Source organism: Neoarius graeffei, chromosome 19, assembly GCF_027579695.1.
Source record: "Neoarius graeffei isolate fNeoGra1 chromosome 19, fNeoGra1.pri, whole genome shotgun sequence".
NCBI classification, from domain to species: Eukaryota; Metazoa; Chordata; class Actinopteri; order Siluriformes; family Ariidae; genus Neoarius; species Neoarius graeffei.
This window is the reverse complement of record NC_083587.1, coordinates 68,360,053-68,504,231: the sequence shown is the minus strand read 5'-3', so window position 1 is coordinate 68,504,231 and position 144,179 is coordinate 68,360,053. Positions and strand designations below refer to the sequence as shown.

General features: G+C 42.6%; 4 protein-coding genes across 6 annotated transcripts; 1 reads left to right on the top strand and 3 right to left on the bottom strand.

Annotated features, from left to right (window-relative positions):
- Positions 1–29,228: 29,228 nt before the first annotated feature.
- kcnj21 (potassium inwardly rectifying channel subfamily J member 21) lies at positions 29,229–65,681 on the top strand. The gene is made up of 4 exons (XM_060900514.1): positions 29,229–29,304; positions 48,059–48,270; positions 48,660–49,548; positions 64,727–65,681. The coding sequence occupies exons 2-4, from the start codon at positions 48,184–48,186 to the stop codon at positions 65,044–65,046; spliced, it is 1,296 nt and encodes a 431-aa protein (XP_060756497.1). The 5' UTR covers positions 29,229–29,304; positions 48,059–48,183; the 3' UTR covers positions 65,047–65,681.
- A 1,729-nt stretch (positions 65,682–67,410) lies between these two features.
- Positions 67,411–73,504, bottom strand: zp3d.2 (zona pellucida glycoprotein 3d tandem duplicate 2). The gene is made up of 8 exons (XM_060901019.1): positions 72,952–73,504; positions 71,011–71,117; positions 70,524–70,627; positions 70,273–70,447; positions 70,077–70,188; positions 68,813–68,901; positions 68,653–68,723; positions 67,411–68,160 (listed from the first exon to the last, which is right to left on the bottom strand). Exons 1-8 carry the CDS (start codon positions 73,438–73,440, stop codon positions 67,550–67,552), a joined length of 1,758 nt encoding a protein of 585 aa, XP_060757002.1. The 5' UTR covers positions 73,441–73,504; the 3' UTR covers positions 67,411–67,549.
- A 5,661-nt stretch (positions 73,505–79,165) lies between these two features.
- zp3d.1 (zona pellucida glycoprotein 3d tandem duplicate 1) lies at positions 79,166–86,101 on the bottom strand. Its single transcript, XM_060900629.1, has 9 exons — positions 85,550–86,101; positions 83,134–83,246; positions 82,647–82,750; positions 82,395–82,569; positions 82,214–82,325; positions 81,489–81,577; positions 81,130–81,200; positions 80,279–80,734; positions 79,166–79,463 (listed from the first exon to the last, which is right to left on the bottom strand). The coding sequence occupies exons 1-8, from the start codon at positions 86,099–86,101 to the stop codon at positions 80,313–80,315; spliced, it is 1,638 nt and encodes a 545-aa protein (XP_060756612.1). The 3' UTR covers positions 79,166–79,463; positions 80,279–80,312.
- A 3,049-nt stretch (positions 86,102–89,150) lies between these two features.
- Positions 89,151–130,077, bottom strand: dyrk1b (dual-specificity tyrosine-(Y)-phosphorylation regulated kinase 1B). Of its 3 annotated transcripts, none has more exons than XM_060900513.1 (11): positions 129,180–130,077; positions 101,278–101,396; positions 100,389–100,508; positions 100,033–100,221; positions 99,408–99,555; positions 97,749–98,035; positions 96,837–96,983; positions 96,484–96,645; positions 94,364–94,667; positions 94,135–94,238; positions 89,151–93,874 (listed from the first exon to the last, which is right to left on the bottom strand). In XM_060900513.1, the coding sequence occupies exons 2-11, from the start codon at positions 101,383–101,385 to the stop codon at positions 93,206–93,208; spliced, it is 2,238 nt and encodes a 745-aa protein (XP_060756496.1). In that variant the 5' UTR covers positions 101,386–101,396; positions 129,180–130,077; the 3' UTR covers positions 89,151–93,205. The 3 variants fall into 3 exon arrangements, with proteins under 3 accessions (XP_060756496.1, XP_060756494.1, XP_060756495.1); XM_060900511.1 differs by lacking the exon at positions 129,180–130,077 and adding an exon at positions 113,595–116,128; XM_060900512.1 differs by lacking the exon at positions 129,180–130,077 and adding an exon at positions 113,595–116,127 and having other exon boundaries at positions 96,505–96,645.
- Between the last annotated feature and the right edge of the window lie 14,102 nt (positions 130,078–144,179).

Sequence of the window (144,179 nt, the reverse complement as noted above, 5' to 3'; positions counted from 1 at the left end):
CAGGAAAATGATCAACTCCACACACAGTGATTTATTGTTTATGTATAAAACATATTTACTTCAGTTTCTGACAGATTTTGTGTTTGTGTGATGAAAGAACATGACTTTATAGAGTGAAATCATCAGCAGAGTGAAGTGACTCACCTCATGCTGCTCACAGCTCATTCCCAATCCCCCCACACACAACCGAGAGAACCGGGGGGCTAAAGCCAAATGCTGAAATTATTCCAGTTGTGTGATGTATGATTAAAATGGTTTGTCTCAGATTTTCCTCCTCACCTCCTGACTCTGCATCATTAAACTGTTTTGCCTCAGAAAGCTTTTATCAGGAAATCGTTTGTTCGCACATTTTAAGAGGAAAACGTTCAAGAAGCTGATCATAATCTCACACACACTTCTGTTCGGTTCTCCATCAGGTCACAGGATCATTCTTTTTCACCACTGAGCCTCTTTTACTGTACATTGTTTTATATATTTACTGATTAATCACAAGATTACAGGAGATCTCTCTCTCTCTCTCTCTCTCTCTCTCTCTGGCTCAGTGTCCTTCTTTCTATCTGTCTCTGTTTCCATCTCAGGTTCTCTTCATTTTATTTTTTTTCTATTTTCCCCTCTGTCTTTCATTCTAGATCTCTTTGTACCATTTAAACTTCTTTATTTCTTTCAGTGTTTTTCCTTTGTCTTTAACTCTCCTACGTTCTCCTGGTTATATTTATTACTCCATGTTTATTTTCTTCTTGGGGCGTCACCCCCCCCCCCCCCCCCCCCCCCAGTAGGACAACTAGAGGACATTTTCGATCTAAATGTGTGTTGTGTCAAAGAAAGATTTTCATATTTAATATTGCTGTTAGATATTTATATTTCACTTGATATCACTTGGGTTTGTGTACTTTTATTAACTTGAACCAAATTAAGCTTCTGGAAATCTTGATCAGTGCAAATCACAAAAAAAAAAAACACTTCCTTTTTCAGGTGGTTTGTGCTGCAGGGACGAGTCCAAAATAAAACCCACAGTGTCCCTGATGTAGTCGATCAGCCAAGGTTGTTTTGTCCTGCAGCGAGCTGTGCCGTCTGTCTGACTCCAAAACCTTGCTGTAAAAACCACTCAGTTCCATAAATTATTTCTGAACTCAAGCAGTTTGCGAAATAGCAGTGATTGTATTTTACAGCCATCAACAATTAAAAAAAAACTTCTCACTTTCAGGAGGCGGGGCCAAGAGAGGTTTAAGGGGTGGAGTTATTCACTCGTCTGTACTAACTCTAGCTATAGCCAATTTAACCTGATCAGATTTTAGATGGGATTTCAAGGTCCTTATTAACCCTACAGTATGAGTGTGCTTTCTCTCTCGACTCTACAATATTCTAAGATAAAATATCTGTCAGTTCTTCGACTCCACTGACTTCCATTTAACATAAAAACATCACAAACACACCACTATCATATGGTTTATTAGATTAGAGTCTGTTTTATTGTCATTGTGCAAAGTCTGTTCACAAAGTCCCTGAAATGCGGTAGTTATTAACGCAGGTCTGCTGAATTAGCCGTCTGATTTTTCCTCCTCCAGCAGCAGGATGGAAGTGAAAGTTCCTCTCCGTTGTGTCAACACACTCATTAAACAAATTCCCCCCAGTGGCCAAAATGGCCACTGGCTGCCTCATTCACTTTCCTGACATGCGTCCAGTGCTGGAGAACACACACCGGTGAGGAATAATCATCCCCCGACACCTCATTAGTGAGACTGAGGGGGAGAGATGTTCGTCTGGATTGCTGAGAAGAGCAGGGAAAAACGGCCTCTTAATATCAATGATGGCCAAACAATCTCAAAATCGCTCAGCAATTAAAGAAGGCCAGGCCGAGGGCCAGGCCTAGGGCCATGCCTTGAGCTGTGTGCTAATTCTCAGCATGCTAACTGACCAGAGACACGGAGTGCCTCACTCACCTCCTCTTGTCTCTTCCATCAGAATGAAAATTCAGACGCTCAGCTAATCCTGTGAAACCATCCTATTCAGTCATGATGGCGCTGTTAGCCGTTTTCTCTGAGATATCCTTTTATTCGCAAAGTTTAGCGAATGCTAGCACGGATATAATTGCTGGGATCGTTCACGTCTTTTAACTTGATAGAGTTATTGGTTAAAGTATCCCTTTAACTGTGTTAATTTGCATGTTGGAGTAATCTTGCTAATTGCTAGAACACATCCACTAGTATTTTTATACCATTTTTGTATTTATGATATGGGAACATACAATCTAGCTGTTAGTATCATCATGCAAAACGCTAGCATCAAGTTCAAGTAACTTTATTTATAGCTGAAGGTAAACTTGTTTTGCAGTGAAGTGAGTCAGCTTTCTCTTCCACACACACCAAACAACACTTAAAACATCTAACATAAAACACATAAAACAGCATGATAAACATCTCATCTCATTATCTGTAGCCGCTTTATCCTGTTCTACAGGGTCGCAGGCGGGCTGGAGCCTATCCCAGCTGACTACGGGCGAAAGGCGGGGTTCACCCTGGACAAGTCGCCAGGTCATCACAGGGCTGACACATAGACACAGACAACCATTCACACTCACATTCACACCTACGCTCAATTTAGAGTCACCAGTTAACCTAACCTGCATGTCTTTGGACTGTGGGGGAAACCGGACCACCCGGAGGAAACCCACGCGGACACGGGGAGAACATGCAAACTCCGCACAGAAAGGTCCTCGCCGACCACGGGGCTCGAACCCGGACCTTCTTGCTGTGAGGCGACAGCGCTAACCACTACACCACCGTGCCGACCATGATAAACATATATTTTTTAAAATGAATTCAAGCATGAATTCATTTATGGATTTATTAACTTTTTTTTCAAAAGCATCCCTTTAATTAGATAAGCTAAATGTTAAAATTCGCACTTCCATGCAATACTACTAGCATATGTATCTGTACTAAACTTTTCTTCCTAGCTGAGTTATCTTGCTAACTACTAGTTTAGCTAGTTTTCATTGTTAGCATTTTATGACTCAGGTATTGGTCTTATTATTTTCTTTCTAGAACTGTGCTGTTTAGCATAATTTGCTAGCATGTATGCTTGCTCTTCATTATTAGTTTCAGGGCTTATTACAATTTTGTCTCTACCACGTGATTGCTAGACACTAGTTTGCTAGTGTTTGTTATTAAAGGTCTGTTAGCTTCTTTTGGATGAGCTATTGTTTTAATTCTGATAATTGCTACGTAATATTGTTGGCATATTAGCTATTTATTAATGCATGTTAGTGTACCTGGTAGTATATAGTGCTCATAATTTACACAAATTCAGTGCCCCTGTGATTATTGTCCCCTCCTCTTGTAAAGATCAATAAAAAGGGTTTGGGGGAAAAAAAAACTTTTGGTGAAGGCGCTTCATCTCACGCTGAAAGAATTAGAAAAATCCTGCCTTTAATTGAAATAAATGTATTCAGAGAAAAACAAATCCCTCATGAAGGAAACTATTTTCAACAAAAACATGCCATTATTATTGGTGCCCATGCATTTAACACTCTATCCAACCCCCTTTACCAGTAAAACAGCACAGAGTCTCTCCTGTAACGTTTTAGAAGGCTGGAGATCCAGATCAGGGCATTGAGCCCATTCCTCTTTACACAATCTCTCCAGATCAAAGGTCCTTGACCCTCTCTTGTGCTCTCGCCTCTTCAGCTCAACCCACAGGTTTTCAATGGGGTTCAGCTCCAGGGACTGAAATGTTCAGGGCAGAAGCTTGATTCTGTGCGCAGTGAACCATTTTAGTGCTGATTTGGACATCAGATCATTGTCCTGCTGGAAGAACCAATGACGACCCGGTTTAAGTTTCCTGGCAGAGGAGCCAGATTCTGATTTAAAGTGTCCTGGTGTTTCATGGAGTCCATGATGCCATTCAGGGCCTTTGGAAGGAAAAACAGCCCCAAAACATCACAGAACCTCCACCATATTTTACAGGTGGGATCGGGTTCTTTTCATTATAGCCGTCCTTCTTTTTACACCAAACACACCGCAAGTGTTTTATTGGGGGGAAAAGCTCCATTTTTGTTCCATCAGACCAGAGAACACAGTTCCAGTCAAAGTTGTAGCAGTGTTTCAGAAACTTCAGGTGATTACATTTGTGGTTAACTGACAGAAAAGGCTTTTTTTCTGAAACCTTCCAAATAATCTGCTGGCATGGAGGTGGCGTCTGATGGGGGTTTTGGAGACTTAAGAAACCCCAAGATTTTACTTTTTTTTGTAATTCACCAACAGTGACTCTTGGGGATTTTTTTCTATGTATAGTTAATGAGAAACGTGCGTATGTCAGTGTGGTCAATAACTCGTGTCCTGTTGTTCACATCGTTGAAGTTTTCAGCTAAAATATTAATGGTTTTGCTAATGGATGTGTTGTCACTTCACCACGTCTCCCTCATCTCATCTTTTTTTCACGTATAATTAATGGTCTCTCCTGATGACAGGGAGTCCTCTTTTTCCTTTTTTGTACAGATGGCTGATAAAATATGCTAGATGTAATTACAGGTGCTGTCATCAGTCTGAAGACCTGTAAGAGATCCGTCAGTGATCAGGTTTGAACAGTTTTACGGGTTTTGGTTTGTTTGTTTGTTTTTTGTTCCTGGAGTGTGTAGTTATGATCATTGCACTGAATTCGCATCCTGAGTTGATTAGATCAGTGTTTCAGAAGTCCTGCTCCTTCAGTCCTCTTGTTCTGAATGTTTCACAGTGACATCGACTGATGAATGAGTCATTCTTCTGATCCAATTCAAAACTCTTTTTAATGACTCTGTTTATTCATTTTACAAGTGCATCTGAACTCAGTGTTATTGATTTAAGAATTCTAATCCAGTTCTAACAAATAATAATAATAATTTGAATAAATTAATCTAATAAAATTGTAACATAAAACACCACATACTGTAGTTTAACATTAATATTAAGAACAACCCTTGAATTTGATAACAATTCATTCCTGAATGAAGACAGTTATTCTGCTGGTACACACACAGAGGGTAGAATTTTATGAGGCACATTTCTAAATTGAATCAGTTGAATCATATGTTTGAATCAAATCAAGTTTATTTGTATCGCGCTTTTAACAATAAACATTGTCGCAAAGCAGCTTTACAGAATTTGAACGACTTAAAACATGAGCTAATTTTATCCCTAATCTATCCCCAATGATGAAGCCTGTGGCGACGGTGGCAAGGAAAAACTCCCTCAGACGACATGAGGAAGAAACCTCGAGAGGAACCAGACTCAAAAGGGAACCCATCCTCATTTGGGCAACAACAGACAGCCTGACTATAATATTAACAGTTTTAACAGGTATAACCCTCAACTGTCCTCATGGGGCCATCCTTCACAGGAGTGGGGCGATAAAACTCCGACCAGACACAGGGCACCAGGATGGATCAAGCAGGTCCGAGGGGCAGAAGAGGCCAGCATCTCAATCCCAGGATCAACATGTAACTCAGAGGGACAGATGGGGGGGGGGGGGGGGGGGGGGGGGGGGAGAGAAAGAAAACACGTTGTTAGGTATGCCCTAAAAATGACAAGTATTAAATCTGTGTGGTAGGCTCGCAGAGACGAGAGTCTTTACATCAGGCATAACACACAACAATGGCATGTTAATATGGTAAAATATATCATGACCTGCTCTGGCTGGATGCTTGATTGGGTGATGGGAGCACACTCCTCAGCAATGATGAGATGCAGATGGGACCCTTAGGGCTGGCCAAGACAATTCAGTTACATTTCACCGGGTCTGGGACATGCGACAGAATGTCTGACGGCCGATTCCCTGCAGGCTACGATAGCCAGTCGAGGTCTCCACCCTCTCCACCAAAAGATTTCCTGTTGACTCCATGTAACTCAGAGGGACAGATTTGGGGTGGGGGGGAGGGAAAGAAAACACAGGTGGTTAGGTATGCCCAATGTCACCTGAATAAGTAGGAACAGTATACATATTGCACCGAGTACAAGCAGGGACTCCGGCAACTAACTATGACAGCATAACTAAAAGGAGAGAGCCAGAAGGTAACACAGGCATGAGGGGCCCTGGGACATAAAGCAGCAGCCACTACACCGTCAACAAACTCGAGTGAGCAAGCGAGTGGGGACTGAATCATTTGAATCATTGAAATGTACAGTTTGAAAGAATCGAGTGAATTGAATTAAACGTCACGGCACTTTTCCAAAAGTAATAACTAAAATGTAAGATAGTCAGAGGAGGGGACTTACAGCAGACATCTTTTTATTTTAAAAAGTGAAATTTATTTCTGCCAAAGAGAGACTTTGGCCAATCAGAAGCTTGTAAACTTGTCTGAAGATGGAATCTGTTCAAGCCTGCTGTTTAATTTCTAGCTAAAATAGCTAAATTTGCCACCTCTCTGTAGTTTGACTGACGATAGCATGAAGTTGCTGAAGAATTTATCATTTATTATTAATGATATATTTTTTAAAGATATCAGAACAAAAGTCAGCCCTTGCTACCATGCTAGCAGTTAGCATTTTCACCTGCACCTTTAATCTCTTTAGATAAATTGTCAGTGTTAAAGCAGAAGAAACACTAATGTGTGTAGTGATTAATTTCTTCCTCCTTTTTTAATCACCACTGCCTATCTATCTATCTATCTATCTATCTATCTATCTATCTATCTATCTATCTATCTATCTATCTATCTATCTATCTATCTGTCTGTCTGTCTTTCTGGAGGTTCATTTCAGCAGTGCCATGGACGCACAGTGGGCTCTTGTGACCCGTAATGTTCGTGTCTAATGAAACAGGGAGCACAGAGCTGTAATATCTACACACTGATTATTATCAGAGGATCGTCTGCTTCAGGAGGAATCAACATCAAGATGCTACAGTCCAGTAAAGGCTGAGAACGAGGAAATGATTCATCACTTTACAGTTTGCTTTATCACCACCTGCTGCCTTGTGACTGTGTTCAAATTGCTTTTAAAGAGTCATTTCAGCCCCAGCTCTGAGCTGAACCCTGCATTCACACCAAACACGGTGAGAACATCAAAATCCACTCTTCGTTCGTGGATACTTGGTGACTTGAATATTTCATCTTGCAAACTTTATTTAAATGGGTCGCAAAGCAAACAAACGTCAACCGGTATCTTATTCATCTCATCTCATTATCTGTAGCCGCTTTATCCTGTTCTACAGGGTCGCAGGCGAGCTGGAGCCTATCCCAGCTGACTACGGGCGAAAGGCGGGGTTCACCCTGGACAAGTCGCCAGGTCATCACAGGGCTGACGGTATCTTATTATCTTACTAAAAATACAATAATTTAAATAACTAAAATAATAAAATAATTTAAAATGTGGTGAACAATATCATGACTGCTTTCATTTGAACATATCCAGCACACACCTCTCGTCTTGTTATACCTCCCATTCAACAGCAGCATCCAAGTCACTTGAATAAAAAGTCAACATACTTTTGCATGCTATGGTGCTGATTAGCATGCAGTTCCCTCCTATTTTCATAAAATATATGATGCACTTCAACTCACTTAAAACACCTTCAGTTTCTGATACCTTCGTCTATGCTTGTTTTTTTTTTTCCAAACAGGAACAAATCATAAAACAGGGAAACCCGCCACCACAATGATCAGTTTCTCCTCCATGGGAACAGTTTGAATGGAACCAAAATGTACACAACTGTGTTTTTAGGATTCATAAGCGCAGAGCATTTCTAAATTCCACTTGGTTGCCATCAAACTGTGTCAGAGCTCATTACCATAAAGTTACCTGGACTTCAAATTTATTCTGACGCACCACCACATAAGACGCGACACTGAGTCACACTAGCTCACATAGAAAATGACTGACTTCCTGTCGTTTTAACGGTTTCCACCCACTGCTTAATTTTGAGGAGTGACAGCTGGGGGGGAGGGGGGCTGTTTGGAGGTGATGGGGAGGGGGGGAGGGGTGTAAACTCCTGTGACTGATGCGTCTCAATCAGCATATATATATATATATATATAATTTGTAAATGAGTGAGGTTTTACAGTGGGGCTGGTCAAGGCTGCCTACCTCAGATAAGAGAGCATTAACTTTCTTCTCTTTTCTCTTCTTTTTTTTGAAGAAAAAATTACATAGAGAAGTATGAAACAGTCGACTCTACATCAGCATCGGCCTTTAAGGTTCAGGATGATTTTAACCAGTAGATGGCGTTTTGAGCCATTTTCAACTCATAAAATGGCATTTAAAAAAAAAATAAAAATCTTATCAATATTAACACCAGCATTGATGTGTTTCATCACAGTGCAGTCATAACATTTAGTTTACATCTCAAAAGTGCAGTTAAGGGATTTTATGTACACAGACACATTCGTAAAAATACTTTTCGTGTGGACAGAAGGTGGTGGAACTCAACGGTTAAGGCACTGGGTTGCTGATGAGAAGGTCAGCTGTCGGGCCCTTGAGTGAGGCACTTAACCCTATCTGCTGCTGTTTGTGTAGACAGAGATCATTCAGAAAATGTTCATGTGGACAGAGTTAATTTTTTTTAAAAGAATGTTCATGTGTATGGAGACATTTTTCTAAAATGTTGCTTGTGTGGATATAGCTATGTTTCAAAAGTATCACTCAGTTGCATGCAGATATTTTTTAAAATCTTAATGTGGGTGGCAATATTTTCAAAATATATTTTCAAAATAATATTTCCTAACCCTAGATATTTTCAAAAACAGAGGGGTAAAAACAGCATTTTCAAAAATATTCGTATACACGTGGGCGTGGCCTCAGTGACAGTAGAAGTGGATCTTTGGGTTCCTTAAAGCAGATACGCAGAACCTTTATGTTTTAATAAATTTCTGAGTGGATAGTATCTCCATCCTTGACTCTTGTATGCTGCATAAATGGGAATTAAAATGTATAGATTTTTGAGAATTAAAATCGACCGCAAAGTTGTGATTGGCGCCGCCCCGCTGAGCCAGCCAGCCCCGAGTGCGTGACGTCACAGCAGGAACTGGTTTTAAGGCCGAGGCCTTTTACAGCTATAGACCAAAGTCATGTCAATAAAAATTTATGGTGAAAGTAAGAAATAGCGTTACCGACTCGCTCAACTAAGACTGATTTGACTTCACTGATTGTGGGTTGACTCTCATTAAAACAGGATGGGTGTTATAACTTCTGCAACATACATGTACATGCATGCATTTTCACTGATAAAACGTAAAAGGCTCATTAAATAATCAGATGAACTGAGACAATCACATTCTGAAGCAAATTAAATAATCTTATACCGCTAACTTAAACACACAATACAAGTTACATGGATTAATCTAAATGCAGGTAAACAACATGTTGTTTTTGTTTTTTGTAACTAAATGAGAGTCGGAGCTTACCCGTCTGTGTTCTCACTTCTTGAAGGCCGATCTTGTGGCCGAATGTTTTGAAACAATCTGACTTTCAGTTGTTCATTCAGTTCTCCGTTCATTCACTTCTTCCACGTAAGGGCGAGATGGCAGCGATATCCAGTTTAGAAATAAGATGGCTGGTTCACTCATTCTATATTTTGTCTATACTGAGTACTTCGCCATTACTGCTTGGCTCAGGCAATTACTAAAACCCAGGACGGAACGGAACATCACCGGTTTTAGCAACAACTGCGGTGAGATCACTGCCCGAGTGACATGTCCCGTCCCGTTCCGTCCCGGGTTTTGGCAACAACTCTCGGCTCACTCTGGGAAGACTGGTGCAATTGAACTTTCCTTTTTTAAAAAATAAATAAATAAAATAAATGCTTTCCTTTTCTTGTAGTTTTCTTTTCCTTTAATTGTTGGTACTGCACCCTCTTTCAATCCGGGCTTATAGCCAACGCTCCTCAACAGATCAGAGGTCTCGTACGAGTCTTCAGTAAAATGTGCAGAGCAGAGGAGAGACCACTTCGTAGGCGCCCAATGTGCCCGTGAACTCCTCACAAAACGCATCCAAATCTTTACAGTTTGAACATTCTTGGGCTGTGAATGCAACGTAAATCCAGCTTCTGTCGTGTTGCTGCACCGGCCAGCAACACATCTACGTGGCATGGCGATAAATTAGCTCTAAATGGAGGATCGGAGTTGCAGTCAGCTCTGTGTTTTAGTCTAGCAGAAATGGCGATGAGACCGATAGACTTCCTGTGGTGATGTTACAGACGTCAAGGTCATTCACTCAGACTGCGACCTATATGAATCACTTTAATCATAAAAATCACTATATTAGATTTATTGTTAACGCTTAAAACTATGCCTGTGCCATTCTTGAGGTTTCAAGGCATTTATAAATGAAAGTGAGGCCATGGCTCTTCGTATCTGCTTTAAACATTTTCCTGTTAGGTTGTGTTTATTCACCACTTTTAATTTCATGAACGCAAAATGGCAGCTGCGTGAATCCTGCCGAAGCTCTCCATGGCATAAATCTGCTGCACAACCGTTACACAACGACGGTGTGGTTAACCATAATATGGCAGGATTGTTAATGTACTGCTGTATGTAATGGTGGCATGGTGGTGTAGTGGTTAGCACGGTCGCCTCACAGCAAGAAGGTCCGGGTTCGAGCCCCGTGGCCGGCGAGGGCCTTTCTGTGTGGAGTTTGCATGTTCTCCCCGTGTCCGTGTGGGTTTCCTCCGGGTGCTCCGGTTTCCCCCACAGTCCAAAGACATGCAGTTAGGTTGATGTGGGGCGGCCTTGGGCTGAGGTGCCCTTGAGCGCAGCCCCAAACTCCCAACTGCTCCCCGGGCGCTCTGGTGTGGCTGCCCACTGCTCTGTGTGTGTGCATGTGTTCACTGCTTCAGATGGGTTAAATGCAGAGGATGAATTTCACTGTGCTTGAAGTGTGCATGTGACGAATAAAGGGTTCTTCTTCTTCTTCTGTATAGAAGAAAAAATAATTAATGTGTTAAATTTGAATCTTGCATTAGTGTGTGGGTGCCAAAACCTTTGCATGTGCCACATTTACTGTTTAAATGTTCTTTTCAGCAAATAAAAACAAATCACGTGCTGAGATTTACACCATTACAAACGGGTGTGTAAAATTTTACAGAACACTGTGTGTATTTTCAGAACACTTTATCACCTCCACCTTCATACAGGTCACTCTGTCGGTGAATAATCACAGACCGGAGTCCATCCGATGTGCTGTATAAAGTATTGGCACCCCTTTGCCCAGTCCATCTGTGTAAATGGAGCAGCTGTACTGTTTGCCTTTTTCTCTCGTTAGTGTTTATTTATACACTTGTTTTCAGATGAAGGTTCACAGGAGCTTGTCTTTGCTCCATGTCCTTGTCTCTCTAAGCTTTATCGCTGTAAACGCTTCTCTTATCTATCCACATGCCACACATTCCTCCTCCACAGCAAAGTGCACACTTGTTATTGTTAATCTTCAAGTGGCCCTGATTTCACCACCAGCGCTTTATTTAAATGCATGAAGGAGCTGGATCCAAACTTCTTCCTCTCACAACAAACATTTCACTGAGTTAGTCTGTTTAAATCCTGATATAAAATATTCCTGTACGTGTTAGCATAAGTGCTCCTGTGAAACCATTTACACAAACAAATCAGCTTCCTATTTCACAGAAATGGTTAATCAACTATTAATAATAATAATAATAATAAAAACAGAAAAAGTGGCAGAAATTTGGATTTAGTCATTTGGCACAGTTGAGTCGGGACAACCGGCGTCTCCTCACCGTGACGTGTCGGGACAAACGGCGTCTCCACACCATGACGTGTCGGGACAAACGGCGTCTCCACGCCGTGACGTGTCGGGACAAACGGCGTCTCCTCACAGTGACGTGTCGGGACAAACAGCGTCTCCACACCGTGACATGTCGGGACAAACGGCGTCTCCACGCCGTGACGTGTCGGGACAAACGGCGTCTCCTCACAGTGACGTGTTGGGACAAACGGCGTCTCCTCACAGTGACGTGTCGGGACAAACGGCGTCTCCACACCGTGACATGTCGGGACAAACGGCGTCTCCACGCCGTGACGTGTCAGGACAAACGGCGTCTCCTCACAGTGACGTGTTGGGACAAATGGCGTCTCCACACCGTGACGTGTCGGGACAAATGGTATCTCCACGCCGTGACGTGTCGGGACAAACGGCGTCTCCTCACAGTGGCGTGTCGGGACAAACGGCGTCTCCACGCCGTGATGTGTCGGGACAAACGGCGTCTCCACGCCGTGATGTGTTGGGACAAACGGTGTCTCCACGCCGTGACGTGTCGGGACAAATGGCGTCTCTGCGCCGTGACATGTCGGGACAAACGTCGTCTCTGCCTCGTGATGTGTCGGGACAAATGGCGTGTTTGTTCTGGATGCCAGTGTCTGGGCATAGTTGGCATTTACACTCCTCAGCTTGGCTTCTTCAGTCCCTCGAGTCTGTTGATGTGATCAGCATTAAACATGAGAGCTGTGGCGGTGGAGAGATGGCGTGTGAGGAAACTGATAATAACTTCATCTGTGAGCCTGCGTCATGAGTCTGCCTCTGCACAGAAACTGGGAGGAAAAAGAATTAAAATCAGTACTCCTTTATTTTAACGAGGATTTTAAAAATTATTTAGTTTTTTGAGTTTAAATACTAAATTGTGGGCTGTGACTCAAATGACACTTTAACACAACGTATGTAACATTTTAAACATTGATACGGTCTGTAACGTAACATTCGCCTTGCTGTTTTCTCTCTAGTTCATGGATGAGGGAGATACATGATTTTTTACTGAGATCTAGTCACAGAAAATTAATTTTATTAAATTAATCAACACAATTTCATTATAATGTATGAAAAAAATCACAAAATAAACACTTCTGAGATTTAACTGTATCTGTTTTACAGATGAAAAATTAAGGCTAGCTTTGCTAGTGACACTATCAGTTTGGTTGTTTAGTTAGCATCACTACTTAAGCTTGCTAATTTCTCGCTAATTTTCCAAAAGGGAGATTAGCATTTTTGGCAAAACTGTTGTCTGGCTTGTGAAATTAGTATCACTTGCAAAGTTATTAGCTAGTTATTTTAAGAACACTTTCAGGAGGGAGGTTAACTCTAATGGTGAAACTGTTGATTAGTTTGAGGAGCATCACTGACAAAATGATGAGCTAGCAAATAAAAGTTCATTTTTCAGGAGGGAAGTTAGTATTGCTAGTGAAGTTATTAGCCGGTTAGTGGAATTAGCATCCCTAGCACAGCTCTGACCTAGCTAATATGACAAAAAAAATTTGCTTCTTTTTTAATTTCTTATTTATTGTAATAAAGCAATAATCTGTGATAAGTGATCAAATATTATGGTAGCTGGAATTTATTTCAGCTAATTTTTAATTACTAACTTTAGCTAATAGCTAACTGTAAGTTAGCTTCTCGAATGTGAAGAAGATTTAAAACAATAAACTGTGTATACGGTATATGGTGTTTTGCAGCTGTGAATTTTAAACTCATCTCATCTCATCTCATTATCTGTAGCTGCTTTATCCTGTTCTACAGGGTCGCAGGCAAGCTGGATCCTATCCCAGCTGACTACGGGCGAAAGGCGGGGTTCACCCTGGACAAGTCGCCAGGTCATCACAGGGCTGACACATAGACACAGACAACCATTCACACTCACATTCACACCTACGCTCAATTTAGAGTCACCAGTTAACCTAACCTGCATGTCTTTGGACTGTGGGGGAAACCGGAGCACCCGGAGGAAACCCACGCGGACACGGGGAGAACATGCAAACTCCGCACAGAAAGGCCCTCGCCGGCCACGGGGCTCGAACCTGGACCTTCTTGCTGTGAGGTGACAGCGCTAACCACTACACCACCGTGCCGCCCTGAATTTTAAACTTTAATGAACAAAAAAAATCCTCTTGACATCTTTAATTATTGTTTGTCACACCATTTTTCAGGTCGTTCCATTGTTCCCTCAGCTCATTGGGATCCGTCTGATCTACACGGGTCTTTAATGAGGCCCGGATCACTGAGTGACGGAGCCGTGTGTGTGTCAGATGGAATTGAGGACATAGTAATAAATTACTTTAATAAGCATCTTGAATGTAAATCAGTGAAACACATCGAGTGGCTTTACGGCCCACTGACGCTCGGCTCCTCTGATTGGTCGTGTGAGAGCCAATAAATAAATAAAGAGATTGGTCTCTTTTATCTCACTCTTTCTCTCATAATATGAGAATGTTAAAAAGAGATAGAGATGAAAAGAAGAGATAGAACACAGACAAGGGAGAAGAGAAGAATGAGAGAGAGAGAGAGAGAGAGAGAGAGGGGGGGGTTAATGAAGGAAAAAAATTACGTTTTTATTGTTTGCTTGATTTTATCAAATATTTATTTATTTATTTATTTAGCCCTGTGATGACCTGGCGACTTGTCCAGGGTGAACCCCGCCTTTCGCCCGTAGTCAGCTGGGATAGGCTCCAGCTCGCCTGCGACCCTGTAGAACAGGATAAAGCGGCTACAAATAATGAGAATGAGATTAATTAATTTATTTATTTATTTATTTTTGGTGTAACGACTCGTTTTCTGCCGAGTCTCTTTTCTCTTTCTTTATTTCACTCCCTTTTGTTCTTCTCTTGTCTTCTTTCTTTTCCTTTGTCTCATTTTTACTCTCCTTTGTCCTGTTGTTATTACCTCATCCAGCCGACAGGTGATGAGTTTATCCCATCACGTGTTGTCCGTCCGGCGTCATCCACATTTCATGAAAATTGCTTCTTCTCTCTAAATTCTTCACCAACTTTATTCTTTTTGGCATGAAGGTAGGTCTGCCTGGGGTGCATAGAGCTTCTACCTAAATTTTCTTCATTACAATTATTAATGAAGTTATGGACTAATTAAGCCTTAATGAGCAGTTCAACAAAAATCGCTTTTTCTCTGTCAATTCCTCGCTGTTTTGGATTCTTTCTGGTAAATAGGTCGGTATTCCTAGGGTGGATATCACTTCTATATGTAGCTTGTATATAGTGTATATAGCTTACAACATTTATTACACAAGGTGGCCCACTTTAGATCGTTCCTTCTGGACGAGACGGGGCTGGAGTGAGCTATGCCATCACTGACGGTCTTGCTCTTTCTTTATCCTTTCTTGCCCTCTCGCTCTTTTTCTTTCCCACTTTTCTGTCTTTCCTCTTTTCTGTTCCTCTTATGTAAATTAATGTTTGTCCATCATATTCTGTCCTTACTCTGTTTATTCTCTCACTCTTTCTCGTTCTCTCGTCCTTTTCCCTTTGTTCTCAGTCTGTAACCGAACATGGCAGTGTGTTGTTGTCTCTGAGTAGACGACGTCGATGAGAATAGACTCTTATCTCCAGGGAGATGTGATGAGCATGTTGGAGGTGATGAAGGCTATTGGAGTGTCTCTGTGTCACCATCAGGAAGGTTCTTCTGAGCATTCGTCTGTGAAAAGCTGACAGTTCGAGGAGACATGGGTAGCATTATAAACATACAATATTATTGCAATATTACAGGCAGAAATCAGTGAAACACCAAGTGCAGTGACTGACGTTCAACCATATGGGGGCGCTGAGAAAGTTTCCTTTTTTAAAGGTCCCATGGCATGAAATTTTCACTTTCTGAGGTTTTTTAACGTTAAAATGAGTTCCTCTGACCTTCTTAAGTCACCCCAGTGGCTAGAAATTTCATAATGTGTAAACCAAACTATGCCCAACATTTGAGAATGGCGCGTCAAAACGGCACGTTGATAAGCTCTTCCCTTTACTACGTCAGCAAGGGAGATGATCCCCACGCCCCCCCTCTGGATTCCCACCCACTGTATGGATTGCCCACCCAGCTCAAAAGTTGCCACCAAACATGGAAGTTGCGCTGTACATGGATGTGACAACACAGAAAAGAGTCTGTTTTTACTGCCGACGGGAGAGCCCCTGAAGACGCAGTGGCTTAATTTTATTTACTTCAATAATACGCCGTCGAGTCTACCTAAGACGGTGTATGTTTGTCGGAAGCATTTTCCTGAGGAATGTTTCCACAACTTGGGACAGTACAGGGCAGGTTTTGCACATCAACTGTCACTGAAGCCTGGGTCCGTACCAAGCATCCCTGCCGCATCAGCCACAAACACCGAACAAGTAAGTGTAGAACTGTTAAGTCGTTTTGCTGTGTTTTAAAATCGGTGCGTTAGCCTTGCAATGGCTACATTAGCTGTGTAGCTAACCGCTTCCTGCAGTTAGCCAGGTAATCTGCGCTACAAAACCAAAAAGCATGCAGCATGCTCTGTTAAACTGAGTTTAGTCTGGAAATTGACTGTAACTTATGAGCTTATGTTTTGCCCTGTTTTAAAATCGGTGCCACGTTAGCCTTGCAATGGCTACATTAGCTGTGCAGCTAACCGCTTCCTGCAGTTAGCCAGGTACTCTGCGCTACAAAACCAAAAAGCATGCAGCATGCTCTGTTATAATAGCCAATCTCATCTCATTATCTGTAGCCGCTTTATCCTGTTCTACAGGGTCGCAGGCAAGCTGGAGCCTATCCCAGCTGACTACGGGTGAAAGGCGGGGTTCACCCTGGACAAGTCGCCAGGTCATCACAGGGCTGACACATAGACACAGACAACCATTCACACTCACATTCACACCTACGCTCAATTTAGAGTCACCAGTTAACCTAACCTGCATGTCTTTGGACTGTGGGGGAAACCGGAGCACCCGGAGGAAACCCACGCGGACACGGGGAGAACATGCAAACTCCGCACAGAAAGGCCCTCGCCGGCCACGGGGCTCGAACCCGGACCTTCTTGCTGTGAGGCGACAGCATTAACCACTACACCACCGTGCCGCCCTAATAGCCAATCAAAACAGTTTTTACAAAGACACCCACATTCTTTTTTTTAAGTCACTCGTTCATTTTATTTGTTTGTTTGTTCAGTAAAAACCCAAACATTTGTTGAATTTATTTTATTTCCTCGCGTCGCACCTTAATGACGTCAGCGCGCGGTATTTTTCCCTTCGCGGTTTGTTCCTTCTCTCTCGCCATAGTAAGACACCCACATCTGCTTGTTCTGACCCACTGGAGGTAGCGTCACAGTGCTGTTAGCCAATCAGAGGTAACACGTTTACATGTCATGAATATTAATGATAAGACCCGCCCCCACCCTCTACCCTTCCCCGCCTCCTGCTTCTCATTAGCAAAACAACGCACTGGGAAAAGTGCTGAAATGGGGCTTTCTCCCAGGAGGCTATATCTACGTGCCGAGGGTTCATTTCGAGAAAGGCTGCGGATATAACATCCGGAAACCTCCACGAGCCCGTTTAAAGCATCAACAAACCACCATGCCATGGGACCTTTAATGCTGCTGAGTTCTGGACTCTGACTGGTCAGAAGGTGTTGATTAATTATCTAGAACAGCAGCTCTAACAGTAGTGCAGGATTATATTAATGCGCTGGGTCTGATACAGTATGGTTTCTATAGTAACAGATCATTCACGGGGCGTGTCCAGCAGACGCTCCACTGATAATAAACAGATTTTAAAAATAATACTTGATATTTTGTGAAGAGGCGTTTCTTTATTTATTATTTATGGAAGGAGTTTCCAGTATCAGAGGTAAAGCTGTAACTGTAAGTTTTCTGACATCTTCAGGACAGAGGAGTTGAAGAGTCTTTGCAGTGAGAGAATAGCTGTTTATAGCTGCTATAATGTAAGTGACGACAGGAACTAACTTGTTCTTAGCATTAAATGCTACAAATTGGTGGAAGTCATGGCCTAATGGTTAGAGAAGCAGCTTTGGGACCAAAAGGTTGCCAGTTCGATTTCCAGGAATGGCTGAAGTGCCCTTGAGCAAGGTACCGCTCCCCAGGCTGTTCTGGGTACATCGCACGTCACTCTGGATAAGAGCATCTGCTAAATGCCATTAATGTAATGTAACTATAAATGGATAAATTTTATGATGTCATCCTTCTGTAAATAAATAATTTGTAAACATTGGGAAATGACTGTAGTATGAGAGGAATAATGTTTATTTTATACAATCACTTGATGATTGGGTGCCAAAACATATGCATACTGCTGGATTTCCTCTTTCCAGCCTGACGCAGTGACAGAGTGAGAACGTGTGTCCTTGTGGATTTTCCATTGCTCCAGATGATGATGGTGAGATGAGATAAGTTGTAATGGAGCCGTGAGTCCCATCACATCAGGGTCACCTTTAATGGTGGAAAGGTCACCGTCCTCAGCGACACCAGGCTCTTCAAAACGATCCACTCTCTCTGTGTGCCGCTGTCAGGGTACGGCACAAAACCCTGTATGCTGACAGACAACACTAGCTATCATGCCAGAGATTAGCATGAATTAGCACGAGATCTTCAGAACGGCTCCTGCGTCATTTTCCGAATCCATCCCGACACAAACACACCAACACAATCACACCGTTTATTACAAAGGACAGCAGGTATGAAGGCAGCCATCACGAGCTGACACCTCGCTCACAATCGATAATGCTAGCAAGAAAAAATAGCCAAAGACTAATCCCTGCATGAGGCAGAAAATTTGAACGTTATAATTAAACTATCAAATCATGGCACAAACAATTTTTTAGCCTTTTGTTTGGTTACTAGCTGCTAAGCATTAGCATAGGCAGCTAGTTAGCATGGCTACCTGTGTGACTGTAGCTAATATGCTAAGTTTGCTCTGCTCTTGAAATACATATCTTTGAGAAACATTTTAAAACAACACAATAATGTATAGCAATATATAGCAATAATGTTATAAAACAACACACAGGCCAATAAGTCTGACTGGATGTGAGCCAGAGCACATGGTCAACACTTAAAGGTGCAGTCTGTAATATTTAAAGTGTTTCTAGACTGCTTAAAATAACCATAACATTTCAAAGACACATACAAAAACCTTAGAAAGCACACCAGATTAACTTTAAGTGGGAAGCTCGTTAATGTTTTTCATTTTAATTGTAATTCAGCTTGCAGGCAGTAGAGGGCTCTAAACATCACACACTGCTTCTTTAAAATGTGTAGAATTTCATCAAAAGGACAACAGCTGCAGATTTATTTATTTTCTGTATAACAATGAAAATGAAGCTCAGCTCTGTTTCAGTTATTAAACACGAGCTGTGACTCAAACGCAGGACAAATCTGACATCAGACCCATGGTTCATTTTATTTCTTGATTTAATTTCAATATCAGTCACGTTAAACGTGCATCAGAAATACAACCCTGATTCCAAAAAAGTTGGGACAAAGTACAAATTGTAAATAAAAACGGAATGCAATGATGTGGAAGTTTCAAAATTCCATATTTTATTCAGAATAGAACATAGATGACATATCAAATGTTTAAACTGAGAAAATGTATCATTTAAAGAGAAAAATTAGGTGATTTTAAATTTCATGGCAACACCACATCTCAAAAAAGTTGGGACAAGGCCATGTTTCCCACTGTGAGACATCCCCTTTTCTCTTTACAACAGTCTGTAAACGTCTTTAGACTACGTTCAGACTGCACCCTGAAACGACCCATATCCGATTTTTTTGCCCATATGCGACCTGTATCCGATTTGTTATTGACAATCTGAACGACACAGATCTGATTTTTTCACATGCGACCCAGGCCGCTTGGATATGTGGTCCTAAATCCGATGCATATCCGATATTTTCACATGCGACTGCAGTCTGACCGGACAGGTCGCATTCATGCGACCTACACGTCATCAACAAGAGACAAACGTCACTATTCTGCGTTGGCTAATCCCGCCTCTTTGGTGGAAAACAACAACATTTGTACAGTTTTCAGAATTTAAATAGACTTTTATAGAATTGATCAAGCTAATGGTGGATTTGGTAGGGACCTGGATGTTGATCTGTTAGCCTGATTAAATAAAACAGTTTCTATAACTGATTTATAACTTAAACCACCCTGTATTACAAGATTATAAGATTGCTCTGGAAATTTCCAGTAATTTGACACCTTCGGTCTCATTAGTCTGCTGCCCACATTAATCAGATTATTGTGTGAGTTCCGCCGCCGCCGCCACAAAAACCACATCGCCAGGTCTCGCCTCATCTCCATCGCAAACTGCACTGGTGTTTCTGCACCCTGAGCCAGCGCTGAGAGAAGTTGCAGAATTCAGCTGGCTATAAAGAATCTAAATAAATATTTATAAAAAAGTAGAAAATGTTTATTAATATGACGAAATAAATATGTGCAAATTATTAAGCCTGAATTAAGAGTTTGGTAATACAGCGGCCGTATCCCAAATGACTGCCTACTGAAGCTCGAGTGCACTATATAGAGTTTAAAAATCCATTACTTCCTAGTAACATGTAGTGCACTTGTACAGAAATTAGAGAGACGTTTAGGAGTCAACCCTCGTTACCAGGCTACACGTTTTCATTTCAGTTCAGAAACAAAAACACACACGAGACCTCACACTTTAACACTAACCAGATAATTAAACAAACAAACAAAAATCATTAAACTTGAAGAGTGCGTTTTTTTTTTGTTTACGTATTACGTAGATGTGCTTATTACGTACGTGTCAATTTGCGCATGCGGGACACTTTTGGGTCGTTTTCCGTTCATATTGGAGATCGCATACAAGTCTCATACAATTGGTAATGTGAACGGCCTAACAAAAAAATCGGATTTCACAACAAATCGGATATGGGTCGTTTCAGGTTGCAGTCTGAACGTAGTGTTAGGTCTTTTTTGTTGTATCTTCCATTTTATGATGCGCCAAATGTTTTCTATGGGTGAAAGATCTGGACTGCAGGCTGGCCAGTTCAGTACCTGGACCCTTCTTCTACGCAGCCATGATGCTGTAATTGATGCAGTATGTGGTTTGGCATTGTCATGTTGGAAAATGCAAGGTCTTCCCTGAAAGAGACGTCGTCTGGATGGGAGCACATGTTGCTCTAGAACCTGGATATACCTTTCAGCATTGATGGTGTCTTTCCAGACGTGTAAGCTGCCCATGCCACACGCACTAATGCAACCCCATACCATCAGAGATGCAGGCTTCTGAACTGAACGCTGATAACAACTTGGGTCATCCTTCTCCTCTTTAGTCCGAATGACACGGCGTCCCTGATTTCCATAAAGAACTTCACATTTTGATTCGTCTGACCACAGAACAGTTTTCCACTTTGCCACAGTCCATTTTAAATGAGCCTTGGCCCAGAGAAGACGTCTGCGCTTCTGGATCATGTTTAGATACGGCTCCTTCTTTGAACTATAGAGTTTTAGCTGGCAACGGTGGATGGCACAGTGAATTGTGTTCACAGATAATGTTCTCTGAAAATATTCCTGAGCCCATTTTGTGATTTCCAATACAGAAGCATGCCTGTATGTGATGCAGTGCCGTCTAAGGGCCCGAAGATCACGGGCACCCAGTATGGTTTTGCGGCCTTGACCCTTACGCACAGAGATTCTTCCAGATTCTCTGAATCTTTTGATGATATTATGCACTGTAGATGATGATATGTTCAAACTCTTTGCAATTTTACACTGTCGAACTCCTTTCTGATATTGCTCCACTATTTGTCGGCGCAGAATTAGGGGGATTGGTGATCCTCTTCCCATCTTTACTTCTGAGAGCCGCTGCCACTCCAACATGCTCTTTTTATACCCAGTCATGTTAATGACCTATTGCCAATTGACCTAATGAGTTGCAATTTGGTCCTCCAGCTGTTCCTTTTTTGTACCTTTAACTTTTCCAGCCTCTTATTGCCCCTGTCCCAACTTTTTTGAGATGTGTTGCTGTCATGAAATTTCAAATGAGCCAATGTTTGGCATGAAATTTCAAAATGTCTCACTTTCGATTCTTGATATGTTGTCTATGTTCTATTGTGAATACAATATCAGTTTTTGAGATTTGTAAATTATTGCATTCCGTTTTTATTTACAATTTGTACTTTGTCCCAACTTTTTTGGAATCGGGGTTGTAAATGTCAGGTGTAAAAAGTGTATAAAGCATAGTACTCAGGAGAAGTGCATTTAATGAAATATTGATTTTGCTTTTACACTGATGTACAGAGCAGTTAGAATACAGAGAAAGCATGAAGTGAATATTTTATAGTAACACATCTGCAGCAAGAATAAATAAATAAATAAATAAATAAATAAATGGACATTGTTCACACGTATAAATTGATTTTATGCATAATTTGTGTGTGTGTGTGCTGTAGTTCTCCTATAATGTTTTTCCATCTCATTCCCTTCAGCAGGAGAACCTGCGAGCTCAGCGAGTTTCTTCTCTCCTCGTGCTGTAATTGAAAAGTGAAATACGCTCAGCGAAAGTGCCGAGCTCGACACACCATCACGTTCTCCATTTCCTTTGTTACCTGCTGCAACAGTGTTTATTTCACTGCGAGAGGCTCGTCTTCTCACCTTTAAGCTTTAACCTTTCACCTTTAGTGTTCATCAGTTATCAACAAATATGCACACAAGTTCCTCAGAGGTTTTTAGCTTCCTAAATTGCTCTCCTGGAACCCTGTTTTAGGAAATGCAGAACCTTCCACTGTTCCTTTAGGGGAATTTTATGGAGAGCCCAACACTTTCATTACCAGAAAGGGGTCCAAAGGGGTGAAACCCTTTTACACAGAGAAGAACCTTTAAAAGGGACGTGCTGGAAATTTTTTTTCTTATTTTTGAAGCATTTTTGTGACTTGGGGACATACTGGGACTTTCACAGTGGGCTGTTACCTTCCAGTCTGTAACAGTCACAGGAAGAAAACAGAAAGGCGGAGAGAGAACAGTGCCGAGTTTCCCAAAAGCATCGTAGCACAAAGATCATCGTTAAATGGTAGCACGAACAGCACAATGAACACTCTCTCTCCTAGTTAAGATGCTTTTATGGCCCTTTTCCACTACCCTTTTTCAGCTCACTTCAGCTCGCTTCAGCTCACTTCAGCCCGACACGGCTCGCGTTTCGACTACCAAAAACCAGCACGACTCAGCTCGCTTCAGCCCTGCTTAGCCCCTAAAACTCGCACCGTTTTGGAGTGGGGCTGAAGCGAGCCAAAGCGAGCCGAGTGAGGTTGGGGGCGTGAGCAGACACTCCCCTGTGCACTGATTGGTGAGGAGGAGTGTCCTCACATGCCCACACACGCCCCGCGAGCGCGCTGGGATCTGTAAACACCGCAAACCCGGAAGGAGAAGAATTACGAGAATTTCTGAAGCCTTATGCGCCTCGCCTCATCTATACGCTCTTGCCAGTATCTGTCCGCGTTGTCGGTGACAACAAGCCACAGCACCAAGACCAGCAACACTAACGACTCCATGTCCTCCATGTTTATTGTTTACTATTCGGGTCGTGAGACTACCGCTTAAAAGCTCACTGATGTCACTGTTTGCGCTGCTTAACGACATCACCTGACGTCCACCCACTTTCGCTAACTCCACCCAATGTGTCCACCCACTTCCAGCCAGCATGGTTCAGCGCGGTTGTAGTCGAAATGCAACTCCAACAGCCCCGCTCAGCCCGACTCAGCACGGCACGGCTCAGCCCGACTCAGCCGTGTTGGTAGTGGAAAAGCGGCATTAGTGTTAAGAGGCTTTTGGGAAACTCACCACAGGCCAGTTAGAAAAGTGAAAATTTCTTACGTAGAATCTCCTCTCATCTGTTATGGTACCACCCCCTCATTAATATATGACCACCCATAGTAATCTGAATCAAGAACATGGAGCTGTGCTGACTCTAACGGAGTCGACCTCCGGTCCATAAACTGTAAATAAAACATTCAAAATTTCCAAAAAACATCAAACATTGACGAGATAGAGAGTGTGACTAAAGTCACAGTGATGTGCGCTAGCTGTTACAAACCGGGACGTCTGGTCACTGTGCCCTATAGTTCTGGAATGGTAAGAGATAGAAAATGATGCTTAGTGAGGAAAAAAAAACATTTTTCATGGATCATTCTGGTTTGGTGATCTGGATCAGCACCAAAAATCATAGCAAACGAACCAAAGGTATGCTTCATGTGAAATTTGGTGATGATAGGTTAAAAACTGAGGGAGAAATAGTGTCCTTAAAAATGTTAGGAGAAGAAGAAGAAGAAAAATAAAGTAGAAAGATCCTGAGTGAATAACAATTTGCATCACCACTGCCAGCACAAATTAAAAACTGTATTGGATATCTATATAATAAGCGGCAAAGTTTGTTTGTCTTGAGCTAACGTCGCCATTTCTAGATGGATTTTCACCAAATTTGGCAAGTCGGTCTGGGGATGACCCAAAATTTTGCAGATATAAACAAAATTCATGTACGGGTCCCAGGGGGTCCCCAGTGGGCCCCTGGGTGGTGGATGTTTGGATTTTTGTTTGTCTTGGGTTAACATCACCATTTCTTGATGGATCTTCACCAAATTTGACATAGAAGTCTGGGGGCAACCCAGAATTTTGCAAAACCCAGGCAACACAGGTAACCTGCTAGTTGTAATATATTCTTCCTTTTGGACTGAACCGTAGTTTGCCTGCATCACCAGTCAAAGCCCTCAGGTAACATTAACATTCTTTCCATGATGCTACATTTAGATAAAGCATACAGTTTGGTAAACATTGGAGTAATAATCACCTCCCTGTTGTGTGATTCTGGTAAACGTGTTATCCTCCATGCACTGAGGCGTCTCCCGTAAACACTAACGTGACCCAGGAGTCTGTTTCACCACCTCAGGCAGTTAGCTGTTGCTAGTTCAGGTTAGCTTACCCAGTGTTAAGGCTGTGATCAAGCACACAGGCTGTGGGAATATTATGTGTTTAATATCCAGTAGGTTCAGGAATATCTGTTTCAGGTGTACACAAGCATCTGGATGTCATTGTTTAAAAAACAGACCATACCCTAGCAAAACAATTCCATGGGTGTAGCGAACAGATTTTTCATTTAAAGATGTTAGCCAATCAGAGCGAAACTACTTACATATTTATTATTTAAAGGCACAGCTGCAAAATCAGTCCATGTCGTCCTGTAGGGTTTCATAAAACAGCGTGAGAAGAAAGAATCAACAAAAACGAGGGAGGAGAATAGACAGATGGTCAGATCAATAAATAAACAGACAGACAGATGGATAATCAGGCAGACACGCAGACAGACAGATGACAATCTGACTTCAGTGCAAAACAGTACAGAATGGTGGTTAATACAGAAGTATCGGCACCCTTTGCAAAAATAAGTAATAACTGCGCACTAAAAATGTAACTTTCTCATTTCAACCATAAATTATTTACTCAAGTTCAGTACCACTCTTCACTAAACACCAAGTTTCAGAATTATTAGCGCCCCTCAATTATTAAAACTCTGAAGCCCCTGAAGTCTTCTGTAGAGAATAACAACTGCGAGTGTCTTCCTGTAAAGTCTAACGAGGTCAGACCTGTTCACAGAGTGACTGTAACACGTGTGTCATTACTGTTTCTCTGGACATTTCCTGGTTTAGGCAGTGTCCGAATGTATACGCTAATAATATGGTGTAAGAGTTGAGTTTAACAGACAACACTAAAAAAGAGTGTGTGTTTGTAAGTGTAGAGATGCTGCGTCTAAAACAGAAAACATCAGAATACTGAGATTGAATATGAGCTACATCATAGCATGCTCGCTAATCATCAACTGTATCATAAATCCACACGTTACATTTATAAACCCACTCTCTGCTCCTCTGCAGTGCATTATGGGTAATGCACACGCTCCCTATACACCTGAAAATAAATTAATCTCTGTCAATATGTCTGTGCAGAGGCGATTTTTCTCACCAGGCAAGCCAATCAGCTGCTTGGGGCCCCCACCAGGTGGCGACAGAGAGTCGAAATTTGCACAGCAGTTGATAGAGAAATTTGCGAGTCGAGAGTGAAGAAGAATCAAAATTTGCGTTTTGAAAAGTCATTCGCTGAGTCTGACTCTCACGGGTTTCCCGTTTACAATAAGCTGTTGGGAGGAACAAAATGCTAAGCAGCCAATTGTGTGACCACATTTTTGAGTGACAAAAGTCTTCAAGCAATCAGCGCTTGCAGTCTGCAGAGGGATCCCTTCCTGCGCGTGCAACCACATGTTTGCACAAATCGGAAACCCTGTAGGCTATTAACGTGCACATATTGCGTGTTGGTAGACCTCCATGGCTAAATTATTATGAAGAGAAACTATCCATCCGGGAGTGAAAAAAGAAAGAAGAAAAAAGAAGACGAGGGGAGAAGAAAGCAAGATGGTGGTAAGTCAGTAGCAATAATAATGAACAGAGACAATAGTATTTTTCCCTACCGTTGATAATGAATGATGTAGTGCCAATGGTGCTAGTCTTGTTTCACTCGCGCTAGCATGACCATACTTTATTTATGTTGGTTTTTTTTGTTGTGGGCGGGCGGTGGTGGGGCCCCCCAATGAATTTCTGATTGGGGCCCCACTAGACCCTAGAATCGCCACTGTGTCTGTGATTTAGTGTTTTGGCATTTAGGACATTTTAAAAATGGCCAGCGTTCTTGTAGAAACACTTTGATTTCTAGCACTATAATTTATGAACTCTCCAGCTGTTGGAGTTAATTTACTGACTTTGTGATCTGTCATCAATAAACCACTGTTTCAGCGTTCGTGTCCTGTTATTCATCACAGTCTGATTGCTGCCGTTGCTCTGTAAATAAATCTATTTCATAACTCAGTGTGACGTACGGCAGCAATCCGAGCACACGAGCCTCGCCTCTCTTCTGCTGTCGCTCCTCAGTTAAAGCACACGAGCATGAATTACTGCTGCGACGAGCACAAACGCCTCTGGAGTTCAATCAGACACGGACGCTTGAGAAGGAAAACAAATTCATCTGCTGATGAGTGATATACAGCAAGAAACTAATTTTATCCCGAGGGATTGAAAAAAAAAACGAGGAAAAGCTGCAGATTCAGTAAACGCCGCACATCAAAACGCAAACTCCTGAGGAACTGTGGGAGGAGAGAAAATACATAAATCAACACTAAACTTCTCTTTGCTTAGTTTTCACTATTAACTGAGTGTTCATTTATAGTAAAGGACCTCAAATTGTACAGTTTTAGGTTTAATAATAATAAAAATAAGCTTAATTATGAAAAAGGGGGGCGTCATGGCTCAGGTGGATAAGGCGCCATACCATGAATCCGGGGACCCGGGTTCGATTCCGACCTGAGGTCATTTCCCGATCCCTCCCCGTCTCTCTCTCCCACTCATTTCCTGTCCTGTCTCTACACTGTCCTATCCAATAAAGGTGAAAAAAGCCCAAAAAATATATATGAAAAAGAAACACATTCAGGTTTGGGTTCAAAAATGCAAATCTTTATCTTAGTATTAATTAACATACTGCATGATTTTTTGTGTTAGTTTGAAGTTTTAAAGTTGAAACTTGTTTTAATGCAAATGTCATGTTTTTAGTATTAATTTGAAATTTTAAAGCTCAAGTTTTATGTTTTAGTGCTCATTTGGGGTTCTAAAGGTGGTGTTTATTTGCTTTAATGCTCATTTAAAGCGTGCAAAATTGCAAACAGCATAATTCTACTGTTAAACTGGAGTTTTAAAAGCCAGACTTCAGGATTGTTGTTTGTTTGTGGGTTTTTTTGTATTTATTTAGATTTCTAAACTCAATTTTTTATGTTTTTAGTGTTAATTTTGAAGTATATAATGTAAAACAGAATTACCTTTACATCAAAAATACATTATCGTGGTGTTTAAGTCGAAAAGCCCTGTAACTTTATGTTTAAATCTGTTGAGTGAGAATTTGCCAGACTTTTTAAACTAGTTTTATTGTTATTTTGCTGAACAAAAGTCTAAAGTTTCAAGCTTTTGGTGTTATTTTAACATTTAGAACCCCAAATACCCAAATATTTGAGTATTAATTTTAAATTTAGAGAGTTTAAATGTCTAAACTTTGGGGGGTTTGGGGTTTTTTTTTTGTTTTTTTGTTGCACAAACACCAAAACTTTAAGAAAGTGTTCCAGTGAAAATCCCAAACCATGTGGTTTTGCTGAATTCATGTAACACTCATTAGCTTCATGAGATTTGGTCTTTTGTTTCTGCTTCGAAAAGAAAACCGTAGCAGATCACAATGCATTGTGGGTAAACTGTGATCCTGAACCGAGGGATGATGGAGAGAGAGAGAGAGAGAGAGAGAGAGGGAAAAAAGAAAAAAGTTGTTTTAAAGCCTGAAATGTTCTCCTTTTAGTTCTTTAATATTTAACATAAGTATAATGGAATGATGTATACAGAGTGGTTCTGACCCATTTTACTACTTTTTACGATGCTATTTAGAGCAGAAGTATAATTTTTAAGCAGCATTTTAAGTCCACTTGAATGCAGTGCCCAGGGTTGCCAGATTGATTTATGCAAATTAATTTTGTTTCTTTATTTATACTCACAGACTACTTGGGAGTTTGTGTATCACCCATAATGCACTGTGTATGAGTGGTGTATAAACTCTTTTAAAACACTGTACGAGATCCTGTACAATAAACTGTGTTGTCACTCTCGTGTGATAACGTGTGTGTCTCTGTGTCAGATTATACGATGAACATCTCCGAATGATAGACCTGCATTTAAACACCATGACTACGTTCTGCTCACATCACCAACCCACGTGATCCAGAAATCAGCTCAGACAGAAAACGGGTTTGTGTAAACACACACATTCTTCACAGTGAGCTTTGAGGTAATGAGGATTTTTTTCTGTTGTGTTTATCGTCATTGCCGCTCCCTAATGCGTAGCTGTGCCGTGAGTCCTGTTGGTGGATTTTAGATGAGCGTTTTAGCAGAACAATATTTCACACTGACACAACTTTCTTGTCAGCCATCAGTGGTCTTGGTGGCACTAAATTACTTCACATTATTACCCCCAAATCACAAGCAAAGTATTATTTTTAACGATGTGCAATTTTTGTCTGTGACATCAACATAGAGCCAAACATCGTACAGTTTAAAATCAGCTTCACACACTAACAGCTATTCAATCAATTAGCTAACAGGACATTCGGTAATTACAATAAGCAAGAATGTTCAGGTATGCACTTAATATTTAAGCATATTTGTGGAGAATTGAGAATTACTGATCTTATGGTGTATTTTAACCAATCTGGCAACATGTCCGCACCCCTCCTCTTCGTCCTCCTCCTCCTCCTCCTCTGGTGCTGCTGCTGATCTTCCCTGAGAGCTGCACAGAGCTGCAGGAGAACCACATCAGGAGCTCAGAGTGTGAACACGGAGAGGTCTGCATCCAGGAGCATTAATCAAACACACGGCCACGGAGAGAACAATGTGCTGAGACACACTGACAGACAGACAGACGGTTTTATCAGATGAAGTGGGTCAGTTACTCAGAGGAAGAACAAACACTTTACTGCACCTGAACAAGTGAGTTACACATGATTTTATATTTATATATATATATATATATATATATATATATATATATATATATATATAAATTTTATTTGTTTGTTTTTGTTTGTTTATGTCTGTTGAGTGTTATTACTTCAGTAATATAGTTATTAATGGTGGCATAACATGCGGTATGATAGATAGATAGATAGATAGATAGATAGATAGATAGATAGATAGATAGATAGATAGATAGAGAGGTATTTTATGTAGTTTATGATAATTAAAGCAGAGTGTAAATTGTAATATATTTTATAAATGTATATATCATGCTTCAACATATTGCATATAAAGTAAGTCACTGGTGTAATTAGGATTAATTGTACTGTCCAAAATCTACCACATATCCCGTATATACAGTACACACTCGGGGGAAAAAGGTACTAAACGGTACCTTTCCTTGTCACTAGGATGGAACCATTAAACACACACCTTTTGTACCTTCAGTGTCTTTTCCCCAGAAAGGGCTGTGTAGTGACCTTTAAAGTTTTACTGTAAAAATTAATCAGAGTCCAATTATGAGCCTTAATTTATTTTTAAAGCTGTATATATCCAATTTTCCTGATGAAAGATACATAACGGTCCTAAAGATAAATTTATCAGCTGAGCAACAAGGAACGGTACGGCTGTATACTTTTATTATTTTCATCTAACTGAAATCTGTACCTTCAGGGGATTAACCAATCTGACACATTTGGACCAAACACCTCCCCACCCACCACCTCTTCTCTTCTCTTTTCTTCTCTTCTCTTCTAGGAGTGAACATGTTAGGAACAAAACACTTGGGGTTGTGCTGTTCGAGGAAAAAAATCCATGCTGAGATGATGGTGTAAAGCAGAGTTATTTTCCTGTAACAGCACGTCCCTGAGTGGCGGCACGGTGGTGTAGTGGTTAGCGCTGTCGCCTCACAGCAAGAAGGTCCTGGGTTCGAGCCCCGGGGCCGGCGAGGGCCTTTCTGTGTGGAGTTTGCATGTTCTCCCCGTGTCCGCGTGGGTTTCCTCCGGGTGCTCCGGTTTCCCCCACAGTCCAAAGACATGCAGGTTAGGTTAACTGGTGACTCTAAATTGAGCGTAGGTGTGAATGTGAGTGTGAATGGTTGTCTGTGTCTATGTGTCAGCCCTGTGATGACCTGGCGACTTGTCCAGGGTGTACCCCGCCTTTCGCCCGTAGTCAGCTGGGATAGGATCCAGCTCGCCTGCGACCCTGTAGAAGGATAAAGCGGCTAAAGATAATGAATGAATGAATGAATGAGCACGTCCCTGAGTGTTTTATTCCTCTTATACCACAACAACTTACCAGCGATTACTGACACATCACACATTTTATCCATTTATAGTTACAGTTAATGTTGTGGAACTTCCACAAAACAAGTTATAGTTCCTGTTCTTGCTCATTCTCTCAGCAGCTTCTCTTTATTCTCTCTCTTCAAATTAGGAAGACAAAAACATGCGGCTTATCATGTAACTGAGAAACCAAAAGAACCATAAACTCCTCTGTCCTGAAGATTGCAGAAAACGTACAGTTCCAGCTTCACCTCTGACTGCTCCTTACTTTAAGAAAACTTCACCGCATCAACAATTTTATTTAATTTCTTTGTTATCACCAGAGCATCTGCTGGACACGCCCCTGTGAATGAGCCGTTGCTATAGAAACGATAATGTATTAGACCAAGAGCATTAATATAAACCTGTCATTTGCAGCTGCACTACTGTTAGAGCTGCTGTTAAAGAGTATTAATCAACACCTTCTGACCAATCAGAGTGCAGAACTCAGCAACGCTGGGTGAAAGGACTGAGAATCAGAGGGACGGTGAACAGGACAGACGAGACTCTGAGAGCCTGCAGAAGGACAAAAAAAAGACATGATGATTAAAGAAATATATCAAATATATAAAATATTCTTTCATATACAAAAGTAAAATGCTTGCTTGTAATGAAATTAAAGTATATTCTAATGATCAATTATTAATAATGATTAATAATATGTTTTATTAATAATAATAATAATAATAACTATTTCACAATTATCATGGTAAACTTTACACAGAACCCTCCAGCTTTTAATCAACAGCAAAAACATTGTAATTTCTTTACTTTATTAAATAAGGATATATTATGTTGTGCTTTCATGCGAATAATCCACCCTGAAGTTTTTTTTAATGAATGCATAATAAAATACATATTTTGAGAGCAATACTGTATTTAAATACAAATTATAACATTTATGAACTGAACTGTGCAATTAAAATGTCAGATATTATTTCCCATGCACTTGTTCATCATCAGGGCAAATGAACTTTTCCGCATTTGATCAGAATAAATTCAGATTAACAAAAGTACACTTTGAAAGCGAAAGGCAAAATAGAAATTAGAAGAAGAAACCTTTATTTGTCACATGCACACTTCAAGCATAGGGAGATTCATCCTGTGCATTTAACCCATCTGAAGCAGTGAACACACACACACACCCAGAGCAGTGGACAGCCACACTACAGCACCCGGGGAGCAGTCAGGGGTTCGGTACCTCGCTCAAGGGCACCTCAGCCTGAGGCCGCCCCACGTCAACCTACTGCATGTCTTTGGACTGTGGGGGAAACCGGAGCACCCGGAGGAAACCCACGCGGACACGGGGAGAACATGCAAACTCCACACAGAAAGGCCCTCGCCGGCCACGGGGCTCGAACCCGGAACCTTCTTGCTGTGAGATGACAGTGCTAACCGCTACACCACCGTGCCGGTGAGGGCGAGCATGGTGTGAGGGCGAGCAGACAAAATGGACCCCTGAGAGTGATTCAGTCTGATTGTAGTGTTGTGGTTTATTTATTCATTTTTAATTAATGTTTAAATCTCTAACCTAAAGTTTACTCTAGGCAGGTTTAGATCAGATTTGTTACATGTTTTTGTCTTTTTATTTCACTGAATTCACCTGATTTGAATTTATTTTTCCACCACATCATCTCCACATACCTGCTCACTGTTTTGTTTTGTTTTGTTTTTAATAAAAATCCTGAATTCCTCTCCCATATTTTTCTCTGACCTCCACACAGCCATGTTAATGTGCACTAAAATGAATTCTGGTTAACTGATGTTAGTACACAGGAAATGTGATGTGACGTGGTTGAGGTGCTGGGAAGCCGCTCGAGGCTAAAAACACTTGTGTGCTCATTAATCATTCAGATTAGCATGGCTAAAATCTCGCTGATGTTAAGTGAACTGAATTTTTCAGCTCGTTTTTCCATGGAGAGAAGTTTAACCTTGCTGTAGTGTGCACTACTTAGCAATGCTGTGTCTCATTACTGTGGATCATCTGTTTTAGATTTTATAGCAATATGGCTGTAATGTTTATTTAAAACCCCTACAATATAGTGTCTTATCTTCATCTCAGTGATTAGCAATCCAAAGTTAGCTTTGTCACAACGCTAGTCTTCTTATTTGAATTTATGTGAACATTATAAAGAAATCTTTAAACATCATGGGGTTTGGGATAGCTGTGACAAGAAAACTATAATGTTCTAATATCCTGCTCGCTAATCAGATAATTATTGATTAGCATAAGAGTTAGTTGATTAGCGTTTAGCATAAATGTTAGTTAATTAGCAATTAGCATTAAAAAATCACCACTCTATGTGAAGCTAACAAAAATCCAAATCTGAACTCTAGCTCTATTACAGATTTTATGGTTCTAGCATTTCAAATGTTTCTTCAAAATGTCAGCCAGCTTGTTAGCGAGATGCTAATTAGATGCTAGGAGGCAGTTTTTGCAGCTTGTAAAAGTCCTTCTTGTATGTCTGTGTTGTGGCAGTGATCAGGATTTTGATGGAAACCGAATGTAGAAGAGGAAACTAATCAATTCCACAGTTCTGCTTTTATTCCTCGCGCTGTGGCCATGAGGGCAGCCGTAACAGCAGTGGAACACAGTTTAATCTGTAAACTGTAGAGCAGCCAGAGGTGACAGGAAGTAAACGCCTGTTCCACCAGTTGTACCTGCGTCTCAGTACTGCTGCTGAATACTGTTGTGATTTCTGTAAGAATTCCAGCAGTGTTTGTTCTCTGAGGTCAGAGTTCAACTCGCTTGCTAATTCATCTCATCTCATCTCATTATCTCTAGCCGCTTTATCCTTCTACAGGGTCGCAGGCGAGCTGGATCCTATCCCAGCTGACTACGGGCGAAAGGCGGGGTTCACCCTGGACAAGTCGCCAGGTCATCACAGGGCTGACACATAGACACAGACAACCATTCACACTCACATTCACACCTACGCTCAATTTAGAGTCACCAGTTAACCTAACCTGCATGTCTTTGGACTGTGGGGGAAACCGGAGCACCCGGAGGAAACCCACGCGGACACGGGGAGAACATGCAAACTCCGCACAGAAAGGCTCTCACCGGCCACGGGGCTCGAACCCGGACCTTCTTGCTGTGAGGTGACAGCGCTAACCACTACACCACCGTGCCGCCCGCTTGTTAATTTCCTAACATATCTATTTATTGGACTAAATTGCTGATTTGTGGTAAAATTCACTCTGAATGTCAAAATACTTTTTATCTGACTTTTGCACCACAGCACTGCTGCTAAGTTCTGGACTCTGATTGGTCAGAAAGTGTTGATTAATTCTCTAGAACAGCAGCTCTGACAGTAGTGCTGGTTTATATTAATGCACTTGTTATAATACGGTATTGTTTCTATAGTAACAGATTGTTCACAGGGGCGTGTCCAGAAGACATTTCACTGATAATAAACAGAATAAAACTGGGTGTACTGGTTGATATGGTAAGTTTCTGGGGTTTTTTTAACCTTAATGGAGGGCGGCACGGTGGTGTAGTGGTTAGCGCTGTTACCTCACAGCAAGAAGGTCCTGGGTTCGAGCCCCGTGGCCGGCGAGGGCCTTTCTGTGCGGAGTTTGCATGTTCTCCCCGTGTCCGCGTGGGTTTCCTCCGGGTGCTCCGGTTTCCCCCACAGTCCAAAGACATGCAGGTTAGGTTAACTGGTGACTCTAAATTGAGCGTAGGTGTGAGTGTGAATGGTTGTCTGTGTCTATGTGTCAGCCCTGTGATGACCTGGCGACTTGTCCAGGGTGAACCCCGCCTTTCGCCCGTAGTCAGCTGGGATAGGCTCCAGCCCGCCTGCGACCCTGTAGAACAGGATAAAGCGGCTACAGATAATGAGATGAGATGAATCTTAATGGAAGGAGTCTCACTGTTTACTCTCTCTCTCTCTGTCTTTGACTGTATTTATATGACTTTATATTTGATGCTCAGTTTATTTAAAGTCATGCATCTTCCATGTGATTCTATTCTGAATTCATCACACTTTTTTATTGTGAGTCTTGAGGCTCCTCATGAAGCTCTCTGATTATTAACACCAACCACTGAACACAGCCTCCATCCTCCATCCCCTCCTCTGAGTTTCTGTCACCATTTAGCAAATTAAGAGCACAATTCCAACTGGAATCCCATAATAAGCTGAAAGAGGGATCACCCCGGGCCATAATTAACGTCCAAACAAAGAGAACCGAGACAGCAATTCCTCATGAGATGCTGCGCTTTTTCTCAGGGGAAAGAGAAACTTCTGAAAGGCTTCAGAGAACCGTGCCAGATCTCAAGAGGGAGTTAACACCGTCTCTAATGACGTCCAATTAGCAGCGCTGCTGAGTTTAGTTTAGTTTTTTATTTTTGTTTTTTTAAATAAAAGGTGTGAGCTGTGTGAGGATTATGCACTCTTTCAGACGTGGATAATTTTCAGCTTCTGAATTCATTCAGTTGAATAACAGTTAAAATGTTCACAGTGCAGTCGTTCAGGCGAGATGTGTTTTGTGTTTGAAGTTTCTTGTACTGAAGCTATGAGGCTAATGTAGCTAACGTGTCATGGAAGCACAGGACTGCCAGATTAGCATCATACACTGAAATAGAGTTAATACTGTTGTTTGAATAATTACAGAAACCATAGCTTTATCGCCAAAAATATCTATGGATAGAAACATCTTCTCTAAAAATCAAGGATACTTAAGAACAAAGAAATATTGTTCCAGGCTTTCCACAAACACACACACAATGAGGTAAGAGAAGAACACAGGAACCAGCACACACCAAAAGTAGATGTATATTTTCAGTGTTTTTGGTTTACAGATGTTGAGTCCATGATGGTGAGAACACAGATCCTCCAGATCATCATCAGTAACTCAACACAGCTCACAGTAAAGGGGTGTGAGGTAAAGATGGCAGCTGTAGACACAGTGTGTCCCGTATTCTCCATTTCTCAACAAATCAACAATTTTCTACACTTACAAATATCATTTTAATTCACTTACCAATAGACCCCTTCGCATGTTTGTAAACAAACTGACCGTTGCCAGGATGCGCGCGCAGCCTGGACCCAGAAACAATGGCGCTGCCCATAGACCGGCATTATGAGCTGTCAGATTATGCCAAACAATTGTCGTTACAAGATCGAGAATGCTACATAAATAAGTTAACTCTAACAAGTGGACATCGCCTACCGGATCCGCATTTAATTAAAGAGTGGACGGACGATGTTAGTAAGTTCCCTGGTATACAATGGCCAGATATATACTCGTACCTTATTGACAAGACTTCAGTGTACACCCACGAAAAACTTCGTGCCTACAAGTCTTTAGACGCATATGATTGTTATGTGCGGGCATGTACAACTTGATTAACAATGGGACATTCATATTCATTGTGTTTTAATCAAATTATGCCAGTGATGTGATGGCAATGTGGCTTTAGCTACAACAGCAAATACCAACACTAAACAGCAATTTGCAGGAGGTGATGGCATGAAAGGAATGATAGTGTAAAGAGTGCAGCTAAGAGAAATCAGAGCTGCGTAAAAAGTGAGAGGCAGAGAGCAGAAATGAAACTGAACGGGGCGGGAGCTAGGTTAGAGCAGTCAACGTAAGTTGGCATTTAGAGCGAGGGCACACAATTTTACCTTTCCATCCTTGCTTTAAAATTGTGATTTTCGGCATACACAAATAATGACGGCACAAAATCTGGACTGCTTGAGTCAAGCGAGACCTCTCCTACAAACAAAACTGCATGCAAAGCTAAGTTAACATGCTAACAATATTCATTACATTGTGTAACTATGACCCAGCTAATCAGACAAACGTTACCAAAGTATTTTGCTACATCAATAAACGAAGACTAGAAAGAATAAAAAAGATTTAATAAATAGCCTGATCTTACCTGTGATGAAGTGGGCGCTGCAAACCCGCGCATTTTTGATAGTGCTTTCATCCCAGTCTACACGTTAGATGGCTTGTAGTCATAGACGTCGGCGATTTTTTTGGAATGGGTGAGATCCTGCTGGAATTCTGAACATTTTAACCCCATCACTGCTACGATTCTGACACCCGACAACACAACAACGAGGCATTTCTGAGTCTTTTTTGGGTCCAGGCTGCGCGCGCAATTTCCGCTTACGTATGAATGACGTTTACTGCGAAGGGGTCTATATAAAGGATAGAAATTTCAAGATTCAGCCCTGACATGGCACTCGCTTCACATCTGATGAAGACGTTGGAGCGGCTCTTCCTCAGCCTCCTCAGACCCCAGGTACAACATGCCCAGGACTGTCTGCAGTTTGCATACCGGGCAGGTGTTGGTGTGGAAGATGCCATTCTCTACCTGCTACACCGAGCCCACTCGCATCTGGATAAGGGAAATGGCATAGTGAGGATCCTCTTCTTGGACTTCTTGAGTGCCTTCAACACCATCCAGCCGCTTTTGCTTCAGGACAAACAGAACAGGATGCGAGTGGACCCCTGCCTGGTCACCTGGATCTCCAGCTACCTCACTGACAGGCCGCAGTACGTCAGGCTGAAGGACATCATGTCTGACACTATGATTAGCAGCACCAGAGCACCCCAGGGCACGGTGCTGGCCCCTCTTCTCTTCACCCTGTACACCGCGGACTTCTGCTACAACTCGGAGCTGTGTCACATTCAGAAGTTTGCCGATGACACAGCCATCGTTGGGTGTATCAGTGACGACAGAGAGGAGGAGTATAGGAGCCTGGTGAGGGACTTTGCTGTATGGTGCAACAGGAACCATCTGCAGCTCAACACCTCGAAGACCAAGGAGCTGGTCATTGACTTTGGGAGGTCCAGACCAAGGTCACGACCAGTTCTGATCGAGGGAGTCGAGGTGGAGGCTGTGGATTCCTACAGATACCTCGGGCTGTGGCTGGACAGCAAGCTGGACTGGACTTGCAACACCAATCACTTATACAGGAAGGGACAGAGCAGGCTATACTTCCTTAGGAGGCTGCGGTCCTTTAACATCTGCAGGAAACTCCTGTGGATGTTCTATCAGTCTGTGGTTGCCAGTGTCCTGTTTTACACTGTGGTGTGCTGGGGGGGGCAGCACATCCAAGAAGGACACATCCAGGCTGGACAAACTGATCAGGCGGGCCGGCTCTGTGGTCGGCATGAAGCTGGACTCTCTGGTGACGGTGGCAGAGAAGAGGACTATGGACAAACTATTGAACATCATGGATGATGCCAGTCACCCTCTGCACACCGTCATCAGCAACCAGAGGAGCCTGTTCAGTGACAGAATGCTCCTTCCCAAGTGCAGGACGAACAGACTCAAAAACTCCTTTGTCCCTCACGCCATCAGACTGTACAACTCCTCTCTGGGGGGGAGGTGGGGTAACAGGAGGACAGAGGACGGGAAGGAGCAGTAGCCTAGCCTAACAATAAGCAATACCGGACAATGTGCAATATAAAGTGCAATATCTCTCCTACCGCCACCCCCCCTTCTCCCCACCTTTTTCCCCCTTCCTTTCCTCCCCATATCTTATTCTTTTTATATATTTGTATGTGTAAATACAACCCCGATTCCAAAAAAGTTGGGACAAAGTACAAATTGTAAATAAAAACGGAATGCAATGATGTGGAAGTTTCAAAATTCCATATTTTATTCAGAATAGAACATAGATGACATATCAAATGTTTAAACTGAGAAAATGTATCATTTAAAGAGAAAAATTAGGTGATTTTAAATTTCATGACAACAACACATCTCAAAAAAGTTGGGACAAGGCCATGTTTCCCACTGTGAGACATCCCCTTTTCTCTTTACAACAGTCTGTAAACGTCTGGGGACTGAGGAGACAAGTTGCTCAAGTTTAGGGATAGGAATGTTAACCCATTCTTGTCTAATGTAGGATTCTAGTTGCTCAACTATCTTAGGTCTTTTTTGTCGTATCTTCCGTTTTATGATGCACCAAATGTTTTCTATGGGTGAAAGATCTGGACTGCAGGCTGGCCAGTTCAGTACCCGGACCCTTCTTCTACGCAGCCATGATGCTGTAATTGATGCAGTATGTGGTTTGGCATTGTCATGTTGGAAAATGCAAGGTCTTCCCTGAAAGAGACGTCGTCTGTATGGGAGCATATGTTGCTCTAGAACCTGGATATACCTTTCAGCATTGATGGTGTCTTTCCAGATGTGTAAGCTGCCCATGCCACACGCACTAATGCAACCCCATACCATCAGAGATGCAGGCTTCTGAACTGAGCGCTGATAACAACTTGGGTCGTCCTTCTCCTCTTTAGTCCGAATGACACGGCGTCCCTGATTTCCATAAAGAACTTCAAATTTTGATTCATCTGACCACAGAACAGTTTTCCACTTTGCCACAGTCCATTTTAAATGAGCCTTGGCCCAGAGAAGACGTCTGCGCTTCTGGATCATGTTTAGATACGGCTTCTTCTTTAAACTATAGAGTTTTAGCTGGCAACGGTGGATGGCACGGTGAATTGTGTTCACAGATAATGTTCTCTGGAAATATTCCTGAGCCCGTTTTGTGATTTCCAATACAGAAGCATGCCTGTATGTGATGCAGTGCCGTCTAAGGGCCCGAAGATCACGGGCACCCAGTATGGTTTTCCGGCCTTGACCCTAACGCACACAGATTCTTCCAGATTCTCTGAATCTTTTGATGATATTATGCACTGTAGATGATGATATGTTCAAACTCTTTGCAATTTTACACTGTCGAACTCCTTTCTGATATTGCTCCACTATTTGTCGGCGCGGGCGGCACGGTGGTGTAGTGGTTAACGCTGTCGCCTCACAGCAAGAAGGTCCAGGTTCAAGCCCCGGGGCCGGCGAGGGCCTTTCTGTGTGGAGTTTGCATGTTCTCCCCGTGTCCGCGTGGGTTTCCTCCGGGTGCTCCGGTTTCCCCCACAGTCCAAAGACATGCAGGTTAGGTTAACTGGTGACTCTAAATTGAGCGTAGGTGTGAATGTGAGTGTGAATGGTTGTCTGTGTCTATGTGTCAGCCCTGTGATGACCTGGCGACTTGTCCAGGGTGAACCCCGCCTTTCGCCCGTAGTCAGCTGGGATAGGATCCAGCTTGCCTGCGACCCTGTAGAACAGGATAAAGCGGCTACAGATAATGAGATGAGACGAGATTTGTCGGTGCAGAATTAGGGGGATTGGTGATCCTCTTCCCGTCTTTACTTCTGAGAGTCGCTGCCACTCCAAGATGCTCTTTTTATACCCAGTCATGTTAATGACCTATTGCCAATTGACCTAATGAGTTGCAATTTGGTCCTCCAGCTGTTCCTTTTTTGTACCTTTAACTTTTCCAGCCTCTTATTGCCCCTGTCCCAACTTTTTTGAGACGTGTTGCTGTCATGAAATTTCAAATGAGACAATATTTGGCATGAAATTTCAAAATGTCTCACTTTCGACATTTGATATGTTGTCTATGTTCTGTTGTGAATATAATATCAGCTTCTGAGATTTGTAAATTATTGCATTCCGTTTTTATTTACAATTTGTACTTTGTCCCAACTTTTTGGGAATCGGGGTTGTACTTAATTTATTTTAATTTATCTAGAAGTTTTTCTCTATTTCTTTTCTCTGTTTATCTGTAATGATGCTGCTGGAATCTTAATTTCCCTGAGGGAACCCGCCCAAAGGGATCAATAAAGTCTTATCTAATCTATCTAATCTAGTCTGACAGCCTTCAGGTGTTTTGTGTAGGAGCTTGGCATTTTAACATCGTAGGACACTGGGATGACTTATCACTGAAAAAATACACCAAAATGCCATCTTCTTTCCCCCTGATTAAAAACAGCAAAATTAATGTGAATCGGGGAATGATTGACAGTTCCATAGGAGTGCTGAACCCTGTGGCATTACCTGCCACCCCTCTGGAAGCCCCGCCCCCTTCCCATTATTCACATGAGTAACGTTCCGGGCTGCTTCTCTCATCTCAACCTGGTTTTCCCATTTGAGAGACAAGCTGACGTGGACTTGGATGGTTCTATCTCTGGTGTATCTTGATGATCTCCTGAAGCAGTGAAACCCATCCTGAGCACTTCACATATCTGACCTACAGCTGCTTTTACTCCTGACGATCATCGTAGCTCATCCAGTGGAAAATGTTTCCTTTCTTTCCTCACTGCTAAACTCAGCTCTATCACTGTTTTAAATCCAGATTCATTGTATATTAATCACTTTTAACTCAAAATAAAAATTATTTATAACTACAGGTAATTCCGTCACAGAGAAATGTTGTTTTCAGATGCAGCATGTTGCCTCAAATCTGCTGCAAGATTTTATCCAATCTGACGTGCACTTATTGTACTGATTATAGGAGACAGGACCGAGTTTGAGGTAATAATAACGGCAGTTTTTCTCGTGTTTGCTACAACAACTCATCTGTGTAAAGCAGATAAACAGAGTGAAAACATTAAATTAAGCCCACTTTCAGTGTGCGATTTAATGAGACTAATTTGCCAGCGTTATCACTTTAGTAGTGGAATTTCAAAAAACAGACTTTCTGCGTGTGGACGGTGTCCTGGCACGTTTATCAAATGACTCCACAAACAGAAGGAATAATAATTAGACTCATATAACCTGCCTCCTACGCCTGGAAATCCACCGAGAGATGATTTTATTTCAGCACTTATCACAAATAATGAACATCATACCTCATTAACAAGACTCCACCATCCCTCATTTAAAAAAAAAATACAATGCAGTGAGAGAAAAGTGGCTGTCTCAAATCACACACTGAGCCTTTAAGTAATTGTATTATTAATTATTTTGCTGCTGTTACACAGTCTGTCTAGCCACCCTGTGCCTACCCTGTGCCCCACCCTGTGCCCCATACTGTGCCCCACCCTGAGCCCACATTGTGCCCCACCCTGTGCCCCATACTGTGCCTCACCCTGAGCCCACATTGTGCCCCACCCTGAGGTCATCCTGTGCCCCATCCTGAGCCCATGTTGTGCCCCAGCCTGAGCCCACCTTGTGCCCCATCCTGTGCCCCACCCTGAGCCCCCCCCAGGTCACCCTGAGCCCACCTTGTGCCCCACCCTGAGGTCACCCTGAGCTCACCTTGTGCCCCACCCAGAGCCCCTTCCAGGGCCACACAGAGGCCACCCCGTGCCCCCACCCAGAGCCCCACCCTGAGCCTTTCAAGTTTTTTCCTCATGGCTGTGTCACAAATAGGATAAAGGGGTAAAGTGTGGAGGGACCCTCACTCAGCCCCAGCACCACGTGGTGCAAACACTTAGCCTCTCTGTATGTGAAGACCATCTGTGTGTGGTGAAGAGCCACTTCCTACTTGAGGTTACCCTGTTTTTGCAAAACATGGCGGCTCTAGAGGAGTAAACCTTGAATAAAAAATCCCTCCTTCTGGCCACAGGGATGAGGTAAGTGCGTGGGGTGTACACTGAAAGACTGGTGTTTTTTGGCTCACCACTGTGTTCCGCTTGGCATATGAATGAGATATTCTCATCAGTGGCAAGGGGATTCTGCTCTCAGTTAGAGTACTGCACCTGGGAGCGCTTGCAATACACCAGTACCCTCTGCAACTTGAAAACAGTATGAAGTCTATTAACAGCACCACGGTTAGAGCCCGTGCCAACAAGCAGTCCTTTAACAGGCCAACAATTGTTCTAGGAGCAGCCAATGATGACCGCTTCTTAAACCCTCCTACTGACGGGCGGAAGTGTTTGGCTCAGAAACCTAGAAAAGGACTTTCTCAACCTAACAAAGTTATTATCTTTGGTCAACTCAACTGTAGAACTCTGAGCACACATTCATCAAAAGAAGAGCTCACAAAACACATGAAGGATTACAACGTAGCCATGCTCTCTGTACAGGAGCATCAACTTGTTCACCAAGAAGGGGACCCAGATATTATAGCTTACAACTTAGGCTCTACCACTCTGTTCACATCTTCTGTGTCTCATAACTCAGAAGGAGCAGCAGTTCACGGCTGCTTCTCGGTAACTTCAGCCATCAAAATCAATGACAGAATTGTTTCAGCTATCTTCAAAGGCGATCCAAAAATCTATGTTATCTCATGTTACTCACCACATAACAGTAGACCAGAGGATAAGGTTATCGACTTCTACACCAACCTAGGGAATTATCTCTCTTCAGTTCCAGCCCATGCATTTGTGTCTTTATGTGATGACTTCAGTGGAAGACTAGTGATGGGTTTTTCTTATCATAAAACCCTGGACAGAAATGGTCACCACCTTCTAGACTTCGTCAACCAGCATAATCTAATAGCTACAAACATAAAGTTTCAAAAACCAAGAAGGAAACTTTGGATGTGGTGGTCATCGAAAAGAGGACTGTCGCAAATTGACTACATCCTTTGCAGGAAACGCTGGCAGAATAGCATCTGCAACAGCCAAGCGCACTCTTCATCTAATCCCATTGGTAGTGACCATCGTATAGTCTCTCTCAAAGTCAGATTTAGCCTCCGTTCCTCTAGACCAGTCATAAGGAAGACTTTGGCAGCATTGGCATCAAATAAAAATCTTGCTCTTGAAGTGGATGATAAAATAGTAGCCGACTTCAACACACTCCCTGAGAGTATGCAATCTTGTGATTCCTTTGTCCAAATTTGCAGCAAACATGGCAAGGAACTTCTTCCAGGGAAATCTAGACACCATCCCTCATTTGCAGATTGTAAAGTGATCATTGAGAAGTGTATAGAGGATCTTCAAGCCTCTGTTGCTAACATACTACCTGCACAAAATAACCTCAAAGAGTCTTATGACAGTTGCGAAGAAGAAAGGATAATCATCATCTTATCTGCTTTTGACGAGAAAAATAGCTCATCCAATGATGTGAAAGGAGCATGGAAGCTGGTGAAGAAACTGCCAAAGAAGCAATCTCCAGTGGTTTTCATTCAAGGGGAAGACAGACTCTCTATATGGAAAAATTATTTCCAAAAGCTGCTAGCCCCAAACAGGGAGCCTATTGAAAACATCACAATCGAGGTGTTTGAGCTTAATCATGACATCAGCTGTGCGCTCTTCTCTCAAGTGGAAGTAACTACTGCAATAAAGCAAATGAAGCTCAGAAAAGCTCTGGGTTTAGATGGTTTACCTCTTGAAGTCTGGAAATTCCCAAAGTTTCAGGAATGCCTGTTGAAATTTTGCAATGACACCTTTGTAGGAAACAGACCAAAGGAATGGGGAACTTCTGGCATTGTACCTATTCCAAAGAAAGGCAATTCATGGATAACTATTAAGGCATTAGTCTTACTCAAGTAGCTGGCAAGATCTACAACCGGCTTCTGCTAAATAGGATCAGACCTGTCATTGACAAGCTGTTGCGTTCCAATCAAAATGGATTCCGTCCACAGCGTTCAACATCATCACATATTCTCACTTTACACTATATTGTCGAGGAGCTGCATAATCATGACAAAGAAGTAGCCACTGTATTTATTGACTTCATGAAGGCCTTCGACTCCATCAACAGAGAGAGGATGTTCGAGATTCAGAATGCAGAGGCCCTCCTCCACAAAGTAGAAATAGCAATACAAGTCATTGGGCTCCACCTTAATGCCTCAAAAACAAAATGCATCCATTACAATCCCTTGAAGAGCCTCTTCATGTTTTCAATGGCTCAGAAATCGAAAAGGTCACTGACTTAAAGTATTTGGGCAGTTGGACAGATACAGCACACGATATTGAAGTGAGGAAAGCACAAGCTTGGGGTGCTCTAAATGCACGCTCAAAGGTGTGGGCATCCCCAATCCGTACTGAGACCAAGGTTCGCATCTTCAGTCAGTTGAGACCATCCTCCTCTACAGTGCTGAATCATGGACTCTCACAAAGTCACTTGAGAAATCTCTTGATGGTACGTACACAAGAATGCTCAGGGTGGTAAAGAATATGTCCTGGTATGACCATTTGACCAACAGCCAACTCTATGGGAACTTACCAAGATTAATCACTATAATCAGGCAGCATCACCTTGCCCTCACAGGCCATGTGATGCAACATGTGGAACCTGCAACTTCTGTCCTCTTCTGGGAACCTGAGGAGAAACGAAGGATTGGTCGTCCCCAACTAACTCTGAAGGATGTCATTAAAAATGATTCTGGCCTTGATGGTGAGGAGCTGTTGGTGGCTATGAAGGATTGAAGTCGCTGGTGAAAGGGTTTCATATTGTCACTGACTGTTGTCGGATGACAGTAAGTAAGTAAGTGTCCCAAATGCCAAAGTTAGTTAGGTGAGTGTGCATTAGAGTATGATATTGCACTCCTGTGTGTGTGTGTGTGTGTGTGTGTGTGTGTGTGTGTGTGTGTGTGTAAGCGGGAGGATTATGCAAATGCAGGTGAAAAGGTAATTATGCAGATGAGAGTGTGGGTGTGGAGAGAGAGCATTGAGATCTGCTAAACGATAATGAACCTGTGATCAGGATGAAACCTGCACTGTTCAGTGTGTGTGTAAATAAACACATCTCAAGTGCCCCCCCCCCCTTTCTGTTTGAACATCAGGAACATTATCTGTGTATCTATTTCTGTCACTATCTCTCTGTCTGTCTCTTTATCTCACTCTGTCTATGTTTCTGTCTGTCTGTCTGTCTGTCTGTCTCTCTCAAACCTGATGTATTCTTCTTTCTTTCCTTTTTATGACTCAGATCCATTCATAATCTCTCCACTTTATCTCTCCATTTCTCTTTGTCCTCTCAAGGAGGAATGTGATGGATAATAAAACACACTCATAAGTGCTCTCTCTCTCGTTTCTGTAACTAGCCTACAATACATTTAGCTCAAGGTCGCCTTCACCATCTGGCCATCAGTGTTGAATTTATTTACACTTTTTTACTCAATATGATGTCAGGAGAAGATGGAAACTGAAGAGGCCACTCACACACACACACACACACACACACACATCAGGGACATTTGAGTGTCTCTCGATGCTTTGAGGCCAGTTGGTGACATTTTACGCCTCCTGCATTAAAATCTCCCGACACTGTGACGTCACACTGGACGGAAAAGGACACAGATGCTCTGAGTGTTGGAGCGATACGATAAACTCCTCGTATGATCATTGCAATAACCGTCCGAGCTGATCACACCGATATCACAGATATCACATCATCACTGCATCGAACAACAAAGTTACTCACAACAGAGGAACCGGAGCAGGAATCTAGTGTTGTGATAACGTCACTCCATCACACCTCCTTCTCTCCATCCCTCTCTCTCTCTGTGTGCATGTAGAGTTTTTGTGGGTGTTCAGGAAAAAAGAGCTACAGTGCATAAAGTTACAGCAAAATTAAAATACAGTGTGTGTGCGAGCGCACGCACGTTAGCAGGTCCTGGTGTGTGTTTATTCTTAACCATCTGCTTCTCTCCCACACACATCCTTTGTTTTTCCCTTCCTTGTGTTTTTTTCTCCTAGTATCTATTTATCTATCTATCTTGAGGAACAGTGTGTGTGTGTGAAATCTTTTGCAGTTTCATTCATTCATTGATTCATTCAGTTTCTATGCCGTGTATCTGTCACGGCTCGTGGGTGAGCTGGATTTGATCCCAGCTGATTTTGGGTTAGAACATTTTCATTTAAAGGATTTTATTTGTGAAATGAATCTTTCGGAGCGGCACGGTGGTGTAGTGGTTAGCACTGTTGCCTCACAGCAAGAAGGTCCGGGTTCGAGCCCCGGGGCCGGCGAGGGCCTTTCTGTGCGGAGTTTGCATGTTCTCCCCGTGTCCGCGTGGGTTTCCTCCGGGTGCTCCGGTTTCCCCCACAGTCCAAAGACATGCAGGTTAGGTTAACTGGTGACTCTAAATTGAGCGTAGGTGTGAATGTGAGTGTGAATGGTTGTCTGTGTCTATGTGTCAGCCCTGTGATGACCTGGCGACTTGTCCAGGGTGAACCCCGCCTTTCGCCCGTAGTCAGCTGGGATAGGATCCAGCCCGCCTGCGACCCTGTAGAACAGGATAAAGCAGCTACAGATAATGAAATGAGATGAGAATGAATATTATCACTGTTTTCCATCTGCAGTGATGAGTGCTCATTATTTAATCATCATTAACATTTATTTGTGTGTAAACTGTGTTTTTCTGATGAGCTCATTTACAGAAATGTGATTTTCCGTTAACTGTGTCACTTAACACCTGCTCGTGATACACACCTGTTCTTCACTCCACAGCTCTACAGTGCTGCTGAACTGTCAGCTAGTGAACTCGTGAGTTTGTTATGGAAGTACAGTATGTATGATCCAAACTGTTTGCTTGTCTGTCTTTTGTATTGGAATTTTTTCAGAAAATATTGCATTTATGTTTGCTAAAATGGCTTTGTCTAATTGCATAAATTTACATCCCTAATCATAAAAAATCTACTCTTGTGAATTAAAACATCTATTTCACTGCGATTCTCAGAGAGACTTTTACAGAAATGTGTGTGGGATTTTATTTTTATTGTTTAATCAGAAAAGACCATGCACTGTTATAAAAAGTTTAGTATAAAAGCAAACATAAATCCAACATCAACATTTTGGGAAATTCCAGGGACAAGAATGAACATCCATCCATCCATTATTTGTAGCCGCTTATTCTGTACAGGGTTGTGGGGAAGCTGGATCCTATCCCAGCTGACTACGGGCGAGAGGCGGGGTTCACCCTGGACAAGTCGCCAGGTCATCACAGGGCTGACACATAGACACAGACAACCATTCACACTCACATTCACACCTACGCTCAATTTAGAGTCACCAGTTAACCTAACCTGCATGTCTTTGGACTGTGGGGGAAACCGGAGCACCCAGAGGAAACCCACGCGGACACGGGGAGAACATGCAAACTCCACACAGAAAGGCCCTCGCCGGCCACAGGGCTCGAACCCGGACCTTCTTGCTGTGAGGCGACAGCGCTAACCACTACACCACCGTGCCGCCCCAAGAATGAACAGAATGGAGCTTATTTAGAAACTGAAATAGATAGATAGATAGATAGATAGATAGATAGATAGATAGATAGATAGATAGATAGAAACCGGTTTAAAATACAGTGTGGTTTTATGTGTTTAATGTGTAAAAAGGAAATTGACGTTTACATTCTAATGACGGATGACTTGATTGTGAAGTGGGTGGAGCTTAAAGTTTCAGATAATGCTAGTTGCCAGGAGACAATAAACTAAAATAAACTTAACATTTTTTTAGTTTTGTTTTGATATTTTTACCACGAAAGTTTAAGAAAATGTGTGTTGTAGATGCAATTTATTCCAAATCCTGAAAACAATAGACATGTCTACTCTTGCCTTAATCTGATTCATTCCTGCGCTGTTACTCAGATGAAGTGTTTGGTTTGTTTTTTTCCTGTAACTTTTCCACACATTAACTCTTTCTCTGTCCTCACTATCAGTGTTTGATTGTAATCACGCTTCGCGTTGTGTGTTTTTGTTATGGACTTGGACAGCGCCCCCTGCTGGACCAGAAGACTGCGTGCGCACGTGTGTGTGTGTGTGTGCGCACGTGTGTGTGTGTGTGTGTGTATGTGTGTGTGTGAGAGAACAGCTGGGTGTGGCTCAAGCCCTGCAGGTCATGAGTAGCATAAAGAGCCAATTCGGACAGGATGTGGAGAAACAGGGCATCAAACTGCCGAAGAAATGGAACGACACCAGCAGTAAGGTGAGGTTCATCTGTTCTAGAATGTTCGAGTCATTCTGAAGCAGTTCTGGCTTTATCCTTCCTATAAATTGTTAATAATGTGATAGTAATAGTTCACACACTTTTATTTCACTTTCTAGCTCAGAGCTCGAACTGGCCTGAACACCATTTCTGTGTTAAACAACTTTTATTAATTCTGTTCATTAGAAAAAATTGAGACGAGCAATTTTTTTTAATTGTGGCTCCACGTTTAGTAAGAAGTAATTTAAACCCGAATAGAAGGGAAAGGGTTAAACAGTTCACTGCCCTTGGCAGTTGAAAATTAAAATTTCATGACCTTCGGCTTCTCTTCTTTTCTCTTTGCTCTTCTCACCCAGTTATTCTTTATCCTGTGGACTTTATCTTTGCAGATCTCCACAGACCGGACCATGGTGGTGGGAGGGGGTGTGGCTGTGGGAGGAGGGGGTGTGGCTGTGAGTGGGGACTCTTCTGAGATCCCTCGCAAGCGTAGACAACGCTACGTCGAAAAAGATGGGAAGTGTAACGTGCATCACGGCAATGTGCGTGAGACATACCGCTACCTAACGGACATTTTCACTACGCTCGTGGACCTGAAGTGGCGCTTTAACCTGTTGGTGTTCACGCTAGTTTACACAACCACGTGGATCTTCTTTGGGCTGATCTGGTGGCTTATCGCGTACGCCCGTGGTGACCTTGAGCACGCAGATGATGGAGAGTGGACGCCATGCGTGGCCAACCTCAACGGCTTCGTCTCAGCTTTCCTGTTCTCAATTGAGACGGAGACGACCATTGGCTACGGCTACCGCGTCATCACGGAGAAGTGTCCCGAAGGCATCGCGCTGCTGCTGGTGCAGGCCATCCTGGGCTCCATCGTGAATGCCTTTATGGTGGGCTGCATGTTTGTGAAGATCTCGCAGCCCAAGAAGCGCGCTGAGACACTCATGTTCTCACAGAATGCCGTCATTTCAATGCGTGACAACAAACTATGCTTGATGTTCCGTGTAGGAGATTTACGCAACTCGCACATCGTGGAAGCATCGATCCGAGCAAAGCTGATCCGATCCAAACAGACAAAGGAAGGAGAGTTTATCCCGCTGAATCAGACCGATATCAATGTGGGCTTCGATACTGGTGACGATCGGCTCTTCCTCGTGTCTCCGCTCATCATCTGCCACGAGTTTAATGAGAGCAGCCCGTTCTGGGACATCTCGCAGGAGCAGCTTACGCGGGAAGAGTTCGAGATCGTTGTCATTCTCGAGGGAATGGTGGAGGCTACAGGTGAGAGGTTATAACATTTGCCTTATGCTATATAGCGTAATAAACATGTGCACAATGTAATTTCTCCCAGGCTTTTAGATTTAGACATCTGGATATGTTCCACAAAAAAGACGTGTACATTTTACAAATACAAGCAAACAGTGTGTGTGGGAGAGCACGTGTGTATTTCTGTACGAGCACAAAAGAAATCAGTGTGAAAGCGGAAGGAACTGTCATAACACCACAGAAAACATGTGTGTTTAATGCAAATTATGAAATTTACATCTCAGAAAACCTGAATGAAAATGTGCCTGAAATCAGAAATCCTTAACACATTTAAATGTCACAGTGAAATGAATGTATTTTGGTCTGTTGGTTCATTATCTAATCACAAGGGAAAAACAGGGCGAGGAGAGAGGGATAAAACTCTGACCAAAATTAACTCCTGAGCAGTGAAGATTTTTTTTTGTCATTTAGCGCTTACCCGTGCTTCAGATCATTGTGTTTCAGCTGGAACGGCGTTCTCGGTGGGACAAAAGTGCACTCACAGCCTTCAAGTGCCATCCATATGATCCAAAACCATTTAGAAATGATAACTCATTACATAACTAACAGAAAAATATCTGCAGTGGAGTGAAATATGGAGCGTCTAAGCTCATTACTGCTGAAGAGAAATAAAGCTAGTGGACCGTAGCGTTATTGAAACAGTATCTGCATCAGAATGGGATGAAAATGTGCTTTTACATTACTGTGGGAAATAAGAGTCAAGAGTGGGACGATGTATTGGGATAAATATCATAAAACTGAAGAAAAAAATTACCTCCATATGCTTAAAATCTGCTAACTTTTTAAAGATATAAAAATCAGAAGAATACGGTATTTGTAAAGGGTGTTGAAACTAACAGCTAACACCATCTTCAGAACTGAAGCGATCGACCTGCACAGCTGACATGAACAAACCTGATTTCTCAGAAAAAATTTAATCTATATTCATAAATATTTACCATTTTTACAACTGAAATAATCTTTCTTAATAAATGTTCACAAGCTTCAAGATTAAAGCTAGCTAACCTAAAGCTAACTAGCATCAGTTAACCTGACAGGATTTCTGAAGCTGTATTTGTAAATATTCAATCATTTTCACCATTAAAGCGAGCCAACTAGCTAACATATGACATCCTGACAGAATTTAATAGGACATAGTATGATTTAACTGAATAAGGATGTTTACAATCTTCAAGAATAAACTGACTATTATTCAAAAACCTGACAGGATTTTAAGTCGTGCTAATCACATTTTCACAATCTTCAGGGGGAAAAAGCAAGCTAGCTACGATTAGCTAATCTGGGTAGGATTTCTGACAGGACTTCATGTAAATAAATGTTCAGCATTTTCAACATTAAAGCTAGCTAAGAAGCTCTAACCTGGTGAGATTTCTCCGAGAGTCTGTATTCATCATTTTCACCGTTAAAGCGAGCCAGTTAGCTAACATGAGGTAAACTGGATTCCTGGAGGATTTTAAAGCCATTTTTATTGCTACACAGCACGCTGAGACTGTGTTTTATTTATTTCACATGAGCGTAAGTTGATCATACCAGAAATTTAGTATATCGTTTTTATCATTTAGATTTTTTCCACCAGAATTAGAAAAAAAAAGAATAACTGTAATGTAATTGTGGTTGTGTGCATTTGTTGATGCAGGAGAAAATACTTTCAGCTAAAACAGGTCAATACGATCGATCTGCTTATTCTTCAATACTGTTTATTCTGTCAATACTGACACACACACAGCCCCTTTGTTTTAATAGGTGCTATTACTGCAAAGACGTTTTCATCATGTTTTTGTGACAGAATTCTTTACCGTCGGTCCTCGGAGACGCATCTCCTCCATCTGTCTCCCTTCATTTAGAAACGTGCTCCATTACTGGAGTTGTATAATTTGACAGCACTTTAAGCCTTTTAAAGAATATTTAAGCATTTGTCTACATTCACATTTCATTTAACGGTGCTCAAATTACCCAGCATGCATCGCTCTGCACTGGAGCTTGTCTGTGGAAAGGAAATGCACTGTAGGCTGTCATGACCTTTGCCTCAAACACCATCGTGGCTCAGGTGGATAAGGCGCCATGCCATGGGTCCGGGGGCCCGGGTTCGATTCCGGCCCGAGGTCATTTCCCGCTCATTTCCTGTCTCTACACTGTCCTATCCAATAATAAAAGGTGAAAAAAGCCCCCCCCAAAAAAACACCAGTCCATTTGTTAAAGATCTGGCATGACCTCTGACCCTGAATCAGTGTGTTTGTTGGTTTAGTGGTATGAAACTGGTGAATTTGTGCTTTCGAATGTTTTGAACAGATTCTTTTTAATAACCTTTTCACAACTCCATCTGAATCGACTGACACATTGTTATTGGTTTAAGAATTCCAATGGAATCCCAACAATTTAACACCAGATCCTGATTAAAGTGTAAAACCGCACATAGTCTGATGTTAACAGTGAGAACAACTCTTTAATTTGTTTATATTTCCTGCCTGAACTGTGATCATCATCACTTAACTTTCACTGGGTCAGAACTGAACTGATTGTTTTCTGTGTCTGGTTCAACTCAAAATCCACAAGAACGCAAAGTCGAGCTGATTTCAGAAACTGGAGTCTTACAGTGCCTTGCAAAAGTATTCATCCCCCTTGGTGTTTGCCAGGTTTTGTCGCATTACCAAGCTGGAATTAAAATGGATTTTTGGAGGGTTAGCACCATTTGATTTACACAACATGACTACCACTTTAAAGGTGGAAATTGTTTTATTGTGGCACAAACAATAATTAAAATGAAAAAAACAGAAATCTGGAGTGTGCATAGGTATCCCCCCCCCCCCCAAAAGTCAGTACTTTGTAGTCAACTTTTGCTACAATTACAGCTGCAAATCTCTTGGGGTGTGTCTCTATTAGCTTAGCACATCTAGCCACTGGGATTTTTGTCCATTCCTCAAGGCAAAACTGCTCCAACTCCTTCAAGTTAGATGGGTTGCAATCTTCAAGCTATGCCACGGATTCTCAATTGGATTGAGGTCTGGGCTTTGATTAGGCCATTCCAAGCAGGGGCGCTGCCAGAAACTTTGGGCCCCATGAAAGATTAGAATTTTGGGCCCCCCAACTTTGCCCACCCTTGTCACAATTGCACTATTGTCATTATTTGACTTTTGATAGCCCATGGACCTTGAGTTTGTGACTTTGTTATTACATTTTATGTATTAACCTACCAGGGACTAGATGAAAACTGGTCAGTGACTAATTCTGGTGCATTTACAATCACAAAAATTCAAGATTTTGCCACATGCCTTCTTGTGCTAGGACAATTGGTAATGAAATGTGTGATGTGACTGCTAATAAATCATAGAAAAAGTTTTCTACCCAGCATCAAAATACCTATGGAAATCCCATGGATTATGTGTTAGGTAGAAAGCTGTGTGTACTGTTCTGCAAAAAGGGAATATGTTCAAAGCAAAGTGTGTCTAGACAGAAATTGGAGCGTAAGCAGAGTTACCCATAAAAGACAGGAAACATCTTATTATAAATGTATTTCAAAGTGACACGGAGTGACATTTCAATTTGATCAATTACGTACGTATTTCTTCATATGTTGTAACCTCTATCCCTCTTTTGTGTGTGCTGCGCTTTCTCCAGCTCCTCAATTTGAAACCAATGGTTTAGAACGTGTGAACATTCCACACACGTAACCATGTCAAACACTGACTGGTGTCCGTTATTAGCAACACTTTAATCTAGCAAACTGTATATGGCGCTCGCTCATTAAAAACTTCAATCCTAAAGCATTTATGGGTTGTATTGCTGCTTATCTCCTTCTCCAAAGGGGGGTTCAGTGGTTTGGTAGGGCGGAGGTCCCCCTGAGGCTGAATCTGTGCATATTTAGGGCACCCCATTAGTTATGAAACTGGGTATTAGCACTAGTTATTAGCACCAGCATAACGTAATATTTCATCTTATCACACAAGTCAGTTCAGTTATTAAAATGGAAAAAATGTCACTGTACAAACTGTAAAAGTGTTCTCTTGATAGGCTAATCCAACCACGTTCATACTGTTCATTTACCGTTCATTTACCATTCGCTAATATTTTGAACACACATGTGAGCGATAGCTACCTTTCTTTGGGAAAAACTGAGTGACCAGTTGCCTGCCTCTCCGGTCCCTCTCAGCTTTCAGCTGCCTTTCTTTACGTTTTTGACAGCCACGCTTCATATTTAGCGATCATAGACTGTACGCACTCCACTGCTGGCTGGCTGCTGCACCGCAACACAGCAGCAAGTAGCGTTGCACTGATCAGCACACAGATTTAACGCATCGCGCTTCTACCAGAACTGGACCGTACCATTTCGCAAAAGGGGGAGGGTTAAATGACAATGTTGAAGAACTCAAGAAATAGACAACCTTGTTCAATTAGCTCATTTTACCAGATGGAATATTGCATTGTTGTTATTTCAAAAGTCTTATTAAAATCATTAAAAGCATATTATCAGCCCCTTAAAGGGCCCCATGGCAGTGCTGGGCCCCTAGAATTGTTCTAACCTTTCCCCCCCGGCGGCGCCCATGATTCCAAGACATTTAAATGTTTCCCTTTAAACCACTCCAGTGTAGCTTTAGCAGTATGTTTAGGGTCATTGTCCTGCTGGAACATGAACCTTCATCCCAGTCTCAAACCTCTGGCTGACTCAAACAGGTTTTCCTCCAAAATTGCCCTGTATTTAGTGCCATCCATCTTTCCTTCAGTCCTGATCAGCTTTCCTGCCCCTGCAGATGAAAAACATCCCCACAGCATGATGCTGCCACCACCATGCTTCACTGTAGGAATGGTGTTCTCAGGGTGTTGGGTTTGCGCCACACATGGCATTTCCCATGATGGCCAAAAAGTTCAGTTTTAGTCTCATTTGACCAGAGAATCTTCTTCCATGTGTTTGGGGAGTCTGCCACATGCTGTTGGGCAAATTCCAAATGTGTTTTCTTCAGCAATGGCTTTTTTTTTCTGGCCACTCTTCCATAAAGCCCCACCCTGTGGAGTGTATGGTTTAAAGTGGTCCTATGGACAGATACTTGGGAGGTGTGGCGGGGTATACAAGACATCACAAACTTTAGAGTCTGTGATGCGTCAACAGGAGACCTGAGTGCGCCGCTGGCAGAGGAGCTAAATTGCTTCTTTGCTCGCTTTGAAACATCCCAGTAGCACTCATCTGCTCCAGCCCTGCCCCCACCCGGTTCCTGCACCACTCCATTCACTGTAAGGGAGCATGATGTCAGACGGATGCTCCTGGCAGTGAACCCCAAGAAAACTACCGGCCCAGACGGAGTACCTGGCAAGGTGCTCAGAGCGTGCACCCATCAGATCGCCCTCACCTTCACCAGGATCTTCAACCTCTCTCTGGCTCAGGCAGTCATCCCACCCTGCCTAAAATCAGCAACAATAATCCCAGTGCTGAAGAAGTCTCCCGTCACCAGCCTGAATGATTACTGTTCTGTGGCTCTCACCCCGGTGATCATGAAGTGCTTCGAGAGACTAGTTCTTCAGCACATCAAGGACTACCTCCCCCCAGACTTCAACCCCTACCAGTTCGCATATCGTGTGAACAGATCCACAGAGGACGCCATTGCCGTAGCTCTCCACTCTGCGCTGAACCACTTGGAGCAGCAGCAGAGCTACGTCCAGATGCTCTTTGTGGATTACAGTTCAGCCTTTAACACAATAATCCTGGACATCCTCATCAGAAAACCAGACACTCTCAGCCTCTCCCGTCTCACATGTGCCTGGATAAAGGACTTTCTCACCAACCGGCCCCAGACTGTGAGACTTGGCCCCCACTTCTCCTCCACCCGCACGTTGAGCACCGGCTCTCCACAGGGCTGTGTGCTGAGCCCCCTCCTGTACTGCCTCTACACCCACAACTGCAGTTTGACCCACAACAACAACCTCATCGTCAAGTTTGCTGACGACACCACAGTGGTCGGACTCATCTCAAAGGGAGACGAGGCAGCCTACAGAGAGGAGGTCCTGAAGTTGGCAGCCTGGTGTTCGGAGAATAACCTTGCTCTGAACACCAAGAAAACCAAAGAGATCATCGTTGACTTCAGGAAGCACAGCACTGACCTAGCCCCCCTTCATATCAATGGCGAGTGTGTGGAGAGGGTCCACACCTTCCAGTTTCTCGGCGATCTCATCTCCGCTGACATCTCCTGGACAGAGAACATCACGGCAGTCATCAAGAAGGCTCAGCAGCGGCTACACTTCCTGAGCGTCCTCAGGAAGTACAACCTAGACTCCAACCTGCTGCTGACCTTCTACCACTCATCTATTGAGAGCCTGCTGACATACTGTATCACAGTATGGTACGGCGGCTGCACTGCTGCAGACAGGGAGAGGCTACAGAGAGTAGTAAAGGCAGTACAGAAGATCATCGGCTGCCTTCTCCCCTCCCTGATGGACATTTACACCTTCCGCTGCCTCAGCAGAGCTAAGAACATTATCAAGGACAGCTCCCACCCTGGCTTTGATCTGTTCGACCTGTTGCCCTCAGGAAGGTGCTACAGGTGCATCAAGACAAAAGCAAATAGATTCAAAAACAGCTTCTTTCCAAAAGCCATAACCGCCCTGAACTCGAATATGCACTGACTTTATAGTTTAACCCCCCCCCCAGCCCCCGGACTCTCTCTGTGCAATGCCCCACTCCATAATGTGGAACACAACACTGTACATAGCACCCCTTTTTTTCCACTATATTCTTTGTGCTGTGTTTACTGTATATTGCATATTTTTATGCTGTTTGCACTGTGATTGGAGTTGCTTTTAATCTCATTGTACATGTGTATAGTGACAATAAAGGCATTCTAATTCTAATACTCCCATCTCCACTGTGGATCTTTGCAGCTCCTTGAGTGTTATCTTTGGTGTCTTTGTTGTGTCTCTGATTAATGCCCTCCTTGCCTGGTCTGTGAGTTTTGGTGGGCGGGGCCTTCTCTTGTCAGGTTTGTAGTGGTGCCATATTCTTTCCATTTTGCTATAATGGATTTAATGGAGCTCTCTGGGATATTCAAAGTTTGGGATATTTTTATAACCCAACCCCGATCTATACTTCTCCACAACTTTGTTTCTGACCTGTTTGGAGGCTTCTTGGTTTTCATGTTGCTTGTTTAGTAGTGTTGCAGAGTCAGGGTTCTTCCAGAACAGGTTGATTTATACAGACATCATGTGACACTTTAAGATCCACCTGTGTGCAATCAGTCAACTAATTATGTGACTTATGAAATGAATTGGTTGGACCAGCTCTTATTTAGGGGTTTCACATGAAAGGGGGTGAATACTTATGCACACTCTAGATTTCTGTTTTTTCATCTTATTGTTTGTGTCACAATAATAATAATAATAATAAAAGGGCTCGAAATTCGCAGTGGTCCGGTCACCCGAGGCGACTTAATTTGTCATTTGGCGGGTAATTCCTGGCACTAGGCAGTCCGGCTGGCTAGTTGAAAATAAAAAATATATATGAAGCGAAGATTCAGACTAGGGCTGTGCGATATATCCAACATACTCGATATATCTCTGAAAATTCTGTGTGAGATACAGAAAATTATTATATCGTAACTATTGAGTATTTTATGGTCATCTGCCGACTTGCGTTTGTTTTGTGTTTGTTGCGTTTGTTTAAAACCTTTTCCGGTGGTTTTCTCCCTGTCCCTCAGGCAGTAACGTGAGAGGCTGCCTAAGGGTAAAGAAAACAATAACGTCATCACACACTCTCCAACCAATCCCGGGCGACATCTCGGTGCTGAAAGGAACTTGCGGGAAGATTTTCTAGTTTCGCTTTACAGCGCTGACTCAGTTCGTGCAATCGCTGGTGTTGCATAGGCTACCGTGTAAGCTCTGTCAATTTCAGCGACAAATTAAAAATGGAAGCGGACGAATTGGTTCCTAAAAGAACTAGTAAGGGGTCAGTCATCTGGCATTTTTTTGGATATCGCGAGGAGGACGTGGAACAGCAAACGCCAGTTTGTAAAGTGTGCAAAAAAACCCCGTCATCACGAAAGACAGCAGCACGACAAATATGTTCCATCACCTGAAAACTCACCCGGTACAGTATGAAGAGTCTCTTAAACTCCGAACTACTTGCCCACGAGCTAAAACCACCACATAAGCTAAACAAATGACCATAGCGGCCTCGTTCTCCAAAGCCCCCCATATGTTGCAATTTTCAAGATTGTTTTTTCAGCTTGTGCCACATCTTTGTTGAATAAAAATAGTCTTATTTCAACTCAATTGTGATTAATCACGAACATGACAATTTAAAATGTGTTGTTGAAAACCACCTGTAAAGTTAAACAAGAATGTTATTTAATCTGCAGGGATTGTAGTGAAAACAGTAAAGAGTAAAAGTTAGATTTCATGGGGTCCTTTAGAGGAGATTTCAATACATCGTATATCGTGAAATGGAGAAAATGTATCGGGATATTCATTTTTTCCCCCATATCGCACAGCCCTAATTCAGACACACCGTCAGCTAAAGCCGCCACATATTAAGCGTGTGCCGTGTCTGTGTTAATTGATGTGTTTATCGGCAGGACGGCAAATACCGAAGAATTCCGAATCACATCGTGTACGAGTCAGGCTGTCGGTTTTTTCACTACTGTGCATGCATATAACGCATCTCGCTGAATATCGCGGTAATCACGTTCTCAAATTCAATAGATGTGGCCACATTATCGCCCATTTAAACACGTGTTTTTGTTGTTGTTTACATCTACATCTGCCAGAGCTACGTTGTGATGTGGAATTTTCTGAAAGGTGTACAGAAACCGCCAGAGACGGGGACAAAGCGAGCTCGGTCTGAAGAGGAGAAAAAGGCCGCCGATAAAGCGTACGAGAAGGAGAAACGACAAAGGACTTATAAGCAAGCGTGGGAGCAGGGTAGGCCTCGGCTGCGATACGATTTTTATGGAATAATTAATTTTTTTCAAGTTGATTCCTTGTCAATATGAAGCTCCGAATGCTTTCTCTCTCATAAATGGTTAAATACAGAAAGCATGTTGGACATATTTTGGGTGCTATAGTCATGATAGTCAGTATATTTGTTTTCAATACTCATACACCAAGTTGCCAAGTTTTCCAATACATTATTTGTTGATATTATATTATGGTGCTCTGTGTTGTTCTCATTTATGTATTTAACAACCGTATCAAAATACACTGAGTGCAGAATTATTAGGCAAGTTGTATTTTTGAGGATTAGTTTTATTATTGAACAACAACTATGTTCTCAATCAACCAAAAAGACTCATAAATATCAAAGCTGAATATGTATGGAAGTTAGAGTGGGGCGTTTTTAGTTTTGGCCATTTTAGGAGAATATGTATGCGTTCAGGTAACTTTCACTGTGCAGAATTATTAGGCAACTTAATAAAAAACAAATATGTAGCCATTTCACTTATTTATTTTCACCAGGTACACTGATATGACAACTCCAGATTTGCAAATAAACATATCTGACATTCAAACACAAAACAAAAACAAATCAGTGACCAATATAGCCACCCTTCTTCATGAGGACACTCAAAAGCCTTCCATCCATAGATTCTGTCAATTTCTTTATCTGTTCATGACCAACATTGTGTGCAGCAGCAACCACGGCCTCCCAGACGCTGTTCAGAGAGGTGTACTGTTTTCCCTCTTTGTAGACCTCACGTTTTATAATGGACCACAGGTTCTCTATGGGGTTTAGGTCAGGTGAACAAGGGGGCCATGTCATTATTTTTTCACCTTTCAGACCTTTACTGGCTAGCCACGCAGTGGAGTATTTGGACGCATGAGATGGAGCGTTATCCTGCATGAAAATCATGTTCTTCTTGAAAGATGCTGACTTTTTCCTATACCACTGTTTGAAGAAGGTTTCTTCCAGGAACTGGCAGTAGGTCTGGGAGTTGAGTTTGAGTCCATCCTCAACTCAAAAAGGTCCAACAAGCTCGTCTTTGATGATACCAGCCCATAGCAGTACTCCACCTCCACCTTGCTGGCATCTGAGTCGGAGTGGAGCTCTGTGCCCATTACTGATCCAGCCACAGGCCCATCCATCTGGCCCATCAAGAGTCACTCTCATCTCATCAGACCACAGCACCTTAGAAAAATCAGTCTTAAGATATTTCTTGGCCCAGTCTTGACATTTTATCTTGTGTGCCTTACTCAGTGGTGGTCGTTTTTCAGCCTTCCTTACCTTGGCCATGTCCCTCAATATTGCACACCTTGTACTCTTTGACACTCCAGGAATGTTGCAACTCTGGAATATGGCAGAACTGGATGCTAATGGCTGCTTGTTAGCTTCATGCTTGATTTTCCGCAGATCATGTGCAGTTATTTTGTGCCTTTTTTTTCCCCACACGCTTCTTTCGACCCTGTTGACTATTTGCAATGAAACGCTTGATTGTTTGGTGATCACGTTTCAACATCTTCGCAATTTCAAGAGTGCTGCATCCGTCTGCAAGACATCTCACAATTTTAGACTTTTCAAAGTCTGTCAGATCTCTCTTCTGACCCATTTTGCCAGAGGAAAAGAGGTTGCCTAATAATTATGCACACCTGATATAGGGTGTTGATGTCATTAGACCACACCCCCTCTCATTACACAGATGCACAGCACCTGATATACTTAATTGGTAGTAGGCTTTCAAGCCTAAACAGCTTGGAGTGGGACAACATGCATTAAAAGGATGTTGTGGTCAAAATACTCACTTGCCTAATAATTCTGCACTCAGTGTACTCGGGTCTTGAAATAAATGCACATTAGTCATGAACAATGGTAACGACTCTCTTTTGTGTTATTTTTGACAGAAGTAAAATTCATACATGAACAAATTTTGGCGAGTTGATTTTCTGTTTGGCGAGTTACTTTGGAAGGGAACTAGTCTGGCTGGCTGGTGAAAAAATATATGAATTTTGAGTCCTTAATAATAATAATAATAATAATAATAAACAATTTGCACCTTTAAAGTGGTCGGCATGTTGTGTAAATCAAATAGTGCTAACCCTCCAAAAATCCATTTTAATTCCAGCTTGTAATGCAACAAAACAGGACAAACACAAAGGGGGGGAGGGGGGGTGAATACTTTTGCAAGACACTGTAAATTCATGAATCGAGGTGGGATAACCTGTTATATGTGATAAAGATTCTCATCAGAAATCATGACATCATCTGTTTGGATCCCAAACACATTCTGGGCTTTAATATAAGACTAAAAGAGTTAAGAAAGTTTTTACAACTCCACACAGACTCATTTCCTCCAGCATTAATTGAGCCAAGCCAAATTTCTCTATTTACTAATCACGGTTTTTAATTAGCGTCTCTGTAGAGCTTCTTCTGCCAGAAAGTAGGCTGATCTTCACTAACAAGGGCATGAGGAGAGAAAAAGGAAAATCACGCAGCAGATCAAAATACAGAGAGAATTAATTAACCTGTTCAGCACCTCAGGATACGGGAGATGGAGCGATTGTGGATGAGAGAAAGGAAAAAGGAAATGGATTTGATCTTTGAACTCTTGCTTCTCATCAGGGTTTTTTTTCCGCAGAGGGGGCTCTGTTGATGTGCACTGAGCTCCTGCTCCTGTCTTAAACACACACAAAAATAAATAAATAAATAAATACCTGAACCAATTAGCATGGAATAATTGCACTCTGTGTCAGTGTATTCACCACCAGTGTTCATTAGTGATTCCTGAGGAAATTCCAGAACTAATCCCTCTGACGGCGCGGTGAACAAGAGAGACCACTTTTATATCAGAGCTGCAGCTCACACACCGTTAGCATCCAGCGTGAAAGTGATGATTTATCCCAGACTCAGAGGGTTTCAGCTAAAGTGCATGAGAGAGAGAGCGAGAGAGAGAGAGAGAGAGAGAGAGAGAGATTTTAATGTGAAGGATGATCTTGTGCTGTATCATTTTTTTGGGAAACGTATGAGCACAATGAACTCCCTCTGGATTTTTCTACCAAACCAGGAGGTTGAAGGTCAGCACGTTCTCCTGTGATAACATACAGAAACACAACCCGCCCTATTTATTATTCATGAGCTAACAGACACTCTGATTGGCTAGTGTCAGGCTGATTGACAGGGAAGAGTGAAAGGCAGTCACTCCCACCTAAAGGACACTTTCAGTCTCTTCAGACATTTTCATGGCGTGTCACATTTCACATCATGTTTATTCCTTATAATTAAAATTTAAACCTGCACCAAGGTTCTCCCTGAGCTCTAGAACCCTCACCAATTCATACAAAGTCATGTATCTGCTATAAAACCTGTACATCTTATTGTCTGCTGTACTGGAAATAGTCAGATCTTAGCTCTGGAGTGTGAAAGGACAAAAAGTCCACTCCTGTGTTTGTCTTGATCTCAATAACGTGGTGTGAATTTGGGGAAATTTGGAGAAAGTCACATTTTTCACCCCAAAAACATCAAGTCGTACATGAGCTCATAGGTGACGAGGCACGTAGCACCGAGATTGAGTGGAATAACTGTTTTATTTTGTCCACATTCACTGGATTTTGAGAAACAGAGCATTTTTATTTGTATTTTTTACAAATTCAATAAATAAAAACTTTGCACAAATCGTCCAACAAAATCCTTTCCTCTTAGAATGTAAACAAACCGGTGAAATGACAGGAGCAATTTGTGAAAAATGCAATGATAATCCTTGAAAAATAAAAAAAAGATGCAGTCTTACCATCAAACACTTTTATTCCATATTTTGTTGCTTTTTTTTTATATTTTTTGTGATTTTGTTTTCGAGTAGTTTTTATTTTGTCCTCGGTTGATTCAGCAACATGCTCCACCATTTTGTTTTCCTCTCCTCAAGGTATATGAACTGATATCCTAGTCGTAGAGTAGCCAATCAGAGTGCACGATTGCGCGTAGCCAGTGAATATGGATAGAATTAGAGTTTATTTGGCATTGATTTTTTTTTTTTTGTGAAACTGTGTGCTCGGGAAGTCATGACAAACACATTAGGATAAATTTGGCGTTCCAGGAAGAGTGAACTTTACTGAGTGTCTCCATGTCCAACATCTGGAAACCTACTGAATATATCGGAGTCTCAGATCTCAGATTTGGAGTGTGACAGGCACACCAGACGGACACCACTGGGTTTGTCTTCATCTCCCAAACACACGATGTGAATTTAAGGAAAATTGGAGAATGTCAGATTTTTCACCCAAAAAAACCCCAGGTATTTTTCGGGGTGAAAATGTTGACTTTCTCCAATTTCCCCCAAATTCACACTGTACGTCACGGAGATCAAGACAAACACAGCAGTACACATCATTTCATCTGATCACACTCCAGAGCTGAGATCAGACTATCTCCACTACACCAGTCAATAAGATAGAGATGGTTTGGGATACACAAATCTGTCAAGCTGCATTTGTTTGTCTTAGTAGCTTAACGCAGATACGCAGAACCTTTACGTTTTAATAAATTTCTGAGTGGATAGTATCTCTATCCTTGACTCTTGTATGCTGCATAAATGGGAATAAAAATATTTTTGAGAGTTAAAATCGACCGCAAAGTTGTGATTGGCGCTGCCCCGCTGAGCCAGCCAGCCATGAGTGCGTGACGTCACAGCGGGAACTGGTTTTAAGGCCGAGGCCTTTTACAGCTATAGACCAAAGTCATATCAATAAACATTTCTGGTGAAAGTAAGAAATAGCGTTACCGACTCGCTCAACTAAGACTGATTTGACTTCACTGATTGTGGGTTGACTCTCATTAAAACAGGATGGGTGCTATAACTTATGCAACACACATGTACATGCATCATTTTCACTGATAAAACGTAAAAGGCTCATTAAATAATCAGATGAACTGAGACAATCACATTCTGAAGCAAATTAAATAATCTTATACCGCTAACTTAAACACACAATACAAGTTACATGGATTAATCTAAATGCAGGGAAACAACAAGTGTTGCTTTTTGTTGTTGTTGTTTTGTATCCAAATGAGAGTCGGAGCTTACCCATCTGTGTTCTCACTTCTTGAAGGCTGACCTTATGGTCGACTGTTTTGAAACAATCTGACTTTCAGTTCTTTGTTCAGTTCTCCGTTCATTCACTTCTTCCACGCAAGGGTGAGATGGCAGCGATATCCAGCGGAGAAATCAGACGGCTGCTCCACTCATTCTCCATTTTCTCCATACTGTGTACTCTGTCATTACTGCTCGGCTCAGGCAATTACTAAAACCCGGGATGGAACGGGACGACACCGGTTTTAGCAACAACTGTGGGGAGGTCACTGCCCAAACTATATATCCTGTCCCGGGTTTTAGCAACAACCCTCACGCTCCAGGAGGACTGGTGCAACTGAACTCACTTTAAAAAAAATAAATAAAATAAAAACTTTCTTCTTCTTGTTTTTTTCCTTTAATTGTTGGTACTGCACCCTCTTTCAATCCGGGCTTATAGCCAACGCTCTTCAACAGATCAGAGGTCTCGTACGAGTCTTCAGTAAAATGTGCAGAGCAGAGGAGAGACCACTTCGTAGGCGCCCAATGTGCCCGTGAACTCCTCGCAAAACGGGTCCAAATCTTTGCAATTTGAACATTCGTGGGCCATGAATGCAACGTAAATCCACCTTCTATCGTGTTGCTGCACCCGCCAACAACACATCTACGTGGCATGGCGATAAATTAGCTCTAAATGGAGGATCGGAGTTGCCGTCAGCTCTGTGCTTTAATATAGCAGAAATGGCAATGAGGCCGATAGACTTCCTGCTGTGGTGTTACGGACGTCAAGGTCATTCACTCAGACCGCTACCTGTATAAATCACTTTAATCATAAAAATTACTATATTAGATTTATTGTTAACGCTTAAAACTATTCCTGTGCCATTCTTGAGGTCTCAAGGCATTTATAAACAAAAGTGAGGCCATGGCTCTGCGTATATCCTTTAAAAAAAAAAAAAAAAAGTGTATAAAATGGATTTTTTTTCCAAAAAATGATGTGGTTCTTAATTAATAAATAGAAATGTGTAATTGTTGGTAAGTTGCTGTGGTGTAAGAGGAATAAAACTCTTGGGGACGTGCTGTTAGAGGTACAGTAACTCCGTTACACTTTATAGACAAAACATTAATGATCGCAACGCTTCATTTCATGTGTGTGTGTGTAGGGATGACGTGTCAGGCACGCAGCTCGTACCTGGACTTGGAGGTGCTTTGGGGAGAGCGCTTCACCCCTGTGCTCTCTCTGGAGGAGGGATTCTACGAGGTGGACTACGACACCTTCCACCAGACGTACCCGACTCCCACTCCCATGTGTTCAGCACGTGAACTTGCTGAACTCGCAAAAAAAGGGGAGGACATCCCTCTCCCACCACTCACTCCTCCCATCCTGAACCAGAACCCAGAACCCGGAGAACGAGAGGGGGATGAAGGAGAGGTGGAGAGCATCAGCAATGGTGATGTGAAAAAAATGGAGGCTGAATATTAAACATGAGGGAGAAACATGAACACAAACCCTTCCTGTAGTGCACACTACTTAGGGATGTTCTGTCCCATTACATCACAACACCTGTTTAGATTTTCTAGCAATACTAGAACACTTATTTTCAAATCACTCAGTTTATCTTCTCTTCATCTCAGTGATCACAGCTGTGGCCCAAATGCTGGTGTTTAATAGAAATAAACATATCGGTGAGTCAGGACTTTATAGACCTCCATGTAGCCTAATAATGAAAAGAGAACACATTTGGAACACAGCCTAGCAAACTCTGAATATCATCTTATATTTATACATATATAAAAAAACATAAATATGATTTTAGTCACCATGTGTGAGATTTCCCTGAGCAAGCCCATTCTGCTGAAAACCATCATGAAGCATCATTTCATTTTTGGGAAACATTTGATCCGGCTCATTTCTCCTGAACTGAACAGAAGGGTTAAAATGTGCTGATGCAGACTTTGTGCTTATTCAGCTATTTACATGAATGCTGTCTTTTCAAAATTAGGAGTGTTACACTCAGACAATCCACAGAGCAACTGTAGGATCACACAGTGTCTCATTCATGATTATAGACTATTATATGATAAAGATGTAATAAAGTTCCTTCAGTATGTGTTCCATTCCCACAGCACTTATAATTTGTTTTAATGTTGTGTCCTGAATTATATTGTGATTTGACATTTCTGGCTTTAGATGTAAACACTCCTGAGGTAATCAAAGAAAAATCAGTTAAATGTATTTTAATATTCTCTCCCACACGGAGTTAACAGGTTTATTTTGTAAGTAAATGTCGCCCCCTTGTGGTCACTGGTATACAAATCGCAATCATCGGGGTCCAAGCATTCAACCAGAGCCATAGAACTCGTTTGTTGTACAAGAACCCGACCCTCACCACACCAGCCCCCGTCAGTGAATAAAGATTCTCACATTATGGTAGAGATATTATTCCAGAGTTTTCATTTGAACATCATTAGCATCATGTTAGCCAATAACCACCTCTAAATTCTCCAAGATAATGAGGGTTTAAAAAAAAAAAACTGCTTGTCAGGACACCAAGAAACTGGAAAGAAGCGCAAAAAAAAAAATTTGGATTTAAAACCAACAAAAATAATGAACATTTTGGAATCCTCTGCTTTTCTGAATATCAAAGAGCTCATGGAGACAAATCCAGCACTATGGAGACTCGTATCAACCTCCAGGAAGAGTGAAGTTTAGCAGCAACTGAACAGAATGCTGCGACACATGGAAGTCTAATGAACACATTCGAGCCTCTGATCTCTGCTCTGCAGCGTGACCGGAACGCCAAACTTACACCACTAGGTTTGTTTTCACCTCCCAAACCCAGTGTGAATGTGGGGAAAACTGGAGAAAGCCACCCATCATCCCCCAAAAACTAAGGGTTTATAAGGCCTTGGGGTTTTGTTGTTTTAAGGTGTAAAATTCAACACACTGGTTTTCCCCCCCAAATTCACACTGTGCACTCAGGAAGTCATGACAAACACGAGGATAATTTTGGTGTTCCATGAAAACTGAAATTTAGCAGTTTGTCCTACTTGATCTGAGCACGAATATCTGGAAACCTAATGAATAAACTCGAGTCTCAGATCTGGAGTGTGAAAGGAACGCCAAATTTACACCGCTGGGTTTGTCTTCACCTCCCGCACACACTGAATTTAAGGAAAACTGGAGGACAAAAATTCAACTTTCTCCAATTTCCTCCAAATTCACACTTTACCAAGATCAAGACGAACACATCTGTGCACTTTGTTTCATCCAATCACAACCCAGAGCTGAGATCCAACCATTTCCACTACACCAGTCAGATACAGGATTTTGGTTCCTCATTTGTACAAGTTAGTGCGCGTTCTAGAGCTCAGGGAGAACCTTAACATTTAATATACAACTACTTTTAAAAAGTCCTTATTAAAGTTTAAAACTAAACTGCTTCAGCACCTTTTACCCAACAGGTCAGAGAACGTCACTAGTAACAGCATAAAGTTACTTGTTTGTTTAAATCTAGAATTATCATGTTTTGAAAATGATAAGTTTCTAAACAGTCTTTATTGCTCCAAATTTTCCTCACAGAACATTCCTAATTCTCTCAAATCTGAAACCCATACTGCACGTGATCACATGGTTCGATAGTAAACACGAACTGGAATGTTTAATCAGGTGATCAGAACATAAAATCACTGACTACAAATCAGTCCTGAGTTATTTCCATGGGATTGAAACTTGTTACACCCGACTGGAGTCGATCCGCATCAAGTTTGACCAAAACATTGAAACGTCTCCAAACATCATGATGCAACAAGACTGCAGTTTCAGAAATCACGACTCGAAGCACTGTTTTAATCCGTGATAAACATTTCAAAATGCACTCAGCCAAAACCCCAAGGAGGACAAAACAGCAGACACAAAACAGGATTGAGGTTTTTTTTTTTTATTGCCATCAAGCAAAAGATGTTTTGCATCACGTCCTTCCTCTTCAGTCGAGTCCAAACACTTCTTCAAAAACCCTGTAAGGCTCACGCAGCTCTGTGCGTGTGTGTACTGGTGTAATTGTGTGTTGCTTGACTGAGGGTGTGAGCACTCCAGAACTAACAGCTTCAGACGGGTAAGGCGTGATCTCTTCATGGTCCATGTCTGGCGTCAGTGGAATCAGCATTGTGTTCTCGCTCTCCAGTGTGGGCAGGGTCTCCACTGCAACCTTTCCAGGCATGTTCTCTAGCAGTAGGGTTCCGTACTCGTGCTCAGGTGTCAGTACCCCGTGCTCACTGTCTGGCATCAGTATTCCATGTTTGTGCTCCAGAGTGAGTGTGCTCTCCACTGTGACCTTCCTGTGCTCACGCCCTGTTGTCAGCACTGCAAGCTTGCTTTCTGGTGTGAGCATTCTCTCTGGTGTGACTGTTCTGTGCTCCAATGAGCGTGTCCTCTCTGGAACAAGTGTTTTGTGCTGGATCTCTGTCCCAAGTACTCCATGGTCCAGCTCTGGTGTGAAGATTCCCTCAGTGCTCTGCGCTGGGCTCAGCCTGCTCTTTCCTTGCAGGCGTTGCTCCACCAAGGCCCCCAGTTCACTCGTCAAGGGTGGCATCGGTGCTGCAGGGGGACGACCCAGCTCGATCAATTTATGCATACAACATTATTATACAAGAACAAGAATGCTAAGCTCTATGACTGTGCCAACTGGAAACACCCTCAGTGTTACAGCTCACTCACTAAATAACCGTTAGTAAACAGAGCTGAGTCCGTGGGATTTCAGTCTCCGTTTACATCCTCATGTTCCCACCAACTTATTTCAAAGTAGCCTAAACTTATCAGAATAGATTTTATAGTTACTATGACAACCACCAATCACCTCTAAAATCAGCCAGTTGACTAAGCTAGCTTAATTAGTTTTCCTCATCCGATAATAAATTACACATCAGAACATGATTAGTCCAAAGATGGAGATTTAGTGACATCACATCATGGGCCCATAAACAGCCCCGCCCACAAGTCAGTTTCATACAGAATTTTGGCATTTTAGTCATAACATCTGCTCATTAACAGTAAAAATACAGCTGTGTGTGAGGTGTTTATGGTCCTCACATGGCATCACAGGGACACAGGACGAGTCACAGCACAAACAAACAGAGTCCGAACCGTAAAGCTCCTCCCATCTAATAAACAAACAGAACAGTGATGAATATTACTCATGTGTTTAAGCTACATAAACATGAGGTGGGTTAGAATGAGGTGTTGGTCATACCGGTGCTCCAGATGGTTATAGGTGCAGGACTTTGACGTCTCCGTTGGAACGATGTTTCTGATCGACATCTCGCAGTGTATAAACAGATGCTTTTGGGGGGGGAGGGGTTAAACACAATTTTCCAAAATAGTATATTAAGAGTTTCTTACTGTGTTTTATTTGTATTTTTATCCATTTTAGTCTTATTTTTTTGCTGGAATCCAACAATCAACTGGAGATTCCATGCATTAAATTATTATATTTTAATTCATTTATTTTCACTGTCCGATCAAAAACTTCATGCCAAATGTTAAAAAAGGCTGCTTGAGGCTCCACCTACTCCAAAACAAACTGTTCCACATAAATGTTTGTGGCGGCACGGTGGTGTAGTGGTTCGCACTGTCGCCTCACAGCAAGAAGGTCCGGGTTCGAGCCCCGTGGCCGGCGAGGGCCTTTCTGTGTGGAGTTTGCATGTTCTCCCCGTGTCCGCGTGGGTTTCCTCCGGGTGCTCCGGTTTCCCCCACAGTCCAAAGACATGCAGGTTAGGTTAACTGGTGACTCTAAATTGAGCGTAGGTGTGAATGTGAGTGTGAATGGTTGTCTGTGTCTATGTGTCGGCCCTGTGATGACCTGGCGACTTGTCCAGGGTGAACCCCGCCTTTCGCCCGGAGTCAGCTGGGATAGGATCCAGCTCGCCTGCGACCCTGTAGAACAGGATAAAGCGGCTACAGATAACGAGATGAGAAACGTTTGTGGAAGGAGTCTCTAGTGTGAGTGCTGTGTAACAGGGGTGAAGCTAGAACTGTACACTTTCTGAAATCTTCAGGACAGAGGAGTTTACAGTTCTGTGGTCTCTCAGTAACACAAGCTGCGATTTTTTTTCCGCTTTACAGGGGGGGGGGGGGGGGGGGGCACACCGGTGAGGGAATGGCTGACTGTGCTATAACGATGAGGAACAGTATGATGAACTGTATTCGATGAAAAATTGTATTTATTGTGAAGTTGCTGTGGTGTAAGAGGAACACACCCTTGGGGAGATGCAGTTACAGGAAAATAAGCATCACATTGTTGTGTATTATTTTTGCTTTAATACCATGACGGTGTTGAATTCCATTTGCATCACATTCACTCACTATTTTCAGTTTATCAGTGCTGTAATATGAATTTCGAGTGGGTCACTGATTTCTGACGGTTTGAACAGAAGTGTGTTTTCTTAAAGCCTGAAGTCAGAGTGAGGACATTAACTAACTGGGGATGAACAGCAGAATAAAGTGTGCTTTTCTACCTTTTGCGCTTTTCCCTGCAGTGTGAAGGCGTCGATGGTGAAGCGGATGACGTTCCTCATGGTGCTGTTTATGAACCTGGACTTTCTGCTTCTCTTGCTGTCCAACAAGCAGCTGGAGATAAAGAAGTGAAAGAGGCACGTTCATTCTCACTCATCAGGCACAAAAACAGTGATGGAGGAATCAGCCGTTTATTACCCGTAGTTACTGATGACTTTAACCCGTGGGGTGGAATCACGCGAACTGTTTGGGGTCACGTGACAGGAATGTACAAATAATCGCTCATTCTCAGGCACATGAAGCGTTTCAACTTCGAAGTACATCGGCTGTCCAATAACGAAGCCTTCATCGGGTGAGAGTCTGTTCCACTGCGCTGAAACAAAACGAGACAAATAAAACCACCAGCGCAAACTGTTTCAGAGTCCTGTCTGATATTTAAACCTCATCACCATCACAGGCCATCAGCGTGATGCTGCCTTTGGTCTTCATAGGTTTAAAGAACTTCAGCCTCTCAACAGATGGCAAGAAACCGATCTTATACGAGTAGTGGAACCTGCAAAGAGAAAAAGCATCAGGAAAGGAGACAAATTCAAACTTCACTAAAGTCTACTGCAATGAAACACTTAGAGGCTAATGGTACATGTGCTAATGAAAAGCCACATTAGTTTTTCATCACTAAACAATGTTCACTCACTAAAAATCAACCAGCAGTGTGGATCCGTGTTCCGCTCAGAAGAGTGCGCTAAAACACAAAGCTGCTCACCTGTCCATAACCAACAAATCAGCACGAGGCTCATACTTCAGGTGTGAGCATGTTAACTAGATAATGTTAGCTCTGTGTTCTGTGGGTTCGGGGTTTACAGTCTGAAGGCATGAGATTGTTGATCACTTGTTCACAGAGAAACAAAGGTGAGCAGAATGATGGAACAGACTCGCCTGTTAAAGTGACATTGCACAGGTACGGAGAACAGGTTCGACCCAGACACACTCGCATCAGAGGTGTAGTGGAGCATGTTGGAATACACAACCGTTTTATTTACGATCTGTAAAAAGAAAAAAATGCATCAGAAAACCAGAATTTCTTCACAATGCTGTACAATCATTTGTTAAATGTTTTTAGAATTTATTTATACATGTTTATAATTTAGGTAAATTTATCAATTTCTCTTTTATAAAAACTTTACATTTGTGTTTAGTGATTGTGTTATTGCTGTTTGCATTAATCCTGTGAGAGGTTAGTGGACACGTTGTGCTGATGTCACAGGGGAACATCGTTAATTTTTCATTGTTAGCTTTTTAAAAAAAAAAAAAAAAAAAAACACAATTCACTTTTCCTTTCCCACAGATGTCCAGCATCATATTGAGAAATCCAGTGTGGTGGTGGAGACACGCGAGCACACGCTGGACTCAAGTCTCAAAAATGCACCACAGCTACACGACACTGATGCTGCACTCAGATAGACGTCCTAACTTCTAATTCTCAACCTCTGACCATTTATACATATTTAATAATAATAAAAAAAAAAAAAACGCTTCATCTTAACCTAGAGAACGATGCTTTAGTCTTTTAATCTATCCGGCTCTCTTGCTGCCTCATTTGAACACTCCTCCAGAGCTTTCACACCAACACCATCATCACGCTCATCCTCTCATACATCTCCAACTAGCTGAGCCCGCTGTAACAGAGTTCATGCAAAATTAAACTCAAATGACTTCATTTCTGAAGTTAAATATAAATTATAGCTCCAAGGTGGAGAAAAAAAAAACCCTCAGGTCTCCAGGTTTGTCTTTTTTAACAACGAGCCAGTCAAATGTGATCAGTGATGGACGTTTATTGCTCAGAACAGTGAACTTTAGAGTCAGCGTTCTAGATTTAACAAGTCAATATGTCTAAAGCTGATGCGCGGGTATTTTATTTGCTAAAACACGCAGTGTAACATGTCTGTGAAGATTCTCAATCATCCAGGTCATAGCAAACTGTGGGTGGTAGAAATGGCCAACTGGACTTGCTTGAAGATTCTTGAAAACGTTTCACCTCTCGTCTGAAAGGCTTCCTCAGTTCTGTCTGTCTAATAGGGAGATTAGTCAGACAGAACTGAGGAAGCCTTTCGGACGAGAGGTGAAACGCTTCCAAGAATCTTCAAGCAAGTCCAGTTGCCCATTTCTACCACCCACAGTTCACGCAGTGTAACGCATTTAAAAGGGAGGTGCTGCTGCTGCGTTCACTGCTGAGGCTCTGAGGGCCACAGGGCAGCTCTGAGGGCCACAGGGCAGCTCTGAGGGCCACAGGGCAGCTCTGAGGGCCACAGGGCAGCCAGCGGCATTGTGGGTAACGTAGAAAACTTCAACACGAGAAGTGAGCAACGTCTCCGAAATAAGTCATGGTGGAGATGAAGATCACGTGTCGAATTGTTCGGGAACGGGTTTAACAAATTATATTCAAACTTTGAAACCTTGAAAAACGACATCCGTTTGATATTCAGCGGCGTGACGTCAATCACACACGAACACTCAGAAACGGGAACTCGCTCCTCGGGTCACTGACTGGATTTTTCTTCATCTCTTCCATCTCCATCCTCAACCGTGAAAATGTTTGAACATTATTATATACGCATCACAAGTTATTTTTCCGTGGTGTTTAAGAAGTGGGGTTTTTGTGTTAAGTCTGATGAACTTAATGTGAAATTAAAGCTCGTATTTTTGAAATGTTAAAAGTAAGCAATCAGAGCTGTGAATGTCAGGTCTCAACCCTGTACAGGTGCAGATTTTATGCAAATTAAGCCAAAGGTGAAGCTCCGGGAGAGCAGAGAGTGACTGTGGGAAGCTGAGACTGCAGGCGGTGCAGGAATGAGGCCGAGCTGATGCCGGTACCGGTACCTGTCTCTGAGTGCCGCACTGGTGCAGCTCGGACCGGAATAAAACGCCCCGCTCGGTGCTTCTGCTGACACCGCACGTGCCCAGTCTCACGTGCACGCGCTCCCCGCTGGCCCCCAGGTTGGCTGTGTGAACGCGCACGCGCATCTCCCCCGCGTTGCACGTGACGGTCACCGGGCCGCTCGGTCTCGCGCGAGCCTTCAGGCGCCGCCGCGGTTCGGATAAAAGGAGTTTGCGCACGCGCTCGGGCAGCGGCTTCTGGCTGCTCACGCGCACAGGTGAGAAGTGCTGTTTATCCACGCGCGGCTTCCGGTAATGCAGGAACACGGGGAGGTGTAAATACGGTGCCTCGAGCCGCTCGCGCTCTCCGCCGGTGACCGGGTCCGGTGTTGGTGCACGGGGCGGGGCCGCATCTGCGGCGCGCGCGCTCGGAGAGATCAAACCCATGAGGATGGAGATGAGCACGAGCCCCATAACGGAACCGGAACACATGCTGAGATTCACTCACTAAACAGACTCGCGCTCTCCCACGCGCATGCGATATAGCCAGTCCCACAATGCACCGCGCCCTCTGCGTTAATTAACCTCACAGCTGGCGCGGCAACTCGAGTCTCATTGATTTATTGAGTTCGTTCCTATGAGCACCGACTTTCCCGGTTAGGGGCGTGTCAGTAACTCCCAGCCCCACCCCGGCATGAGTGTGACGTCAACATCACGTCAGACTGGAAGGTTTAAATGGTCATTTACACCAGAACGGTTCAGTTTTATTTTTAAATTAACTCCTAAATTACTGGAGCTAATTTAACTTCCACTAAATAAACTTTGGCATTTTCCGACCAAAACCACGTCGTAACCACAACCTTCAGAGAGACTCGAAGGCAGCAGAAGCGACGAACAATCTGAGTCTTTCTGAATTTTAAGTTCTTTCATAACACTGTTTCTCAAACTGTGGGTGGTTAAAAAAAAAAAGAGCAACTGGAAGCCTTCTCTAAGCACATGAATGCGGTGGATATCAACATCAGTTTCACTCGGGAGGACGTCAGTGGGAATAATCTAACCTTCTTGGATTGTGATGTACACATTAGACAAGACCTGAGCATCGAGGTCTACCATCGAGGGGATAGATTAGGGATAAAATTAGCTCATGTTTTAAGTCGCTCAAATTCTGTAAAGCTGCTTTGCGACAATGTTTATTGTTAAAAGCGCTGTACAAATAAACTTGATTTGATTTGATTTGATACCAGAAACCCTCACACACAGACCAGTACCTACTCTTCGACTCACACCACCCTCTGGAACACAAATTGGGGGTCATTAGAACCTTGCAACACAGGGCTCAGAACATTCCTACAACGATAGAGGGAAAAAGAGGAGGAGCAAATTCACATCAAGAAAGCACTTCAGGACTGCAGGTATCCCAACTGGGCTTTCTTCAAGCGCAGAAAAAGGAAAACGGACAAGGAGGATAACAGGAACAAGCGCAACATGTGGGGTGCTGTGTGAGACGGCTGCCTCTCCAGTAGCTCTGTAGTTTCTAGCTCTTTAAATCTCTTTTTTCCCACCTTTTTTACTTTTCTGCTCTTCTTATGAAGACAGAGTGTGTTTTACTTATATCACATGGATATTTTTAACTTTAACACACAACCAGGAGCCAGTTTTCTCTCTTATTCGAGAGAGGAGCTGCTGGCCCTGAAAATAATGGGACGAGCCAGAATACAACACCCCATCCCAGCCAAGCTGAGGAGGAAACCCAGGGGCTGCAAAGCCGGAGCTAAGCTAAAGGCTAGGCTAGCGGACAACCGGCGGCGCTACAAACCATCCATTCCCTCCGTTATCATGGGGAATGTGAACTCGCTGCCGAATAAGGTCGATGAGCTATCTGCACTGAACAACCAGTGGATTTAGCAGGAGAGCAGCTTATTTATCTTTACGGAGACATGGCTAACACACCTTGTACCGGATGCTAACATGGACCTGCGAGGATTCACTGCTGTGAGAGCTGACAGAGACACTAAAGCATGCAGGAAAGGCAAAGGTGGGGGACTCATCATTTATGTTAACAACCACTGGTGTAACCCGGGACATATCTCAGTAAAGACGGTTTTATGTTGCCCAGACTTGGAGATGCTAGCTGTTAGCCTGCGGCCATATTATCTGCCAAGGGAGTTCAGTCATGTGATTACCATCTGTGTTTATATCCCTCCAAGGGCAGACGCAGCCACTGCATGTGAGAGGACTCACTCTGTTACAGCAAGGTTGCAGACACAGCACCCTCAGGCATTTATCATCATTTCTGGGGACTTTAATCATGCTACTTTGGCTGCTTTTTACCAGGCTGTGGATTGTCCAACAAGAAACAACAGGACAATTGACTTGCTGTATGCTAATGTGAGGGATGCATACAGAGTCACACCCCTCCCCCCCACTAGGGAAGTCTGACCATAACCTGATTCGTTTACAGCCGAAATACAACCCCATGTTTCAAAGGCAGTCTGCAACAACTAGCTCCATCAGGAGGTGGTCCCCTGAAATGGAAGATGCCCTCAGAGACTGCTATGACATCACAGACTGGGATGTGCTGCTTAGCCCACGCTGTGAGGACATAGAGGGGCTGACACACTGTCTGACGGATTTTCTCAACTTCTGTGCAGACGTGGTTTCCCCTGCTAAGACTGTACAGTGTTACCCTAATAACAAGCCATGGGTAACACAGGAAGTCAAAGCTGTCCTCAACAGGAAGAAGGCCGCCAACAGGGACAGGGAGGCGATGAAAGCAGCACAGCAGGAGGTGAAATGCTGTGTGAGGGAAGCTAAGGACAGCTACAGGAGAAAGGTGGAGCAGAAACTGAAGGAGAACAGCATGAGGGAGGTCTGGGAAGGTGTGAAAACCACCACAGGCCACAATACAAAGACCAGAGTCGTTGAGGGGACAGTGGAGAGGGCAAACGAGTTGAATGACTTCTTCAACCGGTTCAACCAGCCCATGTACCCCCCACCCTCCCCCTCACTGCAGCCATCTCTCCTTCTTCCCTCAACACACCTCCCCCCAGTCATCGCAGCAGCCCCTTCCTCCCTCTCCTCAACACAGATTCCTCCATGCATTACTGCAGACCAGGTCAGAGGTCAACTGAGGAAGCTTCACCCCAGGAAAGCAGCAGGCCCGGACAAGGTGTGTCCCCGACTACTGAAGACCTGCGCTGCTGAACTGAGTGAACCACTCCAACGCATCTTCAACCTCAGCCTGCAGCTGGGGAGAGTGCCCACCCTCTAGAAGACATCATGCATTGTTCCAGTTCCCAAAAAGAATCGGCCCAGCGAGCTGAACGACTTCCGACCGGTGGCACTCATTTTGCATCTGATGAAGATGTTGGAGCAGCTCTTCCTCAGCCTCCTCAGACCCCAGGTACAACATGCCCAGGACTATCTGCAATTAGCGTACTGGGCAGGTGTTGGTGTGGAAGATGCCATCCTCTACCTGCTACACCAAGCCCACTCACATCTGGATAAGGGAAATGGCACAGTGAGGATCTTCTTCTTGGACTTCTGGAGTGCCTTCAGCACCATCCAGCCGCTTTTGCTTCAGGACAAACTGAACAGGATGCGAGTGGACCCCTGCCTGGTCACCTGGATCTCCAACTACCTCACTGACATGCCGCAGTACGTCAGGCTGAAGGACATCACATCTGACACTGTGATTAGCAGCACCGGAGCACCCCATGGCACGGTGCTGGCCCCTCTTCTCTTCACCCTGTACACTGCGGACTTCTGCTACAACCCAGAGCTTCATGCAGATGACACAGCCATCGTTGGGTGTATCAGTGACGACAGAGAGGAGGAGTATAGGTCCCTGGTGAGGGACTTTGCTGTGTGGTGCAACAGGAACCATCTGCAGCTCAACACCTCGAAGACCAAGGAGCTGGTCATTGACTTTGGGAGGTCCAGACCAAGGTCACAACCAGTTCTGATCGAGGGAGTTGAGGTGGAGGCTGTGGATTCCTAAAAGTAGCTCAGGCTGTGGCTGGACAGCAAGCTGGACTGGACTTGCAACACCAATCACTTATACAGGAAGGGAAAGAGCAGACTCTACTTCCTTAGGAGGCTGCAGTCCTTTAACATCTGCAGGAAACTCCTATGGATGTTCTATCAGTCTGTGGTCACCAGTGTCCTGTTTTACACTATGGTGTGCTGGGGGGGCAGCACATCCAAGAAGGACACATCCAGGCTGGACAAACTGATCAGGCGGGCTGGCTCTGTGGTCGGCGTGAAGCTGGACTCTCTGTTGACGGTGGCAGAGAAGAGGTCTATGGACAAACTACTGAACATCATGGATGATGCCAGTCACGCTCTGCACACCGTCATCAGTAACCAGAGGAGCCTGTTCAGTGACAGAATGCTCCTTCCCAAGTGCAGGACGAACAGACTCAAAAGCTCCTTTGTCCCTCACACCATCAGATTGTACAACTCCTTTCTGGGTGGGAGGTGGGGTAACAGGAGGACAGAGGATGGGAAGGAACAGTAGCCTAGCCTGACAATAAGCAATACTAAGCAATACTGGACAGTGTGCAATATATCTCCTGCTGGCCCCTTCCCCCTCTTGCTCTCTTCCCCATATCTTATTCTTTTTATATTTGTATATGTAAATACTTAATTTAATTTAACCAGAAGTTTTTTCTCTGTTTTCTCTTCTGTTTATCTGTAATGATGCTGCTGGAATCTTAATTTCCCTGAGGGAACCCTCCCAAAGGGATCAATAAAGTTCTATCTAATCTAAGAACATTGTCATTCCCTACATTTCTGGTCTGAGAAACTCAGGAGGATCTTCTACAAACACATTCTGGTACATTTCAGACCCAGTAACACCCTGAAGCAGAAACTGGTCCACTCTAAGGACAGAATAGCCAGACACAAACAGGACAACGTAGTGTATGCAATTCAGTGCAGTGAGGAATGCACGGACTTCTATATTGAGGAAACAAAACCGCTTCAGAGGTGCATGGCTCAACACAGGAGAGCCAGTTCCTCAGGCCAGGACTCTGCTGTCTATCTTCATCTTAAAGGACACTCATTTCAGGATTGCAACGTACACATTCTAGCCAGAGAGGATCGTTGGTATGAGCAAGGAGTTAAAGAAGCCATTTTGGTCAACCTGGAACGGCCTTCACTGAACAGAGGTGGGGGTCTAAGACACCATTTATCAGCCACCTACAATGCAGTCCTTGGTACACTTCCCAGACAACTGAATGCCCACCAAAACTCAGCTGTTTTCAGTGACCCACAGGAGGGCAGAATCAACAACCTATTGATCACCCCAATGACTCTCTAGGCCATTCACAGCTAGGCCCCACACCAACAGGATGACTCGGCACCTTAGGATTGCTTTTCATCCATGAGAGAATAAATACCTGACACTCCCTATTAGACAGAACTGAAGCCTTTCAGATGAGAGGTGAAATGTCTTCAAGAATCTTCACGCAAGTCCATTTGCTCTTTACCACCCACAGTTTACTATGACCTGGATGACTGAGAATCTTCACAGAAGGTTTTTCAAACTGTTAGCACCACCTGCTGGTGAAGGGGATGTACTGGAGTCACACTGAATCTCAGCTGCTCAGTGATGCTGACAGTGGAGTTTTGCAGCTCAGATACAGTCTTGGGTCAAAACTACAGTTTCTAGTTTTATTTCTATTAAAACTCAAGATTTTGCTCCAGTAAAGCCATGTGTTCAGGACTGAAATCAGACTTGAGTAGACTATACTATTCACACCAAGAGTCAGGTTTTATTTCACTGTTTGGAGTTTCACTATAGTTTAGTGTTTCCACTCCCCTCACTCTTGAACCCGGATCAGGTTCACTGATGAGGGGGGAGGAGTTTACTCAGGTGAGTTGAGAGCAGGTCAAGTGCTGTACTTGTGCAGCCAGAAGGTAGAGCTTGTGATTTAATGCACCAGAATCAATAAGCTCAAGCAGTGAGCTACTCACTGTTATTTAAATGAGGAAACCGCTACAGAGACCAGGCCTGTATCCAGTGTATATTCCAGCTTTGTCCAGATGTGACTCAGAGGCTGAAAATTAAACTTAATGTAGCCTGTTCATATCCTGATGGTGTTGCTCAAGCTTTAAAGTGCCTAGATTTCATTAAAAAAAGTCATACTAATTGTTCTTTAGTAGAGACTGTTACAGATGCTGATTAATTCAAAAATACATCCTTCATGCCATTCATTTACATCTTTATTTATTGAAGATTTGTTACAAAGTTGAAACACTTTAAAAAGGGTAAAAACACAAACACTGAGTCCCAACCTTTCTGAAGGTTTTGCATCAGATGTGTATTGATTTGCCCTGAAGCTTGCTTAGTAAGACTAATATTAAACATAGTTACCATAATCCATGTACAATCAATTATTTTACCCTTTAACCCCCCAAAGCAGTCATTTTATCCACACTGTTCTTCAGTGGCTCAGAGCCCAGGCAGTTCAGATGATAGTTTTTCCCCTCCATTTTCTCCATCAGGGTTCCTGAAGGGATCAGAGAAGAGCAGGAATTAAGACTCAGTAAAACAGATTTTAGCAGCCACAAGAGCATTAGTATAATTTTATGCTTCATTATTAGTGTTTAAGGGTGTTTTCACACCTGGTCCCCTTTAAAGGAACCAGACTCAGTCCTCTTTAAAGTGGACCAACAGAAAAAGAACAGTTCTTTTTGTGTTCACACTGAATTACAAAGAGGACTGGGTTCTCTTTCTGGTCCAGTTAAGCTTTGATGGGGCCCCAGTCCTCTCTGTTCACACCAGGTCCCCTAGAGCCCTCAGACCCCCAGTGCATGGAATTCTGGGTAATTCTCTTGAATCAAAACGTCTGCTGCCATGCTTGCCCTGCTGTATTCTTTGATCAAAATAGTGCAGATTAAGGAAAATAAAATTATATAATAGTTATATTATTGTGGCCGACTCAGTCAGTAAGTTCAGAGAACTGTAAAGCGGCTGTGGTAAGTTCCAAAAGGAAGTTGAGTTTCCCTGCTACACAGTCACGTGACCAACTACAGCAAACGAAGGTTAAAACTACAGTGAAAAAGGTGACGTGAACCTGGTGCGCCTTTTGTTCACAATGTGCAGATTAGGTGAACCGTACCGTTGATTTTTAGCAAACTGTACTGGGACCACCTCCTGAGGTGGTCTCAGTTCGGTTCGCTTTAAAGGGGTCTGGGTACAGTTGGAGTGTTCACATGTGCACAAAAAAATGCTGAGTCATCGATCTGAGTTCAGTTAGATGGCTGAAAGGGACCAAGTGTGAAAACACCCCAAGGCTGTAAACCCTACAGATGGAGACACTGCTACCTGGGATGACAGGACTGATCTTTACTCCACTTCACTTCTCAGAAACTTTCCCTCTGAAATGCAAGTCTGTCTCCACTGGAGACACTGATGCATTCCACTTCAGCAGCTCCTCATCTTCCCAGATTCCCACAGAGTCCGTCATGTTTTTCTGAATCACTTGTTCATCTTTCTGATAATCATAAACTTCCTCCTTCAACATTTTCACTGCATCTTCCTCCTTCCCCCATATCATTTCATCATTCTCAGTGTCTGCAACACTGAGCAGAACCTCCTCCAACTCCTCATCCTCAACCACCTCCTCCTGCAACTCATCCTGGATCACTTCCTCCTCAGGATGGTGTAACAGAACAGAGCCCAGCACTGTGTTCAACCTCGCAGAGGTTTTAGAAGAAACATCATGGCTTAAAGTCCATGACTTGCTGGTCACCACAGCCTGCTCCACCCAGGATGGCTCTATTTAAAAAAAAAAAAAAAAAACCAAGCAAAATAACTCCATGCATTTGTGTTTATTTTACAGGGTCATTATTATAAATCCAAATATCAAAAGTACTCACTCACACCTTAGCACAATTTTATTGTACAAATTGTGCACATAATCCAATAATTTTGCCATAAAATATGCCCAGTTATACAAACCTGCATCTTTTTAAAGAAAAAAAAAAGTTACAAAAACCCTCCACAGCTGAGTACATGAACAGAATGCAAATTTTACTATACTGTTAAGCATTTACTTTGTAATAGCTTGATCACTTCATTCTAAAGCCTTATAAATTTTTAAAATTGTGACTTTATTGAAGTCATGAGGAACAGAAAGTTACTCAAATGTAAACTACACAAAAGTAACTTACTGAGCTCTAGAGAGCGACACTGAGAGTCACAGCAGTTACAGATGGAAGTGTCACCATCCAGCTCTTCCCACCTGATTTAAAAAAAAAAAAGTTACTTAAACTCTTGATTTAAACCTGGGTTTCATCAGATTTTTAAAGATCTTTCACACTACAAGATCTCAACCAACACTGGAGACTCCTTCCATAAACATCACACCTTAATCTGTTTATGGAGCATCCACTGTACATGTCCCTGTGTGAACATTACCATGGAAACATTTTGCAGCTGCACTGTCAGCTGCTGTTCTAGAAAGTTACACTTTCTGACCAATCAGAGCCCTCAATTAAACAGCACTGTGGTGGGAGGGGATTAAACTCACCTGTGCTGAGACCCGATGTAGGTGCAGGACTTGGCTGTGGAGCTCGCCATGACACTCCCCACCAGAACAGTGCAGTGCAAATAAAGATGCTGAGTAACAGAGGGAACCCACACAGGATAAAGTCTGTTAAGGAAAGCCACTGCATGTCCTCATCTCCAACTCCATTAGAACAGGAGTCGAATGCAGATGTTCAACTTTTTGTATCAAGATGTGTTAAAGCTATGTAAAGACTTGACTTTGTGCGTTTATAAAGCTATCAAATTGCTTTTCATTACTAAAGCTACTTTTCCCAGAGGGAAAGTTTGTAGCCATGTAGCTCTGATGGCATCTGAATCACAAACTACTGGAAAGGGGACGTAACCAGAACTACTTTGTACTGCATGGCTCCAGTGCTGGGATGGTGAAATCAGAATAAAGGAAGAGCTTTGGGAAGATCCTCATATCTATTTCAGTAGCTGCAGTAGTAATTAGTACTTTTACAATTAAACTATAGTTACACAACTTAACATTTATTCAAGGACTGAGCTCAACATCTTAGACTTCCATTCTAATGGAGTTTGGAGTGAAAGATTTGCTGAAAAGCTGGAATCAGAAATTATACAACATTCTACTTGATTCTGTAACAACCAAGATCCATTTAAATGTACTGTTTACATTAACATTTAAATTTGAAAGCTAGAAATTGCTCCTCTTAAAGGTTTAATCATGATCTTATAAAGAATCACCTCTGAAGCCACATCAGCAAATAAGAATGCTTCAATTGCAAAGCGAAGGACATTCAGCTGCCTCAAGATGTAGTGCGACTGACTTCCTGCCCTCTTGCTGTCCACCATGCAGCTAAAACAAAATATTTTTAGAGTCATGGAAACTGTCTGGAGCAGGAAGTAAAACCTCACACCAGATTACCCAAAGTTACTGATGACATCATAGCGCTGGGCAGAGGTAGCATCCTCACTCGCTGTAACATGACAGGCATCAATGTAAACGCGCCTGTCTGGCAGAATCACATCTACTGCAACTTCAAAGTACATCAAGTCTCGGAGGTCGTAACCCTCGTTCACCCCGAGTTCCTCCCACTTCTCTGTAAAAACATGGAGGCTCAATTACACACCATTATAGCAAACTAAAGCACTAAACAAGTGTGAACTGCTGTATCACCGTTACGTGCAGACAGACTGAAGACGGGCTTCCTGACAAACGTCTTCTGAAACGACTGCAGACGAAGTTCTGGCAAATAGCCAATTTTATATGAATAGTAAAATCTGGAGAAGATATCAGTGAGAGCTTAGCTTTGATTTCACTGTAAAATATTTGACACCAAGTTTAGCACCACACACTTCATAAACACTAGCTTGCTTAACTTTAGTTTTACTAGCAAACATTGAACTGTGCCAATCTGTGAATTCACCTTAAAGTGAACCAATGCAATATTTAAAAAAAAAAAAAAAATCTTGCTAGCAAAGGAAAAACACTAGCATTTTAAGGACTCCAAGCAGAGTGAGAAAGCCAACTAGCTATCTGCAATGCTTTACACTAAACATGGCTACAAGAATAAGTTGTCTGAGCCACAAAAACATTTTAATCTGAATTAGTCAGCTAATGTTCCTCAGACAGTTTAGTCTGCCATATTAAGACTCATACTTACCGATCATACACACACTGGATGGGTAGCATTAAGGGTGTGGTTCTGATAACCACTCCCTCACTCTCAGGCTTGTAGAAAACCTTATTACTGTACACGAGCTTCCCATTTATTATCTGAGAAAAAAAAAAAAAAAAAAGAGTTCTCATTAGTTCAGGAAAAAAAAAAAACACATTGAGACATGTCCTGTAGAGGTGCTAGTCAGGCTATGCTAACAGTCAAACATTAGCTTGTTTAAATTGCTGCACTTTAAAAATACAAATCAGGTGACTTATCCAAACCCGAAACTATTCAGACAGCTTTTTTGCAAAGATCCAGGTTTCAACTTGTTGCAGGTTAAAGGTTCCATTTGGTCAGTGTGTTTAATTTTCTACAACAGCAGCTCCAATAGCTGCACAGCTTTATATTAATACCCATTTCTATAGTAGCAGGTTTCTCATTCAGAGCAAGTCATACAGGAGACATTCCACTAAAGTGATTAAGACACTGCTCACTGATTTAATCAAATCAGTCAGTAGAAGTTTATAGAACACCGACAGGAGTCTCCAGCATCAGCGCTGGATAACAAATGTCGACTGAGCTACTACTCACTTGTTTATCCTACCCCCAACTCATCAGAATACAAATAATCAAAGGAATAGGACACTTATGAATATGGACTTCAACAAATAATTAACCCTGAAACAAGTAAAGAGCAGCATTCTCACCAGGGATTTCAAACAGCATCCTGGTGAACTTTTGAATTGGCATTTTGCTTCTTAAAATAGCATCAAAATCCACCCCGTGTTTCCTAACACTGTCAGTAAACAGGAAGTTGATGTGGGACAGGCCTGAAAACAGTATAGAACCCCAAGCTGAAGTCTAGTACCAAGTGGCTGATGTGGTTGCTTGAGAAGAGGGCGTTAGACAGGGATATGTACAGAGAGACATAAGTAAGCCAGTGTACCACCATCCCTTTGGAGTGGAGTATAATAAAGCAGTCACTTAGTTTTCTGACAGAAGTTTACATTTCTTTACAGTTTCTCAGTGGGCCGCCTTAAACTCCAGGACAGAAAAAGCTGCTGAGGAAAAGAATGTTTATAGCAGCCATAATGCAGGAGACAACAGAAGCCAGCCCATTTCACAGATGAGGCACACCGAAGGCAGCTATAAATCAAGATAAAAAGCACGATGTGCCATACAGAGTTGTAATTAGCAGTAAATTTGTGGTATACAAGGAACACTACAGAATTATGGAATCAATTTCGTGCCAAAATGTTCATACAATACTTGAAATAAACGACAAATCCAAATAAGTTAATTTTTTTAGACTGGCAAACAAATTCATGCAATCTTACAAAATCAGTCTATTACTTTTCAGAAACCTTTGTTCTGCATCTCAGTTTTGTTTGAGACTTTGGTTGCGATTCCAGCTCTCTCGTTTGCGCTCCCTGACTTTTTGCTTGCAGTTTTGGCACAAACTTCACGTGTGGGTGGGCTGTCCAGGAATGCATTCCCATTGGCTAACTTGTGTTTGACTGAGCTACGCTCAGCCATTCCCTACTTGGATTCTGGCGGACTGTGACAAGTGACCCATCCATTGACGGTAAACAAGGATCGCGTGGACTTCAGTGGCGACTATGATATTGAATTAATTCAACAAAGTGTGGGATAAATGTGTTGCAGTAGTGCACATTATGCAGGCGTGTTTAACGTTAGCAAGACAGCTATTATAGTGGGTAGTGGAGCTAAGGCTAACATTTGACTTGCCACGAGACACCTGCATAATGTGCACTACTGCAACACATTTATCCCACACTTTGCTGAATTAATTCAGTATCATAGTCGCCACTGAAGTCCACTCGAGCCTCATTTACCGTCAATGGATCGGTCACTCGGCAAACAGTCCGCCAGAATCCGAGTAGGGAATGGCCAAGTGTAGCTGTCAGTCAAACACAAGTTAGCCAATGGGAATGCATTCCTGGACAGCCCACCCACACGTGAATTTTGTGTCAAAATTGCAAGCAAAAAGTCAGGGAGCACAAACGAGAAAGCTGGAATCACAACCAAAATAAGTTACGGCAAACAAAACTGAGAAAGACCCGGAACAAAAATAAAAGGTTTCTGAAGAGTAATAGACTGATTTTGCACGATTACACAAATATTTGCCAGTCTAAAAAAAAATTTACCTTTTTTGTATTTTGATTTATCATTTTTGTTTGATATTTCAAAAGTATTGTATGAACATTGGCACAAAATTGAGTCCATAAAGAAGTGTGCACCAACTCGTCAAAGTTTACACACAAAAGAGGTCAGCTCCAGAACCCGTGAGGAACCCTTGAAGTGAGAGTAATGATTAACAGTAGTGAAGCTCACTGCGCCCTCTTGTGTTTGAGATGAGACAGAACAGGGGAGAGAGTTCCACTAGCGTCTCCCTTACCGACACCGCACTCCCACACTGCTTCAGGTCGTAGTGGAAGTCCAGGACGCTCCCGATAGCACGTGACGCCGGACATGTTCCCAACCGGAAGTGAGCGGCGGAGCCCCGGAAGCTCAGTTGAGTCAGATGAATTCGAACGGAAATCTTACTGTAACCGCACCACACCTCCACACCGTGATCGTTACTGACCGGAGCGACCCGGATGCCCGGCTGGCGCCCTTGTGGGATCAAGATGCTGGACAGGACACTCGGGAACTTTCTTCTTGTCGCTCGAGGATTGAAGAGGTCTTTAGAAACAGCAGGAGCGGAGTGATAGCGGAACACGGGCAGGAGGAGATAAGGAGGAGTGATGGCAGTTTGAGGAGGAGAATGAGGATGATGGATAAAGTCCCTGTTCCAGATCTCCGGCCTGGGCTGGTAGTAAAGCTCCTGCTCCGGGGATGCGATGGTGCTGTAGCCCTCATCATCACCTCCCCCCAGTCTGACCAGCAGCCACCCCAGAACACCCAGCACCCAGCCGGGCGGAGAGAAGCGCAGCCGCGCGCCACCCATTTCAGCCGAGGAGGAGAAACACTGCGCTTCTAATCGCAACAAACAAACTTTTAACGTCACGTAAAGCGGAAGCTCAGACGCTGCTTTAATTAAACCACTAATCCCAGAAGCACCTGATGCGGCTATGACGTCACTGCCTAATTACATGGCCCCGCCCTACCTTTCATTATCTCCAGGTGGTGGTGCTCTTCTTCTACATTTATATGAAACACCCCCCCCCCCCACCTGATCACGTGTTCTGACAGAAAACTGGCTTTATGGAGATTTAAACCAATCGCGTCTTACACGGTAGAAACGCCGCGCGCTGGCGACCCCTGCTGGTCACCTCCGTGTAACTACACCATGAAAAACAAAACAAATCCAACTAAATTACTTCATAAATATAAAGTTTATTTAAAGCTAACCTGTAAAATCCTGTACAGTATATATGTGGGTGCTCATATATAAGCATTCTTTTACATAAACATCATTTGTTTGCTTATAAAGTGTGCAGCTTTACACGGTTACACTCTGCACAAAGGGCTAAATCAGTAACAGGACGCTAACACACACGAGTGGTGTTTATAATAAAGTTACAGTAGATTATGTTCTAATGAGCACACTGATCCTCAGTGCAGTTAATGTATACGGCTTATAGATTAGAATTTATCGACTGATATTAAATATTTTTAGTGGCAGTAAGTGGACTGGCTATGCTAAATTACACCTAGCTGTGAACGTGTGTGTGTGCGCCTGTGATGGATGGCGTCCCATCTGGGGTGAACTGTTTCATCCCATGCCCAGTATTGGCAGAATAAACTGGATAAACTCCAGCTCCACCGTGTCCATCATGATGGTCACTGAAGATGAGTGAATGATTCACAGTGAAGAACAGAGCAGGAAACACATTCACTCTGGAAATATCCTGATGATTTAACGTCAGGGAGCCTCTCAGATCATTTTGTGTACATCATCAAACTCTTCATATATTAGGCTCATTATTTAAATCTACACAGGAACATTCTGGCTTTATTTCTATTTTATTTTTTATTTTCTGGAGTCTCAGTCCTGAATTTTCCCACTTCATGTTTATTTGTTTGTCATTAGATTCATTTTGGGATCAATTATAAGGACTCGTTTTCCAGGTACTGAGGTTTGGAGAGTGATGGACTTGAAGCAGGACACAGTGACGATGTTCTTGTGAAAGACTCAGTCTGGGGCAGAAGTCACGTCTGGATTTTTTTTAAAGTTGTTTTTGAATTATGTTACTTCTCTAACATCACGAGATGCTCTTTCCATCTCTGAAACCATTTTATACAGCTCCACTTTCATATAGGCTACTCTAGGTGGAAAATTACTGACTGTAACCCCTACATCATGTTGCACAAAGTATTGGCACCCCTCTGTTCCATCTGTTGATCAGTGTCGCTGCAGGTTTTCATTCCAACCAATCAGAAGCCACACCTGTAGTTTGTATTCCACTTGTTCCCAACCCTGGAACTCCTGCACTGCACATTCGTGTCTGCTTCAACACAACAGATTCAACAAATTAACAGCCTCAATTGTGTATTAGAGCAGAAAAACACTAAAATGTCTAGGGCAGAAGGTTCTCCAAGATCAGCTCCAGGAATCTGTGAATTATCACGTACAGTACAGTTCCTGACTGGTTGGAAACAACAACCTGCAGCCACAAGGGCCCCCTGTGGATAATACCAGACATCCATCATTGGAAAGGGAACAGAACCCACACACCACTGAGCAGAAAGGACTTAACTGCACACTTACACCTTCTTCTTCTTCCTCACCTTTTAGATATTCAGTTAGTGTTAATCTTCCTGTACTCATCTTTAGACTCAGGTTTATCATCACTATTACTGAGGTCTGACCTCACCTTTACCGTCTCTGCCGCAGGATTACATGGTTTTTATTTTAATTTTATATATATACACACATATATATTCTGCAACCCTGTAGGACAGAATAAGCGGCTACAGAGAATGGATGGATTATATATATATATATATATATATATATATATATATATATATATATATATATTAAACTTCTAATCCATTAGAATATGAAAAAGAGGAATTTCACTCCAAGTTAATGCGTGTCTGTGACAAAGTTCTTGAATCTTCTCCAACTGGCTGATGGAGATTTTTTTTTCTTGGTGCACTGTAAAAAGATGACATCACAGCAAGTAAAGATATCTGGAATATCAGCAAATTCAACTAATATTTCTCTTTATTAGATGTTTTTAAACAAAGATAAGATTATTAAGCCTATATCTAGACATATTTACTAATCGCAAACTTAAAGTGGTCTTATTTTACTGGCAGATCATCATCACTTTCCTTCTTTATAGAAATAAACATGAATTTAATTTATTTGAATTAATTTATGCTTGAATTAAGCACAATTATTCGGAAACAGAATAATGTTGAGTAAAAAAATATCTAGAAATAGGCTTTACATGTGCTTAAAAACAATTAGCTAAATTTGCCTTTGTTCAAGACATCTTTACTTGTGAAATATAATTTCTGCAGGGACGCTTCTCACCCAAGCAGTGACACCGAGGTGTTTAAAATGCCCCACAAAACAACTATAAAACATTGTTAGAGCTGATACACTTGCTCCTGCACCACACACACACACACCCTGTCAGTGCTGTACTGAAAATAAAGCACCACCAAAATCACATCAATGGTTTGGTTCATATTATAGAACAGAATAGGGGTGCCAATACTTTGCTACAGTTCATGCAGTAAGTTTTGCCGTGTGAAATGTGATCACTTCTAGCTCAGGAGTGTGTAAGTGTCTTGGACAGGTAGCACACACTGTGAATTAAACACCGTGAGAGTCAGAACTCTTTACACACACAGAGGCAGCGCTGCAGTGGAGACGACGAAGACGTCCATCTCCCGAGGTTTCTGAGGTTCCTTCGGTTCCTGTTAAACCTGGAACATCTGACCAACATCATCATGCTGACATTCTCATAAACGCCATGTTTCACACGAGGCAAATTCGTCAGAATTTTAACACACACACATCATTGGTGCTATGAAACTGCATTTAAGAAATTAATTTTATTCAGGAGGATTTTGCCGAAGTAGGGAGGAAAAGTGTGTTCCATCTGAACATTTTTCTAAATGCGGTTTCATCTGCCATGTTTCTCAACCTTGTGCTCCTTCATATTTCTTGAGAATCAACTCTACTCAGGTGGGATTAGTTTTCCATGTGTGTGTAATTCCTGAAGTTACTGAGCTCCAAGCACAGGTACAGACTACAGACATGATTCAGTCACATGGCCTACTCATGATCAAACGTGGCCACGCCCCTTACAGCAAGCGCCAATAAAGATCAAATTATCAGTGTGTATTAAAATGAGGTGTGTGAAGGACACATGGAGTTTCTAGTTTACATGGTGAAGACCTGCTACAGATGTCGTACTACTACTGCGACATGACTGAACACACACACGTCTGGAAACGTAATCCCATTTGAAGAGAGATTAAAATTTGATGTAAAATAAATGAAACTCCCTACTTAGGCACCCTAGTTTGGTTCCTAAATAGAATGCAGGGGCAGTGAGCGCAATTTGAACACAAAAATATCAAATATAACTGAGAATATCTAACAGTTGAACAGCTGGCAGTTAAGCCCTGCCCACTGGAAAAAAAAAAACCTTAACCATTTGTAACCTTTGAAAAAACTCGCTATGTGAATTCTTACGAATTTGCAATCGTGTTCTGAAAGCCACAGTGTGTCCAAGACTGAAATGTCCACAATGTCCACTGTAAGCTGCCAGGTTAAATGTAGTGAAGTAACTTCAGACATTTCATTCTTATTTTTATAGATTTAAAAAGTTTGACTGATCCGCAAACAGCACACACTAAATGAGGCGGATCGTACGTAACGGAAACATTGTGGCACTGTGCACTAAACACACACGTCTCAATCCTCACACACATCACATTTCTCATGAATTGTTTTATCACCCGAGACATCTGACAGATGTACAAGCTCCACCTTCAGACTTTAGGCCACTCCCCTTTTCCTGAGTCTCATAATAGAAGAAAGTGTTTTGGTGTCAAGATGGAGCTCAGACTGAACATCTTCACAAAACCAAGCGTGAGATTTACACACGACCTTTCACACGAACCTGGAAGCCACACGCTGGGAAACACTGTGCGCATTTCAGCGGCTTTAATTCTTTAACACTCCATACAGAGCCAGTGTGATGAACACCTCCATGTGAGATTAGAGGCAACTTTCTCTTTAATAGAGAAACCAAAAAACCGATGATGTGATAATACTTCAGACATGATGTTTCTCGTGAAGGATGGCGTTGAGAAAATACAAAGTAAAGCAGCCGTGTCGGCCGATTACAAGTTTCAACCGCAACAGAAAGGACAGCAGTCATCGTTACTGACGTGAGAGAGAGTTAAGGTAGTTTTGCAGGTCCTGTTGCCTTCAAGGTCGCAGGTTTGAATCCCAGTTGCGAGAAGCAGCCTTGAGAAGAAAAAAATAATATATATATATATATTCTCATATATATATATATATATATATACACACACACACACATTTTCACCCTACCATTGCTTAACCGTTAACTTGGATGAAGCATGAGTGCTATGTACACAAATTACAATGGATGATGATGTCATCAGTTAATTAAATATACGGTAATTGGTCAGTCATACTGAGGCTCGCTTCCAATATGAATCCGATTCTCACAAGGATTTGAATTGTAGTGGATTTTTTTCTACACAATTACATGAGGCTTGAATTTTTTTTTTTTTTTAGCTATACATGTCGTTTGACCCCTGCTCAAACTCCGCCCCCGTCCCGTCCCACTCTGTCCGGCGGCTGACCGAGAAATCGAGGCACTTGTTTAATACCATGTTTCCGTTACAGAATAGAAATGTCAAGCTTTCACCTGTACCAAGAAAGAAAGTAAACAAAACCCAAAACAAACAAACAAAATAAACCAGCAGAAAACAAGTTCATTTTTTCTTTTTTTCTTTCTTGATAAATAGTAATAAATACATGAGATGCAGTGGGGTTTTTTTTATTTTTTTCTTTCATTTTTTTCTGAAGCAGGAGGGTTAAAAAGTTTTTTTTATTCATTTATTTTTATTCATTTATTTATTTATTTAATTTATTTATCTGTCGTTTTTCTTTAGCAGCAATCCGAACATGGTTGAGAGTGGAGATAGCAGCCGAGAGAGAAGTAGTTCACTTTTTCCCTTTTTTTTCTCTTTAACTTCATGATGGCTAACAGCACTCACAGAGTGTTGCAGAGGAGGAAGGAGAGAGAGAGAGAGAGAGAGAGAGAGAGGGAAGAAAAAGTTTAATGAAAGGGAGAATTTGTGAAAAAGCGGGATAGACAGATTTGACTCCAAAAGCCAGGGAGAGAGAGACAGAAAGAGAGACAGATGGGGGATGAAGGTGAGACAGGAGTAAGAGTCTGATGAAGAAGGCAGACGAGTTTAAAAAAATAAACAAAAAAACAATCAAAAACAAACAGGGAAGCATTTTGGTTTTTCCGTGTGGCCGAGCGCTTTGTCATGGTTTTGTTGTTTTTGTTGCTGTATCACCTCCTCCTGTGTGTGTGTGTGTGTGTGTGTGTGTGTGTGTGTGTTTTTGACTACGGTTTCTGTCATTTGCTTCATTTTATTTGTTTCAGAGTTTGAGATCAGAGAAGCCAGTGTGTCAGCCAACGAGATCGGAAACAAAATAAAACAAAATCAAAAAGTAACAAAAGTGTGTGTGTGTGTCACCTGTCTTTCAAAATAATAAATAATACATTGAATAAATAAAAAAACCCACCACACCCACCTTTATCTTTCACTCCCCAATCCTTCCATCTCTCTCTCTCTCTCTCTCTCTCTCTGTAGTGACTCTTAATAAATTAATTTATAAACATTATACACTCACTGCTAGACTTCAAAGAAACAACAACAATCATATAAATCATACGGGATCCTTCCTTCTCTCTCACACACTTCCTGGCGTTCCTCTGCACGAATATGAACTATCACCGTAGCCTCCACCGAGGTGTGCGTGCGTGTGTGTGTGTCGATACGATAGTCATACGATATATTGCGATATTAGTGTTAAGTCCTCCAGCTATCGTGACCGAACAGCACAGAAACAGTGAAAATGGTGATAAAATGCTTCTCACTTACAACTAAATTTCATATAATAAAAACTGACCGATTTAATCACACTCACAATATTATCACGTATTTAAAGTATTTAATATCATATTTAAAGCTGCAGTTTATGTTACATTTTGTGTTAAAAAGTTTCAAAGTGTTTCTAGAACTGAAATCATCATTATTTCAAAGATAGATAGCTATTTTACATTAACAGCTACCACCTGGGCAGCAGAGGGCGCCACTTCAAAATGTGTCCTGAATAAGGACCTTTAACACAGCTGTGTTTCTGCTACATTTAGAAAAAGACAGACTTTATTTTCATCTCCGGCCAAAAACGCTGCCTGTTTTGAAACGTCTACAATAACAATATCATGCGTGCTGAATATTGCGATATATCGTATAACTCATAATCGACACGTGTCGAGATACATGGTACTGTTTCTTCATCTCTCTCTCTCTCTCTCTCCTGCTGCTTCTCTCTAACATTCATCGTTCCAATCCAACGCTCGTCAACGTTCCGTGTCTCGGAAACAAAACAACACAAAAGTTTCAACAAAAAAAATAAATCTCTCGCTGCAAACCTATACTTAAATCATGTAAAATCCAATAATAATATTAATAATAACTGATAATAGTAATAAAAACAAACCTTCTGAAGCTCTCTGAAAACTGAACTGAACCCTCCCTCCCTTCCTTCTCTCACTTCATTCAAAAAAAAAGAACCACAAATAAAATTAACAGTTATTTCCTTCTCCCTTGTCTCCTCTCCATGCAAAATAAAAACAAATTAAAACTTTCACAAGTTTTTTTCTCTGTGTGGTGTGTGTGTGTGTGTGTGTGTGTGTGTGTACTACATGTCTGTGTGTTTTTGTTTTTTTTTAAATCATTTACGTTAAAATTTTTTTGTTTTTTCAATTTTTTCGTGTATGGCTTTGCGTAATTTGTTCAAGATTTATCAAGAGTTGGCCGCGCTCTGCCCGCCTCCGCCCCCCCCGCCTCCCATCATGATGGAATCCTCCGACGAATCGGGTCTAACCCCGCCTCTGGGCGGTGCTCCGGTGATTACCCCGCCTCCCTGTGGTGGGTTGTTATTGTTGTTTCCAGGGTAACAGGGTGGGACGTAGCCCATGCTGTCCTGAGTGGGCGGGGCTTGTGCGATCTGCTGCGTCTGAGAGGCCGTTCTAGTCCGAAAGGCGGAGATTCCCAGGTGGAGGTTGGAGGAGCCGTACTGGCTGGAGTCCAGGCTTGACGGAGGAAGAGAAAGGGGCGGAGCCAAGGAAGACTGAGCCAATTGGTGATGGTGGTGATGCTGATGATGGCCGCCGAGACTCAGCTCAATGCTGTCCTGCACTTGTGACGACGGCGGCGGCGACGACATCATCGCCTGACCTTGCGGGCCTTGGCCTTGTGAGCCTTGAACTTGCGACCCTTGACCCTGGGCCGGGCCTTGCTGGCGAAGCTGGCGGCCGTAGATGGGGTGTGGGTGCAGTGTCTCCATCATGGCTGCTCCGCCCAGGAAGTGGCGCTGTTGCGTGGCAGCCGGTTTGTGCAGCAGGAGCTGCGGGTACGATGAGTCGCTGCTGTCACTGCCCGGCCAGATACGCAACTGCTGCTGAGACGGAGCCTACACACACCGAGAGGAGGACCACAGGAAGGAGGACAGAAGTATTATTACCAAATGCAGCATTATTTCAAACTATTGTCAGGAACAATCATCTTGGTTACTGACAGATTTCAAACTCCACCCACACTTGGTTACTGTTGCTAGGTCAAGCTTATAAAAACATACAGGCTGAAGTGATTAAGAGTCTAACAGACAACAGATGAGTGTGGAGTGTGTTGGAGCAGAGAGGGGACAGGTGATGAAGCGGCGTGTTCAGGTACCTGTGGGCTCTGCATCTCGTAGTCCGTGTGTGTGACGGCGCTGTTGTAATATCGGTTGCTGTACCGATAGTTTCGGTTGTCATTGGAAGAACCGCTGGATCCACCTGGGGTCAGGAAACACAGCGAAAAGGAAAAGGTGAAAACTTTTAACGTCCAGTCAGTTACTTCAAACCTGATCAGATCACAAAGAGCTGGACTGAACTCTGTGTGTGTGTGTGTGTGTGTATACCAGAGCTGGACACGGAGCTGGTGGTGGAGGTGGAGTGGCTGTGGTCCATGGCCGGGCTGGTGGAGGTGGAGCTGCTGGTGTTTGTTCCCTCGTCTGTGGTCTTTTTGAAGAAGTTGTGCTGCAGGGCGTAGAACGGCGTGATGCGTGTTTTGGGGTCGTAGTCCAGCATGCGCAGGATCAGGTCCTTAAACTTCAGGTAATCACAAGGGGCATGGCCTTGCTCCCCGGCCCGCCTTCCCCCGGGACCCCCGGTCTCCACCCCCAAAATCTCATGGAGACGCCGCGTTGCAGGAGGTTTATACTCCTGAAGAGAGGGAAGAAGAAACGAGAGAGAGAGAGAGAAAGAGAGAGAGATTAAAATCACACCACACACACACACCATCATCATCATCATCATCATCAAATTATTTTTTATTGTGGCCTCATGAGAACACGCAACCTGTGGTAATCTTATGTAAACACGATGTAGTTGGTAGAAAAAATATTATGAAATTAGGAAGTGACTAAAAAGTTTCCTAAACACACTTTTAGATAAAATATAATCAAAGTGAGTTTATTTACGGTTTAAAGTTTTTACTGTGACAGTTTATTTAAAAGGTGACAAGCTGGTGACGTCCTTCAGTTTGTCTCTGGTGGGCGTGGCCTGTCCTGTCCTGTCCTGTGTGTGAGGATCTGATAGTTTCCTGGCATTTATCTGAAAATGGGGTTTAAGGATTTTCCCTCCTTTTGTCTGATTGTCTTTAAAGATAAGAAGTGGAAGTCAGGAGAGCAGAGATCACACCGGACATCAGACAGACCACGCCGTACGACTGGCTAGTCCACAGTGGGTTCATGCTTTACTGACTAACAATTAAGGCTTAATGAGTAAAACTGTGATAATTACACAGATATTGAGAGTGACTCAGGTGAGAGTGCATGATGGGTAATGGGGAGGAAATGAACAGAGAATAGGTGACTGAGTGTGTCGCTTGACGTCGTCTCCAGTTCTGGTATTGTGAACAGTTGGCGAATCTGGGAAGTGTTTTTATTCGGACTGAACTCAGAGGACACCTCATGCACACACTCACTGAGCTGAGCAAAATAAAATGCCCATCATTCACAATTCATGGTAAACTAGTGAGGTGAAACAAACTTTTTTTTTTCTCAGTTTAATGCATTAAAATAATTTGGTACAGATGAGTAAACATGGAGGTCTGTTTTGAGTTTCACCAAAAGGGGGCACTGGTGAGCTAAATTGGAAGCTAGCAGTAATCTCTGGTGAGTACTGAGCGTCTCACTTTCTGCAGCGTTTCCAGTTCATTCTCAGAAGGTAACCAGTAGCAACCTGCGTTCACTTTAACAAGCAACAAAGCGCGACATTTCAGCTGAGATCCTCTCAACGATCATCTGAAATGATTCCTCGGACAAGTGTGCGTGGATCGACATCTCTTCAGTTCTTTAGTTTCCCGTTACTGTTTGAAAAAAATGTTTAGGCGTGGTTTCATCATCTCCTGTCATATACGGTCTCCGTGTAGACGTGCATAAAGCGGGCTGCGTGTCTCTCTTGCTAGCATGAACGTAGCTATAGGCTAACACTGGAGACTCGGTTTAGCTCTGGAGGGGAAAGACATGAACGAGATGATTATAGTGATGATGATGATGATGATGATGATGATGGTGATGAAGGTTTAGGTGGTATTTCAACACAACGAGATACGTTATGTGAAAGATGGGGTAGGGCATAATGAGTTTAATGATTAATTACTGATGTTTGACTGTGTGTGTGTGTGTGTGTGTGTGTGTGTGATGTAAAAAGGGGCAGGGCTTAACAGGTATATTTGAAAAAGTGTTGTAATGTCCAATGGTGCATTTGATGCAAAAGGGGTGGGGTTTAATGAGTTTAACGGATTTAATGGCTAATTAGAAGAAGACAGTTACTAATGATTGTGTGTGCGTGTGTGTGTGTGTGTGTGTGTGTGTGGGCATGTGTGTGATGCAAAAGAAGTGGGGCTAATGGATTTAATGGTTTGATGTTAATAAGAAAGTGTTGTGATGTTTGCCGGTGGTGTGTGATGTAAAAGGGGCGGAGTGTAATGGATTTAATGGGTTTAATGGTTAATTAGAAGCAGAGTGCTACTCACGGAGGCTGAAGGATAAAGTACCTTCTTTATGTCCTTGTTCTTCTTGACGGTCCACAGGCCGTCTGAGAGCTTATCAAAGTATTTGCGTGCTTTAGGTGCCTGATCCAGCATGTGGTTCGGAGGAACGCCCAGCACTTCCACAATCTTATTCATCTGATCCACCTAGAAGTCAGAATAAAAATTACTTTTAATTATAATTAATCAAACTACAGGAAACAGAAGAAAAGCTACAGGAAGAATGAGGAGTAATAAATAATACAACACTGTAAAATGCCAGATTCATGGTGGTGTGTGTATCCTCACTAATGGTGCTTTATGAGGCTGTGATCTGCATTGCTCTGTTGCGTGTGTACCTCATTAGAGCCGCTGAACAGTGGCTCCCCCGTGTGCATCTCCACCAGGATACAGCCAAGACTCCACATGTCAATGGCCAGATCATACGGCATTCCTAATAACACCTCCGGAGAACGGTAGAACCGACTCTGTATGTACTGATAGATCTGTCTCACACACAAACACGAGACATGTTATGACCCATCTTTGTTTTGTTCAGTCATTGATTAAGAAGAAAGAAAGAGGATGAAAGAGAGGAACAGCTACAGCAACACTTATGAAGAAGGAAAACAAACTGGGGAAGAGAATATAAGGAGAAGATCAGGATGACAAAAAAGATAGAGAAAATTTAAATAAATAGGTTGGAGGAAGAAAAAAGAGAGAGCATGAGAAAGAAACGAGATGAGAAAGAAAAGAAAAAACATCAAAATATAAAGTAGAAAAATAAAAAGAATAAATATTATCTTTCATCCAGTAGCAGAGTTTGCTAAGTGCTAATGTGCTAATTCAGATTATTTCAGTCATAAAATGGGAGAATTTTTACACTTCTTAAAAACTGATAGAGCCCCAGGTTTTAAACAGACGAAAAAGGAAATAAATCTGCTTCAGAAATCTGCAATAACACGTTTCGTCCACTTGGGGGCAGCACAATTTGAGTGTGAGTGTAAAAGAGGAAATCTTTACGACATGAAGGCAGCAGTGAGACTTTTAATCCAGCAGGGGGCGGCAGAAAGTGTGTGTGTGTGTGTGTGTGTGTGTGTGTGTGTGTGTGTGTGTGTGTGTGTGAGGATAAATCAGGAGCTTGATGGGAAATCATTACTGGAGTTAAATATCACATTGGGGAAAGAGAATGTTTTTGTTCTGGATAACTGTGTGTGTGTGTGTGTGTGTGTGTGTGTGTGTGTGTGTGTGTGTGTGTCTGTCTGTCTCACCCTCTGCCCGAGCTGACAGGAGCTGCCAAAGTCGACGATCTTGATGGCGCTGCGTTTGGGGTTACACAGCAGGATGTTCTCGGGCTTCAGGTCGCAGTGGATGATGCTGAGCTCGGGCGTGGCCAGGAAGAGCAGCGCTGTGCACAGCTGCTGAGCGAACTTCCGCGTCAGGTTGAGTGACACGCCGCGGAAATTAGTGTTACGCAGCAGATCGTACAGGTTATAGGAGAGCAGCTCAAACACCAAACACAGGTGATTACGGAACATGAAGTGCCGCTTCAGGTGGACTGGAGGGAGAGACAGACAGACAGAGAGGGACGGGGGGAGAGACAGACAGACAGAGAGGGACGGGGGAGAGACAGACAGACAAACAGACGGGGGGGGGAGTGGGAGACAGAGAAGGAGGGGGAGAGGAAGAGAGGAGGGAGAGGGAGAGAGACAGACGGGGTGAGGGAGAGAGGGGGCAGGGAGAGAGAGGGGGAGAGGGAGGGAGGGAGGGAGGGAGAAAGAGAGACAGAGAGAAAGAAACAGACAGAGAGGGAGAGGGAGAGAGACAGACAGACAGAGAGAGAGACAGATGGGGTGAGGGAGAGAGGGGGCAGGGAGAGAGGGGGAGGGAGAGAGACAGACGGGGAGAAAGAGAGACAGATGGGGTGAGGGAGAGAGGGGGCAGGGAGAGAGAGGGGGAGGGAGAGAGGGGGAGAGGGAGAAAGAGGGGGAGAGAGGGGGGAGGGAGAGAGGGGGCAGGGAGAGAGGGGGGAGGGAGAGAGGGGGCAGGGAGAGAGAGGGGGAGGGAGAGGGAGAGGGAGGGAGACGGGGCAGGCAGAGAGGGGGAAAGGGAGGGAGGGAGAAAGAGAGAGAGAGACAGAGAGAAAGAAAGACAGACAGAGAGGGAGAGGGAGGGGGAGAGAGACAGACAGAGAGAGAGAGACAGATGGGGTGAGGGAGAGAGGGGGCAGGGAGAGAGAGGGGGAGGGAGAGAGAGAGACAGATGGGGAGAGAGAGAGACAGATGGGGTGAGGGAGAGAGGGGGCAAGGAGAGAGAGGGGGAGGGAGAGAGGGGGAGAGGGAGAGAGAGGGGGAGGGAGAGAGGGGGCAGGGAGAGGGAGGGAGAGAGGGGGCAGGGAGAGAGAGGGAGAGAGGGGGCGGGGAGAGAGAGGGAGAGAGGGGGAGAGAGGGGGAGACAGGGGGCAGGGAGAGAGGGGGAGAGGGGGGCAGGGAGAGAGAGGGGGAAGGAGAGAGGAGGCAGGGAGAGAGAGGGGGAGGGAGAGAGGAGGCAGGGAGAGAGAGGGGGAGGGAGAGAGGGGGCGGGGAGAGAGGGGGAGAGAGAGGGGGGAGAGGGAGAGAGAGAGGGGGCAGGGAGAGAGAGGGAGAGGGATAGAGAGACAAAGAGAGGGGAAGAGGGGGAGAGGGAGAGAGAGGGAGAGGGAGAGAGAGAGGGAGAGAGAGAGTTAATCTGTGTGGTTTGTAATCGGGGTTCTGTGATGTGTTTTGTTTCCCCACCGGAGGCTGATTGTGAATGTTGCTGTGGGTGATGGAGGTTTACGGACCCCAGTTTAGCAGAGCAGTAAATCTGCATCCCTGACATTAATCACATGCTGATTTAGTGTATGTACATGAGAATCGTGTGTGTGTGTGTGTGTGTGTGTGTACACACACCTATATAGTACTTCATCTCAGTGTCGTGTTTGTTCATGAGCTCCAGGAGCCGGAGTTCGATCTGCGCCTGGTTCAGGAAGGCTTTCTTATTCTTGATGATCTTGATGGCCACCCACTCCTGCTCGTGGTGATCGTACGCCTTCACCACCTGTGTGTCACGGGTGAGAGGGTCAAAAGGTCAAAGGTCATGGGATGATGATGTCAGATGCAGAAGTGACAGTTGGACAGTGTACTGACAGAAGCACCCTGAGGAGTATAAAGCTCCAAGAGGAGAACTCAGTGATGATGAAGATCAGAGGTCATTAGTGAGTTTATTCTTATACTTCAGTGTAATACTAAACCTGTCTGTCTCTCAGTCTGTCTGACTGTCTACCTGTCTCTCTATCTCAGTCTGTGTGCATCTGTCCCTGTCTGTCTCTTTGCCAATATGTCTGTCCTTCTCTCTGTCCATGTGTCTGTCTGCCTTCTTGAATACATGTCTCTCTATCTGTCTGTCTCTCTGTCTAAAAATCCAGCCCTGAAACATAAGTATGCGTTACCATGACGCCTCAGTCTGTGGAGTTTTTGGACAGTGCCACTGTGTCTTTACGCCCACCCATCCCAGCATACACCTGGAGAGCCTCACCTGTCCGAAGGAGCCCTTGCCGATGAGTGAGTCGATTTCGTAGCGGTCGAGCCACTTCTCCCCGTTCTTCACGATGTAGTCGTAGTTGTCATCGTCATAGCCATCGTTGTAAACTTTCCGCTCTTTCTTGGTGCTTGAGTCCTCGGGCGGAACCTGCTGCGCACGTCGCTTCTTCTTAGTGTAGTACACCTGCAGGGGGCGGGGAAACAGAGAGGGCGGGGTTACAGAGAGGAAAACAATGCAGCTCATATTTAGTAAAACAATCATTTTGTGAATTACAACATGTACACAATTACAGGGTCAAAGGAAATGTGCGCTGCAGTGTGTGCGCGCGTGTGTGTGTGTGTGTTAGTTACCTCATTGATGTGCTTGTAAGTCTTGATGAGATCGACAGAGAGTTTTCTGAGCGGTGCACTCGCGGGGTCTCTGAAACTCGGGGGGATCCTCCTCTGCAGAATGGTCATATCGGACAGCACCTGCACAGGGGTCAAAGGTCATGTCAGGTAAGCAGGGGGCGTGGTTTTATACCCAACACAAGGGACCAACTTCATTGCTGTGACCATCCTTCAATCCAATATGGTGGTTTACAGTGACGATTTAGTTTAGTTACTGAAATGTTTTATTGATTGGTTCGATCTGGTGACCAATAACAACAAAGCTGTCAGGAGACTATGCTATGTTTGACCTAATGTTAGGTAAGGCACATTTAAGCGTTTCAACACATTAAAACTTTAATATTCATTTATATTAGAAGTGTAAATAAATACTGATACAGATTAGCAGTTAGCTTTGTGTAGCTACTGCTCACAGTCACTATCCTGAACATGAAGCATTAAAACTTCACCTCGCGGGGTTCATGCTAACAGTGGGGTTCGCCACCTGTCCCGAACATCTCCGTTTCCTTTCATTAAAAATCACCAACAGGAAACGGCACCAAACCCAACACAGAAACAACGGGGATGATCACGTTCAGTTTTAATGCACAGGCACTCAAGTGACCAGCTGGGTTCCTGAATCCCATCAAGTCGTACATTAAAAACAACACTATAAATAAAACAATCTGATTGGCTGGTGAATGTGACACCTGAGAAGATGCTCAGACTCAGAAATATCACATAACAGATTCTGATTGGCTCTCTGACTGTTACATAATCATTACATCATCGTAAAGGAACTTGTTCGAAATACAGACAGAGTTAGAGAGAGAGAGAGTGTGTGTGTGTGTGTGTGTGTGTGTGTGTGTACCTGCTGCTGTTCTGCCATGGACTGGATGTTGCTTAATCCAGGATGAGTGTGCTGGCTCGACATGTTTCGCTCAGCGGGGGAGAAACACAGGGACGAGGAGGGGGGCATACATCCTGAACCTGAGAGAGAGAAAGAGAGAGAGAGAGAGAGAGAGTCAATACATTGTGATCTTCAGCACAAACAATATTGTTATCATGAACATTTCAAAATGTTAGCTGTTATGAAAGGGGCGGGGCTTAGTTTACACAGATGCAATGCAAATTTAGCATCATCCATTTCACCAACAAACAAAAACCAAGAGTCTGAGGTTTTCTAACCGACATCTGCAATAATATCGAGAAGAGTGAGAGAATATTATTCACTTCCCATATTATAAAAATTGAAGGTGTAACAATACACATATTTCATAATTTCATGATATTTTAAAAAACATACTGAAAGACACACACTTTGTTTTCATTTGTCTCTGTTTATATCGTGTGTATTGAATATCAGTAAAAGTTTAACTGGTGGAGACAATCGCGCAGATTTATTCATCACATGGTGTGTGTGTGCGCGTGTGTGAGAATGAGTGAATGAAAACACATGACCAGTCTGACATATGCATCACACACACACAAACAGAGTTAACTTTTTAAAGCAACTTGACATTCATGTGACTTGAGGAACAAATAACACACTTGTGTAGGAGAAGCAACACAAAGACGACACAAAACATCAATGACAACAGCAAAGATTATAAATAAAAATCAACTGTAGGGATGAAAAGAGACAGACAGAGAGAGAGACTGTGGATTATGTACAATAAAATGTGTAAAAGGAAATCAAACAGCTCTGCTTAGGCTGCTACCCCTGCGACCCGGATCCAGATAAGCAGCAGAAGATGGATGGATGGATGGATGGATGGATGGATGGATGGAAATCAAACATGCAAATTAAATTTGTTATTCTGTAACAGGACGTTAATGAGAAGAAAAAGAAGAAGAAGAAGAAGTAGTAGTGTAGGAGGAGAAGAGGAGGAGGAATGTCCTTTCGTACGTGTCTGTGTTGAAATTATTTCATTATTAGTTTCTGCGCCTCGTCCTGTTACACAACTGCTTTCACACAGCAACAGTGATGCTGCAGTGACGAACACAAACACTTCTACACTCCTAAATGCTTAATTTATGTGACTGTCTTTCATTTTTATCATCAGGTTTTATCACACACACACACACACACACCTAATTTTAGCCTGATATGACGAGCGCTTTAAAAAAAAAAAAAAGTCATGCCGGCCCTTTAAATGCCGAGAACTTCCTGAATGTGACGCCCGACTTGCCATACTATGATTGGCCGAGCACCCCCCTCCTTCTGCATCCTCATTGGCTGCCGGTATCCAAGGGCTGGCCGGCGAGGTCTCTATAAATAAACCTGAGGAGCTTGTGCTGTATCAGCAAGACTTCCCATAATGCCCTTCTCTCTCTCTCTCCCCCATTTTCTCTCTCCTACACTGTGTTACATGAATAATACATACAGTAAAATCACACACACACATACAATATCACAGCTGATCAAATACAGCTGCCAGCTGTCAATCAAGGGTGTTGCCATGGCAACAGCTCCAGCCCCACTCCTTGTTTCTAAGGCCCAGGAGGAGATGGGGCAAAAAGAGTGTGTGTGTGTAAGAGAACAGCTGTACTGCCCTTCCACCCCTCATTTCACATTCCCTGTTAGGGTAACTGAAGCTGAGAGCCAAAGTTAGACACGAGGTCTGAGAAGGCAGGTACTGTGTTTGTGTGTGTGTTTGTGCATGTGAGATCAAGAACATAGAACACACACGCATTCTCCCATCACACACACATCAGCACGTGGTTTTGTAAACATGAACCCTGGTCAGTGTTGACGGTAAACTCAGGCTGGGTGATATATCTGAAAAATGCATCACGATAAAATGTTTCATTTCAGTCGATATCGATAATTACTGATCATTTTAATGACATATTAAAATAGTTTTTTCTCTCGTCAGTTTCCTGATCGTATGCAGCGTTTCACACACCGAGACGTCACTCGAACGAGTCGCCCTGCAACATTAACGGCCTCCTGACGTTTATCTGGCGAATGGTTTCAGTAAATCAGTGTGAAGAAGGAGAATGTTGTGAATGAGAGATCAATAATAACGAACATGGTGTGGTGTATCACTAACAGGAAGTGTGTTGCGCTGGAACGATCGGACAAACAGCACAAACGCAGATCTTTTAGAGTGTAGACGATCTGAATCAGTGTGGAGGTTACATGGTACTGTCAATGTTACCATGACGACATGCAAGTCCAGTCATTCGTTTAGCTCTGGAACACTGTTTTATTAAACGCAACTTGTGTGTGTTATCCATCAGCGACACGCGCGAGTTACCGAGTGGCGCGAGCCGAGTGAATTCCAGAGCGATCTGAACGTTCTATCAGACTATTTTCTGATTGTTATTGAAGCGTTTATCGATGGTGCACATCACTCCCGTTTTATCACCCAGACCTACAGTAAAGCGCTGTGCATGTGTGTGGTGCTCTTACAGGAAAATAATCCACAACAGGGTGCGAGTTCTGTTACCATGACAACATTGATGATTTTCCACTAACAGCACATCTCCGAGTGTTTCATTCCTTTTACACCACAGCAACAATTACAATTCTTTATTTGTTAAAGAATCTTCTTATTGTACTTTTTAGAGGTTTATAGTTACATTTAATATCGTTACGAACAAAGTTATAGCAGCTATAAAAGTCGTTCACTTGTCTTCAAGTAAATAAGACAAAACAAACAAACAAAAACGCAGCTTATCATGTTACGTAGTGTAAACTCCTCCATCCTGAGGAAACTTACAGCTTCACCTCTGACTGTTACAGAGCACTGACACTGGAGACTCCTTCCAGAAACTGTGAATGAGCTGTTACTATAGAAACGATAACGTATCAGAGCGAGTGCATTAACATAAACCTGAACTACTGTCAGAGCTGCTCTTACAGAACATTAATCAACACCTTCTGACCAATCAGAGTCCAGAACTCAGCACACACTGCCACACTCACCTTACTCTTCTAGTGCTTGTGAGGAGGAGGAAACCTTTTCTCAAAGTGATAACACTGTAAACAGTTAGCTAGGCGTACTGGATAAAATGCTGCATGCTAACTGCATTTTAATCCCTGCTTCATTATTAGCAATGTTATTAGCATTACATGTTAGCATCTGTGGGAAGAGAAGTCTTCAGGTGTACTCACAGTAGGTGCGATTACCCTGAACCACACCCAAGAGTGACACTTCCCCCCCCCCCCCCCCCATTGTTCCGTGCGTGAGTGTGCTCATGTCGTCACAATGCGACTTCCTGAGTTGAAGAAAATCTCTCACGTGGTAGAAGAGATGTTTTTTTGTGACTCTTTTTAAATGTATAAATTAATATGTTTAAATTTATATCCAGAATGTATATACTTCTGTGAAGCTGCTTTGTGAAAATGTTGATTGTTAAAAGCTCTAGAAAAATCAAATGAACTTGACTTGGATGATGCGGAGTGGTTATGGGCGTGGTCACTCACACCCCTCTCACATGCCGCTCAGGCTTATCAGCTACGCAGGTCATGGGTTCTCAGTAAATCCTGCTGCATGTATGAGGAGATTTTTACAGAGCAGGAGACGCCAAAGGAAGAACTTGCGGCTTTACTCGCCGACTACAAATCACCATCATCACCGAGGAGAGACTCAGAGCTGTTAATAACAACTGAAGTGCAAATGTTCCGTTTCTGATGACAAATTCTGACATCATAGCATTCGAGTTCCACGTTTGGGCGTGGTCAGCGATCAGCGTGGTACACAACAATCACACCAGTCAAACTCAACAGACTTTGGGGGTCAAAGGCACTTGGGTGTGGTACAGATGACTGACAGTACAGTGCAGCTCTCTCTCTCGCTCTCTCTCTCTCTCCTACACTCTGTGTGTGTTACATGAATAATACATCCAGTAAAATCACACACACAGCATCACAGCTGATCAAATACAGCTGCCTGCTGTCAATCAAGAGTGTTGCCATGGCAACAGTGCCACGCCCTTAATTTCAGACACACAATTATAATGTATAGATGAATTAAGAGCTCTACAATGTTTAATGTTTGGATGTTAAACATTGGCTCTGCTCTCTCACTGCGCTTAAATCAGACACGGCACTGATCAGGATCAGAACCAGGATCGGGTCCATATCAAGAAAAAATGGAAAAGACTGGAATTGGATTTGGAATGTTCAACACTGGACATAACGAGAGCTGAGTGAGTTTAGAGATGTGACGCTGCGACTTCTTTTCTGAAACCAAAACCATCTGATATTTATTTCTTTACAAACTGCTCAACTTTTTAACTGAAGTATTCCACAACAAAAAAAATCTAAAAACATGACTTACACAAAACCACACACAAAAATCACGGCCAATATCTCATTCATCTCATCTCATTATCTGTAGCCGCTTTATCCTTCTACAGGGTCGCAGGCGAGCTGGATCCTATCCCAGCTGACTACGGGTGAAAGGCGGGGTTCACCCTGGACAAGTCGCCAGGTCATCACAGGGCTGACACATAGACACAGACAACCATTCACACTCACATTCACACCTACGCTCAATTTAGAGTCACCAGTTAACCTAACCTGCATGTCTTTGGACTGTGGGGGAAACCGGAGCACCCGGAGGAAACCCACGCGGACACGGGGAGAACATGCAAACTCCACACAGAAAGGCCCTCACCAGCCACGGGGCTCGAACCCGAACCTTCTTGCTGTGAGGCGACAGCGCTAACCGCTACACCACTGTGCCGCCCCCTTGGATTTATTATATTTTACTTTATTATATTCTGAGTTGTGTTTTGTGTCTGAATAAACTGATCTGTGTTTTAGCTGTGCATTTTTACTTAATTTATTAAATTAACTGCTTGCAATTTTTAAAGCTCAGTAGTTCGTAAAGAAAAAAATACGCTCCGGGTCTCAGTATGGAGTATCGCTATCAGCCCCCACTCCAGCGTTCAGTATCAGTATCAGAGGAGACGTCGTATCGTTCCATCTCTCTAGTTTAAACTCATCTTTTACTGAAATCGGAATAAACAGAAACGGTGCCTCACATTTGTTCTCACGTTGTTCCGAGACTGAATAAAGACGCAAGAACGGTTCTATGTGGAACTCAGGTCTGTAATCTAATGTTCTAACTTTACCTCAGAGTGCGGCTGAGTCAGACTCACTCTATTAATACAGCGGTCAAACGGTGACGCCGGTAAATCGAGACCTCAGTCAGAGCATTAACATTAAAAATAAAATAAACCCCATCACCCCGTCTCACACACACCCCCACACACGATACCCTGACCGGTGGTTCACAATCCAGAAACCAAAAATAACCAAAAATTTACAACCAACTATGTAGCAACGACGAAAAAAAATTAAACATAAAATTTATAAAAATCCAAAACCAAAAAACTCAAAAGTTTTAAAAATGAATAAATAACCAATAAAGGAAGAAAAACAGAAAACAAAAAGGTTAAAAGAAGCAATCCATAAATAAATAACCAAACTAAAAAAAACATTTAAAAAATTAATGAATAAAATAAAGGTGTTTACAACTAACTATGAAACAAATAAATCAACACAAAAAGATTTTCAAAACTAAGAAACAATCTATAAATTAAAATAAACCAAAATGTCAACAAAAACTAAGAAATTATAAAAAATAACAAACTCTAAGGAACAATCCACATTCAAAAATATGAGCACCAAGTAACGAACAACTAATAAAATACCAAAAGAAAACAAACAAACAAAAAACGAAATCAACAACCAAAGTGGAGACGAGTTTGTGGTTAAAATCCAATCAGAATCCAGTCCAGATATCAGATTTAGGGGCGGGTCAAAGTGATGATGCAATAGCAATCCTGCAGTAAACGATAATAAACTTTCATCTTCTAAACTTCAAACAAAAGCATTACAGGATTTTTATTTACAGATTGTTTTATACTGAGATGTGAATGGTGTTCCTTAGAAACGTCTTCAAATATTGTGATTATTTTGGTTGTACCGTCAACTCTGCGTTTCAAACACAACACAACTCTAAATACTGTCCAATTTACACACACACACACACACACACACACAGTGCTCACGCTGTGTAATAACGAGGCTCACTGCAACATGATGCAACATTCAGAAAAAGGACCAGATTGATTTTTTTCCACATTCAGTGATGATTAAAAAAAAAAAGGAAGAAAAAAAACCTTTTCCACTATATAGGCCATCATCAGTCCGCTGTGGGCGTGTCCCAAGCCACACACCCTGCCCACTAAATAGGACAAGCACCTTCTTCATCTATTACAGTGCATCATGGGTACTCTGTATTTGGACAGTACTGCAGTGCATTGTGGGATTGTGGAATTGTGTGTGTGTGTATATATATGTGTGTGTGTGTGTGTGTGTGTGTGTGTACATCTTTGAGTGAGTACATGTTCACTGTGGTTTGGGACACAACTGGTACACAGTGAGTGTGAAAGAGGGATAGAAAAAGAGAAAGGAAAAAGTAGTTGTGTGTGTGTGTGTTGCCCAGCAGGGACCTGTCGCACATCCAGTGCTCAATAACATGTTTTCATTCTCATGTGGAAGACGAGTAAAACTGACCAATCAGAGCGAAGGATGGATGGAGAGATAAACAGAAAGAAAAACAGAAAATGACAATTTCCTGGAAATTGTCAAAGGTCAAACAGCTTTGGGATTTACAAAAACAGCAGCAGAGTTTACTGTGTAGCGTCTGTGCTGATAATCAGTTACATGGTACATTGTGATACTTAACACTCTGATACTGGAGATCATGTACACTTGAAAGTGGCCTAGTTAGGCTGCCTAAGTAGAGTGTGTATCTGATCGGAAATAAAGCCCTATTGGAAGGCAGCACTAAGAGAGCTGCCCTTTAACAGGCCCTGAACTGATGTCCCATCTTTATCCAGGTTTGTAAATGGGACTGATTTTGTGTCTCGCTAGAAATGCTGCCTATGTAGGCTGCCTACTTCTGAGTGGAACAGGAAATGCTGAAGTGGGAACGATAACGGAATTACCCCTGTTAAATATCACGATATAATCACAGAACCAATAATCAGCACACGCCTGAGTGAGTGTTCAGATATCACATCAGTGTTTCACCTTTGGAGTGAAAAGGGAGCAAAGGTCATTTGGACAGTCACCCATGTGCACACGCCCCCCCCCCCCCCCCCACACACACACACAGTCCAAACTCCACCGAGCAGTACTGATCTGCTGACACCCACCACCTCCACCTGCAGATACAAATTAAATCAAAATCAGGATTTGGAAAGATCTGAGCATCCTGTATCCTTCAGAGGAAGAAAAAGTGTCAAGGAGAAGCGTGCAAAGGAACGAGGGTGTCATTTCTACCAATTTGAACAGCAGCCATGAAAACAACACAAATTCACTCTGAGATAGAAGTGTAACATGAGACCTAACAAGCTGAAGCTGCTGGGTTCATGGAGTCTGACGATCAGAGCCATGTCTATGTTTAAGACCGTTACTCATACAGCTAAACCCTACACACACACACACACACACACACGGGGCAGGCGAGACGACAGAAATAGACAACAGCAGAGAAGTCGGTTGGATACACGGATATAAATAACCACACAATAAGTGAAGGGGCGATAAGCACAAGTGGAGCTGGGTTGCCAGGGTTTCTAAAAATCCCCAAATTTATGGAAAGCTTTTGAAATCACAGAACGTACAGACAGTCAGTTTTTTCTTTATAAAAAAGACAAAAACACAGAGGAGTCAAGAAAGAAGGAACACGCAAAATAACACAAAACGATTTCTTGCGTTCACTCTGGCGGCAAAACTAAAGTTTAAAAAAAATCTGTTTTATCTCTCAGAACTTTTCATGTTAATCGGCTTCTTTAAGTTTTAATGTCCTTGGAACAAGCAGAGCTCCGTCCCACTGTGTCTCATGGTTTAAAGGAACAAATGTGAAATTTGTGAAATATGAACTGAAATGATTGTGTGGGCGGGGCTCTGAGGACTTCTGAACATTCCTGATAAACTTATTAACACCAATTTACGTGCTATACACCAGTGCGTGTAAAAAAGCCGACAAATGTGTAATGATTACTAACGCTCACTGTCACGAGCTCGTCAAGACAACACAATAGAACAGAACCGAGGACCTGAATGTCACCGTAGGAGGATGAGAATGTTTCTGTCACCCTCAGTTATACGAGTGTACAAAAATATATCACTTTAATATACATTTTGTTTAGCGCTTTTAGTATAAATTACTAAATACCTCTCATTTTTCCGTCTCTTCATTATTTTTGTTTTCATTTTTTCATACTCTTTGTTTCCTCGTTGAAAAGAAATCACAAAAAAATCACATCTTTTCACTCTCCTGCTTCAAAGACACAATATAGCCCAAAATAACCAATGAAATTACTGTGTGGGCGGGGCTTAGAGGGCATGCCCATAATGACTAATTTCACATCCAAAATTACAAATAAACTAAAACATCGCCACATAACCTCCATAGACCACACAAACACTTATCAGTGTAGTGGGCGTGTCCCAGACCACACCCTCTGTTCACTCTATAGGTAGGACACAAACACTTATCAGTGTAGTGGGCGTGTCCCAAACCACACCCTCTGTTCACTCTATAGGTAGGACACAAACACTAGTAGGCGTGTCCCAACCCACACCCCCTCCATTCACTATATAAGCCACCAAAATGTGTTACATCACTACTGCAGTGCATTGTGGGAACTGAACAGTCAGCTGGATTGTCTGAACCATAGATCTGAACTGCACCTCAGAACACTTCCTCTCTCCAAAACAGGAACATTATTACCACTTCCTGTTTCCTGACCCCTCACCTCAGCGAATACAATAAGCTCCTCCCACAGCTCAGAGACAACACAAACTTTCCCGACTCCGTTCACATGAAGCACAAACCATCCGATGCCATCGTTACATCATCAACAGAACCCAAGACTCACACGCACTATCTAATCACTCATAACAGGAAGTAGTGAAGAAGTGTCCTGTATAAGAGCTGAGCGATAGGACAGTGCAATACTGATCGGGTGATAAATGACATCTTCGTACACTTTTCTGAGATATTCTGATAACCTTTTAAAAAAAATTAATTTCAAAATGAGATTCTACAGATTATTATTTTCGATGCAACTTGTCTTACAAAACGAATAAGACATCAGTACACACATAAAAATATGAAAAATATAAATCATTCTATTTTTGTAGACATTATATAAATGATTTTATGATGTAAATCATTGTTTTGGTTTAAACTGCGACACTCCTGTCGGGTCAGCGGTTTGTCAGTAAAGATACATATTGTGATAAATATCTAACTGTGATCAAATTTACACAATATGTTATACGAATATTGTGAAATTAAAATTAGATTACATCGTGGCTGATCTCCACTACAAAATAATAATAAAAGAAACAAACAGATTCCATCATAATACTTTATAAAGTCATTTGAATAATCACATCAAATATTTAGACATCGGTGCTGCTGAAAAAAGCCTCAACAGCATATCACCGCAAAGCGCGAGGTTTATTTGCATCATCACGACTCAGTAAACCTCAACAAGGCTCAACCAGCGACACGTTTTTAACTCCAATAAAATCAAACAACATTAAAACTTGCAAAGACATGAGAAGCCATTTACAATTATAAAACACAAAGTGACAGAAAAATCCGAAAGTATTTACGTATGTTTATTTACGCCAGGGGTGCGGTTTAGTCTTCACGAATTTGGAAATTATTCGCCAACATTTTAGCCTGTGTGTGCATTCACAAGGATATTCAGACGCGACAAAAATCACAAAAATGGCTGATGACGGAAGTAGAATTTTTACCGAGGGCTGAGGGATAGGACAATAATACTGTATTACGATATCACGAGCGTCTTGACATTTCTACGAAACATAACATGCAGTATGAGGTACAGGTTTATTCATAAAATGTCAGCAATTTCTTTTAGAACAAAATTCTAAATTAATTTGAAGCTTCAATTTAATGTCTACATAAAGTATATTAACGCTGACAATGGGGAAAAGTCAAAATTTAGCTAATCATTTTGGAAAATTAATATTTAAAATGCTTAAAGACCTGCTTTGAGGGTTTATACAGGTTACTTACAATTAAGTTATAAAAAGAAATTGTGATTTTATATACACACAGTATCTCCAACAAGAGTATTGCGTCATAAAATATCACGATATGGAGTGTATCATCATATCACACACCCTGAGTCTCAGTGACTGAGTAATAATGCAAAAACAAACGAGAAGAAAAACTGAGTCCAGTTTAAAGTCTGATTTTTGATAAAACTCAGCAAGTTTTAAGTTTGAAAACATCTGTGTGATTATTTCGTGGTTCAGTCTGTATTTCTTGTTCTTAATTATGAAATGTTTATCCAGACTTAAAGCTTTATAGAATTCTGACCATTTTCAGGTCTTGTTTGAGAGCTGTGCTTTATACAACAACGAACATCCAAATCATCCATACAAAATAAACCAGGGGTTTTTTGTTCGTCCCCCCCCCCCCCCCCAACTTTTCTCAACCTGGATCAATCTGCCATCCTGATTTTTTTTTTCATCATCCACATTAAGTCACGGATCTCTGTGACATGACACAACTTAATGTAACTCCTGATAATTCCTAAAACATTATGTAATATTCCCAGATATGATCGTTCAGTGCACTGGTGCCATCACGGCCTTTTAAGGGGTGAAAAGTGAAACCTGGGCGACTTGACAACATCGGTAAAGAATAGAAAAGCAACCAGAAACAAATGACTTTTAGTGCACGTAAACTTCGCTAGATGACAAACCAAGTAAACATCATACTGAGTATTTTACTCAGAATTAAACACAAGTCAGGTCTCAACTCTAAAAACTCGTATTATGTAATTTTTCTGATGGAGTTTTATTCATCTGGGCGACACGGTGTTAAAGTTAAAAGAGCAATTCGATTCTTGACTCTACAAAGTGGAAAGGAAAGTGTGGAACTCTGGCCACGCCGCTCTCACCGTTGTTCACTACGCTCACATGATCCGAAGTCTGTTATAAACTCGATTGGAAAGAAGGAACGCTTTCAGTAAAGACAGAAATCGTAAGAGCGATAGTTGTCTTGTTTTATCGCTGTTATGTTACATTTGTGTTTCTGTCCTCGAGCGCTCACTTCTCTCTGCTCTGCTCTAACATTCCCAGCAACAGGATGATCATCGCTGAGCTCACAGCACAGCGCAGTGCGCATCCAGCCTGCGCACAACACACACGCGCAAAGATCTCCGTCCATTTCTGCAGCACCGTGTCAATCGTTCCCATGACTGTTTGAAAGAATGAAAGTAAAACAATAGCAGGAAGAGGAACACGAGTCCATGGGGGGGGGGGGGGGGGGGGGGGATTAAAGCATGTGAGAGAATCAGAAAAGAAAAAAGAAGAATGAAACAAAACAAAAGCAAACCAGGAGCAGGTTCTCCAAACTACAAGCTGAAAACACACCTTACTTTAAAAGTAGTTTGTTCTCTGAAGCCCAGTAGGTTTGTGCTGGTAATCGGTAATATAATATCGTGTGATATTCAACACACACAAAATATGGTGGCGAGGCATGAGGAAAACTACAACAATACCGTAATTCTATTCTCACTGTGTGAAAGTTTGAGAAACTCTGCCTTCAAAACCGCCACATTAACGACACACTGGCTCAGAGAGGACGTTCAGGATAACATCATAAACTGGCCTTAAATTACACCATTATCATAATAATAATAATCAAAATGCAAATTAAAACATGGTATACGCCAGTCTAGACTAATCCAATTTTTGCCCAAGAGAGCAATGTGTGAGAGAAGAACTTTCTTCAGTTCCACGTCTTACTCTAAATTGTCGCGTGTACTGATTTAAAACATCATTGTTTTCCACATTATCACCATAGTAACTACACGTTTATTGCTATCTGTTCTTTCTAGCCCTCAGCGTAAACCTATATTTGTTTCATCCTACTTTTGTGCTCTTGGTGTGCCGTCATCTGAACGACCTTACGCCAGTGAGAGTAACATTACAGTTATGCTAGCTAGCTAAACGTAATCATGGCGATAATTTACAGACATTCCCAACACACCAGCGCATGAAGGGAACAGCAGCATGGTGGCGATGATTTGCAGCAACCAGGATAGCAGCACTGACCAGGCCCATGCAGCCAAAGTGAGAGTGAAAACAGAGGGCATACTAACTTTTGGACGGCTTCCGGAGCAGGTGAGACTGCGGTACGTAGCGACTTGGATCCGAGTTGCCGACCCAGGAGTCGGTCGACAGGTTGGCGACCATTCTGTTAGAAGGCTGCGGCTTCTCCTCCACGGATGAAGTGATCACCATCGGAAAGGCTTTGTGTGGAGCTCCTTCGGAGAATTACATCAACCGAGTTTGTTTGCTTTTTAATTGAAAAAAAAAAAAACAACACGAAGAAACAATCACTTTGGGGGGTAAGTTGTCAGGATAATCCCATCCACGTGCTCGGAGGTGTATGTATGTCTGATAGTGCCGGATTCAAACTTAAAGTCAGTGATGACAGAATGAAGTATTCCTTGATCACTTGCGAATTCCTGAAGTGACGACACAAATGAACCAAAAAAAGGCACCATTCGTTTCTTCCAGCGCTGTTTCTGTGCTCTGTCCGTGCTTTTCTCTTTATTACAGGAAATCTAAGGCAATGGATCGGGCTTTTAGGCAACAATGCTCATAAAAAATAGAATATACATATTCATATTCAAACTACGACTCTGAAATATATATCTATCATATCTATCTATCTATATATATATATACATACATATACACACACACATATATATATATATATATAAAATCTGTTACATATATAGCCTATATATGTATATCTATATCTATATCTATGTATATATATGTCTATATATCTATATATATTTCTCTGATGGTAAGGGGATGAAATTATTTGGTTACTAAAGTTAGCTTTGCTTGCATTGTATCTAGTTTTATCTTCATCCTCCAGAACTGAGGAATCCAGTCGAAGACCAGTTCTACTGCTGGTCAGTTTTCCACTCCGGATATTGGAGCAGCTGAAGCTGGGAGTGCTGGTGTGCTCAGGATGGGGGTAAGGGAGTGGGTGTCTTCATTTCCAACACCAATTACCCCATCACTATCCCTAAAAATAGCAAGGGCTTCTTAGGATCCGTGTGTTGCACCCTACTGAGTTAGTGAGTCCAAAGGGCAGATGGATGGCCTCGTCCCTCAGGGGTTTAACCTTGCAGCTTTAATCCTGATAGGCAGCGAGTCGAGACGAGACGAGACGAGATGAGACGAAGCAAAGCGAGGGGCGCTATTAGAGTCTACACAAAGTCCAATGCAAACGTTCAAAGATGACTAAAAGGAGACGGGGGGGGGGGGTCAAACCCACGATCGTGCAGTGATCAGCGAGTTGTTTTTTTTTTCTTTTTGTGCATGCACAAGTGATGAAGAATAACTAAGCAAAGTGCACAAGTGCGAGTTCAGTTACAGGCACAAGACTAATATTTAAGGGGAGAAATGATCTTGGTGATCCGTCTCTGTCCATTCCAAGATGGACTGCTAAGTGTTGAAAGAAAAAAATACTATTCCTGAAAACTTAAAAATGAGAAATTCACTGAGAACACAAACCCTCACTCGAGTTAGACAGGGCTTCAACTGATCTTGTGCTCTTTCTTGTATATAATAATAATAATAATAATAATAATAATAATAATTTAAAATAAAAAAAATCACTCCAAATGAGATCCACGATCCAGATCTTGTTCTCTAACAGTGGCAGATGTTCCTGGTTTCCCTCCAGGCTGTGCAGAGTTCCTCCTGATCGCTCCACACTTCCATCCTGAGCAGGAGCTGAGATCTTCTCTGTGATCCACAGCTTGTGCGCGCTGCACTTCGCCCGTCTCCCAGCCGCTTATTCCACCCCAACACAGCACAGCGACACCTTCCCGGATCTCTCCCGAGAATGTCGACTGTTGACAGGAATTTCTTTTCTTCTCCGTCGAGCGTGTTTTTCCTTCCCAGCCAGGATTAGGTTGGCGTTATTATTATTCCTTGTTGTCTATAAACCGCTGCGGCCGGCGCTCAATCCACACCCTGTGTTGATGGACTGTACCATCTGCGCTTGCGGCGCGGGGGAGGCGGAGGTGACACACAGCCTCCGTTCGCTCCGTGTCGTCAGCTCGGCTTTGACGCAGCAGCCCGCACTCTCTCAGTGCTCTCACGATCCGAAACACGGCGTGCTTTTCAAGAAAATGCACAAGGTTCGTAATAATACGTGTTATTACTACATTATAATCCCCCTTCTTAATGTTTAGTAGCTGTGCCAAACGAGTCCTTTCCATTTATAGTAACTCTGCAGATAGGGACAGTATTCACACAACTTCATCATATATAGAATAAGCTCTAATAGAAGGTTAATGCGACAAAGTAGTGACAAATTAAACTTCAAGGACGACAGAGTCACTTCACATAAAGTCACTTTTCCGGTGAATGAAAGTGAGTCCGCAGCGCAGTAAGCTCAGGAGGAAGACCCCTCAGCGGCGACGGTGGAAAAAACACACCGTAACATTCTCCTTATTCATATTGTTGTATGTATTTTTGATTTATTACGTTTATTTCAGATGTCTTAGATTAGTGTGCGGCGTTTTTCTGCCCTTTAGCAGAGTTTCTATGAACTTTTCTGACCCCCTCAGTGTGTGCTAAAGCGCGCGCACGTCACGTTCCCTTCTTCCCCTGGCTTTTTCGCTGACGCGCGTTCACGTCTCCCTCTCCCTGACAGCCCCCCCTACACACACACACCTCACCCCCCTCTCGCATTCCCGCCTGCGTGCGCGTTCGAACGTTCGAAGGCTCTTGTTGCTAGCCGACGCCACGGCAGCCTGCGTGTGATTGGTCAGACGAGGCCCTTTCGCTTGTTTCCATTGGTCAGAGCGATATGTGGGCGGAGTGAAAGCGCGAGCGCGAGGCTGCCCTTTTTTCCCCCTCCCTCCCTCCCTCCCTCCCCCTCCCCAGGTCCTTGTTGTCTCCAAAACGCAGCGCGGAGCCGGAATGGCGCGGAATGGCGGCCAAAATAACACAAGACTTCAGGTAAATGGAGCTGAGCGCTGAAGGATGGAGCAGACAACAACACACCGATATTCTGTCTCAATTCGGCACAGTATCACGCCATTATGACTCAAGCACATAACTCTCTAAACACACTATCCGTGTTATATCACATACTGAGGAAATTATTGAAGGAAAATGTAAAGATTGGTCATTTTTGCTGTTTTTAGTGGACATTGTTTTATTTCACACAAGTCTTACACGCTCCCAGTGAAAACTAGTGCAAATAACAAGAAGAATCATGAAATAAAGCTCACTCAAAAACCCCTATCTTTACTAGAATACTGCAACGCAGTTAATTTTAGGTTACAGTACAATTTTAGACTTTAAAAAAGTTTTTAAAGGTGAATCAAAAGGGTAAAAATTGACACTATACGATAAATATAGTCATACATACACATGATCTACACTGGTTTATCCGTAAAGTTTTTTCTTTTTATTTATTTTAGTTTTTAAATATATACTCATTGCTCTCTCCTAATATTTACTGCAACATCGAAACTTGTGAGAAAGTATTCCTGTGTAATATTTTACATTAAAAAAAAGCATAAGAGTGGTCTTAAATAAAATAATTAATTTAATTTAAAACGTTTGTGTTTGTCATTTTTATACTTTTTAGTACAGATTCCTCCTACAGCACTGCTTTAAAAATTACTTTTAAAAAATCATAAAATGCACAGATAAACCTGTATACGGATAAAAGTGAGCCGCTTCTCTCTCGCGAGGTAAAATAAATCATATTCCAAAGCTCACAGATATATATATATATATATATATATATATATATATATATATATATATATATATATATATATATAAAGAAAGAAAGAAAGAAGGTAAAGAAGGAAGGAAGGAAGGAAGGAATTGGGGGGGGGAGGGGGGAGCCAACGCGAAGATTCCGGGACTCACGTGCCTCGCAGCGAAATTCCACCCGGCAACTACACAGTGTGCCATGGCAACAGCCTCGCCATTGGTCCCCGGCGCGTTTTGAAATGACCAATGGGAGGGCCGGAAGCGGGTGATGCGTGTTGCTAGGTAAACATGATGCAGTGGGAAGACACGGTTATAGCGGAACTTCAACTGAGGAAGAAGAAGCGGCTAAAGGAGCGAATTACAATTACACTGCAGGGAGGTTGTGTTTCAGCTGCACAAGTTTCCCCCTCCCTTCTTTTTTTAACATATATTACACACTCAGATGTGCTTGGACTTCACACAGCTTAAAATAATGTAGCAGCCCCACTGACTGGCTTTTCCAGGCACCACACCATAAAGCTTCCTGTACCTTTATTTTCAAGCCACTTATCCACAGGCAGAAAAGGCCAGATATACATCTCTCTCACACACACCTTCCGCTCTGTCCAACAACACCGAGCTTATTTCAGTCACAAAGTGCTGTTTCACCCCCAGAGTACAGGAATATTTAAAATAACTCACATTAAACCTAAAGTGCTACTCACAAGTCGACAGATATGACCATAACACCTCAATGTCGGCTCATAACTTTATAAAATATGACATTACTCACTACAAAATATCATATCTTTGTTTATGCTGTGTACAGTAATAAAGACGACAAAGATAAACACTCATGATGAATGCAAAGACTTAAAAATAACCTCGTATCACTAATGGGGAAAGAAAACAGAAACTCAACATCGCTTTATACATTATTACTCTGAGTAAATGATTAATACACATTTTGTTCTCTGATCGTTAAATATTATGTCAGGGATAAAACACTTGCCAGCATGCTATTATTGGAAAATAATTCACAACAGGGTTCTGTCCATGATGAAGCAGATTTACTTACAGTACATCACAGTGTTTTATTCCTTTTATACCACAGCAATTTGCCATGCAATTACAGTTTGTAATGCTTTGATTAATGACACATACTTTTTATCCATTTATAATTACTGATTTTTCATTTTCATACCACAGTAATGATAAGTTCCAATTGTAATGCACCCTATTATCACAATTATATTTGTCTAATTTTTTTTCAGACAAAATATGGCTCCGGGCGTCACGGTGGTGTAGTGGTTAGCACTGTCGCCTCACAGCAAGAAGGTCCGGGTTCGAGCCCCGTGGCCGGCGAGGGCCTTTCTGTGTGGAGTTTGCATGTTCTCCCCGTGTCCACGTGGGTTTCCTCCGGGTGCTCCGGTTTCCCCCACAGTCCAAAGACATGCAGGTTAGGTTAACTGGTGACTCTAAATTGAGCGTAGGTGTGAATGTGAGTGTGAATGGTTGTCTGTATCTATGTGTCAGCCCTGTGATGACCTGGCGACTTGTCCAGAGTGTACCCTGCCTTTTGCCCGTAGTCAGCTGGGACAGGATCCAGCCCGCCCGCGACCCTGTAGAACAGGATAAAGCGGCTAGAGACAATGAGATGAGAAAATATGGCTCCGTAAAAGGTATTTGACAAAAATGCTGCCAATCAACAATAATAATATCGTTGGCGAGCATCACAAACATCACGATATGACTGAACTGATGACCGGTTATGGTGGATCTTTAGGTCAGTATTTAATTAGCTGAGTGAGAAAAGAAAAACATTTTCTTTTAGAAGATTAATGATCATTAACTTAGGTTTGTGAGGTTAATTAAAGCTGAAATGATGAATCTGTAAATGAGTTTGTGTGAAGTTTACAGAATTGACTACCACAGAGAACATCGACAATAATGCTCGAATACAGCGTTATGTTGCTTCTTTAATCTGCTGAGCCAGAAAAAATATATATATTATAATCCAAATAATTTCCTCACAGTGAGCAGGAAGAAGCGAATCTTAATTTACATCGTTATTACTTACACCATTAAGTTGTGTCCTTAAATGACTTACTCAGTGAACACCGAGTGTGAGATGTTGTTCATGTTGAAATACATTAAGAGTTTATTCAGCGTGTAATGAATGCCTGCTTAAATCTAAACACAAGAGTTTAAAGTCAAAGGTTAAAGTGTTAGGGTTGGAGGAAGAGTTCGAGAGAGAAGTTTGCCTGCTTACACACACACACACACACACACACACACACACACTCCTCAAGCAGTACGTTTTATTATTATGAATTAAGGAAGGTTGATTTTGGTGTGTGCTGCTCCTAGTGGCAAAACGTGCTCTTCACATTCACTCACACACACACACACACACACACAGAACACTTCTGATGTGTTTTATAAATAAAGCTGAACTCTGCTGACAGTGAAATGTGAGAACGATATAGTTTCATAAATAAATAATATATATTAAACAAATAAATAATTTAATATAAACTTATAAATAAACATTTATTTATTTGCTTAATTATTTAAAATGAAGGAATAAAATAATTTATTAAATGAAGGAATTTATTCATTTCGCCAGTACACACACACACACACACACGTTTCAGAGTTTTCTCCTAAAAAAATGAAATAAAATGAACAGAGTGACAGAGAGAAAAGTTCCTGATTTTATCTGTAATTTAAGTCGCCAGAAAGAAAAATAAAAAGAGCTAAAAATTGACCTCAACAGTGAAAACTTCTTATTTTCCAAAATAACACACCATTAAAATCTAAACAGAGCTTCAGTGTTGTACAGCTATCAGGGCTGGGAAATACAGAAAGGAAATCATGATGTGAAAAGTATTTCTACAATACGATATTTCGGTTTGATCACAAACCAAATCTTTAATCATTTTATTTAAAAAGTAAATAAAATATTTAACATTAAAAACAGGTGAAAATACTTTCAGCTGCTTTCAGTCAGTTTGTGATTATTAAAATGTTTTTGGAATAATTTTTTTTATTAATAAAAAAAATGTAATAAAATGATATCTACGATATCTCAGGAAATCTTCGTGACTGACTGGATCGTGAGATCGATATCAGAACATCGTATCACTCAACACGAGCACCTAAACACACCTAAAACCTAAAACACAGCTCGTGACATTTTGATTTATCATGGGATATCATATAAGTGATTATCAACACACACACACAATCTCTCTCTCACTCGATACAGTAAATATGATGCGATTAATCTTGTGTTAAGTTTGACATATTCACGAGAAGCTCTGGCTATTTAGTTCTTGCTGTTCCAAGCGCGCGCACACACACACACACACAGGTATTTTTTTGGCTGTCACAGTGAACACACAGGGCTGTCTCACACTCCCACAGTGACAACACAACAGCCTTTCATATGGACACACACACACACACACACACTTTTAACACTTCTATTGAATGTGCTCTCATTTCACTATTTTCTGACTTTTTTATTCTTGTTTAATTAATTTAATTAAATGCTCTATGTTTAATTGTTCTTTGTTAATCATAATTAGTTTCTATTTTAATAAAATATTTTTCCAGTTTGTATCAGAAATTAAAATCCAGAAAGTGTTGAAAGTAAAACCTGAATGCTGTGTGACGTTCAAGAAGAAGTAAGATGATGTCATCAAAGAGCGTCACTCTGTCTCTCTCTCTCTCTCTCTCTCACTCACACACACACACACACACACACACACACAGGGTCATGAGTTGTTTCCCAAATTATTAGTGCACAAAATAAAATAAATAATGTGAACCAGTACACATTCTGTATTGGTTTGTAAGTGATGATATCTGCCTGGTCAGAGTCCTGTGGCTACGTCCCAAATGCACCCTACCTAACTAAATAGTGAGTGAAACTAGTACGTCCCTCTGGGTTACTATTGCTAAACAAAGTGCTAAATTATACAGCTGATAAATATTTCTAAAACTGATACATCTGAAACCACTACTAAATAGTTAGGCACCACTTCCCCTTATTCTTAGAATACACTATTTAGTATGGAAGGATGTGATTTGGAACGAGGCCCACAGGCAGTTTTCATCTTAACCTGAAAAGCTTGCTAAATATATACCTCAGAGAGCATTTTGTAATTTAGACACACAAGTGTTTAGTGTAGTATGGTGATTTAGGACACAGCCTGTGTTCCAGATAATGAAGCTTTACATTTACACTTGTTTGCAGAGCATTATGGGTAACTAACACACACACACACACACACACACCAAAAAGTATACACACCATATGAACACTCAACCTCAACATCGATATCGTCTATGTCCCGTAGGAACCCTGTGTGTATGTGTTCTGGCATCTTCTATATTATGAGAGGTCTGGAGTGGTGCATTGTGGGTAACATGCGGGGGGACAGCAGCGGGTCAGTCGCTGCTCTCAGGGAGAGAAAAGTGGGTCAGGACGGAGAGAGAGAAGAGAGACACGAGTGACTGAGAGCACACAGTTCCTGTTTTATCTCTCCGTGGCTTGGTCCCAAATTGCACAAAGATGAAACCGTAGTCCGTCTGTGGGTGGGTCCCTACTAACTAGCTAGTGGGGAATTACTTTCCAAACAATATAGTGCTACTTCACTGAGTTTGAGACACAGCCCATGTATGAGAAACTGCATCTGTGTGTTTATGTTTATCTTGGGGCTGCATCCCAAATCACACTACTGTTTCAAAATAACACACTACCTGTGGTGAGTTAAAGGCTGTTCTGTTTGGTAATATGTTAGTTATCTAGGTGAGTGTTCATGAGCCAAACGAGTGGCTCCGTCCCAAATTGAGTACTTTAAAAAAAGGAAGGAAACATGTATCTGACCATTACATCACACTTTTCAGCACACAAGTTTGCCTTAGTCTGGTTTTGGGCAGTGTCCTAAATTACTCACTGTGAATATGCAGACCAGATAACCTATAGTAATGTACAACTGTGTCATACACTTGATATATAATTTGGGACAAAGCCAGAGGTAGCATTGTTGAAGCTGCAAAATGCTTTGCTAGCTAGCCTTGTTTGCAAAATCACACGAACATATCAGAGGCACTTTCTTGGCTCTAATAGTCTGAAAGAAAGAAGACAAAGTTGGGGTAAAACCTGAGGGTGGTGTTCACAAATCATTCAAACGCACTACCCCTGCGCACTCCAGCTCTCTCAGTGATGTCGAATCCTCACATGGGTTTTCATACCACTGCTATGCTGATGACACTCAACTCATCACACTTGTGTTTCTGCTTGGATCTCGGCATGGACGGAGCTCATCACCTGAAGTTGCTGCATCTTCTCCTCAAGATCATGTGACGAGATCTCACCATCTGTCACTGCACACAACCATGGTGTAAATAATTCTGGACACCCAACTGTCCTTGTATCCTCATACCACTCATGCAGGTTTCTCCTTCAACATCGCGAGAACCCAGACATTTCTCTCCACAGAGGCCACTCAGATACCTGAGCAGTTCTTCCCAGGTTTTCCCACACCGCCCCACTGCTCCGCTCCTCCCACTGACTTCCTGTAGATGCTGTATGAGTTTAAACTCTCAGACTTTCCTACAAAGCCAAAAACAGATGAGCAGCCACCTACCTGAGTACCACACTCCCACTGAACTGCTAGCAAGGCTCTACTGGAGCCACCATCCCTCGCGGTACGAGGAAGACCTGCGTCACGACTCTTCTGTCCTGCACCCAGGTGGGGATGGAGCTTCACCTGGCTGTCCAATCAGCCGACTCTTCACACCAACATGTTACACCCACCTCTTTACTCAACACTGCAACAAGCACTTGTCTTCTTTGCTCTATTAACTGTCTCATGAACTCACATGGGGCAGGATTTAGCCTCCGGTGTGAAATAATATTGGCACCCATCTGGTGTCACACAGAACTGCAACAGGACTTTTCTCTCATCTACGGGGTTAATGAGACCATCCTCATGTCTCTGCTCTTCTGCGTGTGTACCACTGAGTGTGCACTTCTGAGTGTGCACTTCTGAGTGTGCACTTCTGAGTGTGCTCCAGTGTGTAAGGAAGGTTTCTTGTTTAAAGTGTAAAGCACATACTGGAAAGTTTGAACTATGACCTCAATTACATCAAATATAACAGTATAAATATATAAATATATGTTTAAATAATAAGTAAATTATATTTTTTAAATTTACATATATAATCCTGTAAAATAATAATAATACTAATGCTAATAATAATATGATTTATTTACATTATTTAAGTTGCATAAAGCATAAAAACAACCATTAAAACCATTCAATTTACCCAGAATTCTCTGCCTCACTTTCCATCACTGTGTTGCTGTTTCTGTTAAACCATTTCACCAAATTCAAATTATCCAGAATTCCCTGTGAGCATCTGCTCTTACACTCACAGCCTAAAAGGTCCTGTCTGTCTCTTCTTCACTGTCTTCATCTGTTCTCTCTCTCTCTCTCTCTCTCTGTGTGAAGCAGGTCAGCTGAGTGAGAACCAGCACCAAGGAGAGCAACCACACACACACACACACACACACAGAAAGCTATAGAAAGAAAGTGAAAGCAAGACAGAAAGACAGACAAAGAGAACAAGAGACAGATAAAGAGAAACTGACAGAGAGAGACAGATAGAGAAAGTGAGACAGACAGAAAGACAGATGAAGAGAAAAGTGCAACAGAGAGAGAGAATGAATGGAACAGATATACAGAGAGAGAGAAGCACAGCGACCACAATGAGTGACAGACAGATAGACAGGAGAGAGACACACAGACAAAGTGAGAGAGACAGACAGATATCAGACAGACAGACCTTACACATTCCTGACAGTTTCATTTCAAGCCAAACTCATTGTGTAAATCACTCCCCTCCATGAAGTGTGTTTGTTCGTATGGCACGTCTTGATGATGTCATCCAGCAGAACTGATGGAAACCCAGCCACTGCCTTACATGCTAATATGCTAATCACTAATTAGCAGACAAGCTAACTTATCATTTTTGCTTTATCGTTGCGTACCGTGAACTTTTCATCACAAAGTGTGAATCAGGATTTGGGACACAGCCTTTAATGTACGCACTGCTGAGGGAGTAGTTAACCTTTAGCATTCTGTTTTAGCATTCATTGCTAACTCACTGCTAACCACTGTTGAGCACTGTCACCAAACCACACCCTCCTCACTTCACAGAGTGCATTGTGGGGAGTCTTTATCATCTGCCCCCTGCATATTGCAGTGCATTCTGGGTAAATTTATGACTACTGTACAGAACTGTGATATAAATTGTAGTTAGAAGTGAAATTCTAGTCTGATTTCATTTAAAGCTATTTTGTGAACACCGCGTCATCGAGAACGGAGCCAACGTTAGCTGTCTACGTTGGATAAACTATGCTTTATGCCTTTTCAAACCTTACATCAACAACATCAAAGAATGACCATGTGTGTTAAAGGAGATAGTTAGCATCACCGCTCCTGGAGCGACAGAACCAGACAATGCTAATACATGTGAAATGCTAATGCTAACAGAGAATGACTGTTCACTGGACTGTACAACGCTAATCATGAACTGCAAGTTCACCTTTAGGTAATCTTTTAACTCAAAATACTTGAACAGAAAAATCCTAAACAGAATAATCATGACATCTGTCATGGTTGCATAAAGTATTGGCACCTCCCTACCATGTCCATCAGTGGTACTGGGCGGGGCTTATGCTGCATTCATGTGCTATGGGAAGATGATATTTTCCAGTTGGGAAGTGGTATTTACCAGTGTGTTGTGTTCACATGCTTTTGTTGTTGTTGACAAATTAAAGATGGTGGACCAGATTCAGAATCAGGCCTGTTATTTGGCTAAAACAATTATAGATTGCCTTGTTCATCAGCTGCAGCAGGAATATGAGTTATCAAAAGTCAAAAGGTAAATAATGCTGAATATTTCCTGATCATGACAAGTAGAGATTTTCTTAACACACTGAATGTCACGCTCGCCGCCATGTTGAAAGGTTAAAGTTCATCTCATCTCGGCAACTCGTGTATCAAAATTTTCTACGAGTTGCCCAGTGGAAAATACCACAAGAGGGGGCGTTCATGTGTGCTTTCCATGTCGGCGTTTGGTATTTACCATAATTTCCATAGCACATGAACGCACCATTATTCCCAGTACAGTGGTGACAGTACCGACGTTCACATGGACCCTGATATCGTTAATAATCATTAACAGCTCGATCAGATTAAAGGAGGTGGTGTAGACCTCTGACAAGGAATTTAATAGGAAAATATTAGCCATGTAAACACTCGATCAGATTCAGTCCTGCACCTGTTCGGTACGCCATCGCACAGTGATGACATCATGACGTTTTATGGACGGGAGAAACACTGAACTCATTCCAAATGTAGACAATGTGTGTGTGAGAGAGAGACTGGTGGGTTGATGCTATGACTTCCTTATTGGTTCCCATAAAGATTATTTTTCCTCAGAAATGCAAGTGCATCTTTATTTAAGAAAAAAAAAGACAATATGTTTGTTTTGTATTTTATTTTAATAAAGACTACATGTCCTGTTAATTACCAGTTAACAAACATACATTCTTCTGCATCGACATCAGTTTTATTACAGATATTACATTTGTGTGCATTTTTTATTTAAAAATACTGTTAAAGTCTATTTTTAATGACGTGTATAAAATAAAGGTGTGATCCTCACGCTGAGTCTCTTGAATGTGATCCACGGGATACCTTTTCGACACAATATCAAATTGTGCAGGATTTCAACGAGACTAAATCAGTCAGTGTGTGAGTGTGTGTGTGTGTGTGTGTGGGGGGGGGGGGGGGGGGGGGGTTGGTCTGTGAGCTCGTCCTGGTGTCTCGGTGCTTTCAAAAAGTTATGAACCGAAAATAATCACTAAAGTTTTACCCTCAGGCTCATCACGGTTCAGCTCTGTCACTAAAATCATCTTCCGCAATCAGGCTTCAACCACACATCTGGATAATTTGAAAATTTGGCTTTTCAGAATATTGGATGACAGAAAATCAATCTTTTGTAAAATGCTGATGTAACGGTGTGAAGCTGCGCGTGCCCGCTGTGTGTTTTGTGAACAGGCTACGACTCCGTTTATCATGGCTGTTGATCAGGTCCTTACTTTGCGCTCCGTCATCTTTTATTTAACATCTTTTTAGTTTAATTTTACTTTGCTTGCAGTTCTTAGTGAACTTGAATGAGAAAGTGATGCAAATCTGAACTGATTCGATTTCAGAAGGGAATCAAACAGGACACGTGTTTTGGGTTTGCAGTGTTTTATTTGTAAATTATTTTGAAAATGCGAAACTGAGCCAAAGCACAGAGCTGAAGCTCTGCAGGAAGGCTGTGTTCTGGAGATCTGGACCAAAAAGAGAAAATAAATGCTGGAGGCGACGTAGGAAACATTTTTAAATGGACCTTTTATATTTATTTAATCATCTGATCGACTCGGAGTTCTCTGTGCTCTAGTGATTTTTGTTAATTCCTTCACACACTTGGTAAAGCTTTGTTTGGAGATTTTTTCCAAGGACATTGTCAGCTGTACACACTCCTCAGTCAACCCTTTTCTGTGATTTTTGGATCATTTAATTATAAACAGTCTGAAAATAAAACAAATCACAAAGCAAAAGAATCAATTTCACTTCGATTCAGAATCGAGAGTCTGATGAATCAGCGTGAAAGTGCTCTAAAGCGTTCTCCTGACCGAATGTAAAAAATCTTTAACCAATCTTCCAGCGTGAGCTTGGCTCGTGACTCAAAATTTACAACCTTCATCTAGGAACAAATGAATAAAACTAAATAACTCAAAAAATCCAGAATGTCTCTTCAGTCCTGAGTTTAGTGTGTGATGTCATCAACGTGGCTGCACAGCATCATCTGTAAATAAATCACGACTCTGAAATGAGAATAGAGTCGGATTTGCTTTAGATCAGTCAATGTGAGATCGTTAAATCTGTAACACTGACCTACAGTTAACACCGTAACATTAACACTGACATTAGTGCGCGAGCTGGTTGCTAGTTCCTGAGCTCTTGATGATGAGATCTCTCCAGAATTTAACACTAACAGAGCTAGCGCTCACGCAAACATGGACCAAAGTGTTATAAACACTGTTATAAACGTAACGACGGTCACGAGTAAACATGCAGAGATTTCCCTCACAGTGTGTTTGTTCATGATGAAGCGCATGACTGGATAATAAACTTTTACTTAAAGTACCAGAAATAAAGATGCGATTAAAACTTATCAATTATATCCAGTTACCTCAACATGCTGGCCACTCCCATTTTACCACTTTGATTCAAAACATCAAAAAGGTGACCCAGGCCACGCCCACAAGCAACATACTGTGTGTGACATTAGCAACTTCACCATGTAATGAGAGGTTTTAATCTCAGCAGCACTTGATATAAATATGATATCATTATTAGCACATCGCTAACCTAACAGGCTGCTAGCTAGCCTGCTCATTAGTAAGCGCATGCTACAGATCAATCGGGACAGAGGACATGGAGACATGAAACACATCTGACCTCCAGCTCCATGTTCGTTACACACTCATTGTTTAAACCTACTTGCGACACACACGCAGTGCATTATGGGTAACACAGCCGCCGAGAATCACGTTGTGCAATGAACATGAGGAGGTCAGAATTCTGTGGATCTTGTGTGCTATAGCATTTGGGACGGAGCCTTAAAATGGCCGGTGTTCCGTTAGGGACACTAACTAGGGATGAAGGGTAGCATTTGGGACGGTAGCGAATGACTTGTACACCCTATCTAGTGCACTAGAATGAAGACTGAATCCATTTTGAACCGGCGTTGTAGTTGAGCAGAGCCTTGCAGTGGGGTGTAGGCACATCACACACACACACACACACACACACAGTAGTACACCAAATTACACTCTTATTACCGTGGCTCAACCATTTTTCCACATGCGTGTGCACGTATGAGTGTTGAGCTGCAGATTAAATACAATTTATCATGAAAATGCTGAAAAATGCAACAAGCCGATGCAATGTGACAGATGACATGCAACACTGCAGCTTTACATGAATGTGTGTGTGTGTGTGTGTGTGTGTGTGTGTGTGTGTGTGTGTGTGTTGGGAGGAGGGTTTAAACCCTGGGAAAAATGTATGGAATATAAATGTGACAAGTCGTGAACATTAATAATAAAACGTTATCATTGTTAACAGATAAAGCACCATGATGATGATGAGGTTTAGTGCATGCAGTATGCACGCTGCTCACACACACACACAGATTTGTGATATGATTTTTAATAATCAGACCACAGTTAGATGTTAGATGTGATGCAAAACCCATCCAATAATGAAGCAAGATCATTGCAATCAGTGTCTGTGTCCAGATGTGGGCTGGAAAACACCTGGATACCTGCTGCTGCATTGCATTTTAACTGCATTCTGACCCACATCTCAGCATTTTCATTCACACTGAGATGCTAAAGGAGCAGGATTTCAATGCATTTGTGATTGTCAGGCATTTAAAGGAAAGCAGATCCTCAGTGACCGGCCTGTACATCACCACCATCACCATCACATGCATGGAGACGGACAGCAGTGCTGGTGCTGCAGTGCACAGTGAGGCTGTAAGATGGGTGTGTTAGAGCAGCAAACACACTGAAATGACGAGTGTAAATGAGCAGGGTGTGAAACACACGGGTGAAGCAGGTACACACGTGAATACAGCACGCGCATTTCACGGTATTCGGTGCACTTTGGGGAGGTGATGAGGTGCAGCGGAAAGGCAGATGGCAAGATGGCTCAAAAGGAGCACATAGGATATGACTAGGACTTTTATATATATTTATATATATATATAAACACACACGTGTGTGTGTGTTGGGATCATACCTCAGGCGGCGGCGGTTCGTTCCCAGGTTCCCGAGGCGGCAGCGGCAGCAGCAGTAGCCATTAGCAGCAGCAGCGGCGGCGGCGGCGGTCGGTCTGCTCACCTCCGTCCTAAACCTCCACAGAAACCCTGCGGAAAACCGGCCGAAAAATCGGGACCCCCCTCCCCCCCGACACCCCTCTCACGAGTGCGACTGGTGATCAATTTTCTTGTTTTAAAAATGACAAAAAAATTAACCCAAAATTATATTTTCTTCTGTGTGAAAGAAGGTCCTCGGTTCGGGTCCTCGGCTGCAGTCGCTGAGGTAAAAAAGCTCAAGTCTGAAATCACACACAGATACAGAGAGAGATAGACAGATAGTCCCGGGTTTCTTTGCTAGCCGCTGCCTTTTTTCTTTTTCTTTTATCCCTCAAAAAAATCTGAGATAAATGTAAAATCACTGGGACACTTGTCTTCGATTTCCGTGTGGGATTTTCTGTGGTGGAGGTGGCGGCGGTGATGGTCTTCGTTTCCCCTCCAGAGAGACAAATCTTGTGGCTCTTCCTCCGCTGGTTAGCTTCCTCCGGCTAAGCTAGTTTGCATTGCCTGCCATCGGTTTGCCATTGGTCTGATTGTTGCCTGTTGTGGTGCAGCCTGAGGGGGGTGAGAGGAGGGGGGGAAGCGGGGTAACCGGCAAAGAAGACTTAAATTTAGAAAACAAAATGAAAACGAATAAAGTTTAAAAAACCGGGATTATTTCCGTGTCGCACCGCTTAGCTACAATTAGCGATGTGCATTCGCTATAAGGGAAAAGCCCCCCCCTCTCCGCTGCCCGTTAATCTCGATCACTCCGCGACTGCCTGGCTCTCCGCGCCACCGACACCTCGAGCGCGCACCCCGCTCCAGCGCGCGTACCCGTGCGCGCCCAGGCTCGTTCACGCCAACCACACGCTTCGGTTTGAGTCTCCACACAAAATGGCCGCCCAAACAAACCTGCTGCTTTAAACCTGCTGCTTTAAAATATATATTCTATATATTTAGCAGTGGCGGCTGGTAGTCCTTCAAACAGGGGAGGCTGGTCGGTTACGATATTTCCAGATTTTAAAAGAAAAAACATAAATTTTGCCCATACTCTTGCCTCTGATCTGGCTGATTGTTGGCAGCGTCACAAACTGTGAAATAACAGGTTCTTTTGGCCCATTAGCCTACTGTCCAATATACATGATGGTGGTGTTGGGGGGGTATATTTTAACATTTTATATTTTAAAATTGTGGCATGTTGTTTAAAAATTGATCATTATTGAAAGCAGCTCTTTGTCAGGAACCTCAGCAGTAGAGCTGGGGGCCACACATTTCATTCAATGACACTTTCCCTATATTTTACTTATTTTGACAGAAATGTTTTATTGACAATTTTGATAACCCTTCACTTTTAATCCAGGTCTGTAGTGTGAAATGTTCTCGGCTGTGTTTTTGTTTAAAAATGTTTTCCAAATTGTAGCTGTGTTTAATTCATATCCAGAAAATATATATATTCCAATATAATATACTCAGCATAAACATTTTTAAATAGATTCTATATTTTTGGTCCATCCATGACATATTACTAAAGTAGCCTATTTACTGTTGTTGATGTGGGTCACTTGCTGTTAGCCAATTCACTTTCTCGTACCAGGAGAGCTGAAAGGAACGAGTATTATTCCCTACCTTTTTCACCAAGTCAGTTTGAGGCGTTGGTCTACCCTGCTCTTTAATTTTAATTTTTTCCTCGAAAGGAAGACTGGCAAATGGCTTCGCCAAAATTAAATCAGCAATGCTTGGCATCCGTGCGCAGCTTTCTTGCTAGCTGACTAGCCCCCTCAAGTTCAAGTTCAGTCACTCAAATAAATGAAATTTCTGGAACTAAGATAGCAAACTTGACAACACTATATTTACACTTTATTTACAATGAAAATATATACAAACTAAAAAAGCTGGTAGAAACCGTATGTAATGAATGAAATCGAAATGTAAGCCGATCTCTTACGATACACCACAGCACTTGCGAATCCGCATGGGACTGAACTGAAATTCACCGCTGCCTGTCTATATTTGAAACGAGCTGTCAATCAAAGAAAATATCCGGCCGCTTTCACCAATCACCAGTCACCTCGCGGAAACTGCCATGTCCCTCCCACTGTGAGGCTCGGAGTCCGTGGGCAGGCATTTTCGCAGTATTTGTCCAATAATCGTCTTGCATTTTGATATTGAAAGCGCATAGCTCCCAAATGCCATTGAAGTCCACTGAGGCTGGGCTGCATCGCGCTGTCACGAGGGCGAAAAACTCACGCACACATTAGGCGAACTGGGGAAAGTTATAACGGAATGATTTTGCACTGTAGTTGGGTTGAGCACATATATTTCTATGATTCTGGATCTGACATAGCAATGTTATAAGGTCGGCTATAACATAAGCCTAGCGCAATTCATCCTACACGATGTTCGTCATTTTTAGAGGAGGCTGAGCCTCCCTCGTTGTCTTAGAGCAATCGCCCGTGATATTTATGTATTTATTTATTTACAAGGATATATTTATATATACAGTTCTCAGCCTTTGAAGATTCGACAAATACTAGAAGTTAAAACTGTTATTTTCACGTTAATAACTTTTATGGACAATCAAGCAAAGCAAACACAAGATGATAAAGTTTAACGCTTCAGTATCAACAACTTATAAGTGTTTATGTCAAACTTTATTTGCTGTTTTAGGATATAGATCGTCTACAGTTCGATTAATCTACTTTATACAGAATATCTCATCTCATTATCTCTAGCTGCTTTATCCTGTTCTACAGGGTCGCAGGCAAGCTGGAGTCTATCCCAGCTGACTACGGGTGAAAGGCTGGGTTCACCCTGGACAAGTCGCCAGGTCATCACAGGGCTGACACATAGACACAGACAACCATTCACACTCACATTCACACCTACGGTCAATTTAGAGTCACCAGTTATCCTAACCTGCATGTCTTTGGACTGTGGGGGAAACCGGAGCACCCGGAGGAAACCCACGCGGACACGATGAGAACATGCAAACTCCACACAGAAAGGCCCTCGCCGGCCACGGGGCTCGAACCCGGATCTTCTTGCGGTGAGGTGACAGCGCTAACCACTACACCACCTTGCCGCCCTATACAGAACATCTCACCTCATCTCATTATCTCTAGCCGCTTTATCCTGTTCTACAGGGTCGCAGGCGAGCTGGAGCCTATCCCAGCTGACTACGGGCGAAAGGCGGGGTACACCCTGGACAAGTCGCCAGGTCATCACAGGGCTGACACATAGACACAGACAACCATTCACACTCACATTCACACCTACGCTCAATTTAGAGTCACCAGTTAACCTAACCTGCATGTCTTTGGACTGTGGGGGAAACCGGAGCACCCGGAGGAAACCCACGCGGACACGGGGAGAACATGCAAACTCCACACAGAAAGGCCCTCGCCGGCCACGGGGCTCGAACCCGGACCTTCTTGCGGTGAGGCGACAGCGCTAACCACTACACCACCGTGCCGCCCTATACAGAACATATGAAATTTAAATGTATTTCTCAAAACACAGGCTTTTATTTTAATATAACATAATATTAAACACTTGACAACTTACAATATAAAATGTATGTTTTTGTAGCTAAGTGCGTGAACATGGATCATAAGTTTAATTTTTTTTTTCCTTTTGACTATTTTTATTCCTGGAACCCTCTGTTGAAGGGTTTTACACAGACTCGGAGAAAATTAATCAACATAATCTAACCATTTAGCGCAGAGAATTCAACATGGACAGTGCTGATGATTATTATACATAATATTACACATAATAGCCAATATAATATTTAAATAATATTGGCTGGTGTTGAGTGGTCTATCAGATATATTCCATTCAGCGAGCATCAGATTGACCAAGTCAAAGACGAGTCGCTGAATGGAATATATCTGATAGACCACAAAAAAGCCAACCAATATTATTATTATTATTATTATTATTATGATTATTATTATACATACACACTTTCTTCATATCAGCATTCTCAAAGGCCAACGCTAGCTTACCTGTGACTCTGTGCTGCTTGTGCAACAGTCAAGTTACCTTCCAGCAGGTGCAGTGTTAGCAAAGGCCAATGCTAGTGCAGTCAAGCCGAATTATTATAATTATTATTTTCCCTATGTAATTTACTGAGTTACTTTTAAAATCAACATCGACAACTACACGCAACAGAGCGACCTGGCAGCCAAGATTCTCTCTAAATTTTCCACTTTTAATGAAACAAACCTCACAGCCATGTTTGTTTACAAACTGTTACAATCACTCACTAGCGCAGTAGTTTTACATCTCCGACGTGTCTCTTTTCCAGTTTTTCTATGTCCATTGGTATGTTTTTCTCTTGTAAATATGTGTGAAGAATATCTAATGAAGTTTTGGTAGCCTTTTGGGCGTTCAGTGCATCTTCAGTTTCCAGTTAATTTATTTAGTGCTTAATCCGAGCAGTAGCACTGGATTAGCCTTGTCTTCTCTCTTTCCCCGCAGACAAAGAAACGATTCTGTGCATGTGCAGCAGAAAAGTTTTGTCATTGGATATTCACATGAGCTCTGACACGTGATATTGTGTTTTCTTGACAACGTGCAATATTGTAACAATATTACATGCTCATTCTTCATTGGGTAGAGTGGTGTAATACACGGAGGATAAGCAATATGATAACAATATTGCATGCTATCAAACCAAATGAATGAAACCCACTAGAAGGGAATAGAACACGTTTTTATTCCATGGAAAAAGTGGCCCATATGTATTATAATAATAATAATAATAATAATAATAATAATAATATTGGCTGGCTTTTTTTCATGGTATATCAGATATATTCCATTCAGCTACTCGTCTTCGACTCATTCAATATCATGCTAGCTGAATGGAATATATCTGATATACCATTCAACACCAGCTAATATAATATTAAATGTTAGTAATCCAATGGTTTCTGATAGTTAGTTGTGCAGAAGGTAGTGGCAGAGCTATGTGAGATGTATAGAAGGACTGCAAAGTCCAGTAAACATCATAATACTGCAAACTACAGTAGAGCTCATTGACAGTCCAGATACACAGTATTTTAATGCAGTGATATCTGTAAAACAAAATCTAAGAAAAAACAAAATCTAAGAAAAAGTTATGTAGATACACTTAAAGGAACAGTATACTGTATATCTGTCACAGAAAACAAAACTGGGATTTTATGCTGACAAAAAGTGCCATAATGTGCATGTATTATTAGATACATGTATTATTAGATATGTACAATATAACTGGAAATTATAAGCTACATGTAGCTTATTAACGTATAACTACAGGCTAGTGTCGAGTAGTCTGAAATATATCACATTTATGTTGTATAAGTGGAAACCCATCCATCCATCCATTATCCTTAAGCGCTTATCCTGTACAGGGTCGCGGGTGAGCTGGAGGCTATCCCAGCTGACTATGGGTGAGAGGCAGGGTACAAGTCACCAGATCATCACAGGGCTCATAAGTGGAAATATTATTAAATATTGAAAGGTGCTAAATGATCACCTAAAATGATGTTCAATATTTGTTTAAATTTCCTTTTTGGTTTAAAAGTAAGCAAAATCAGTCTTATTTTTAAATTGACAGTACGTAATCATTTGTAGGGACATTAAAGGGTGAGTTTCATTTGATGAAACCTTTTAAAATTAGATACAGACGCATTTGTAGTATATTGTTCAAAAACATATCAAGCAGCTATTTCATAGATATAAATGAATAAAAAGAAAATGTCCAGGTAGAACTAAAGTACACTCTGGTTTAAACAAAAAGAGTCCTTCTGTAGGAAACCCTCAAACCCTATAGGGTGGAACCCCAAGGACAGAGTGGAATAACCTGAGGGGAATAAAAGAACAACTTATACTTTTTCTTCTCAGACGTTACCTGTGTTCCTGTAGAACCCGCCTCCAATGATGCTGTGATTAAAACGTCATAGTGACAGGTTCATTGATTGGACATAGTTTGTGAATATAATCTACTAACCAATCACAGCACAGGAAGCGGGACATTATAAACAAATCCTCCTGTAGAATGCAGGATTTGTCAGAATATGTGTGAAAAAAAACAAAAATTAATTTTGAATTATGAATAAAATTAGTATTGTTGATTTACTCTTAATAGGAGTGTTGAAAGCTTTTTATATAACAATAACCTTTTTATAAATAATTTGTTGGCTGATAATTAGCCTACAATAAAAGTATTTTGGCTTTAAAAGGAACTTAACTAAAGATACAACATACAGTTTTTACGTTAAGGGCATTATGGTTTTGAACATCTATTGTTTATTTTTATGAGGCTGGGTTTATTTATTTGTTTGTTTTATTTTATGCCAAAATGACTCATTATGAGCACTGATGAGTTTGTTCAGGCTAATAAACAGGGACTTTGTGTTGTTTGTTTGTTTGTTTGTTTGTTTGTTTGTTTGTTTGGGATTTTTTTTTTGTATTTTGGTTCAAACTTCAGTCGTGACTTCACATATTTTGGGTTTTTGAATTTTCACACTGTCTCAACTTTCCTGCCATTTTTAAAAATTCCCTACATATGATATATTTCTGAAATCCTCATTAAAGAAACATCTATACATAATATTCTTAAGAAGCACGGCTTACAACTTTTGTCAGTAAAGGTATTGAGACCAGCAACGCTAACTGAACTACAAACATGGCCACTCAAGACTACAATGCCCAAGAGTCACAGTGCGCCCTGTCACTGGAATATTGAGGTATTTCACCCACGTGACCAAGTCACGTGACGCAGCCATTTTGGACGGCACGCTTAAGTCCTTCAGTGCAAGGCGGTATGAGATGGTGGAGACCTTTGCACATTTTAACAAGAAAGTAAGCTGTGATTCGTGTTAAATTGGATCTGTCTTTTATCACAAACACTGTACCCAGCCTTGGTATGGAGCCCTGTTTATTTATTTCTGTGTCCCGTTTCTTTCTAGCCTCTGTTATTGCGTTTTATGTCTGATGTCTGCTACATGCAACCCTAGACAAATTAACACTGCCTTGTTTCACTGCTCAGATGGGTTAACAAACACTGACCCATTTACTTTTTGCTATATATTTTATCAAAATTGCGTTAACTGATAAACTAACCTGAAATGAAATGATCACTGCAAAGTCTGGAGTACTCTGTTGGCTCCCAATCCTGTCTCTTCACAGCTGCAATCCATTTGGCCCTCTTGTCTGGGTCAGTAGGAAACCGGTAGTGATGTGTCGGTCGCTCGCGAACGATCCGGTTCAAAGAGCCAGCTCTTTGAAGTGAACGACGGGAGCCGGCTCTTCGGTGGGAGCCAAGTTGGGGAGCCGAATTAGTTTTTTGTCCTTAGGTGCCTCAGAGAGAGAGACTTTCACAAAAAAAGTTGCTGTCCGATTGCGTCTTTGTGTTGTCTATTACCATTCAAAGGAAAAAAAGTAGCATGGTGTACGCCTACTTTTTTTGGTTGGGGGGGTTGATGTCATTCACAGCTGCGAAAATACGAAAATTGGTGTAATGCTTAAAGCTGTGGAGCGCAGGGGAGAGGAGTCTGTGAGGCACCTGAGGAGGGGAAAATCAGCTGTGTATTTTATATTGGTAATATAACACAGTTTTGCACTATGTTTGTGAGAAAATAATTTATAAATTGGTAAGTAAGTTTTATTTCTATAGCTAGAACATTGTTACACTGTTATACTTTACAAAGCTTTACAATGGCTACAAAAACTAAAAAATAAAATGGAAAACATCCTATTGATAAAATATAAATAATAATGTAATTAATTAACTAGTTAATTGCAGCAATTAAATCAAAAATAAAATCTCAGGAGCCGTTTGGGAGCCGAAAGAGCCGGCTCCTTATAGTAAGAAGAGCCAAAAGAGCCGGCTCCCGAAAAAAAGCCGAAATTCCCATCACTAGAAACCGGTAAAAGGAGCGTCCTGCACGCTGTCCCTGTCTGTTGTGGCAGCCCACAGCACAACAAGCAAACACCATGGTTATTTAACGAGTGCTTACTGACAAATTAAGCTATTCTAGGTGTCTGTAACACATTTTTTTTCAAGCTGGTTCTCCCTCTCTGTCTGCAGTGTTAGTATGTAGCTTGACATTCAAAATGGTGGACACCGGGGCGTCACGTGACCCTGTGATATCAGGTGAAATACCTCAGTTGAACTCAGCTGTTGCTCATTCACAATCAGCAACCATGCAAAGTATTGATCTGCATTTTCCGGCTCATACCAAGCCTTTATCTCTCTGCTTGCCTCTTGTTATTTTGACTCTTGCTATCTCCTTTCAACTACGCTTCTTGTCTTTTCTACTTTGCCATGTTCGCTTATTGACCGACCCTTGCCTGCCTTCTTACCACAACTTTGCTTCACGATTTGGCTTTGTTCCTGTTTGCTCCCCGCTTTCCCCTGCAAATACATCCGTAAGTGCCTGCATCCTGACAGGATACTTCGCCTACAATGGATGTAGCTCAGGAGGTGAAGTAAACTGTGCTGAATGCTCAGGGATGTTTACTAGGAGAACATCAACAGATGCTTGCGGACCTCAACACACGGATGGCACAGCTTGCAGCTGTGATGTCGCAGGCCCTCCTTACACACCCTGAGGCGTCCCCCAGTCCCACATTACAGCTCCCTGTTCCAGAAAAGTATGTCAGGGATGCTCATGCCTGTAAGGGATTCCTGCTTCAGTGCTCCATGTATTTTTCTATTATGCCCAATATCTCGGACGAACACAAGATCGCTAAGTTTCTATAATTTCTCACTGGCAAGGCACTGCAGTGGGCAAGCGCCATGTGGAGGAATGGAGGAGACCACACGACTTCGTATGAGTGTTTCCTCAAGCTTTTCAAACAAGTTTTTGATCATGAACCTGAGGGAATTGAAGTCGGAGAAAGCCTTCTCACCATGAAACAAGGTTCAAGAAGAGTCACTTAATATGCTTTGGACTTCAGAACTCTGGCAGCAGCCAGCGGATGGAATGGCAGAACACTGCCTTCAGTGCCAGTTCAAGGTCTTCGTCCCGAGGTTCTTAGCAAAATGGCATGTAGAGATGAACATTTAACATTAGACTCCCTTATTTACTTGGCGAGCCTGTTGGATCATTTGCTTACCAGTCAGCCCTCTCTCAAGGAGATTTCTGAACCTGTTCAACCATCTGAGGAAACCACACCAATGGAAGTTTCCAACACTCGTCTGAAATGTTCAGAACATGAAAGGAGGAAGAGAGAGCGTCTCTGCTTTTACTGCGGGAGTTCAGAGCATCTAATCAACCAATGTCCCATCCACCCATCTTGCTATAACCCAGTGGAAGCCACAACCTGTGTGGTGAGTCCTGAGAGAGAATTTAATGCACAATCGTTTAAGGTGCCTGTATTGTTAAAGTTGGTGTCCTCCACACATATTCTATCTGCTTTTGTAGACTCAGGGGCAGAGGGGAATTTCATCAACAGCGCGATTGTCCAGAAGTACGACCTGCCCACAACCCCTCTGCAGAGTCCACTCAGCATTCAAACTATTGATGGAGTACCCATAGGTGATGGCCTTGTCACTACTAGAACTGCTCTCATTCACATTCAGGTGGGAGCACTCCATTCAGAACACATCTCTCTCTATGTGACCACCACTGTCTATCACGACATCATTCTTGGGTATCCTTGTTTACAACTTCATGATCCACTGATTTCTTGACAGAACAAGGACATTCTCCAATGGTCCCCCACATGTTTTCAAAACTGTCTTTTACGTCCCCAAATCTATATCTCCTCAACGTCAGTGGAAAGCCTGCAACCAGACTCTATGGAGAATGTCCCCAAGTGTTATCTTGACCTAAAGGAGGTCTTCAGTAAGGGGAAAGGCTGTGGGCTACCACCTCACTGACCATACGACTGTGCCATCGACCTTCTACCAGGTATGTCACCTCTGCATAGTCAAATATATCCCCTTTCCCAGAAGGAACACTCTGCCATGGAGGAATATGTCCAGGAAGCCCTCAACCAGGGATACATTTGTCCATCCAAATCACCAGCCTCAGCGGGCTTCTTCTTCATGGAGAAACGAGGTGGTGGTCTTCGACCTTGCATAGATTACAGAGGGCTTAACCAGGTCACAGTCAAGTATTCCTATCCTCTTCCACTCATTCCATCTGCCCTAGAACAATTTCATTCTGTTAAAATATTCTCTAAACTTGACCTGTGCAGTGCCTATCATCTGATAAGAATCAAGAAAGGAGATGAATGGAAGACCACTTTCAGCACAACCACTGGCCATTTTGATTACTGGGTAATGCCTTATGGCCTTGCTTCAGCTCCCAGCGTATTTCAGTGTCTTATCAATGACATACTAAGGGACATGCTAGGAAAATGTTATTGCTTATATCGACGATATTTTGATCTACTCTCCTGATGAGAGAAGTCATCAGGAACATGCCAGAGCTGTCCTCCAATGCTTACTAGCTAATCATCTCTATGTAAAGGCAGAGAAGTGTGAATTCCATCTTAACCAAATCTCCTTTTTGGGGTACATTATAAGTTCAGAAGGAGTCAGCATGGATTCCTCCAAGGTTTCTGCAGTCACGTGTTGGCCAGTACCCACATCCATAAAGGAGCTTCAATGATTCCTGGGCTTCGCTAACTTCTACCATCGTTTCATCAGAGGCTTCAGCATGATCGCAGCTCCCCAATGGCCCTGCTCAAGAAGGGACCCAAACGACTTCAGTGGAACCCTTCAGCTGAGGAAGATCAGCTCAAAAGCATGTTTACCTCTGCCCTGGTTCTGCAACATCCTGAACTGACTAAGCCTTTCACAGTCGAAGTTGATGCATCTGACACAGGAGTAGGAGGAGTCTTATCCCAATGTTTCTGCGAAAGACAAAAACTTCACCCTGTGGCTTTCTTCTCCAGGAAGCTCGCATCTGCAGAGAGAAACTCTGACATTGGGAACCGTGAACTGCTTGCCATCAAGCTCACTCTTGAGGAGTGGAGACACTGGCTGGAGGGAGCCACTCATCTCTTCATAATACTCACCAACCATAAGAACCTGGAGTATCTCAAGAAAGCCAAGAGACTAAATCCACGCCAAGCCAGATGGGCATTCTTCTTCACACGTTTTAATTTCATGATCTCATTCTGCCCAGGGTCTAAGAACACTAAGGCAGATGCCCTGTTTTGCACCTTCGTCTCATCATGCCAGGATCCCACTACCCACTCCATTCTCCCATCCAACTGCTTCGTACAGTCCATCACTTGGAACCTAGATCAAGAGATATGGAACTCCCAACTAAGAACAGTTCCAGTCAGCCTTCCGCCTGGCCTTCTCTACATCCCAAAGCATCTCTGAGGGCGACTCATCACCTGGGCTCACATGTCTCCCGCCACAGGACATCCTGGCAGCTATCGTACTCATCAGATGTTGAGTAACAAGTACTGGTGGGAGAACATGCTCACGGAGATCAACCAATTCATCACATCATGCTCCGAGTGTGCCCAGGCGAAGGTTCCATGAACACCTCCAGCTGGTAAGCTTTGTCACCTCCCGGTACCTCAAAGACCTTGGTCACACATAGCCATCAATTACATCACGGATTTACCACCCTCCCAGGGCAACACCACCATCATGGTGATAGTCAACAGATTCTCCAAGGCACTGAAACTCTTTCTGCTACCAGGCATCCCTACAGCACTCCAGACAGCAGAACTACTGTTTCAAAAAGTATTCAGATACTTTGCTATCCCTGAGGACATAGTCAGCGACAGCCAGTTCATTTCACGCTTGTGGACCTGCTTCATGGAACAGCTAGGAGTCTCAGTAAGTCTCACGTCTGGTTATCATCCCCAATCCAATGGCCAAGTGTAATGGGCCAACCAAGAGATTGGTTGCTTTCTATGAATTTTCTCCATGAGGAACCAGGGGAACTGGTCATGTTTCATCCCATGGGCCGAGTATGCACAAAACTCACTTAAGCACTCCGTGACACAACTAACCCCCTTTCAGTGCATACTCGGCTCCCAACCAACCCTGTTCCCCTGGGATGACACACCAGCACAGGTTCAAGCTGTTGAAGACTGGTTTTCTCGCAGCCAAGCTATCTGGGAGGAGGTACATCAACATATTGAGACAGTCAATGCCAAGTACAAAGAATATGCTGACAAGCACAAAAGTAGCAATCCAGATTTCTCTCCTAGTGACAGAGTATATGGTCTCACACAAAGAATGTCAGAGTACCCAACACATGCCGAAAGCTACAGGCACAATACATCGGTCCATTCATGATACTTCGACGTATCAACGATGTCTCATACAGGTTAGAACTCCCCCCTTACAGTCGGATATCCCTAACATTTTATGTCTCCTGTTTAAAACCTGCTATTCCAGGCCCGCTTGCCCAGAACACTCTCTTCCAGGAGCACCCACCTTTAAGCCTAGAAGGTGAGCCCATCTACCAGATAAATAGATTACTCAACTCCAGACACCAAGGAGGTCAAATCGAGTATCTGGTAGACTGGGAGGACTATGGGCCAGAAGAACGAAGCTGGGTGGGAACCAAGGACATCCTGGACCCTCTGTTAAAACAGGAGTTCCAAGCTCAACACCCTGACAAACCCGCACCTAGGGGGAGAGGGTGCCCCAGGAAGAATGTAGCTCCCAGTGGGAGCTCCTCGGGGGGGGGTTCTGTCTGTAAAGGCATTGAGACCAGCAGCACTAACCGAACTACAAACATGGCCACTCAAGACTACAATGCCCAAGAGTCACAGTGCCCCCTGTCACCAGAATATTGAACTCAGCTGTTGCTAATTCACAATCAGCAACCACGCTACTTAAACCTCTTTCTCACACACCTTCAGTGTGAAGTATTGATCTGCATTTTCCAGCTCATACCAAGCCTTTATTTCTCTGCTTGCCTCTTGTTGTTTTGACTCTCGCTATCTCCTTTCGACTACGCTTCTTGTCTTTTCTACTCTGCCGTGTTTGCTTATCGACCGACCCTTGCCTGCCTGCTTACCATGACTTTGCTTCATGATTTGGCTTTGTTCCTGTTTGCTCCCCGCTCTCCCCTGCAAATACATCCGTAAGTGCCTGCATCCTGACACCTTTTATCAAGACTGAATGAAAGTCGTCATTAATAAATGCCTTTCATTCAGTCTTGATAAAAGGTGTCAGGATGCAGGCACTTACGGATGTATTTCATCCCTGTGATGACCTGGCGACTTGTCCAGGGTGTACCCCGCCTTTCGCCCGTAGTCAGCTGGGATAGGCTCCAGCTTGCCTGCGACCCTGGAGAACAGGATAAAGTGGCTAGAGATAATGAGATGAGACAGACACGAGTGTTTTAACCCCTCCTTGAATCGCCACCTTAATGTGGTGGAGGGGTTTGAGTGTCCCAGGAGCCATGTTGTGGTAGGGTCTCCCAAGGCAAACAGGCCCTAGATGAGAGGTCAGACAAAGAGCGGTTCAGAATGACCCTTGTGAAAGGAAAAACAGGTATCCAAGTACCCTCGCCTGGACCAGGGATACCTGGGCCCCACCCTGGAGCCAGGCCTGGGGGAGGGGCTCATCGGCAAACGCCTGGTGGCTGGGCCTACGTCCGTGGGGCTCAGCTGGGCCCAACCCGAATGAGCAACATGGAACCTCTCTCCTGTGGACCTACCACACGCAGGAGGTGCCGTAAGGCTCCGGTGCACTGTGGATCGGGTGACCGCCAAAGGCAGAGGCCCTGGTGTACTGATCCCGGCTGACAAAATTAGCTTTTGGGACATGGAATTTCACCTCTCTGGTGGGAAAGGAGCCTGAGCTTGTGCATGAGGTTGAGCGGTACTGACTAGATATAGTTGGGCTCACCTCAACACATAGCTTGGTCTCTGGAACCAATTTCCTGGAGAGGGGTTGGACTCTCTTCTACGTTGGAGTTGCCAAGGGTGAGCGGTGCTGGGCAGGGATGGGGCTATTGGTAGACCCCCAGTTTGGTGCGCTAACATTGGAGTTCTCCCCAGTGAATGAGAGGGTAGTTTCTCTGAGCCTTCGGGTCAGGGAACAGTCTCTGACTGTCATTTGCGCTTATGCGCCAAATGGTAGTTCAGAGTACCCAGCCTTCTTGGAGTCCTTGAGTGGGGTACTAGACAAGGGGACTCCATTGTTTTACTGAGGGACTTCAATGCTCACGTGGACAATGCCGGTGAGACCTGGAGGGGTGCGATTGGGAGGAACGACCTGCCTGATCTGAACCCGAGTGGTGTTCAGTTGTTGGACTTCTGTGCCATGCACGGTTTGGCCATAACGAACGCCATGTTCGAGCATAAGGGTGTCCATAAGTGCACGTGGCATGAGGACACCCTAGGCCGTAGATTGATGATTGACTTTGTAGTCATTTCATCTGATCTACGACTGTATGTCTTGGGCACTCGGGTGAAGAGAGGAGCAGAGCTGTCAACTGATCACTACCTGGTGGTGAGCTGGATCAGATGGTGGGGGAGGAGGCTGGACAGACCTGGTAGGCCTAAACATGTAGTGAGGGTATGCTGGGAACGTCTGGTGGAGGCTCCCGTCCGTCGGCTCTTCAACTACCACATCCAGCAGAGCTTCAACTGCATACCAGGGGAGGATAGGGACATTGAGTCCAAGTGGACTATGTTCCACACCTCCATTGCTGAGGTGGCTGGGCAGAGCTGCAGCTGCAAGGTTGTTGGTGCCTGTCGTGGCGGTAATCCCCAACCCCGGTGGTGGACACCTGCAGCGAGGGGAGCCGTCAAGCTGAAGAAGGAGTCCTATCGGACTTGGTTAGCCTGTGGGTCTTCAGAGGCAGCTGACAGATACCAACGGGCCAAGCAGAACATGGCTCTGGCGGTCACTGAAGCAAAAACTCGGGTGTAGGAGGAGTTTGGTGAGGCCGTGGAAAGTGACTTTTGGTTGGCCTCAAAGAGATTCTGGCAAACCATCTGGCAGATCAGGA

Excerpts from the sequence above, each read along its gene's own strand:
- kcnj21 (XM_060900514.1), top strand. The coding sequence starts at position 48,184 with ATGAGTAGCATAAAGAGCCAATTCGGACAGGATGTGGAGAAACAGGGC. Across the intron at positions 48,271-48,659 it reads GGAACGACACCAGCAGTAAG|ATCTCCACAGACCGGACCAT; the intron begins GTGAGGTTCATC and ends TTATCTTTGCAG. Across the intron at positions 49,549-64,726 it reads GGGAATGGTGGAGGCTACAG|GGATGACGTGTCAGGCACGC; the intron begins GTGAGAGGTTAT and ends GTGTGTGTGTAG.
- zp3d.2 (XM_060901019.1), bottom strand. The coding sequence starts at position 73,440 with ATGTGTTCCGGTTCCGTTATGGGGCTCGTGCTCATCTCCATCCTCATG. Across the intron at positions 70,628-71,010 it reads GTGCAATGTCACTTTAACAG|GTTCCACTACTCGTATAAGA; the intron begins GCGAGTCTGTTC and ends TTCTCTTTGCAG. Across the intron at positions 70,189-70,272 it reads AAAGTCATCAGTAACTACGG|CTGCTTGTTGGACAGCAAGA; the intron begins GTAATAAACGGC and ends CTTTATCTCCAG.
- zp3d.1 (XM_060900629.1), bottom strand. The coding sequence starts at position 86,101 with ATGGGTGGCGCGCGGCTGCGCTTCTCTCCGCCCGGCTGGGTGCTGGGT. Across the intron at positions 81,578-82,213 it reads TTGCTGATGTGGCTTCAGAG|CATCTTTATTTGCACTGCAC; the intron begins GTGATTCTTTAT and ends TCTGTTACTCAG. Across the intron at positions 80,735-81,129 it reads GTGTCGCTCTCTAGAGCTCA|AGCCATCCTGGGTGGAGCAG; the intron begins GTAAGTTACTTT and ends TTTTTTAAATAG.
- dyrk1b (XM_060900511.1), bottom strand. The coding sequence starts at position 113,736 with ATGGTGATCACTTCATCCGTGGAGGAGAAGCCGCAGCCTTCTAACAGA. Across the intron at positions 96,646-96,836 it reads TGTTCAGCGGCTCTAATGAG|GTGGATCAGATGAATAAGAT; the intron begins GTACACACGCAA and ends TCTGACTTCTAG. Across the intron at positions 93,875-94,134 it reads ACGAGATGCAGAGCCCACAG|GCTCCGTCTCAGCAGCAGTT; the intron begins GTACCTGAACAC and ends CGGTGTGTGTAG.